The sequence below is a fragment of the Varroa destructor genome, unplaced genomic scaffold (genome assembly GCF_002443255.2).
Source record: "Varroa destructor unplaced genomic scaffold, Vdes_3.0 BEIS01000007.1, whole genome shotgun sequence".
Taxonomy (NCBI): domain Eukaryota; kingdom Metazoa; phylum Arthropoda; class Arachnida; order Mesostigmata; family Varroidae; genus Varroa; species Varroa destructor.
The window spans coordinates 12,528,609-12,641,974 of NW_019211460.1; the positions used below are offsets into that span (position 1 = coordinate 12,528,609).

At 41.1% G+C, this 113,366-nt stretch overlaps 2 protein-coding genes and 3 long non-coding RNA genes across 12 annotated transcripts; 2 read left to right on the forward strand and 3 right to left on the reverse strand.

The window, feature by feature from the left end:
* Positions 1-31,393: 31,393 nt before the first annotated feature.
* LOC111254509 (uncharacterized) lies at positions 31,394-43,622 on the reverse strand. Of its 2 annotated transcripts, none has more exons than XR_002675052.2 (3): positions 43,152-43,622; positions 32,994-33,135; positions 31,394-32,305 (listed from the first exon to the last, which is right to left on the reverse strand). It is a non-coding gene; the product is annotated as an uncharacterized LOC111254509 (long non-coding RNA). The 2 variants fall into 2 exon arrangements; XR_015317823.1 differs by having other exon boundaries at positions 43,043-43,622.
* IntS14 (integrator complex subunit 14) lies at positions 32,189-39,030 on the forward strand. Of its 3 annotated transcripts, XM_022815413.2 has the most exons (8): positions 32,189-32,350; positions 32,960-33,130; positions 33,416-33,634; positions 36,388-36,646; positions 37,002-37,242; positions 37,377-37,518; positions 37,819-37,986; positions 38,397-39,030. In XM_022815413.2, the coding sequence occupies exons 1-8, from the start codon at positions 32,189-32,191 to the stop codon at positions 38,640-38,642; spliced, it is 1,608 nt and encodes a 535-aa protein (XP_022671148.1). In that variant the 3' UTR covers positions 38,643-39,030. The 3 variants fall into 3 exon arrangements, with proteins under 3 accessions (XP_022671148.1, XP_022671151.1, XP_022671152.1); XM_022815416.2 differs by lacking the exon at positions 33,416-33,634; XM_022815417.2 differs by lacking the exons at positions 32,960-33,130; positions 33,416-33,634.
* Positions 43,623-47,183: 3,561 nt separating the features above from the next.
* Positions 47,184-53,179, forward strand: LOC147754336 (uncharacterized). The gene is made up of 2 exons (XR_015317822.1): positions 47,184-48,073; positions 50,364-53,179. It is a non-coding gene; the product is annotated as an uncharacterized LOC147754336 (long non-coding RNA).
* On the reverse strand, positions 52,262-98,693 carry RasGAP1 (Ras GTPase activating protein 1). Of its 5 annotated transcripts, none has more exons than XR_002674869.2 (16): positions 94,025-98,683; positions 85,478-85,601; positions 63,079-63,256; positions 62,591-62,808; positions 62,332-62,449; positions 61,571-61,873; positions 60,987-61,304; positions 60,509-60,742; positions 60,061-60,237; positions 59,214-59,522; positions 58,597-58,701; positions 57,986-58,307; positions 56,674-56,914; positions 55,955-56,134; positions 55,155-55,468; positions 52,262-54,158 (listed from the first exon to the last, which is right to left on the reverse strand). XR_002674869.2 is itself a non-coding variant. In XM_022814158.2 (16 exons), exons 2-16 carry the CDS (start codon positions 94,089-94,091, stop codon positions 55,372-55,374), a joined length of 2,991 nt encoding a protein of 996 aa, XP_022669893.1. In that variant the 5' UTR covers positions 94,092-94,189; positions 96,078-98,683; the 3' UTR covers positions 54,622-55,371. The 5 variants fall into 5 exon arrangements, 4 of the variants coding, with proteins under 4 accessions (XP_022669893.1, XP_086831964.1, XP_086831965.1 ...); XM_022814158.2 differs by lacking the exon at positions 52,262-54,158 and having other exon boundaries at positions 54,622-55,468; positions 94,025-94,189; positions 96,078-98,683; XM_086975838.1 differs by lacking the exons at positions 52,262-54,158; positions 85,478-85,601 and having other exon boundaries at positions 54,622-55,468; positions 94,025-98,681.
* LOC147754337 (uncharacterized) lies at positions 74,658-80,700 on the reverse strand. Its single transcript, XR_015317824.1, has 2 exons — positions 79,917-80,700; positions 74,658-79,714 (listed from the first exon to the last, which is right to left on the reverse strand). It is a non-coding gene; the product is annotated as an uncharacterized LOC147754337 (long non-coding RNA).
* Positions 98,694-113,366: the final 14,673 nt, after the last annotated feature.

Sequence of the window (113,366 nt, forward strand, 5' to 3'; positions counted from 1 at the left end):
TGCTGTTATTGATAATGAGAGGGAAATGCCGGCAGCAGCGAGTCGCGTTACTGATTGACGTCACTCCTGTTGCCAATAGTTGTGGGCAGGGTCAATGGGCTACTGTAATTATTTCAACAGCGGGCGTGGCATTTACCTTTAATGGGAGTCGCAGTGGCAATAATAACAGTGGTGGGTGGTGATAGGAGTTGCGGTTTTAGGAAGACGTTGTCGTCGGTATGAGCAACGATGTGATCCGTCACAGCTACTTTTTATGTTTATGCCTAGCCTGCCTGCCTGCCTGCGTGCTATTACGACAAAGCTACTATTCGAATTGTCAATGGCTGCCACTTCTGCTGATGCCCCACGGCAACAACACGTATCACCCGATCCCAACCGTGTGTGGCCCTCATAGGGAGGCAGGGAAATGCTGTTGTCTTCGTTGTCGCTCACGTAGCGAGCGGCAGTTCTGAACAGCGGGGGAAGCTGTGGCGCTGCCACGGCGGACATGCCGCTGCACTGTCGACGCCGATCGGTCATCCGCGTATCAAGCGCACTGGATAGACAAAACAAACGAACTGCTAGAAAAAAAGGAAAAGTTTTCGATCATTTTTTTAGCACTGCGGACTATTTCGTCACTCGTATACAGTCTCATTTAACTACTGCTGTGGGAAGTTACACGAATCGAGAGACTGAATCAACAGACAGAGAAGGATCCAGTCATTGAAACAGAAAGAAACGGAAAAAATATCGCGAATGGGTGGAGAGCTAAAGACACACATATGACCTTACTAATGCTATAAAATATACGCATAGATACATGTGTCATCATCGATCTTCAGCGGTGCAATTCTACTGCTAGATGGCCGAACGAGCGGCTTTGCATGAACTCCGTTTTCGCTGCTGGGCGTCGTTGATGCATCTGTCGACCCACCGACTGGCCATTGGTCGATAAAGCACCTTTGCGAGCAGCAGTAAGAAGCTTCATAGGAACTCTAGTACCAGAAACGGGAGCAGTTCGAACTGACGACAGTTAGCGCTTGTGTTGGATCGAACTACAGCGTCCAAATCGACCCGTCACTCGCTACGACAAACAGCTCTTGTGGCCACAGCATCGTTGGAGGTTCCAGCTGAATTCGGCCCTTCCGAAGCCGCCGCGGCTACTGTTGCTGCTGGGGCCACTGCTTCGTATAGTTTACTCGATGGATGTTGTGTCGCTTTACTAAGAAATGCTATAATATGACTGTTTTCGAAGTAGCAGCGACCGTGACAGTAACTAGAGTGGTGTAGTGTTAGGCAGTAAAATTGACTCGCGGTGTGCGCTCATGAGCGCGTGGTCGTTCATGTTTGATGGCAGCCATATGCCGCGCCACGACGAATGGGGAAAGAACCGCTGACTGTTTGCTGGCTGACCCTAAGAATGCGGGCGACGATGGACGCGAGTCGCGCCGATCGCTCCCGGTGCTGCTGCGGCTGCTACCGGCGTTTGCTTCAGATCGCTCGCAGGCCGCTAGACACATAGCAGGCAACAGCCATACAGAGAAAATCCCAGTGAACATGCTGACACGGACCGACCCACAAATAGGTACGCTCACAACCGAAGAAGCATGTGGACAAATCCAGGAGGGAAGTCAAGAAAAGGTGTGACCGATGGCCCGACTCGATCCGACTGCCTCACACAGGAAGGGGACAGGGGGAGGAGGAAGATTCAAGCCAACAACAGTGAACAGCTGGGTTGACCGCATGGGGTGGAGGAGCTGGATTGAAGCGGACAGAGCGAGCAGCGATCCAGAGCAATCAGGAGTCAGTATAAATGAAAAAGTGGGGAAACCTTTCAATCCACGCTGCACAAAAATTGAAAAAATAACTGACCAAATGACCTGTTAGTGCTGTCAGCACAAGAGCTAGCAACTTTTTTTACTATAAGGCGATGCAAAGAGGGACTGATGAGAACGATAGGTACGGGGCGTCCTTACGTTGCTGCTATCGGCCACCGACGCACCACAACTACTTTCCTACGTCTCGAATGATGGTACTTTTGGTGTTGCGGGAAACCGGCAATCATCTTTGACGCTGCTTGCAGTGATCTGGATTCCACGATTGTCGATGACAATGCGTTGGAATCGCTGTTACCACGCCAAATGTCGATGATAATGATGGCCCGTGCATCCGGCTGCTACCATTCAGGGCTTTAGGAGGCAACAGCGGCACTGACCGCCTGTGGACGACGGCGTTTACCAAAGTCGACAAACAAAGCAATCGGCGCATGTTTGCGGGTTACTAGTTTCCATTCCTTCCTTCCTTCCTTCCTACTCGTTTTATTGATGCCTGCTTTGGCTCAAGATGGCTGTTACTGTCATTGTTGTCGTTGGGAAACAGGTACGGTTGCCTACACACTTTATACGGCGGCCGGGTGTGCTCGTCATCGGGCACGACGGAACAGATTTCATATATGTATATTGTAGAGAAATACCTGGTAAGAGACAGCTGATGAAAAGTCGTCCAACTCGACGAGAGCGATTGAGCGCACCGGCATGTACATTTCGATATATTCTCCACTCTTTAAGGCAGGTTTGTTTTCTATTCATGCTCGTATATCCGTGATACGTAGAGGAAGGCATTGGCTTCTAGACTTTCTGTTTAATTCTGTGGCGGCCTATAGAGAACTGTAAGAGCCTCATGATGCGCGAGGTCCGCCGATCATAATACATAAAGAATGAATAATTATACCTTTTTACGGTTGTTTCTACCTAATATATTATTTTAATAAGCGAACGTTTGTATATTTAATACGACGATATATTTAATACGAGTATTTTAATACGACTACTTGAAATCTTATTCAATCGTTTCTACATATTTGTCGCTATCGGCAGTAAAACTTGTTCGGGTTGGCTTCGCCGATATTGAGCCTTCTCACCCAAAAACCCTGTGAGCGTTGGCGTGTTCATTATTATAACGACAACCTTATTATATATGATTCGTTTGTTATTTTCACTATATAGCAAATGGTAGTAAGTAAGGACATTTCACTTAAGGTTCAAATAGCCTGCGATAAAACGTCTGCAATGGGCGTCTAAAGGTTGTGCTATTATAATTAATGGCAAGAAGGCGATGTTGTTATTGCGTGTACAGAGTTGGTGTTGATGGGTGAATTATCTCAAGTGAGAAACTTTCATTCTTCAATAACGTAATATTTGTAAGTTATTGCAACAAGGTTACATTTCGGGCTCGTAAATAGACGACATTTGTTATTTAAATTAGTTGAGATGCATTTTTGGTAAAAGAGCAAAGGTCAGAAGCACGTAAGGGAAAAAAAGATGAAGATCTTTCACGCAATGAGAACGATATCTGCTCTGCTCAGCCACAGGTTTAGGATACAGCCTATTTTTTGTATAGGATAACCTATGAGCTAGGGAAAAGTATCTGTGTCACCTTCAGATCTGTATAGTTTAAACGTTGCATCTCTTCATCGGCAGCTGCTCAACATGGCGGATGGGTGACGTGAAATAAAGCAGTTGTGTAAACTAAGGCTATTTTTTTGCTATCTTCTAATTAGCGCCGCTGTCTGGGTCAGTAACTACATAAGTGAATTTATGTTGACGTTCACGGAGGGTTGAAAGATCCCACTCAGTTTTTTTTCTACGCGCGTTATCTATGTCATAGAAAAGTATTGCCAGGTGTGGAAGCGTTAAGTGATGACTGAATAGTATTTTTTAGCGCTCCATGAAGTAAATAATACATGTAATACAATTCGGGCTTGCTGCTTCATGGTCGTTTACGAGTTTCAAGCCAACTCTAATGAAACAAGTCTAATTTCACCGATCACGAAAGTTACTACTACTACTACTACCGAAAAAGTTACTACTTGGAAACTTGACAGTTCACTGGAAATACGTATTTATCTCAATATTGAGACTTTGTCAGAGCCTGTACGCATGTTTTAATATAAGGTGTTGACTAGAAGGTGCCAAATACTTGACTAATAATAAAAGAAGAATTATATTCAAATCGGTAAAAGAATGGGTCGAAAGTTTTCAATGGAAAGTTATCGGCAGATAGCTTACTTAAGGCATTTAAGTTAAAAAAAAAAAACTAGATCACGTTGTGGCCAATATACCAGACAACTTTATAAAAGCTTTACTGGGTTACTTCCAAAAGGGTTTCTGAAAGACTGTCATTTAGAGGCATTTTTTGGTTGGATCAGGAGCGAGCAGAATCCAGTAGGGACTACCAGGGAGGGTCTAGAACAGTAACGCTATATGAAGCTGATTGCGCCCTTGCTAGTACATAAATGATGGAAACTTTTGGCAAAGGTTGCTTGGTTCCAGCCAATATGTTTTTTAACCCAGTCGTAATTCCATAAAGGCTGCGTTGTTATGGGAAGCTAATCGTTCTTTTTATATATCATTGAATCACATCAGAATTCCCAAAGGCTTTGCAATGAGTGTACAGTATATAACATGCAAATTCGGGCAAATTTTGCCAGTGTTTGTGTCGTGTGTCGTATTCGTATGTTGTTCTTAATACCGGAAAGAAATTAGTTACTTCTAAAGCAAAAAACAAACTCATCATGGTAGAAGGCAGCGCGCCATTTTCCAATCTGAGCGAAAGTCAGCTATTGTCTAACCATTTCGTACTGGACAGATCTTCACCAAGATGAAAAACATCCTTTTTTAACTCGAAATCGACAGTCTATGTTGTTGCCAGTTTTCAAGTCTCCTTTAAAAAAATCCTAGGAGAACCTTCACGAGGCGAACTAGAGAATCTTAATAGAGTTTAGATTTAACGGGGTGTGGGGGAGGCATGGGTTATAAAATTGATCGAACTGGCCTAAAAAGCCATTTTGCATACATTTGAATTTTACTTAGATCGAAATTCGCGGCCTCTTTGGAAAACAGAATATAAACTACCGATCGGATCGTTCAGGTAGGCTACAGCTGTTAGTTTTTTTTTTTAGATTTTCTGCAACTTTGTACACCCTTTCGATTTTTTGGCCATTTCTAGCCCGTGCATTCCTGGAACATTTAATTTGTTCTCAGTCCAGAATTTAATTCTGTTGAAGCGTTCTCTATGTAGCATATGCAAGCGACATTTTAAGTTAACATTTACCACCGTCGCTTGACGGATGATTACTATTAGAAAGTTACTTGCAGATTAAAGGAGCAGTATTTTGAAATTAAGCTATGAATAACTTAAATCCCAAGTTAGTGAATTGTGATTATATTAAATAAGCGTGTTCGTCAGGAAAGAAGCTTCTAACACATGCAAAAATTATTGCATTGTTGAAATATCTGCTTTTCTTTAGATATAGATTCAGAAATAACTCATAGGAAAAAAATGAATTTTCCCCGTACCTATATATAGTGTGTTTCACTGCCTGTGATTCTTCCTTGGCTTTATTTGTAGGGGCTCAAGCGTGTAGACTTTCGCTAGCGTTAATAATAAGAAAAGTAAATATGATTGACCCCACATAGTTACTATCAGCAGGCTTGGAGGGTCTATTCAATACTATGAATAAAGCAGGGAAGTATGTTAAAAAGCAGACGTTTATGTTATTTGCTTAATTGGTTATTGGGCTAGCATAATTTTTGTGCTTCCATCTTGAAAGTGGGTTAGTGTAAGACTAATTTTCTTCTACACAATGATTTTCAGTGAATATCAGAAAAAAAAAATGGGTACTAGTGGAACAAGTGTAAATGTTTTCATTCGAAATTTAAACTTTTAGCTTTAGAAGTAGTGCAGATGTTGGCGATGAGTTTCTTGCCGAAGGTCACGCTAAGATTAGGCTTTTCAATATAACCTAAGTTCTTGGTTAGGCTGAAGACTCCGTTCTTTTTTTCAGGGTCAGGCCCGGTCCTTAGGTTACGTATGAGTTTGTAGAAAGGCTTTTTTATACAAGCCGTGAAGTCTTATGCTAAAAGGGTACACAAACTCTCACCGTAAAGTAGATAGGCTTCAAGTAAAAGGTCGACCCAGATATGTTAATAGGCTACAGCGCATATAGACTCTTTGGGCTGACCCCTAGTTAATACCATGACAGTGTGTGGAAATAAGCGCTTCTGATCTCTACCTAATTACACCCTAATCCGTTTTATGGCTAAATGATTTCTTAGGCAAACGTCACCATTCATAGTGCTTTAGTGTTTTTTTTTTTACAAATTAAAGTGGCTTTTAAAAGATACAATGGGAACTTCTTTATTGCAGCCTAATATAGGTATAAATAAACAATAAGCTCCCTGGTTAATTAAAAAAAAACCATAGTCATCTAATTTTCGAGGAAACGTCATGTTAAAAAGATCACACCGGTGTCAATCCCTATACATGTATATATCTCCAAACGCTGTTGATGTGCCTGATTGATGTCATTGACCTGCAAAAGGAAACAATAACATCGGATTTCTCATCATAACGATTTTTAGAAGGACGAAAAGAAGTTGTCATAGCAATATTTTAACTGTTGTTCCCGTTATCCACCCTGAGCTTTTAATACAGCAGTACAGCATATGTCGGGTATGACCGGACAAACTAAACCCACGAGCTTTATGTGTCCTTGCCCAATTATCAAATTTATGTGACTTTCAGCATGCTACCTCGAACTCTTGTATAGTATTAGGATATCGACGTGGAAAACGCGTACTGACACAACCTATTCTAGAATGCTACAAACAGCCGGCACCCGTTGCTACGAAGGCCGCCGACCCTTTATCTGACGTGTATTGGTGGTGACCATATCCTTTGACTTGAATACTTGTCCGAGCAGCCATAACTGACTATATCATCCGCTATGCGCCACTTCAGTCTGTCACAAACGCTGCTATACAATGCGCATATCTGCGTCTTATAAAGCGGTATAGCTATTTATCTATCTATGTATGTGTCTACACGCGTCTTTTGTGCGTGTGCCCGTAATGGCGCTGCTATTGGCGGTGGGGGTGCTATCAGTGGGTGACTTTGAAGCAAAGCAACTCACAACAGACCAACGGCAAACGGTGCGAAGGTCTTCGCCAATGCCAAAGAAACGGATACAGCAACTGGCCAAGCGAGCCGGCGCACCGTGTGGCAGCTTATGCTGATCCCTGCGTTCGTTCGAACGTCCAACTAATGGCAGCTATCTCTTTTTGAAAAGTGCAGGCTGGACGCGAGCACGGCATCGGCGTTGGCATTGCGCGCGGAGTCTCACTGCTGGCGGTGATGTCTAGCAAATGAAGCCCAACTGAATGAAAACTACAGGCGGCTGAACGCCAGGGACTCTCTTTCAGATAGGAGAGCGTCATTATTGGGTGAAAGGGGAAAACAAAGCGAGAGGGACCAGGCCGTGGGTAGGTCAGGCCATGTGTACCGATAGGGAATTTTTTGATCTGCACATCGCTTCTAGGCCATACATGTATACGCATGGACACACGTGTTGGTGCGAGGTCCTACGATTTAGGGTACCTCGAAGGCAACAGGAAGACCAGTCTAGGAGGTTGGGGAAATGTTGCCTAGCAGGTCGAAAACCGGACATGCGCGCGTAGGTTTTAAAGCTTGATAAAAGAACAAAGAGTAAGGGTGATGGGGAACAGAAGGTTTGGAAGCTAGTGTCATTTACAGGGGGTAGAATGAACATTTGACAGGAAAATACCCTTAGATGATATGTGGTTACTGTTATGTGACTACTATAGCTAAGATTGTAAAATTCAGTATCTATCTTTCTAAACTTATTCAGATCAAGGATATGTAGTAAGCCACAGTAAAAGGGCTAAAAGGTGGCTGTTTCACTGGAGAAAATCAGATGACTTTTGTTATAGTAACTGACAAATTAGCTTTTAACTTTTTTGTTCCTGTGAGTGAAGCAGCGCTGCGGTTGTCTGCCGAAATTGTAAATCCAAACAAACAAATGCCTATACTAATGGACTGCATTAAGTTCTGGGCAGGCATCTTACGAAGGATAAAAAAATTTAGTATACTTGTACACTATATACATTATATTGACAAATGTCCATGTACGTTTCATGGATTATTGAATAAATATCCTTAAATAAGGGTATTCATTCCATAGTCTGTGAAGTAAAATTCTATGGTCTCACATGTCTTATTTATATTTTGCGTTATCTCCATCGCTTATTGCATTTCTGCTCAATGAAATATTGTAGCGTCTGCAGTTCGATTGATGAACACCAGTGGCCGGGGGTGCTGATGCTGCGTTAATTCCTAGTAAACTATGTTTTCTATGTATGGTGCATAAGCCGTTAAACATAATTACCTGGTGAGTCATAGGAAAATCAGTAGTTCGTATTGGAGGTGCAGAAGGAAGCTTGATTCAATGCATCGTTTAACTTACACTCAATTCAAGTTTTTTCTCGTAGTAAAATAGTTGTGGTTCTTGGGACCAGAGAAAAAAATTCAAGCCTAGAAGGAAGTCTGGAAGAATCGAAGCTCCCGAATAATTATGAAACATTTGAATGTAGATCTGTGAGAAAATTGTTATCTAAAGTTTGACCTGTTCCAAATCAGCTGAATCACATAACTGGTCGGGCAGCATTATTAGATTTTTAGGACGAAAAAAAGGATAATCCTGCAAACATTACGTCTAAAGGTGTGCTCTGAAGTTGCGAACTCTGAGTCCTGCAATTTGCTTACTTTTCTGAAACGTAGCGTCCCAACCGACAGAACCCACGAACCTGACCTAGGAGTAAACGACCATTTTTCCAAGGTGCTTCGCTTGTATAAGGTCACCAAGCCTCGAAGCAGGATCATCTTCGCTTGTGGGTTTAAGTGAAGGGTATAGCATATGATAGCGAACACTTCGTCCACTAAGTCAATCCTATTTTATCGCTCGATGAGCCCAATTTCGCAGATTGAGTAGCGTTTTGGTACAGGCAAAACGCGGTAAGGGTCACTCATGTTCGTCTTCTGTGACGAAGCTATATCAGTTCCATTCCATTCTAAAAAACCATGTCGGCATTCTATACCATTATGATATCTTCTATTCCGGCTTATATTAGTGTGAATAGTGTGTGTGTTTTTTTAATTCAAATGCACCTAAGTGTTTTACATTTTGCTTAGCTCATAAATGATGACCGTTCGACCGAACTTGATCTTGCAAAGATGCCATACCTATCGTAGTACTCGGCTTTGGTTTTTTCATAAAAATTCCTATCTCCGTTAATTGTAACTCTGTTAGACCTTGGGTATTTTCATGCAAACACTGGGTTTCTTTTTGACACTTCAATCAGCATATATATTTGAAACTTAGCCAACTCTCAGCTACCGATTTGTAGAAGCACCCGTCAACGTCGGCATAACCCACGCTGCATGTATCCGTGTACGTGTATTTTTTACGTTAGCTTATGTAATAATTGTGAAGGGCCGGCGAGGTCTTCCCGTACCATCATAAAAACGTCTTCCTAACTTGTTTCTCCCCAGACGACTACATCGTTCACTATTTTACATTAGGGAACTAAAAAGATAAACTATTAACAATCAGAAGATAAACAGTAGACTTTCTTTGGAGTGAAGTGAAGTAAAATGAAGTACTCTAAAATTAGTTATTTCGTCACACAGCTAATACTGTAAAGTTTCCGCGAAGTCCCGCTAAAAAGTGCGAGGAGCCTTTTCTCTGACGATCAAAGTCCTCCTGTTAAAATAACATGGAAAACGATGTAAATATGCTGAGCTTTTGGTGGGGAGCTGTTTTAATTAAGAACTTCTTTGGCGACCTTAGACAACGTTAGCCCGGCTTTTTAGCAATGGCCGACCCTTTCTCGTAGTTGGTCGAAATTAGTAGGTTTTTATCGGAAACAAAAATTTATCGTAAGCAGTATACGATTCCGATAGATGATGGGAATTATATGGACAGGGTGTTTTAAATATCGACTCAAATATAACGCTTAGGTACATGTACCGAATCGAAGTTTAAAATAAGCTGACACTCTAGTGATCGGGGCGATAACGTCTAAAGTTTTGCAGACATTCCAACGTGCAGACTATAGGGATCGAATTATCTTAGTCAGATTAGGGTAAAAGTTGCGATTCAACTGAACTTTTCTAATTTTCTTTTATACAAATTTTGGAACCTAGTTCCTTATTGGCAGGCATCTTTAACGTCTAAAAGGCAGATCTTTTGCAAGGTCATGTAGCTTTCTGACATAGATTAACTAAGAAAGGCGGTATACGTAACTAATTAGGATTAAGATAGCGCCATGTTCTTTGTACCAGTAGATTCAAGCATACACAACATGAGAGTTTTCAACATGAGAGAAAGTTCATTCATTTATTTGATCAATATATTCTATCGAGTCCTAAACAAATCTATATTTCGACTTAGACATCTCCTTATCAAAATGCTACGAAAAATACTTCCTCAAGAAGAAGCCATCTAGAAAGCAAGATAACCGAAGGCGGATACAAAATCACTGAAAAAATGCTTACGTTTCTTAAGAGCACTTCCCTGGTCGCGTAGATTCTCTACCCTGCAAATAGGCGGCCTACATACCAAGCATGAACAGTTTTTTTTACTTATGCGCAGTATTACTACCTAGAACATAACCTAAGTGTTATTGCGTATCACCTGGATATCGACTGAGTCTTTGGAACGCTGGTGGAATCGGGGTTCTGGCTTGAAGTGAACTGTGTGTGTGTGTTGGCTGTGTGTGAGTGTGTGTGTATATCCAGGTATATAGCGTCTGCGTGTACAGGCGCGTCGAAATGCAAAAGGAGCCCTTGTAGTTTTTTCTGCTGCTGCTGCTGTTGTTGTTGTTGTTGTTTCTGTTTCTGTTGGGGGTTGTTATTGTAGTGTAGTACAGGAAGTTGAAACATGGAGCGACAGATGTTGAGCTGCTAATGTTTTCAGGGCCCTGTGTAGCACCGAGCAGTATAATGACTGTTTCACCTCTAATAGCAGGCCTTTGAGCAGTGCGCCAACTGACCCCAATGTGTCCCATTTGGTTGGTCCAATAGCCCTGGCAAAGCGGATCGGAGCTGCGGCGGCAACCGCAGAAGCAGCGGTAATAACACCGTGTATTGATAACTGGCAGAGCAAACGCTTGGCTGTCCGTCCCTCAAAGCGTCTGGCTGGCTTGTGGTGGCTGATGCTGCTGTTGCAGTCACTACGAACATTTTTCATAACGCGCGTGGAAAACGGAGAAATCGGCGCCCCTTCTGTAGAATTGTCTATATATGTCTGTGTGTGAATTTACCTGTGGCTGACTATGTTTAGCAGATATCTAGCAAGTACGAATTGGCCTCCCTGCCGCAATATTGATACCTAGTGCTTTTGCTGGGTTTCCTCAGTTGGAGTGGCGGCAAGATTTTCCTCCTTCTCGTCTCTTTCTTCTCCATCTTTCCAATCTTCCCAATCGCAAATTTCAGACACAGAGAAGGAAGGAGCGAACCAGAGAAAAACATTCGCTGGCTAGTTACTGCCTGCCGCAGAATGCATCCATCCGGAAAATCTGAGCAGGTAGTAGAAAAGCTCAGCGGCAGCAGTAGCAGTATCAAAAAGCAGAAATGTTAGCTTCTTCACTGGAAGCTCTAGGAACTAGATGCTGCTTACTCTGTACGAGTGTATGTGTGACGTGTGTATGTGTATGTGAGCTCAAATAGTAGCCACTTTCATAGCGCAGCCCAACTTAATTTGGTCCAATCTACATGACTAGCACTGCTGGTCCTGGTAGTGCTCCTGTAAAAATCTGGCGCTCACCAGTCTACTTGCGTCGTTGTATAGTGACGCCAGCCACAGTTAGTTACAGCAGTAGAGCGGTGGCGAGAACGTCGTGAGATCTGGATCGGGCGAGGAGGCAACGGAGCGACCGACCCCCCCACCCAGACCAGCCGCACGACCCGTTGCTCTTTTGGCGTCGACCGGTTCATCCAGAGCTTCTTGGTCGTCATCGGCTTTCTGCTTCCTCTTCTTCGACACCGGCGTCGTCGTCGCTGTCTTTTTGCCTTCTATCTTTTCTGTTCCATTCATTCTGCCGAAGTTGCCCGTCCTCGACGGTTATCGTTGTTGTTCTTCATTTTGGCTGTTCTCTCTGTCTTCGTCTTCCGCCAGATGGAAGAGCCGAGGCATGCTCGGGATCAGCACCATGACTATCGACACGATCGTCATAAGAGACGGCGGCCACAAAAGTAGACAAGGGTCGCGTCATGTCGCCCGGTTCACTCCTAGCTGCAGCCGACCGCCGACATGTTAGTGGATCCACGCCCTGCTTAAGTGTAGATGACAAAAAGGATAGATTTTAGCGGCTAAGGTTACGGCGATCTAGTAGGCACGTGTAAGATGTCCGGGATCCTTGCGAGAAGCGGAAAAAATCGTGCTGGATTACAATTCAAATTATAATGTACGTTAAATAAAATTATATTGTTTATTAGCGCAATAAAAAATGCGAGATTTGTGTATGATAGATCAGAGCTTTATTGCGCGACCTCATGTCTACTGAACTTGAGAGAAAAAATATTAATCAAGCACGTAGCTTCGGTCTAATTTGAAACCGGAAAAGAGGAGAGGCTTAGGCCTTGTATAATTGCGACAAGAAAGCCGAATTAGAGGTATGATTTAGGTAGCGATATAGCAATGCCTAGGAAATGTTATTAAATACGCAAATAAGTAAAGAGCCTAAACTGTTAAAAACGTTTACGCTTTAAAAAGATATTAACCGCCGTGTTCTGAGACATTTACTGCTCATATCTAGTGACAGCAAGACAGAAGTTCAAATAAAGTTTTTATAACGTCACCTGATATATTAAATGCTGCTTGTCCCTGAAATGCAATTGAAGACTACCCAAAGAATAGGATATGCAAATTTATGGATAACTTCGCAATCTTTCAACTGAAGTCTGGTAAGTGTCGCCAAGTAAAGCTGTTCTTTGGATAATGATTCACGATTTGGACGGCTTAGGACGTTTTAAAGGGAAGTATTTTTAATCTGCTGGCCGAAAATGCTCTCTAACCTGAAAATAAGCTCACTGATCAGTTGATAGAAGCTGTGTCTGCCTGCCTTTGTAGTATAGAACGTTACGCTCACCTTACTAAGACGATTAAAAAAAATATCCTACATAATATTACCGCTAGCAATCAGACATGGATTATCAGCTCATATTCTAAGCGTCGCCCACCAAGGATTAAGCCCTAACAACTAGCGAAAGGCTTTTCAAGGTAAAGAACGTGTACCGTGCTTTGAGCGTTCAAAAAACCCTCTGAGACAGTTAATGTATGGTTAACGTTTTAAATTTCAAATGATCAAACTGATAAGAAAGCGACTCCAACCACTGGCCAACGAAATGACATGCTATATAACAGCATTCTTCCGCACACAACATGGTTTATTTCTCGTGGCTTCTTCAGTCTACAATCACCAGTCTAAATAGACTGGTGCAGGATCCGTTAGGTGAGAAACGGTTTGCAGGATTCGATGAGGTCAGCAAATGGGTTTGCAGCTATTCTAGTTCAAGGAACTGACACTGCTAAAACAAAGAACGTCCACGAACGTCCTCATAAACGCAAAGAATCATAAAGCTAGTCGGCGATTACTTCGGCAATTGAGACACTGGCATTGTTTTGGAAAATTCAGTTAAATATCGGGAATCAAGAAATATTTATAGACTTAATATTTTCGTTCATACTATTGAGAATACATTGAGTTTCGGTTGTTACTGAAGCTATCACTGCCACCACCGAGTTCATCGTTGATTAAAGTTACCGTCCAGGCCGTCGCTGGGGCAACTATGTCGTCTACCTGGTACCATGTTTGGCTCTGGTTAGTCCACTATTTATGCTACTTACATCTAACTATTAACTGTAAGAAGAGATGGATAAGAAGGAACGGGTACTGAAAGCTGATTATTCTCCCATTTGTTCAACGGCGGTAGAAAGTTGACGGAGATACCGTCATGGAAGGGAACGACACCGCTATAGACTTAGATATTACATTGACTGTACGAATAATATGATTACGAGGCAAATGTATCTAATCACATTGGTCTGTATTATCAATTAAATTGTTCCAGTGCGCAAGAAGCAATGGAAGATTTAAGCAAAAATTTCAAATTCTAAATTAAGTTTTGTCGTGGAAATAGTAGCAGACTGCACACCGATGGAGCGTCATATAACTATTGACAACTGCCCTCAAGTTATCAATTATTATATTAAAAGATATATGCGGGTGCAGCAAAACGCTGCTGCCACCACAGATTTTATTTTATTGCTAATATAAATAATTGTTACTTCGATAAATGTCAAGGTCCGACTTTGTTCCGTACAAAGCATATAACCGTGTATAGTTCGAGCATATTATTAGGGCAGAATAATGGTAGAGCCTCGATGCTGACGAATCTCTTAATATGTTTTTTCTGAATTAAACCGTATCATCAATGGTCGGTGTTATATGCAATATCCATCATAGCTTTGGCTGTACAAATGAAACCATTTGCCTGACAGTTTCAATAACCCGCTAAGTAATGTACCATCGTCTTTCTGATCTTTGCGCATAACACACTGGTCTTGTTATCTAGATAATAAAAAAGAAATAGATGTTTAGCGACCTTAAAATCGATCGTGTGCGTAGAATTTATATAGAACAACTGTCAAGCCAGCCCCTATTGACCTGCGAGCTTGATGTGTCATGTGAGAGTTTTTCGGTTATATGGAATACTTGCACCCACGTCTCGCGCGCACTGCGTGAGTAGTAGCGAGCCGGTGCTAAGAAGAACGCAGAGATGTGAGAAGATTTACTTAAATCCTACCGTTTTTAAGATAAATCATCACACAGTCATTCTCTATATACAGTGTTTATTGAAGGAATACGGGGCTTATTAATAATGGTCGCGCATTAACAGGCCAGCGGTTTTATGTCTTTCTATATCGAGTGGGTTTGTCTTGCTTCCTTTCATCACCATGTATATAGTCAGTTCATTTAAAAGAATATGACTGATTGGTCGTTCAGCGTCTCTATTAGCATAGCAGCATATATATATATATATATATATGAAGGCCGTTGTTTGGCCCGTGATCACATTGAGGGCTTTCAAGTTTTTATGTCAGCGTCAATTGAGTGCAGGTTTAAGCCATTCGCCCTACGCTAAAGATTTACGAAGACCTACGTATTTTTTCAGTGACCTTTATTAAGGACAGTGTCGGCAGGTCTGTAGACGGCTTGACGTCATGGTTTGACGACCTGATGGTCCAGCTGTCAATTGAGCTTTTGATATATGTAGAAAATATACGAGCACAGTTATTAGTTGTTCGTGTAAACAACGTCCATTGGTAGCGTGAGAGAAGGTGGCACAAAACGGCCCCGTTATAAAATGAACTAAAGTACGACGATTCATCGTATCCTTCTGTATCGCCGACGCAGAAAGTGGCCTGCGAGGGAACTCAACACGAGGCCTCTGTGTCAGGCTCACCCGAACAGAGCTCCGTTTAACCATTATATATCTAAAGCGGCAGCTAAGAGCAGATGTAGAGACGCATATGTCGAAAAGCAGAGTATTTTTGAATCTAAAAGCCTTCCTCGTTTTGACGGATTTCACGCAAGGCGGAACAATAAAGCTGTTTTTTTTTTTTCTGAAAGAATGACAGTTCGACGCAGGAACAAATCTGGCCTGTGGCAATAACTATATATATATAGACGTGGCTCGACAAATAAATAAACGCCTGAAAACGGAAGCCACCGGGGCAAGGGCTTCTTTTTTGGTATTCGTTACTTTTAAATGTTCTTTTGTACGTCTTTGTATTTCTGTTGTGACTTCTTATAGTTTTCAGGTCGCTTCTTTTTTACTATTTTTTGGTTTTCCAATCGATTTAGTCTCATAATGTTTATTGGAAGAAGTAAAAAATACAGGCTTGATTTTCGGTTATTTATACAATAGCTTCACTTTTTCAGTGGCAGTAAACATACTATTGATAATAAATAGTCGGTACGCTGTAATTGTCTGGACGGAGACCCAACTGTTTTGAAACGTCGTTAGACTTTACGACACACTCCTACATAGGTGCACCTGTATTGTTACGTAGTATTAAGATAGGAGCAAGGGTTATGATTTTTTCGTGGTATATCATTCGCCTGTGGGGCAACGAACAAATTTGGGTTGTACATACTTATGAATTTGAATATGGTTTTAAATGTAGCTACCAGAATTAATAGCAACATGTCAATGTCACAAAAACTGACCCCTGAAATAATATTCAATAACAAACTAACATGTAATGTTTTGCGGTAGAGTAGCAAACTATTCGTTGAAACTGAATGTGAAGCTCAAAGTGGGTGCTACAATGATATCGAAACCACTTATTATTGACGTAACTAAAAAAAAAATAACGTCCTTGTTGGTAATATACTGACGGGATATACAGATTACGTTTGGAAACCGCAATGATCTCCTCCCGCCATCGAACCATATTATTCACGGCTTTTTGTGTGCCAGAATGCCGTTGCTCTTACGCATCAGAGGGCTAGTATAATCGAAGATCGTCGGTATGTACTTTGCCTTTTAGATATGTATATGGAAATTTGCGCCTTTCTATCTACGATAAAAATGCAAAATTAAAGTAGTCCGGGGCAAGTATCTTGGGGCAAGCATGATGGACGCAAACAAAATCCGGCAATAATCTTCACAACAACCGATATCTCTTACTTAATGCATAACGTTTGCGCGAACTTATCACTGGCTTTCTCAGCTGTTTTTCGTCATGTATCGTTCGCGCCTATAAAAAGCGCTGCATAAAAAATCGGTACATAAACACTCCAATTCGTTCCACACAGAAGTCTCAATGGCTCCCAAAGTTGCATTCGCCATTCAACATGTACGAGATGCTGTGCGCGATTTTTGTTGTCAAACGTGTCTTCAGAATAGTTCCAAATGGTAGGAGATAGTATATGTTCATTTCTGATTACACACGCAAGTCGGCAGATCTGTCAACGAAGTATAAATACAGTCGACACATCAGAAGCGAACGAGTATGGCTGGTCGCTGTCAGTACTTCAGTCAATGAACCTCTATTTTTGCTCCGAATTCTCTTACGATGAACTACGGAAGCGTAGCTTCGATAGCTGGCCGCAGCTTCTATCCAGGTACCGCTGGTGGTAGCGTTTTAGTAGCTAGCCAGATACATCCGTTTATCTAACGGTCATTGCCCCGAGGGGGCGTCCTCTCCCAGACGCTGCTCTGGTGGGCTCGTAGCCGCAACGGCCAAGACAGGAACGGCTACCATTAAAAGGACCTCGATGCTCCTGCCTGGCAAACAACGATAGGAGCAGGGGCCACAACGACGTTGAATACCCTGTACACTGACCTCGACGTTAGTGACGGAACTCACGAACAGATAGCAGAAAAACAAAAGGTGGCGGTAATGATGGTTCCATGAAGCCAATGCTAAATGTGTTTATATTCACTATAGGAAATCTCACTCGCTAGTACTCTATAGAAAAAAAAAAACGTTATGGGATGTGATTATGCGCAGAAAACAGTGTTGGCGATATTTTACACTATACGATTTCTGTCTAGTGACAGAATGAACAAAGGTTTCTGTTGTGAGGGGAATTGATCGAAAGCACAATTAGGTGGGCATTGTATATGATCGCTCTCCTAAGTTGACGATCTATGTTTAATTATAAAAAAATAACTTTGTTTTTAAAAATCGGTAATTTTGATCGCTAATAGGCGGAATAGATATTCGTGAAGCGTCGGTAGGTTTAGCGGCAATTTTATATGATCTGTTATCTAAAATAGCTGATAAAAGGCACTACGTGCTAAATAAGCTATTCCTGTGATGTTATAGGCTAGACGAAGATATAATGCGGTGGTAATTTTTAAGAAATGTAACCACAGCGAAAAAGCACGGCTACAGGTATACGTGGCGATTAAGTGATTAAAAGTAAGTGTTATTATATTTCTTTTCGGAGCAGCTATGAGTCGAAGCTATATTATATTTCAATATAAGAACCGATAGTAGGTCCCTCTAGACGCTTTTTACGTTTATCGAACAGACTCGGAGATCCGACACGTTTCCTGACTTCTTGATTATTGGCTTCCTTATAGGCTAACGAGTATTATTTGAGAAGTTGAAATCACGTAAGGGACTTGGACTGTAACTAACGTCTGGATCGAGCAGTTATCGTTGCTGCGTTTTTTTTTTAAAAAAATATGCACGTGTTTTTTTCATTTTTCGCTTGATAACATGCTCACAAGATAAGGCCATTTACCGATATGGTAGAAGCTATTTGTCATTGCACCTATATAAACTAATATAACCAATAAACTATTGAATCGACATTTGAGAGCAGAGTCTATCAAAGCGAATTGTGCATTTTACGGGATTTGAAGTGGCCTTACGGTATACGTTGCAGAGACCGAGCACACGTCGCTACCTAGTTCAATCTATGACGGTTTGCGTTGCTAGTCGAGTGCAATCAGCCAGCACTATGCTGAGTGCTGCTGGGAGTAAAAGGCATGATTAAGTTAAGAGTTATTCACCGTATGACTGGTCCGACAGCCCCAGTTAGGGTTGTAATATACCGGTTGGTGCGTAATCTTGAAATTATATAATACGTTCGGTGTAAATGAAGCAGTCATAGGTGATGTGCCAAGGTATTCGTTAGTTGGCGTACAAAGTGTTCTGGTAAGACATGTGGCAAAGTGCATAGCGTAGCTTGGCAACAACTTCGCTTGTGCCAGTCTGCGACGGTTCCTATCTTTTGCTTACCCTGTGCTGCATGATAGAACTTATGAAAGATTTTTCAGCCAATCAGCCCGTTCTGACCGCAGCAATGCTCCTAGTGCCGGTCCACAGTTAGGGCCCTGTAACATTTTCGACTTTTTCTGTTCATAACATCTGGCAGCCGAACACTTAAATTAAGTTTGATCAGCGTAGGCATCACTACACTGATTTCGTTAATGTTTATGTATAATTTTTTCCCACTATGCTACGGGAATTGATAATATAGTTTTTTTCAAACAATAACGACGTTTATCTTGTTCGTATTCTGTTAAATGTTCTACTCTTGACCGCTACAGGGTGGCGGATTGTGCCGTGGAAAAACAATTGTCTACGAGCGCACTGTGTAGTGTTTCAATGATGAAAGACAAGGAAATCCGTTATGACTAATAGCTATCATGAGATTTGGCAAAGTTTTTCGAAGCCACGATCAGGCCTTCACGTATATTGACGCATAATGTTTATTCACGTTTATCTTAAATGCTGAACAAGAAAGACTTGAAAAGATCCATCGTTTTCAATCACAGCTAGTCGTCTAATTCAATTGCTATAGTCTTTCGTTTTCTTATTTATCATCATTGTGACATGCCATCATCGCAATCTGTTTTACGGCTTCAATTGGCCGAGAAGTTCATTGACAGACATAACTAGGCAAAGCAGGCTGTTCTATTCAAGACTACACGTATCTGACTTTGAAAACAAACAGTCATTGTTAATGATCAATCTTGAGCCACGTCCTCAACATCGAAATACGTTCGTATACGTTTACCACATTCATACGTATGTTGCCTTCCACATGTCGCTTCCTCATCCATAGCATATTGGCTCGCTATTACAAAAATCGGACTACCCCTCGGGTAAATAGTAAGCAATTGCATGGGCAACAGCAGCACCTGCATTTGCAAGCCAGCAAAACAAGGGGTGCCTACTGGCCTCCGCCGTCCTGTAGACAAACATCTGCGGGGCCGTGGCTGACAGTTAACAACCATCTCATCGTAGTATCTATGGCGTTTATTGTCGGCGTCCCGTCCTCAGCAGTGTCTTTACAGCCAATGACAAGACGGCGGCCCCAACGAGATCGTTGACCACCGTGTTACTGTTGCTGCTAAGGCTAACGTGGTCACAAGGTGCTGTCCTGGAAGCAACGGCAGCAGATAGAACAGCGATCAATGGGAGACTAGGAAAACGCTATGCTCTATAAGGAGAAGGTCTCCAGGCCATGAGGACACTTCGAGACCGTCGGCAGCATCACGCCCGACTAGCCGAGCAAACAGCTCTTACTGGTTATTTAGTTTGTTTAACGGTCGACGGCAGCAGGTCATTTCGTCACGGCAGCTTCTCGCACGCAAAGCCAACGGCAAGCCTCGCCAGATCAACACGACAACGGTACTGCTGTGTTTCATAGAAAGTGAGTGAGAGAAAAAGGGAAAGCGGAGGGGCTCTATCGTATACCATAGAGCAGGAATACAAGCAACGCATCCAATATTTTGTGTCGTTCTTACGGCGCGCATAACTCTGAAGAAAAAAAAACATGCTCTGCGATGACTAACGGTGAACGGGTAACTTTTCGTGGGTGGTCGAGAGCCATCGTCACGATAATTATTGCTCGTACATACATACGCTTGCAGCAAAATCTCAAATAAGGCCGGGTTCCTTCACGTAAATGAAAGGGTACTATTTGAATATAATCTGGCGATTGGGCCACCTGTAATCACCGACTGCACTGTAATTGTGTCTCTTTCGAACTAATTTATTCTATTACCTCGTACAGATAAGTTCGACTTATGCCACACTTACAGTATATGACCGCAGACTATTATAGTTGTGCCATCTGGTTCAGTGGACGATCCACTATCTGTCAATTTAACGTTCAAACAATGAGTTAGCTGCTAGTATAGGCTAGATTCATGTCTATTATCAAATGTTACTTGTCGCCAGTTGCAACAAGTGTCGAATATCGATAGGGCTTCCGGAAGGGCAACTGGCTTGACATGGCTGAAGAAATAGTGTCTCGTCGCGCCGTTAAAAAATAGCACATCTGAAAGTTGTTTAAAAGTGGGTAATTTCATCGTTATGTGTATGACAAAAAAAAAAATAGGAAGCACATTTTTGTATTGTCCTGTTTTCTAGAACCTTGTCGAGCTCGACAAGGAAAAGTGAAACACGGTTATGGATACTTCGATAAAGTAGTTGGTCTTCATTCGTTTAAGACTGGAAACCTCAAAGTGCTCAGATCGCTGGACCCTTCCCAACGGGGTTCTTTAAGTATGCAACATGCATCAACTTCAACGACTGTTTCATATATCAATATAGATTTTTATATTGTACATTTTTAATACATGTCTTATAAGCTCGCGGCGCTAAGGTGAAACATTGTGTTCACCTATTCATCAGACTGATTTACATAAATCTACATCTGTAAAAAGCTACTTTCCATATTATTTCCAGCCAAAGGGTAGCTGTTATGTGTTCCTGCGTGTTGGTCACAAGTAAAATCCAATGTTCATCTGTCCATATATTCTATATCAGCGAGATAGCGACGTAAAGAACGCTGGCAATGTCCCAGTTACGAGACCGCTTTTTTGCAAAAACTAAGAAGTAAAAGTGAACAGCTTACTGGCATAGCTAAATCAACGGTGTCTAAGCTAAAGGTAGTGCCATCCGGCATTCTGGCTGGATGTTCGATGGGCTTGGTCTTTATTAAAGAACCTTCCAGAGAAGGAGGTAATTGTTTTATCTGATAATTTGGTATCGTTTAATATTCAGTTAATTTCTGAATTGTTAATTTCTATCGAGTGGTCGTGTGAACGCTGTGCTAATGCATAAGCGTCGCATACAAAAAAATTGTTTATTAGGTGTGCTTTTTTTTAATTCTTGTACGAAGGGTGTGTTTCTCGTAACGCTACTGAGAGATCGCTCGAAATAGTAGCTTCGATCTATCGCAAACACTGACTTGAGGTACATGCTGATGCTGTGTTAGACGTTACGATCTACGTCGCTTCACATTAGCAGGAAATGGGGAAAAATATATCTATTGTGATTTTTTTGACCCGACTTCTCTACGCAGCGTTAAAGTTATCTAAGAAAAAAAAAAGGCAAGCTCATCATTTGATATCGAACGTTGTGCTACCAAAGGGTTGGAGAAACCATTGCATTGGGCCTCTATAGCTGTGTAGTCTAGGTGACTCAATACGGAAGGAAGAGATGCTTATTGCTATTGGACGAAATGTAGAAAAATATTGAACAACAGGGGCCCCCTTCTTACTGGCCTCTTTAATGGTGCGCCGGTTTGAAAGGTCAAAACCAACTAAGAGAGATACTTGTGAGGGTCATGCGGCGACTAGTATTGCTATTTTGTTCCTCTTTCCTAGCTTTCCTTGACTTTTCGTTTACTATCTTGAAACATAATAGTGTACCGCTTCCAAGCTGCTTGCTTCCAGGTTTCTGAAATCACTTACTTTGTCCTTCTGAGAATGTGTGTCTGCGTGTGGTCGTCTGTCTATCTAAGTAAGCGGCTACAAAATAGACCTCCTCTAGGTCAGAGTTGGATTTAAATTTTCGCCCCTAAGCTTCACATATCATCACGGAATCGAATGGAAAAAACTTGTATCTATTCTCTAGACATTTTCAAGGTCTTCGCGTGTCTCTATTAAGAGACGCCAACATAGCGCAAGAAGTCACGACTGATTTGAGCTAGTGAAGTAGTTATTGTTAAAACCAAAAGTTTTAAAAGCATTTTGAGATTTATTTCTTCTTTCTTCGTCTCTCTTTTGTAGCAAAAAAAATAGCGATTCTTTTTTTCTACAAAAGAGAGGCTCGTTGTGCCAAGGCACTGATTACAACTGATTCATATTTTTCCCAAAATGTTTTAGAGTAGGCGTTGTCTTTGATACGCTTCACACAGGTATCGACGCTTGCATCAGGACTTCCAGCGACGGCGTTGCGTGAGCCTGGCTATCATTTCTGACAATGCCTACTAAAAACATAATGCAGTGCTTTTAGCTAAAGCCCGATTTTCTTCAGCGTATTGATCATGGCCTTTGCTGTTTTCTTGCAGGGCCAGAAAACATAAACGGATTAACCGAAGTTGATTTAGCAAAAACTGTCATGAGTTCCTAGCGGCCATTTCTTTCTAATTCTAGTTATATGCGCATAAATAAATTCATGACATAGTATGCTATTAATAATAGTGATAAATTATTTTTGTGTAAGTTGTACAAGTAAAAGTATTTTAACGCTGATTAGATAAAACGGCGTGATAAATTCTGTCGTATGTTCGCTTTGTCTAATTTTTTTACGCGCAGGCTCATTTTCCATTTTCAGAAATTGATGAGAGTGAGAGAGACCTTTAGTACCTGAGTAGATTCTTCTTTGCTCAAGAAAATAGCTGTTTTTTTTTGTTGCTTACTTTTCAAACGGCGGGACTGTTTGGGGGGTTGGGCGTAAACATTTAATTCCTCCATTAACTGTTTCGTTGGTAGAAGCTTTTTGATTGTGCCGTTCGGTAGCGCAGCATACTTATAGGTAAGTTAATAACTTGATAATGAACAATTTCAAACTATCGTAACATATCGTTTGGCTGAACTTCGACGATTCATTTACGGAAGCGATTATTGAATATTCACAGTTTGAATCTGCCTATTAACGAACTTAAACTCTACTACCTGCCAACGATTATTCGACAAGCTTGATTTTTCTATTTAAGTTATTTTTTTTATAAGTTCGTAAGGGTTGATTTTTTTTTTAAGGTTTTAATCCACTATCCGTTTGTAGTTATTCAGAAAGCTGGTTGGTTTTAGCTGCGTTTGATTTAGAATATTAATACGCTGGATTCCCCAAGGCCGACCCTGAAAACTGATTTGGAATTTTAGAGCGAACACATGCCGCAGCGATAACCTTATCAACGACATTTTAGTCTATGGCCAACAGGATTAGCAAATGCAGCCAAGTAAAAAAAAAACGTGGCGAGTAAGTGCAAGCTTTCATTGTATGACCTTTAAAACCCGGCCCAGGCCACGAACTTGACTGTTGTGTTTTACCGGGCAGTAATTGGTATCCTTTCACCGAAACTGTAATGCTTCAGAAAAAAACAATTCAACTTTGCAGAGATACAGAAACTAACAGAGGTAATAGCGTTTTCTAGATGCTTTGTTAAAAACCATTTGCTTAATAGCGCCAGTATCGTGAGGCCGAAATAGGTTTTGATCCAATTTTGGGAGAGGAGTTTTTGCCGTACTGCCAAAAGTTGGCCCGTATGATCTTTTGTACCTTGAGCAGCCCATATTTGCGGAAGCGATCAGAATAGGGACATTTTGCATTTACTTAAAGGAGCCAGTATAAATGTGATGCAGGATACGATTTTGCAAGGATGAGCGAGAATACATTGCGTCATTAGACCGTTTTACCACTCTGCTAATGTACAAGCTTCAGGTAGTAATAAATAGAAAAAGAAGCCTGCGGATGTTGTACACGTTCTTGTAACCTCATCTCTGTAACCCGTCAATGAAAACTACTATTTATCGGCTGTAATCTAGTAATACGCTCTTTCTATTTTCGCATTTAATATTTTTTTTTTAAATTTTATTTTTCATCAATCAGTTTATGGGGTATTGGTAGCATAAGCGAGCATGCATTTACTTGATCGCATTTACAGAAGTTAGAAGTAAGCGAAACAATGTCTGCCTCTGTCACACGTTGGCAAAGAACTATGATCTATCTGTAGTTCTGTATCCTTGAAGTATCTCAGCCTGGCCATACTTCCCTAGGCTATCGTACAAGCATTATTGATTTTGAGAAAGACGACATTGATAAGGGCAAACAGACATTTTTAATGGCTGCGTGAAAAAGCTTTTCTCCTTGGTTCTGCGTATATAAGTATGCAACTATATAGATTAGGATGTATTCCCGACGTGCTCTACGTAGATGCGATCAGATCTATGCTGGGAATCAGAGTTAGTTTTGTAAGCTTTACGGTTACGGTATGCCGTCGTCATCAGCCTTGCCGCTCTACAAAAAACAGTCGCCGACGCCATACGAAATGCATTCAAAGCCTACTCGATAAAATAATAATGTTATCTTTTTCTTTTATCCATCACACACTTGAGTTACTGTTCAAGACTTTTTTTATGAGCTGCACTTATTAAAAGTTGAAATATCATCATATATTCAGGCCCTTGTGAAACGGATATACAAGCTGAAAGTAATTATAAACAGACAAAATGAAGATCTATAATTTATTAATTTCATCTATTATTAATCAAATCTATAATAGAAACAGCATAAATTATAGGCATGTATTTTGATTCTGAGGATTTTGATATTGACTGGCTTATATTTTCCTTTAATTTACCATTTTTAACTACCGTTCAAGTGTGTAATAGGTAAAATACTATGAGAAACACGAAAGACAATAACGCGTTATAAGGTTTTCTTTATAAATCGGAATATGTTAGCCCAATCAAGCAAGTAATTCAATGTTTCACCGTTTGAACTCTAGCTTAAGCACGTAATAGTTAGACCCTGCAATAACGGCCTTGTTATATGCAGTAGGTAGAAAAAAGGCGTCGTGCTTCGTATACAGGGTCACAATGATAGGTATTAGAGAGTTAACAACCGGCTTCGTATAGCTAGAGCGTTCCAACTAGAGGATTCGCAATGCTTTCAAGTATTTTCAACGGAAATTGTTTATAATGCATGCATCGTAAAGCCATCCGATAGAAAGAACTGTCAAGTTATTCAACATCTTCGGCTATTGATTGAAGGGTAAACGTAGATGGTGTCGGACGGTGCCTTAGTTCCTCGAAAAAAAAATAAAGCTAATTATGACGATAATGGACATTCTGCCGGCTTCAAGACGTGCAACGGTATGGTAGCTTAACCGACATAGTTGCGTGTTATATAAACCGTATGGCCGGTATGGACAAAAACCAGCTGTGTTACCGTAGCGGTATCTGAGGGGCCCCGGGATCTGCTGCGCAAATGCTTTCCAGAGCAGAAATGCGGCAGTGCTCTAATCCATCATAGTGAGTCATAGGTCCAGGAATTGATGACCATATTCGCCTGCTTCATTCTTGTGATGTAAATGAAAATATCGAACACGAAATTGAAGGGCGTTAGCTGTGGAAGTGTAGTTGTTTCCGGGACGATTAAGTTGACGATTACGCAAGTTCTATAAAAAAAATTCATGTAGTTAGTAGCATTTGATAGCTCCTTATCTTTGACCTAAATGAAAATACAGCCATCTCGCACGTGCTAAAGCAAATTGGCTTAAGGCGGCTGCAAGATGACGACGGTTTTTCACTCATTATTGTTGCGAATAGGAACAGCCTATGCCAATAAGAGGCCATACTCACAGTGGTACTTTCAGGGCATATGTCTGTCTTTTACATCCAGTGCTGATCTGAAGCTTGCATAGTCGTTGTTAACTTTGACGTCAGCAAGGCTAAAGGGTAGCGCTTGGGCTTAAAACCTATTTACTGAGAAAGGGAAATAATGACAGGCATAAAAAAACTTCTTAGGGCAGAACGTGTTCGATGACTAAAATCTCTATCAAATTATAATAGCTATTCTTGTCTTCCAGAAGTCAATGCTTCAAGTCAAGTTTAGAAAAAAAGTTTTAGAAAAATTAGCTGTTTGTTTACCTCATGGGCCAAGTTAATATGGGTTTATTTTGACGTACAACTAAATTTACGGGTCTGCGTCTAATGTTAAGAAAAACTTTGTTATCCGTGCCGAAATTTCAAGTTAATCTATAACCTGCTAATTAGAACAAATCCACCCCTCTCTTTACAACGAACCGCAGATGGCTATTCGATTTAATAAATGTAGCATAAATTTATGCGGACTTTCCTAGAGAAACCAGCACCCTTTGACATGTTACAGGTGTTGTTGATTGATTGAAAAAGTCCCAGCAACAGTTATTGATCTTTCGTTTGGGCTAACGGGCGCTAAGGCAATATTCATTCCATGAGTTATTTCCCCCGTCTATCGTATTATGTACGAGTTTAACTATAAACTCAGGCATCAATACATTTCAGTTGTCCGTCCCAGCTGAATTGGCTACCGATACGCACATTGTTTACGGTAGCGTGTTAATCTGTACCTGTAAGATCCATCCTTCGAAACGTTTCTCACTTTTAATACTAAATCTTCCAGACATGTGTGTTCAAATGATCCGTCTCTTCGTCTGAGGTATATCAATACATTTGTAAAAATCGAATTAAATAGTGCATATGTCTTGAATCCTGCTCGTATTTAAACATGGCTTTTTTCAAAAGGTGGTTACAGGTTTTATAAAAGTTTCCATTTGTCTCTTATATAGAATCGGTGTACATGCAACGTTATATATAAAATAGAATATCTTCAGTCATTTTCTCTATCATATCATAGAATGACCTAATAAACTTCAGTTAATAATATCTCCGGACTAAGATATGGTTGCGTATGCGTGCGTTCCCAGTTTGAGTGAGTGCACTCGGCAGCGGTGGGTATCCTGGTTTAATGGAAAGGGTGGTCTTGGGTGTCTTAAGAGTTTGCATACCCTAAGGGTGGTCATGTGTGTCAGAAGACCAATTCCTCGATCCGCAGAGAACGAGAGCTAGACGTGCTATGGACCATGCGTAGGTATAGTAAAGCCGGTCATAACATTGCCCTTTGTGGAAGTCTTGGCAAAGCTGGACAATGTATATCTACATATTATTTTTTAGGTTATTTGTGTGTCATGCCAAATAATCTACGGCTACAGTTATAGGATGATGGAAAACTATCTATTGCTTTGCCAGTTTACAATCGTTGCGTCGCTATTAAAAAACCGCTAGAAAATACAAACAAGACAATCACTAATAGTGTACACTTATTGCACTGTGTGTGTTAGTTCCCTCTTCAAAATATCATGCAAGAAGCTTTTTGTACTTTTAAAGCAAAAAAAAAAAAGATTTAAAAATGTTCCTATACATTCACTGAATACACCTCAGTATGAGCCTATTTCACAGTCGATTTCGAGATATTTGCTAAGTGCTGCTTGGGAGGTAAGGGTTTCCTATAAGGTGGAAAAATAAAAACGTAAGGCTCCATGCCTGATTGCAATTCCTCGTTATGCATCTGGTTCGTTGTCACATAATCGCATATACATTGTGTGAGCAACTTTGTCAACGAAAAGCTTCGTTGACAAGCAGTCAGCGATCTAAGGAGCCCGCTGTGTCGCCCTAGTTCCTTGCAATGGAAATCAGGCTAGAATCGACGCTGTAACTATCGTTCCACCCTACGCGGCCCTCTGACCGAACTTTTAATCGGGGTTAGTGGGTCCGTTACTGCTTCTTATTCGGTTGCCCGGCAGCGATTCGGACGAAACATGCCCACTGTATATCTTTTGTTCGACAAAGCTGGCGGGCAAGTTCAAGAAAGCGATTTCGGCAGGATGGGTTTATCGCTACAGACTAAGTCTCGTCTTGCTGGACACCTTAGATAGGCGCATCATGTAAAGGAAATGGCCATCACAAATATCGTGGGGGGGCTATCCACAACCAATGCTCGGTCAGAGACCACTGCCACTAAGCTGTTTTCAGTGGTAAGCCGGGAGCATTTTCCCCTGGTCTCACGAATCAATTTTCACAGCAGCACCAGATGGTGCGGCTGTCTCAAAGTTGGGGAGCACAAGAACGTTATTATACGGTCATGAGGTCACAGCAAAGCACTTGAGGTATATGATCTAAAAGTGTTAGAATCGACCGTTCTTAAGATTCTGCGTTCCTGTGGTTCGGTTCGTTTCATCTCAATGTTCTACGGCCACCACCTGTGAGGGCGTAAACTGATTGCGGGTGAAGTCGTGACAGAGCTCAGTGACAGATTTCCGGTATGGTCAACGATCCGGCGCATAGATACAGCAGAGAAATATTCAGAGCTAAAACAGACAGATAGAGATGACAGGGTGGCAGTAAGGGATGAATTTACGTGCTAGCTTCCCATACTTCAGCTAACAGTGACTTGTGTGGACATGTACAGTGTGTATGTCTATGAGCCTCCAAATAAATATGAGCAGTGTGCGACTTAGCTGTTTAGTATCATAAGAATAAAAAATAAATCTGGTGGACGACGGAGTCTCTATAGAGATAACTGAAGGAAAGGTGGAAATATACTTCACTTTGGGCTTTCATATATTTGATTGTATTTATCTCGAGTTACTATTGAGTGTAGGACGGGCACGGAACGATTCAGTCAAGAATTTCATGCAATGACTTAACAAAAGTAACTGTTTTAAAATCTAGTTACTTTTGATACTGTAAAAGGTGTTAGCCAACTACAAACTGTGTGTGAAACAATTCGCAATATCCTATGTGTCAAACTGGATTTGAATCAAATCACGGACTTTAAAGAAGTCAGGCGTTCACCATGTTGTTTGCAGGACGAACTACCTTTTTGGAGAATCTCCTTATGTTCTGACGGTTGGCGTCTTGAACATATACACAGTTTTTTCCAGAACTGTGCAGATTTAGGCACTGTTACATACGTTACGTATCTAAGACAATGCGTCGCAGGTATGATTATGCTTGTTGTTGCTCTTTTAAACATGGCAACACGATGACGTGAAGACTAACCTTTGGACGGTTTTACGTAACACGCGGCTAATACGTCGTTATCAGATACGTTTTGCAGTGGCTGTTTATTCATAGAATTTATCAATCAACAACTAGTGAAGATTTTCATCGATTGTTCATAATATAGTAGATAGAATAATGCGTCTCCAATAACTACCCATTATGCCGATGCTCGCGAGCACCAAGCATTGCTTTAGCTAACAGATACGCTAGCGCCTTCCATTAGCCGACAACAAATTAGCCACCTTTTCGCAACCCACAAAAACTGTTAAAACAGTTAAGGCGCTCCAATGGGACCTATACAAGTATTCCTATATATATATATATATATATATATATATATATGCTTATTTTTCTACCGCATATACACTGACACATATTTGTTTCCAGACAAAGAAAAGCCCCTTCTGATTCATTTCCACATTTTCGGTGTGTTCATTACCATACTTCAGTATACATCTTGCGAGACAAGCACTCGAGCCTAATATTTCTCGCCGGTAGTGGACAGCCGCCTACGTACATGGTAAACTCTACTAAAAAAAAAGCCTAATTTATTTCGTCTGCAACGTTTCGCTTGTCAACAGCTGGCCAGTGACTGGAAATTGTTGGAAACGAATGGCCAGCATCTTTTGAGACCGCGGCTGCGTGTACTTAGCGTTGGGCAGCAAGCCAATAGTAGCGCTTCCAGTCGGTGGCCAGGTCAGACGGGGTCATAGAACGACCTCCGTTCTCTACCTGTTTGTGCATAGCTTTCAGTCTCTCTCGTTTTTCCTGTCTCTCTCTCTCTCTCTCTCTCTCTCTCTCTCTCCATCACTCATTCTGGGTGGCGCTCACAATGAGGCCACCCACCGTTCTTACCACCGACGCAAGCATACGGTTCGTCGTAGCGTCCACGGCAGACAGTACCATATGGATACTAAGCGGTAAAGCGACGGTCATATTCCGCATTGTCCGTGTGCTTTCTAACATGCAAAATACTCGCTTTCAACTCTCCCCCAGAGGGATGCACCCACGGACTCTCACTGAGCTTAATGTAAAAACGGTGGCGTTGCGTGCCTCCTCTCTACTCGTCATTGTTACCCGCCTACACGACTGCGAGAACCGTGTATCCTCACCGTTGGGCGTTTCGCTCTAACGCCAATTGTGTAAATGGCGTCGATGGCTACAATAAAACCCATATGCTACATACATTTGTTAGTGCAGTCTCGATTCAACCATTGCCGTCGATCAGGCAGTCTAGCTAGTTAGGTCGTGTGTCGTTTGAAGAACCCATCTAAATACTTGAGATGTTCCATAGAAACATAGGAGACAAGATGTACGTAATGGGTTGCATATTTGCTGGGGTTGATGAAAATGCCCGAGTTTCTCAGACGCGTATGCTTTACGCTTCGCATATTCGAATAAACAGTATTGAATAGTCCATCGAAATGTAGTTGACGCTGTACGTATTAACTTCTTTTGTAGAAAAAGGAACAGGGGAATGCTTCTAAATCCTTTATTAGAATTTCTAACTCTGGAAAAAGTTGTAGTTTGCTCTAAAGGAGGTATTGTCGTTCACTTAGCATGAATAAATTTAAACTAAGCAACCGGTCGTCTCCCAAAGAAAGATCGCCATTTAAGATATTTTTTGGTTCGAATTAGACGAGCATTGGCACTATCGAGGTCATTTCAAAGTATTGTTCTAGTGCGGGAGGGTAGCTAGGTCGCAATATGTCGGATTATAGTCTTCATGCTTTTGTGTCTTGTGATTCGTTACGTCCTTTTTTCTGGGAGTGTTTTCATGTGAAGAAACTTACTCAAGTGATAACAATTAATTATTAACTTCTTAGCCAATCATTGATTGTTATGGGTACGAAAATACGTGCAAAATTTCTTGGATGACTACGTTTAACTACAATCGGTATCTATTAGTATGAGAACACATTGCAAAGATATGACTGACGCTTCCGCATAAAGAGGTCAATACTGTAACAATGGAAATGAGATGGCCTGAGTCATCCGCGGCCGTCGAGAGAACTGTTGACCTACACAGAGAGGGGCCTGCATGTGGTAAAAAGTTCATAGTTGAATACATTTTACGCGTAGAGGGACAATAGCTATTTTATCGTATCAGCAAATTGACACTCTCTTCCTCTTCTTTTTCTTTTATTGATTTGAGTTTTATTCTTTTTCCCTTATACGTATATATACACGTTTGTGGCCATGTTTTTCAAAGGTAAGAATCGATAAAAAGCGACAAATTCTTTTTAATTAACCGAAATATTATAGGCGATTCATGACATACTACAAAAAAAAACGTAGCACCGAAGGTGGATTTTCTAGTTGAAGTTAACTACTTATCTGAATGGAGATTCAGACTACTAGAACTATCACAGAGTTTGGGTAGTTACAAGAGGTACATTCCGGTGATGGCATAGTGAATAGCGTGCTTAAATTAAGGAACATCAGCTGTATTATAGAATGCTTAACGGAGGGAGCGGACATAAAACTCGAAATATCTGTATACAAAAAGTACTTATTTAAAATAAAGAACTCATTAACTGAAAACTAAACTCATTTTGTAGGTATCTTATAGTAAGCTCGAGGCCTATATGTATAGAGGGCAGGAAGTGTTTTCTATTTGAATATAAGCCTAGAAGTAGACCTAGTCAGCTAATCATGTCGCATCCTGTTTGTTTTCAGATGATCTTAACTCTGGGTTCGGTGCAAGCAGGTTGATCCGACCTAGTGTAGTACGCGTATCAATTCACTGATCATCATCCGGCAGCCTTTAAAATATCTCTGATTCACAAAATGTTTGGTGCTAGTATTCTGTTAATTAGATTAGATAGACGACGGATTTAGCGGACTTGGCTAAATAGGATTAACTGAGGTAGATTTAGCCATATACGGCGTGATTAGGAGTTGAACGAAGTGATTCAATATGCCGACCGTATTACTTATCGATGCCTCACTCTCGATGTGTCGTCCAGTGGAGCTCGCCGATCGTCCTGAGCCCATGCAGCTTCGACATCTAGCTGCGGATGGACTCAATCACCTTCTGCAATATATGGCGATACATTGCAAGTTGGAATTCTGCTCAATTGTGAGTGATGATCAATCAAGAATATACTACATTCGTAATCTTCTACTCTCGTGGAATTAGATAATTTTCTTATTATTTCATAGGAGAAGATCAGCTGCCAAGCGCACAGTGTAGGCGTGAAAAACATTTTTCTAACGAACGTATATATAAGTCTGATTATGTTTTCACGACAGTAAAAAAAAAAACATTCGTGAAGTAAGTATAGCAAAGGTATCATTCGATTATCTATTTCTTATTGCTGGAAGTTGTCGTTTCGTTCAGAAAAATTAATAATGCCCTACAAAACACCAGAAATGTTGCTTCTGAGATATCTTGAAGCGTCTTTTCATTATTATGGTTTGTGTACTTCTACGACTGGAGTCTTCTGTTGATTCAGGGGTATACTGAGCTAAAGCTAAGTATCGTTTCGATGTATCTTACCGATACTACTATTAACATGATAGAGTAACAGTTAGTAGATATACGTGTAAATCGTATGAACGGCTATGTATTGTACTTTACTATCTAACAGGTAGGATCATGTTCAGCTCTGGGTCCCAGCCGTTATACTCTTCAGTGATTAGGTGCATCTATCTGACGAGTGCATGTACGTCTATTTTATCCTTCTAGGTAGTTTTCTCATCATTATGGGAAGTGGTTGAACCTTTCACGCGTGATTTCGATGCACTTAGAGAGAGGCTGAGCCGGCTTCAGTTCTATGATAGAACAGCGTTTGAGGCTGGCATCGAAGGAGCGAAGCAAGCAGTTCTGCATGAGTGGGGAGTGACGTGCAGCTGCCAGGTACACTGAAAAACAAAGCAGAATCGAATTTTTTATATACATTGTCGATTCCTACTAAATTTACTTATAAACGCAGTTTTTTTGGCGTGAAAAATATATATTTCGGTAATACTTTAGAGAAAGGTAGCATATGAGGAATATTATAGCTTGACGGTGCAGCTGAAAATCTGGAAAATAATGGGTGTCTCTGTCTTTGCTCATAAAATCATTGGAAAGTATTGCTCAGTGACCAATAGTGATTGACCTTCTTTTTAAGCTGCATAATAATCGATACTTTGTTCTTAGGTGATTTTGGTAACAGATGGTAACGTGCCTCGGACTCAGCCAATATTCACGGCGCCCCTTTTCCCATTTCCTTGCAAACTTCATGTTGTCCCCCTGTGCCAGCCCAACACTAACCAGATCCGAAGTGCACTACCTTTCTATCAGCGACTTATTGACGCTACCGGTGCTGGGGGAGTTGTAGTGCCAGAAGGTTCGCTTACCCTCAAAAGTGTGCAGCGTGTAAGTTGCTTAGAATTCATTATTGAATTGCAATGATTCGTTCGGAAAATACGCATTTTTTAAAAACACACTGTCTACCCGAATAGAGTCTCGAGCGGTAGCAACTTTATTCACACGGTTCTTGCACAGAAAAAAACAAGTCTAAAAACATTCTCTCGTTGTATTCATTAGTTTTCTGGGTTAGTATTACTCAACAGTAAAATTACTGTGTCACGCAGTATATTGCTATTATTCATAGTTCCCGAATCAATTGTCTGGTCTAGTTATGTCCTATACTCTAATTTTATACATTATGAAACTGGTCTATGTCTTTACTTTGCCCTTAACTTTCTGACCAACTATGTGTGTGCGACCCTTTATGCTCCTGTCTCGGAAACCCTGGACAGTATAAACATCGTCGTGCCAAAAGAAACTTAGCCAGCTAGCCCTTTTGGCCCAATTCTGTGCACTGTTCTGTAATGAAGAGTAAAGGACCAGGCTGCTCAATCGTAATCTAGGCGACCTCATGCCGTGGCTAGTGAAGAATTACGTTGTTGCCTTACGAGGCAGCCTATATTTGGCCGGCTGACTCGATGGAGGGACTCGTCAGTAGACTTGTAGCGTCTACTACTTCTTCTGCCTTTCTTCTGATCATTGCTGGCGATGTCAACTCCCACCTCGACCAGCCGAACTCAAGCCGCGCTGCGGCCCTTTTACATTCGCTCGGGGGCATTGCTCGCTGGCTAGTCAATTCCACTTTGACACCGATTTTCCTAGGACATGCATGAAGTTCAGTTACCAATGTATTTGCAACAAACGTAATTAAAGCTAGGGCAAGATTTCAAAGTGAAAATCAGTCAGAGGGCGCACGCATTCGGGCCCACCTATCGATGGCGAGAGATCGCCTTGTCCAAGTTGCACCTGCGCGCATTGTTGAACGCCAACCTCTGCTGCGACGCCTAGGTGTAATCTAGTTGCTGAAGCGCACCCACGAAGCACTTTCCGAAACTGACATGATGGATACTGAAACTTATGCGCGGCATCTGATTGAAATCCTCTAACCTACAGTACATAGACCGTGGTTCAAGTATATTTGCAGCCTTGACCGAAGGGCCCAAATGGCCAAGATGCAGTCCAGCTTCTATATCTCGGATTTCGTATTTAAGACAATCTATCAGAAAAGGTATGATATCGTTCAACAGGACATAAAAAGTATGGGAACTAATTCAAGGTCTTGGGAACCTACGTAACAGGAAAGCCGTAGGGTCCAGATAGGATCTGCAACGAGCATCGCAAACACTCCTATATTCTAGCACCATGCTGAACGGCGCTGTTTAATATATATTCATATACTGATACATTTTGAGCTAAATGAAGAGACGCTATCCTGTTAGTGATCTCTAAAGGAAAAGTCGCGTTGTCATCGTGGCGGGGTATCGTGAAGAAGAAGAGTTTAATATGAGCCGTTCTCTGGCTTGCTGATTAAGATATTGAACAGTTCTTACCCCCCCCCCCCCCAAAAAAAAAAAAAATCGTTCATACCATCTCAACGGTTTCGGAAAGATCATGATGGTCGATGTCAATAACGAGCTCACGGCGCCCCGCAATGAGCGATACGGGGTCTTCGTCGACTTCAAAATAGCCTTCAACTCGACGCCCGGGGACAAAGTACGCTCACGCTGGCCAAGGTCGGTATGCCTATGGATGTGCTTAACTTTCTTGCTGCAATTCTTCACAAACACGAAATAACCATCGAAGCAGTAGCCAAACTTCCACTCTTAATATAGACAACTGGCTTGGCTCAGGGAAACAGCCAAAAGTCACTCCTATTCTCTATTTTAATCAAATAAGTGGGCGGAAAAATCGGTCGAAGTCATCGTGTATGCAGGCGTTTTAATGGTACACGGGTCAAACAGATTTCAAATGCAGTAGACACTAGGTCAGCTCCATACGGCGGTCAAAGATTTGAAGTAAACTTAACAAGACAGAGGTGATAAAGTTTAGATGGAGAAGCAACGCTCGACATACATCGGCAGGGCACCTCTTGCCTATGTAAAGCGCTGCCTATACTTGGAATTTCTATTCTCTGCGAAGGACAGAAGTTTCACTGCGGCGCACGTAACAAAAGATGGAGGAACGCAGTGTTGGCCGCATGGGCGATCAAATTGTTTTACCGCGTGCCTCTTGTAATCGCTCTCACTTCGTTCAATCTAAATCTAGTTTTAATGGGGATACACGTCATTTAGAAAGATCTTACAGTAGAAAAACTCGAACAATTAAATCGTCTCAGGGCCTTCCCTCATAAACGACCGTTAGGCTACATATGGAGACCCGCGATCGTTTTATGTATCTCTCACTCCACTCACCATCGCTATCCAAGGATCTGGGACGTCGCTCTGAGCTTCCACCAACAGAAGCCTTCAAAACGAACTATACGAACTCGTGGAAATTAATGGGAACACTCTGAAAAAATGTGACGGTATCATGCTTCTTTTTGCCTCCTGCCGCCGTCTTTAGGACATTTGACAAATCGCTATAATTAATTTTAGGTATTCAACAACATAAAGTATAATCAAAGAAAATTGATATATGTAAAAAAAAATAATGCCAAATGTTTGATATGATAAAATGGTTCCATATACCTCCTCCAATATAGGGACACTGTGCTACTGGCCTGTACTTGTGAGGTTTTTGTGAAGGTGAATGAATTTTAATAGATTAATTCATTAGCTTATATATGCCGTTTGTATGTCCTGCTAAACTCTTTTCTGTAGGCGTTCGTATCGATCGGCGAGTCATCGTATGTCTCCTGGCAGGGTCGCCTTACGTGTGGCCATTTGTCTTCACACGTGACGCTTTGCCCCCCACCTGAACCGCAGCCGCGACGTGGCCCAGACGCCGAAGCCGATCAGCCACCGGTGCGAATGACTGAACAAATCTCGATTGTTGGATTCATGAACATTGGTGATGTAGCACATCCTGCTACAGTGTCTCGTCATCTCGTTTTACCAATACCAGCACCAAAAACCTATGGTTGGTACAGTTACTAATGCTTCGTAGGTAGGCTTCAAACAGCTGAGTATCCGAAAGTCGCGAACAGCAGAACTTGTAGGAACTAGATATGGCCGAAATTAACTTAGCATTGTGTACGCTACCTCATAGATAACGCTGTGTTAATCTGTTGTTGTCTCAGCTTGAAAAAATTACTTGGACCATTTATCTTGGCAATTTGGCAACGTCTTACTTGACGCGCATTCCTTCCATACTTGTTTCATTATATATATATGTAATCGATAGTAGCTCATATATGGAGTGATTGTATAAGTCGACCAGTTAGACAAGGAACGTTTCTGAACAATGATTACATTGATCTGAACGTCGTTTACAGATACATCGGACTCAAGCGGAGGTATAGTCGGTGGGATTGATTCTCAAGAGAATTCCTCGTCGTTGCCGTCGATTGGCGAGATCAAAGCGGAGCCAGCGGTGACTTCAGACAGTGGAGATGGCGTTTGTAGTAATGTGGGCTCGGCTACAGGCGATGAAAACGACGGAAAGCAGGCTTCATTCTGTGTCCTTCTGCATGGATCGCTTAAGGTTGAGTCGATGGTCGCTATTGCCAGAATTGGGTCAGTTACCTTTATCATCCCTTTTTTTAATACTTCAGATAACCATCACATATTAGCCTTTCACGTAAATGCATTTTTATGCGCCCTAAAGCTTAGTGATATCAAACAACTGTTAAACATTTGTTCGTTTACAGGCCGTCTTGGTATGGAATGTTGTACTCGTGGGCGGATAGCAAAAAGAAGTCTAATCTCATGCTCTCAACGTTCGAACCCGGCGAGAACTCTGTGCCTTGGTGGTGCGCCTTCAAGAACCTCGGCAGCGCTAACCTCAATGGAGTTGGTAGTTTCTGTGAAACCTAATTTCGTTCGCGGAGCAAAAATTACTTATTTCACATAAAAAGCGAGAAAGTTTAGGTGCTTTTTGTAAGATAATTCGAGACTGTATGCGTCGTTGATTAGTATAGTTTTATAGTACACCCTTAGATTGCTATTTCTTATTCTCTATGCCCCTCTCGTTGGAGGAGAACAATCCTAAGTTAGAAGTTTGATTGATTAACTTTGCGTGCTGAGTCTGATTTGTGACGTAGATTACTGGCATATACGCTTGTGTTGTTCGTTGTGCTTACGCTTGATCAGATCCCATCGACCTGGGAAAAGCTAAAGCTTCCGCTAAAACCGCTTGAAAAACCCAGCTACTCACAAAACTCAGTCGTTTGGATTCGCACAACGGGTCTTCAGGCAGACATACAGAAGATTCTCCGACATGCGCGTAAACTACCTGAGAAGATCCATAACTTTTACAAGGTTCGTGTTTCATGTCTATATATATTAAATGCAGTTATAATTCTGTTTATCGTGTCCGGTTCTGCCTGATGAGATGGTCAACTTCAATTGGATGAGGTTTTAATTTGTTAACCAGTTGCAATCAACTACGGCATTTCAAAGGCACGCCATACTTGAGACAGTCGATATAGGCCCTTCTAGGGCCGACGCCGATCTGCGTCGGACAATTTTTCGCGCGAAGATAAAAAAAATACAACTCCAAACATTCTGTACTAGTTCATTGCAAACGGAAACGCAGTTGCTAATAAAAGAAACCGTCCGTCTCTTTTGGGAAAACATTGTTAATCAGAAGTTGAAACGAAGTGTTCGTCTGAATTTCTTAAATCACTTGTTTAGAACGAATACAAATTCGAGCTGCATCTGATTGACAGGAATTGAATCGAGTACGTCGAGCTGCCATATCGTACGGCTTCACAGATCTACTTGAAGCGTTATCGTCGATTCTTGAAAGGGAATGCACTCTTCTTCCAGGCACTGCCCACCCCGATGCAGCTCTTCAACTAAGTCATGCGGCAAATCAGCTCAAGCCTCCAGCTAACGGCTCGGGCCCACTGCCTGACGCTGATGTTCCAATAGCTCCCCTTCGTACAAAGTATTTCCAAAATATGAGCGAATAGCGCTAGGCTTAGCGGGGAGCTTCTGCCTGTCTGCTATATATATATATACATCAGCTCCTCCAGGACCGTCCTGTAAATGAGGGTGCTTGCGAAAGTGTGGGTAACTCATAAGCCAATGAAGCCGAAGTATAATGTAAAAAATTGTGTTACACGCACTTCTGCTGTAAATTGAATGCGAATCAAGCGACAGGTGACCAAGTTACGCTCGAATTTAAACTGAGCTCTCGGCAAAGAAGCACCATAGGCTTGTATGATATTCATATTTGTTCGGAACCAACAAGCTAGCTTGCAGCACAATGTAAAAGTATAAACGATACAACTTTGTTTAAATAAATGTGTAAACAAAATATGTGTAGAATTAAAACTTGTCGTACGTCTGATCTCATTACTGCGACATTGTTCTTCAACTAATCATCCGTATAGCTCTTAACTACTCGACTGAGATAAGCGGATTTCGAGATAATAGATTAGAGTTCATTCATTAAAAAATTTTGATGAACTTTCTGTAAAATTAGCTATCTTGGGTTAATAATAAATTAAAATTGGCTACGTTACTGACGATAAAAAGTTTAGTTATTATTATTATCAAGTTCAACATCTACTTTGTGTATGGTGAACTTTTATATATATACACAAACATAGAAATGACTATAACATCGTAAACGATGTACAAAATCATCTATTGTTACGTCAAAGCTCGCAGTTCGACGCCATTGATATAATTTAATAGATAACATTAATAGGACTGAGAGGCTTATTTGGTGTTAATTAAACCTAAATTTTAAGCCTACGTTTTTGTCAAGCGATTACAACAGCTATTTAGCTTGTTCATTTATTTTATGCTCAAAATATACAAATAGATACATGTTAGACAGCGATCTCTATTGGCCACCTCAAGTATTATTCGTAGAACAGCTGTAATTATCGAAATTTCGAAGTTATCTCACTTAATGGAATTACCGCCGGGCCAAATTATCAATCGAGGGATCACTTGAAACGTGAGGAGTCAATATATCACAAGTTATATTTTGTAGCTTGTGATGATAAAATGTGTACCACAACAGTGGAACGTCGTAACTGTGAACTTCCGTTTCGTAGATTTTAGGCTATTCAAAAAGCATTACGCTTGTTTGATTACATATTGCCGAATAATAGGACAGAGTAATTTTAGATAGATCTCCAATAGCGAGCGTAATTACAATAGTGGCCATTTCGAAGGGCTGCATTGCCTCGGCGTTATACGCAACGTACTTTTTGTTTTGTCAAAGGAACTACCCTTAATTTAATGACTGGAAGTATCTTAATCCGTGTACCTGTGTGCAAATCTTATTTTCAGCCATAAGGTGGCTCAATCAAAGATGATTCATTTAGCGTAACGTAATATAAATTAATGTACCTCTAACCTTTTGTGGACCTCGACATAATTTTTTAAAATACCGTTTTGCCTAGTTTTTTTTTTTTTTTTTCCCTGCCAAAGACCAAATGTATTTTCGTTGTGGTTAGTATATCCCAAAGTTATGCAGATAAACAGATTTACTGTAATTAGAGATGTAATATCCTGCAAACGTTTCTTCGTGCGGCTTTTTTTTCGACTAATCTACAGGCTCTTTCAGATTTCATAAAATCACAGCTATTTAAATAAGTTGGTTAGATCTGACGCAATTATTAACAATAGAATCAACTTCAAGTTCAGACAGATAGCTTATCTTACAATCAACGCGTGCAACTAAAGAAAATCACCATTTTTTTGTTTGATAGTCGAGTGGGTTTTTTTAATATGCACTAGCACAGATTCGTAAATATAAGAGTGTTCACATGATCCTTGGAGTCGAGATTAAAGTTTTCCTATTCTCCTACCTTCGACGATTGTCAGCTTTTTTTTTTTTTTTTAAATATATATATGTTAAATTCCTTGCATATTCGCAATGTCTGCCTGAACATATTAAATCGTATATAATGGCCAGGATAACTTTTTCAAGACTACCATAACCTTTATCAGTAGTATCAACAATGAACACCAACGTACCACTGAGTGAGTTACGCCCTTCAAATATCGTTTGTAGCTGCCAACGACCACGTAACAAAGTTCACTGAGGCTGAATTGACGCAGTCTCGATGTTCTTCGATAATTCCAATTATGGCACAATGTTTAACAAGCATTTACTCTGCAGCAACTGAGTAAAGCGAGCAAAAGAACAAGAACCTAGTTCATAGTCCGAAGATCTTATATATCTATACCTCAACCCTCTGTGTCAGGCTGTGTGTTAGTTTCCGTTTTGAGCGAGAGACAGCGCAGACACTCCAACACATGACGAAGCTTTAAAGAGATTCTAAGGCATTGGACAATGGTTTCTCCTGTACTAGGCCTTACCAATAAGGCTTTCGTCATGTACTTTTTAAGGAAAGCAGAAACCTTTCGAGTAGTTTTATTTGTCCACTTCCACATAGTCAAGCACTGAAAACGTAGACAGTCTGACCGGGAGAATTCTGATCTCACAAAGAGGCCGCTCATTTTAAAGCGGCTGAAGCTACTAAAGCATTTTGTACTATATATATATCCGCTTTTATCATATGACTTCGTTCGACCGACGTCCTCTACACGAATGAACAATTTAAGCAGGACTATACAAGGATTCAGTTAGCGGGTACGCAAACTAACTTGTTTCAAGGAGCTCTTCAAGGATTATATCTGTGCCAAGCAGTTTTTGGCCAACAACTATCGGACCCTGTTATAACAATGTCAGTATCGAGAAATAAATTTATGGATTACGTGGGTCGGTGCTACTGAACTAACTCGAAACGTTTACTTACTTACGTAGGTATTATTATCCGGATCAACGCCCGCAAGGCACAGACTTTCATTCAAACTCCAGTTTGTTTGTCAGATTATTTTTTATAGCTTTTTAAACTGGTGCTATAATAATACGTCAAATTATTAACTATATATATATATATATATATATATATATATATATATATATTAGAATAAACAAATGAAGTATAGATATTTCTATTTAGCATTTATTTCACGTAGTGTACTTACACACAGACAGACACCCCATAGAAAGATCGCATGAAAAAATTGCAACGCGGCAAGGTATCCGTTAGTAGTGCGGGAACTATTTACAGGAAACGATATTTATTTAAATTTTATCTATTATAGTGCGAAAAAATGTTTAAGAAGTTCCTAGTGATATAATAGTACATTAGTTTTAATCGTGATTAAATCGCGCCATGGGTTGATTATGGGAAGTGTGTATTGTTAATTGAAACTTTATGGGGAATTTCTGGAATGGACGTAAAATATATGTTTGGCCAAACAGATAGAGCAAAACATGTTATAGTACTATATATATGTAAGTTTTACATCTCTACTAAGTGTATGTATACTCTTCTACGATATTTAAATACTGTAAGCGCTCTTTCCTCCTTTGCTTTCGTTATGTCAAAATGCCCAAAATTCAATACGGTAAACTTGCTGGAACTTCTATGGCATGGTATATTCGAACAAGCGACGCGAAGGCACAATAACCCTGTTTCATGCTCTAAAGGGGAAACGCCGTGCTTCCAACCGCCGCTATTATTTTCTTTATATGGGTACAACCCGCAGAAACGCTAAGGACCTTCCTGTCTATGAGCAGGTGAAACGAAGTTGGAAATAATCTCTATGATAATTGTCATGTCTTCACCCCGATTTGAAGCGGTGTTTTAAAGCTGAATTGTATGAAGGGGGTGAGGTGTGGGGATAAATTCAATAAAACAAAGTTTGATTTTATGTCGAAATCTTATTGCCTCCATTAGGGGCCATAATGGGTTCTTCGTTTCAGCAAGTTCACTCTCTAGTGTACAACAAAAGCTTTTAATGTTTCAAAGTATATAGGGCAACTTAATAATATGGAATATATAAGGTCCTCCGAATTTCTGCTTTCAATCAAACACTATATCCAGTCCTTTTAAGGAACTTCGTTGAGTGATAATCATCATGCCCGGACATAGATCTGCTTGGCAGATTCATGACGGCCTGTTGAAGACCGACTCATGTAAGTGTGCTTGCTGTCTCAAGTACCTTGTGTCCTTTGAGAGTTTTCTGTAGTTCACATTATTAGAGTTTTGCTAATGGACAGAGATGAAATAATTGATCCTACTCCTAATTCTAATACCTTCTGACATAGCTGAAGATAGCAAGATCTGCGCTAAAAGAAGCCAGTGTAGATAATGCAAGGGTTCATGTGGGATTGATTCGGCAATGGCACATGACTCATCGATGATACCATTATCGGTGTCCTTTGATATTATTATTATCGGTCTATAGACCGTCAAGCGGACTTCAAGGCAGGCTCAAGGCAATTGTCCTGTGAAAGAAAAACGACAAGAGAGGTCTTACCTGAAAAAATGTTTACCTATTTACTGTTAGCTGCTTAGACCTACGTGGTCATCACAGATGGCTAGCTAGACCGGATTCACAATGTAGCTTGCGAAAAAGCCCAGGAACAATCTTGTTTTGTTTACCTCAGACGATCTGTTTATTTTTTAGCAGTGAAGACGATAAGAAGTCGATGAGCCAAAGCGATATGTGGAGGAACTTGTGTAGAAGAGAAACACTGATTTTCTGGAGGGCTGTGAGCAGACGACGATGGGAGCCAATGCTGATGGTATAGCAATAATGATCACAAACACGTTAAAGCAACTACCGTATAGAGGAAGAAAATGTAAACAGCATCGTCCAGTTAGACGCTCCGAATGCCCTCTTTCATTCGTCATAATAGTTCCACTTTGTTGCGTTTCTGCGTGAGCCTGTACACTTGTGAGGGATTCAGGTGTTATCATTACCATCGTCATCGTCATCGTCACCACCACGGTCGCCATGGCCATCGTCAGGTTGTGCGCTGTTGCGTTGTGCTTAATTCAGATCGAACCTATTTTGTCGCCGGCTCCTGGAGAGGGCATCAACTCTTACCTTACATGTACGTATACACGTTTAATCTTTGACTACTTCAGCCCTCTCTACTTGCTCCGTTTCATATTAGCGGCGCGTCCAAAATGCTACGGTTCAATTGTTCACTTCTACTTCTATTGTCCATAGAATAGCATGTTGTTGCAATTGCGGTTTGTGCTAATAGAAGTTGCGTGTTCGTTTTTTGTTTTGGCCTGCCATGTCGATCCAGCCATGCCTGTCGACGCCTGTCAGGATCACTCATGAACAGCCGAATGGAACGGACGCGTAAATGACTAACACGAATCACTAATAACATCGACAAACTGAACATTTATAACATATGGACTATTCGGATCTTCAGACGGATCAGCAAATACGCTCATTTGGTATGATGCGTTTTGTCGAACTGGCGTCCAATGCATACGAACGGTACTCTTAAGTAACGCATCTTCGCGTACCGTCCGAACGCCGTGAGGTTTACCCCCCGTGAAAAGGATGATTCTGAAGAGAACTCTGTAAATGTGCGGTGCTCTCTGCGCTGTTCGAAACTTCGAAAGAAGGATCCGGTATTACGTTGTGATAATAGCACTTACTGACGCATTGCTTCGCTATCGCGGATGATACCAGCGACATTTGATAAAATGTAAATTTTAACAGCCACTTGAGGATGAAGCTAATGCCAATGGCAGTTGACGATTTGTGATGACAGATGGATTAGATAGTACAATGTATCGTAATCCTAGAAGGAAACGAGCCTAGAAAACTGAGTTCACTTAAAATTGACAACTGTGCCTGATTGAGTCAACGATAATAATGCCGTTAACAATAATAGCGGGCAAGTGTACAGTCACAAAAGCAGTTGGAGACGCTGAAGTCTCCAGATTAATTCCTCGTCCATGTCTAAACTTCCAGATTCGGGAGCCATGGGTGGCGTTGGTAGGCGACTGTTTTTTTTTTCGGATCTGCGATGTGGCTTTTGCCCACGGCGCACTGCATCCTGATGATTGTCCTGCCGTCATTTCTTACCCTCGTGGCCGTATCGGTCCCACGATGGATCTCGCCGAACAAGTTCTACCCAGATCGATCGAAACACTGTTCGTTCATCTGGGCTCAAATGATCTCAGCTCACCATCATCAAATCCCGTGCAAGTCGTTACTTACCTTGAGGAACGTCTGTATCGGCTGCAGATATTGTTGCCGAGTCTTCGAACCGTCATCATATGCCTGCTAACCGCTCGTACTACTGATCTCGTAGGACATTACGACATGAACTATATTCATGGCTGCAACCAACGAATGGCTCTCTTCAATGATCTTGTCCTCTCTGGAATAATTCGTGGAGTTAAATTCACAGTTCGGTATCTAGATTTTTACCTGTCGAAAAAAAATTTACCTTCTCTATTACGGGTCACCGGTTTTGGGCTGAACGGTAAAGGAAGGGCCCATATTGGTGGCATTATCGAGAATCTAATATTGAAAGACTTACGCCTGGAACGCAATCTAATACCTTTTGCATATGCTGTGCCACCTAATTACATACGTTCACAAGACAATAACAATTATAATGCTTGGCCTATTCCCAACCAGCCACAGCAACCAGAGAACCTGGTAGGACCAATTCAAGCCCGAAGCCGACAGTGGCAACAGCCACCCGCTTTATTTCAAGTGGGCCATCCACCGTCCAGTATCGGTGTGACCATCCCAGACTTTTCGGCTGGCTATACGAATTTAATGCGTCCATTTAATTAAAACCGTATAGAGTCAACAAAGTAAACTAGCAAAGACGACCGTTGTTCTAAATATGAAAAAAAAGATTTTCCCTTCTATTATTGCGACACTCAGCTTGGATGAGTATCAAGAATCACTGCTGTCCTAAGACCTACTCGGCTCTTTGCCTGCCCGTTCTATGCGCTTGTACAGCTAAATATAATACTGACTAGAAGATTCTTACAGGTTAATATGTTAACTTTTATACTTAAAAACGTCTCACTATAGGTATGACGGACGGTATATATATTTAATCGAACTATCTTTATAATAATAATAATAATAGACAACGTGACGGCGAGATAATTATATATATAGCGTTATATATATTATATATATATATATATATATATATATATAGTATATAGCGTTTTGAATTTCAACTTTAATGGATTACTATATATACTCCACGTACTATCTATAGTAAGTGAAGTATATTTAACACAACTCTTAGCTCTGATATGTTTCCACTGACACACTTGAAGTCTCTCGTTTGCCTTATAATGCTATATATAATACATCGTTTTGATTTAGTAGGGCAAATATGATTTACAGTTACGAAGCTGATCAAATTGTTTAGACAAGTATAGGGATATCATCTAATTCTATAAACCTTTTACCAGCGAACGTTAGAGTAGACAAGGTCTTCAAACACATGTATACATAAACACACAAAATCATTACCGTCATTGTCACACCGGCGATCATAAATTCTAAATGGGATCCTATCGTTATTTGCTACACTTGAGCTTGATTCGAACGTGATATGATATTACACAATATCTATTGTATGAGATATATATATCTCTCCTCTCTATAAGGCTGCTTGGCGTTGTATTGAGGAACAATGGGTAAAATAAAGTTGCTATTATTTAAAAGTGGCAATTAGAGGCTATTTTGTATCTAGCGAATGTGTAAATTCCGCCTGGTCGACAGACGCTAGCCGTTATATATATATATATATATATATATATATATATATATATATATATATATATATATATATATATAGATACTTGCCGGACCTTGCTCGTGAACACGCCCGCCGTTTGCGCTGACTTCACGTTTGTGACACACCACTGTTTCCATTGACCTTAGATGTATAGGGATAGACTCTTATATTTACTTTTAATAAATTTAGCTACGATTCGCAGGGGGGCGATTTATTCAGAACCTAATTTAATTATCGATCCACAATGGACGACTTTATTCACTGCCGACTGAAAGGCGTTCGTCTCGACCTGTGTACTTAATGCTTAATGTCTAAAGCTTGACAACGACCGTTCGTAGCCAAAGTAAAATATCGCTCGTTTTACTTGGGTGTTCTATAAGATCTGATTTCGTTCGAGGCGGTATGGGTGCTTACTTCCCAATACAGACGGTGCCACTAAGGGAAGAGAGCTGCCAGGTCATACGTAAACTGGCTGAAAAGATTATGTCAGTATTATGTCAATTAAGGCTTACTTAAACCCAATGCGATATGCGCAGGTATAGGGATATTAGTTTACTCTAGAACGGCAAAAACAGCTTATCGATGCGTTACCAAATCTCGTCCAACGTCATGCGTCACAAGCTCATTACACCGGCCAAACAGTGGCAAAAACAAGCAACATTCATTTCAAATCTAAAGACACAAAGTAAGATTATTCGATATATGAACATGCGAAAACGTAACTTGCAACAACCTGATATATCCTAATAGTTGGCCTAAAAAAAAAGAAACTATGGAACATGTTCCTGTTCACAGATGTATTGTTGTCAGCATTCGTATAGACGAATCCCACGCTATACAAGCGAATCGTTTGTAAATTGACCTCAAATTGATAAAAAACAAACAGACAATTGTTACGGAATTGTAAAACTATGCGAGCCGTATCGAACTTTCTATGCGGGTGTAAACTGTACAGAAAAGAAAAGCCACTGCTACGTTTCCCAGGTAAAAGGACAAATAATAAAACGTGTAGGAGGTGTTTGTATTCACCATCGTCCTGTGTATTCAAACCGTGCTTCATTTGTTTTTGAGCTCCGTAAGAAATCATTGCTTTAATTCAATTGTTGGAAAGAATAAACTCGTGAGCTTTCGTGGAAGTTCTGACAATATATTTGAAAAGTGTGAATTTGACGTTTTTCTAGCTTGCAATACACAGGGTAATAACACAATATTCTTCTGTAATTATTTTATGCGAAGAGTAAAAAACTAAAGCACAAGTTTCAAACGTGCTAGCACAACAATCCCTTAATCGCCCTGTACATAGCAGTCCATATTTTCCGATGAGCTCCACTGTGTCACAGACAAACATCTTGTTTATGATGACTCATATTTAGAACAGGAACTGCATGGAACTCGTTGTCGGAAATTGTCTCTAATAACAACTTTTAAAAGATTGAAACTCCCGTTAGTGTTTGTTCGTTTGTTTTTCTTTGTTGTTAGCAGCAAGTCTGAAAAGATGGAGCAATATGAAGTAGCGAAATGCGTTTTATCAAACTCCGATAGAATGGAGAAGACGCCGCTTTCCTTCCCGGCTATAGCTTACCTAAAGTTACCTCTTCAGACGCAACCTGAAAGCAGGTGAAGGCCTATAAAACTCCTCACGTTGACTTGTACTCTGACGACATTATAGGACCGCTCCTTTTCGAGCATATATGGAAGCGGACAGCGTCGCTGTTGGTTTTATAGAAAAATTCGAAGAACTGCGTCGTCCCAGATTTATGACTCAACTTAGTTCATGTGAGTACGTACCTGTGAGCTTGTATTTACACTAAGATCGTCACTAACATATGACTATCAATAGTGTATAATTGTACCCACTGGCGTAACGCGCTGGTCGGATAAAACAATATTGTCAATATATACACTATTTAGAAAATAACGATAATCACAATTCACTACAAATGATTCTTTCTACTAGATCGAGGCTCATTCATTATAGGGATACTGACAAGCCTACCATCAACTTTTTCTGCTATCACAGTGAGCCTACATTAACGGCAAGCAACGATAAGGCGAAAGGATTTTTAGGTCAAACATATCGTTTTCCATGCTAGAAACAGGGATTGTGGTGTAAATCACTAGGCCATAAAAGAGTATAATCAATATTTGCGCGGATTTAACGGGAAAGATATGGTTGAAGAAATGACGAAAGGCTAAATTGTGCGATGTACTATTTGCTATGAAATTTTGTTATAGGATTTGTAAATGTTTGATAACTAGGCCAAACTGAACCGCTCCGGAATGAGGCGTAACATGCATTGGTTGTGTGGTCATCATATTTTTATGTGAACAAATGTCTCAGTCATAGTAAATAATAATCGAAATCTTTGCAGATAAACACTATAGTATTTGCGCTAGGTAGAACCTCGGCTATATTACTTAATACTGCAGTAGGTCTAGAACAAGCAGGTAGTCGACACCTATACCACCTACTAGCCGCAATCAATGAAGTCTGGGCATCGTTTCATCAAACAACTCGAAGACGTTTTCAACATAAATAAAATACATACAAATTAGTCTACGAATATATGCTATATATAGCAAGCAACGATATTTATTGCCTAATATAGAGGATTAACCTAAAGTAACCATGTAGCATTTTTGCGGTAGCCCCAAATTGGCATATTTGAAACGACCTATTAGAGTATTACCAGCAAATCAACATAAGCCAAGCGATACATAGCGCAGTTCGCAAATAATATATGCCGCGCAAGTTTTAACTGATTCAGAGTTACATTTTTAGCTTTTAACCATCGAACAGCTATTAAATACTAGTGAGAAAAAGTTGCAGTCGGATTTTCAGGGAATGTTTAAAAGTCATGTAAAGTTACAGCATCTCAATGGCCTGTCGAAGCACCCCGCCAGTATACCGTAAAGTCTTCACTGGTTATGACTACCGCGTAAAGTATTGAGGCCGGTATGAGCGCGATTTTAACTTGATTCTACTGTATAAATCGCTAATCGTTTACACAGTACAACTCATTGCTGTTATACTGGGCTGAGTCATCTACGTCTCGAATATCGATGGCCCCAAATACCCACAACCCTTCTGTAAAGGCTGGAATTATACGCCGGTTACTACAACGAAAACATCACAAAGTTTACGTTAAGCAATGACAGTAAGCATACAGACAAGTACCCGTGGGCCAAAAGAGACATGGATCTATACCCTTATTAGAGGAAGGAAAATCTAAATTTAGGTCTGACGCTTCATTGAAGTAAAATAGAAACTTACGTGGGCACAAACCATAAGTGCTGTGGCTAGCATCGAAACCTAAAAGATGGAGTACAGGACGGCGCAGGTCGCATCTCGGCCCTTCAACATCCCACAAGTAGACGCCCACCAGATATACTTGCTCACATCCGATAAGTGTGTTGTGGTTTAGTAAAATGGTTAGTCATTGTAGTCCAATAGGAGAAATAAAGAAAGATCTATTTAGTAATGCGGAAGTTTGTGATCTTGATTGGAGGATATTTTTAGGTCTGTTGTTGCCATAGATAGAACAGTGATACAGTAAACGTGTCGTATAAAATCCGTGTCTTCGGTGACGTTGCGCATATATATATATATATATGGCAATATTGTTTTTGAAAAAAATATTTAATTAACTCTTCTTCGGAGCATACATGTTCCTTTTTACGTTGTGTATTGATTAAATTTTAGTGTTTATTTTATTTTACGAAAAAAATCGCTACTATAAAGCTCTTGAATGCTACTGATCCTTGGTCTTCTACGCTAGAACCTAAATACTAATAACAATTTGCAACGGAGACAGTGTTCTATACCGATAAAAGTTGTAGTTTGGTAAGCGTTTGTTTGCCTGTCTTACCACAATCATGACGGTGATCGTTTTAATCCATACGTTTAACCTTTTTTTCGAGGGGAAATCTAACGTATTAACAGCTGAAGCCCTTAATTACGTTAATAATAATAATAATAATAATGACAATATCCACTTTGTTCGTATAGTGCGAAGTGGTAAACGATTCCGATCCTTTATTCTAACCTAGTGTCTTATTGATGTAGTGACCGATGACCAGGCTACGTTGTATAAAAGACCAGTACGAGATGTATACAACCATCATAAATAACGTCCTCTATATCGCCTCAGGATACGAGGAAACCTCAGGACAAACCTATGTAGGTATGTTGTTTCAAAGAGGTCTACATTGCAATGCGTGCCATACATTTATAAAGCTGCTTATCGTATCAGATCTAGTATCGTATCAGATATAGTATCGGATGCCACTATCGAACAGACGGGTTTAGTTTTAGCTTTCTACAAAATCAGCAATATTGCCGCCCGAATCTCCTCTCAAACAGATTCAGAAGCTTGTCTTTGCCACACAGCAGCGGTAGTTTTAAATTATGTGCCATTGAATGTTGTTCCCTTACGATCAGTTGAAGACGATTTATCATCTTATTATAATGTATAGAAGTTACGCGAAAAAAAGCTCTGTGTGTACTGTTGCTTATTTAACAAGCAAGGAGTCGTTAGTACAACGAATTATTCGAGCAGGGGCAAGTTTTTAAATAAGGTCCGCTATGAATTTTTTAAAGTAAGACTCGAAACAATATCATAAAAGTGTTAGACTTTGGTCTAAGCCTATGCTGCCCGTTATACCGCTCGTATATGTATTAAATATTTTTGATATTATACAAGTACCCCACGCCCAAGCCAGCACCTTTCGATAAACGAGGATAACAATGGCTGTTTTCTTGATATTTCTCTCCAGCTTGAGAAGCTCCATCCTCTGACAAATTACCTATTGGCTGTTTATGACACTGGAAATGGCCAAACCAACCGCAAATGATCGAGTAAATATAGCCGTAAATCTGTATAGGCTGCTTATGTCACCTATGGATGATAGCGTGCATAAATCAATTTTGGCAAAGCAAAAAGTAGTTAGACACTTTGTGCTATACTACTATTTTCTTTTCGCTTTTTTTACTCCAAGTCAAAGGCTACATGGAAAAAATGAGGTTTCGTTGCCTGAGATATGAAAAGGAAACGCATTTTATTGCTTGATAGAAAATAGTTTTTTTGATAGAAAAATTGTCTGACTAGCGAGATATATAGCGTCGTCGGGTCACTCTTTGCAGACAATTTACCAGACCGGGTACTAGCTTATTTTTGTCGTTTTCGATATATTCAATTTTATTATCATTTATCTGCGAGTACATCAATCAGTAGCAACTCGTCGTCTGTATGGCAGTTCCTGTTTGTTTTGTTGCTTGGCCTTCTGTTGAGGAGCCCTGCTCCATAGTGTTCCTTCCTATCGGACATGGCATATAGCCAATAGAGGTTCATATTGGCTATTTTTTTTTTTTTTTTTTTTTTAGTAACAATAGTCAATACTATTTTGAGCGAATCACTCACCAGTACGAGCTACTAGCTGTAACAGTTGCTGTTGTAGTTAGCAGCTCATTCAGCTTACGCTGCTTTCTTAGAACGATCCATCCCACAACCCTAACGCGAGAGTCGACGGCAAGCTTACTCGTTCGGTAGGATGAACAATGATTTCTAGACCTGTCTTCGCCAGCGGAACGCTTGCCTGTCGACCTAAATTTATAAAAACTGCCACGCCTGCTTTGGTCGAACATGCACCCCTAGTTGCATTATAATTGGTGTAGGATAAATACACAAATCATAAATGTAAATGAAGTTCATAAACGAGCCTATTCTGAATAAATCTTACTTTTCATTGAATCACTTCAATGAAAAGTAAGATATTTCGTGCAGTTGGCTCGCTACAAGATTGCTTTGGCAAGACTCATAAGAAAAAAAGGACCTATGTACGTCGACCTGCTAGGAACTCAGTTTCAATGAAGACCTTTCATAGACGTACAAGAAACGATGTTGTAGTTGTATTGCCTTGTTACGCCTGCCTTGCAACGTGCAGTAGTGACAAAAGAAGCCTTAATTGATTTTCTAAAAATGTAATTTAATACTTTTATTAAGAAGTTTATTTCTGCTATAATACTGCCCATTTTTTTGGAAAAACCGTGCCGCATTATATCATCGAAGTCCATATAATTGGTAATATTTTTATTTCTGCTCTATGTGGTTTATGTTGCTCTTATGTGGACTGCTGGAAATTGACTGTATACACAGGTATATGGCGTCTTTTGGTTAATATGAATCATGGTTCTCGCGTATAACCTACTTCATACTGAGTGGTGTTCCATTAAGGCTATCCTCCTTAAGTCGAAAAATACGAAGTACCCTGCAAATAGTAAAGGCGTATTCGATAGAGTGCAAGATGCACACCGCTCGTGGATGTCGCTTCGATCTCCTATTGTTTTTGTTTGATATTTCCTGTTACGTAACCCAAATACAATCTTTTTACTAATGCTGTTATACTCTTTGTATATGTTAAACATATTGTCAAATGATATTGGGAAAAAACGGCATTATTCTAGTTGGGTTACTAAGTTACCACTTTAGACGAACCACTCGCCGTTACGTTTTTAGGCTTCCAGCCGTCTAAAGCCATACAGTCGTTATTAACTCAAATAGAAGTGTTCTGTTTATGCTCGTAAAAAGATTCAACTACGTGTTCTGACCACGCTTGACGATTCGAATGAGATAAAAGCTTCCTCGCGTTTGAAGATTTGTGCTACACCTATTACAAAAATGGCGCTTCGAGGCCCGCGTACAATTCTGTAAATCCACAATGGTTCTAGTAAAGAGCGGTTGAATATCTGGTCCGCCTTTTAGGTCACCGAATCGTAAAACGTACCGTTATGTAAAACTAGCCCGAGACGACTCGTCGAAAGCTCATGGCACCGAACGATGATTCGAAGCTCTCAATGATTGTTTAATTAAGCAAGCCGCTGTTGGGTGCTATTCAATGAGCGGGAACGACGTTAAAGGTGGGGTAGATCACAACATGTCGTATAGAGAGCAGGGTTAGAACTAAAAAGATTATTTAACAGCGATATAAATACGTTTTGCCATTGTCAAGTCTATTTAATAAAGGGATGAATAAAACAACAACAAACGAACACTGGGTCGTCCACTCAACTAAGCAGCGACAACAAAGCTGATTTGCTCGACTGCCATTTCGGGCGCTCGTCATACTGTTACACTATATTTGTAAGAAATAAAATACACACTGTTTTAAATATATGTCGTCCTATTTGATGAAGCACGGTCGTCATTAGTTTGTACTTGTCCATAGCCGTTGAATGATCTATTTCACTGGAATCGTATTGATTGAATTGGCACTCCTTCTTTTCTTTCTTTATATCTTTTCTGTCGGCGTACTTCATACAGTGTTCGATTGGAAAACAGATACGATGTCAGATGTTTCAACCGGACGAGCATAAAGCTATACGTGAACACCCGGACCCCCCGGAAACGTGATGTGAGGTTGTAACACTTTCTCCCACATAAACTTTGTTGAGATAGCGTCATGGTGAGTCGTTGTTGACTTAGGTCAAATTAACAGTGTAATTAACTTAGATCCTATATAAATATAAGTTAATATTTTGTATATCTACCGTGCTTTCAGTGAATTTCGCTGGCGTTAATCACAAGCCAGATAGAAATTAATTCATCAATAAGTTAACATGGCAAGAAGTCGGATAACGCCCTGGTGGCCGGGTGATATTTGGTTTGTGCAGTGCTCTTCCCTTTTCCATATACATGGCTACGAATCTCGTCGTAATTGGCTTCATGTCATTATCAATATTTATGCCGACTAACCAATGCTATGAATAGTAGTACCACGTTATTTAATCTTCGTTCCTCTATTTGTATCTTCCTTATCATTATTGCCATTCCTTAACGTTTCCTCGATCCTCCACGATTCGATACTACAAAATAACAGGTAAAAATGACAAAAACTAAAGTACATGCATTTCCTATATATATATACATATATATATATATATATATATATATATATATATATATATATATAGCAGTAAGAATATATATGCACGGATAGCTTATATTGTATTTATAATTCATTTAAACACCACGGTACATGCAATATATATGCTAGCTTACGTTCCTACATTATGCCCTTAGCTTCCTTTCGCGTTATTGAGCCCTCTCTAAAAACTCCAATTTACAAAGAATAACATATTGTTTCGAAGAAAACGTAAGGATAAAGAAGAAGAGGTTGAAATAACAGCAAAAATACAACGGGAGACTTATAAGGGTTTACGTTTTCACTCCCCTGACAAAAAAGAACCGTGGCAAAAATACTGACTCTTTTTTCGGTCTTGTAGAAGTTTTTCAAATTGTTAACAATATATGAAGTAAAAACGAATGTAAAAAACATTTTTTTTTTTATTTATGGCCTTAATCCTTAATAACGGTAGCATTGCAAAGATCCTCGTAAACCTCTTTTTCTATTTCCTCCTAGTCAATATCTACTCTTTTCTAAATTATCTCATTCTCGGCTGTTGTGTTTGGAGTCGCTGGCAAACGTACTTCACTCGAGCATTAAAAACAACTCGAGACCACCCCCGTGTGCCACTAGTCGCATTTTCTCACAGTAAATACATATATTGATAGATCTATTCTGTTATATATAGCATTATATAGTTTCTAATAAGATGATGCAAAAGAGTACAATAATAATGATCGAAATAATAGTGACGTGAACGTTATGCTATTGCGACGACGATCCTATGTAACTATGACAAGTAATAATAATAATAATAATAATAATAAAAATAAATGTCTATGCAAGCGCCATCTTCTAGCGATTGACGTGTCGCAGTAACGTTGCATTACTTCGAAATGCTTGCAAACATTTGGTGAAGAGTTCGCGTCTCATTATGATAATATGTGTAACATACAGATGCAATTGTGATGACGTGAAATTTCGATGCACTGGCTGATTTTCGGATCACAAGACCTTCATTCGTTATGTGTCATATCTCGTCCGTTATGTATCCAACGTTGCCATCGATGGATAATTTTAACCAGTTTACTAAACGCTTTTCATGGCCTATACGTTTAGTTCGTACTTCGCTGCTCGGTCAACTAACGGTGTGCCGGTCAAAGTCCATTGGCTCAGCGTCGCGAAAACGACTGATGTATGTTTTGAGACGATATTGATGCAGGCTTCATCATCACTATATAGTTGTCTTCTAAGCTGATCGGCGCTTGTCTGCAAGTTAGGGACAGAGAGCAAGTTCCCATAAGCGGGGATAAAACTTTGCATGGAAAACTACTAGAAAGAAGTAAATGCGCACGGTGTTTCCAATTTCTGTTATTTCTTTTTTTTTTCACTATACCAAGTAAACTAAATGTTTCCGACTTGCGTCGCAGACCTATGCTCTCGGCTAGAAACAACATTATGAGAAATTGTATTAGAAGAAACGAATTAATGCTCCTAACAGATGCTAGAATCTTAAACAGGTACCATTTTGTGCGTACAATAATCAACAAGTACATATAGCATGTAGTTGAGCGAAGCAAGGTAGCACTGCAGAAGCACTACGATCAAACTCTTTAGACAGAACCATGTAACAATAAGAAGCTATGCAGGTAGCATATGTTGTAGATGTGCGAAGAAAAATGACCAGTACCATAGGTAAAAGTGAGTGGAGTCGGTTGAATCTGTGATCATATTGTAGAATGTTATCGTACTTACTTGGTTCCTCGGACGGCGCCAGTAATCTGGTAGTCTTTGTATTTCCGGTGCCTAGTTTCCAACTCGTTGGTGCATTTTGCTAAGGCCATTAGGGCAACTTTCATCGAACGTGCGTCATCGATTTCAAAAGACGTTTTCCGTCCTCCACCGACTGTCATTGCGCTTAAATCTTCCATAGTCCTATACACGTTCGTTAAATGCAAACAAAAAAAAAATCGCGATAAACGTTTGCGCCAAGGACCGAGAACATTTCCAACGAAGAGCGTGAGAATCCGGTGAAAATCAATAACATTACACTTTTGTCTAGTCGGGTTCTCAGTAAGCACAAACACACCTGACAGAAAACGCAGTATTATATCTAGCTATTTTCAATATTTATAGCCAGTTCTATTTGTACTACTGTCAAAATTCCGTTCCCATATTTTTGATCACTCCCACAACTGTGTAAGTCTTCACCTGCCATTTTAAACTAAGTAGTTGTTCCAGCACGTGGCTATCAGGCATCAGCTTAAGGAATTGAATATAGTCGTGAAACAACGACAGCTATCGATTTCCCACTGAGGCACGATTTAGAAATGAAGCCACTGCTACTACACCCAGTATCATTCGCATCGGCTCTGTATTGAGAACGTACATATTTATATAATCCAATTGGTATTCTTTTATTTGTAAACAGATGAGCTACAGAAGCGGGACGTTGCTACCATGGTTATACAAACCTGTTCATGTCGTCCTGGATATAGGGCGAACCCCTGTCAGGATTACCGACTGTCCCATTATTATCTAACTGATGTTGCTGAGAGCCAGTACAGACGATTCCACTATTAGCGGTAGTGCTACTATTGTTGTTCGTGTTATTGTTGAGGGTGTCGGTGAGCACTGAAGAGGCGCCCGAATGACTTGCAACGGAGCCCTCGAACGACGAACTCAACGTGAAGTCATCAGACCATGGATTCAGTCCTGTAAGAAGAAAAACAAACAAAAATCGGTAATCATACATACGGCGAATATTTTATTACCCACCATCGTTAATGCTGCCCATTGTATTGTGCACGAGGACACTTGTGCTTGGCCTTCGCGTCCTAGCCCATGGCCGATAGGACAGCTTCCGCTACACTCATTTTAGCTACATACATTGTTAGGGGAATCGATCACTACAATAAAATATAATAGTTCTTTGGAAACGAATCAACTACTTGTTTTTGTATTGATATACGGATGAATTATTTTAATAAGCGAAAAAAAAAAGAGGTCTCTTCAAGACACGACCTTTTTTCGACAATTGCTATTCGTATTTAGCCAACTATATACGAAATATTGGTTAGTAAGGTAGCGTCGCGTCTGTTGTTGGTCGACAAACTCTAATTGGGTGTGCGGCGTCGTCGAAACAAGCTCATCTTTTGAATCATTTCTATGAAGCAGTTAGACGAAATCAATGAACAACTCACCTATAATCCAAAGCCTGCTTGCGTAATAGAATAGTAACTGCGTTAACGATAATCCTTGTGCGGTCATTGGTGGTCGTTTAGTGATATTTAATTATCGTACGATTTCCAGTTCTAAAAAAGTAATGCTTAATATCGAACGGCCAGAAACCAAAGGGCTGATAGGACCACGAGGTTAAGAGGCTCACAAAGTTCAAACAGGACGAAAAAGCATGCGCCGTGATAGAATCAACGATGCGGGTCGATGAATTGCTAACACGCCGTACCGTGATGTTTTTGTTTACCAAGCTTAAAGACATATGCTTTGGTCTAGGTTCGAAGCCGTAAATAAATACATTTTACGTTAGAGGGATCCACTCGTCCGAAGCAATGCTTGACGGTAGCGATAAACATGTGAAATTTCGGCTATAGGAAACCCTTGTTAAGGTATTTTATAGAACTTTTATATCGCTTTACTGTCAACTCTTTTAAAGCTTATTCTATCGAAAGCTCATTTCCTATTTGAACTGGTCCTTTCTAGTTCTTTTTTTATGAAACATATTAAAAAAAGAAAAAGCATATATGCATATAGATGATGAGTACAGACCTGCGATCGTGCCCGCGTGAAGTGACTGCTGTTGTGGCTGTGATTGCTGTTGTGACTGTGAATGATGGTGCAGATGCAGATGCTGCTGTTGCTGTTGCAAAGTCAAAATTTCATCACAGGTGTCCATGAGTGCCTTAAAATTGTGCGAGTTTGAAACGACGAGGGAATGAAGCCGTTCCAGTTCACGATCAAGATCGATTTGCGCAGCCAGTTGGGGATCAGGTCCACGCGTCGTTGGGGTACAGCCTGCGTCTGTTTCTTGACGTTGCCCGCAGCATTGCCACTCGTTTGCAACGAACGCCTCTGGATGATACGTAGAAACCTAGCAATCAAGTTATCATTAGGTACCGACATCAAAACCCCTAGCAATAATGGTAGAAAAACAAGAGACATAGAAGCAGCTGCTGTCCATTTACAAATATCTACTACGTAGTTTACGAAGACAATTTGATAACTATCGTAAAGGGTGTGCCGCTTCTGTCTCGTTGCTATTTCGGTCGTTTTGTTTTTTTTTTCAGTCAATTAAAAAGATCATACGAAAGAGACATAAAGCGAACTAAATTTGAATCACTTTGCCGCCGAACGCCAACTGTAGATTGTGTTTACTTTACCTTTATCCTATTGTTGACCGTTAGTCTCCGTAAAATATCCAGCCAGTCCTGTTCCTCTACGCAGTTGTTACACTGGATGTATAAAATTCGCGACGGCTGCAGAACCTAATCAAAATCGGCCCAAAAATCATTAGATGCAATACATGATGTTCCAGAAACTAACCAAAGTTTGACGTTCTTAAAGGACGATCAATTCATCTCCATCCTTCGTTCTCCAAATACATATTCAGATGGTAATAGCTATTTTGAAATGGATCAAGTTTTGTCTTAGGGGAGACTGTTCATCTTTATTATTTGTTTTGAAGTTGAACGCTAAAGCCCGAACCTGTGTTTAAAAAAAAGAATACAATTAAATATGAACGATTATGTTGGCATGCAATTACGCATCAACACCTTATGCATCAGTATGTGCAACGTTCCGTATGTGCGAGTAAACGTTATAAGCGTCATGCCGTTTTTCGTTTCTGCCTCAAAAAGTAACGTGTGGGGAGAATCGTCGATCTTTAACGTAGCGCTTTCAAAACAAGGATGTTCTTTGTACACGATCAATATCCGTCAGTGCATAATAGCACAAAAGCCGTGGCAAAATTTAAAGGAAATAACCTCGTGATACGCACCTGTATAACATTATTTAACTTGAACGCTTCCTCCCGTAACCGTTCAACGCCGAGTACTTCTTCTAGGGGAATTTCACCCTGGGGTGGTTGGGTAACATCCTTACTCTTTGAATAGCATAGAGCCTTCGCTGTGAGATAAAAATGTCTTTTTTTGAATTGCTTCAAGCCGAGCTTATTACGTCCCTGGGCGCGTTTTGCCAGCGTACCCTGTTTAAGGACGACAGGCGGATTCGACGAGTTCACCTCTCGGGGTAACGTAGTCAAAGTCGTTGAAAGGTTAGATGAGATCATCTCAAGAAAACTAGCCACCTGTAATATCAATTGAGCTGTTCAGTCAGTTTCATTGATGACCATTATTGGTATCGGCAACTATTTCTCAATTATTTTTTACGTGAAAGTCCATCATTGAGAGGGAGAGGGGAAAGAAAGCAAGAAAGAGAGAGAGAATACAGTTACGCACTATCAAACAAAGACATGTTTTAATGAATAAAAAAAACTTTGTTTTAATTATTTTTTTCCTAAAACAACCGCAGCTAAGAGTAATGCACAGCAGTTTTTAATAAGAAAAAAATACGTGAAGTCATTGCAGTATAATTTAACCAATTTCGAAAAACTTCGTTTATGAAAAATCACATAGCCCAAATGGAAACACCAAGGAGAGTGTCGTTCGTTTTCTATTTCTGTAAAAATACTAACTATTTTTGCAGACTACTTCTGCAAAGCGAGATTCTTATCTTAAAATGATAACTAATTCAGTTTAAGTTTCACAAAACAATGGACGAATGAAATGACAATTAATGAAGGTTAGAAAGACGACCATTAGAATTTTGAAGATGCACAGACGAACCTGCTGAGGGTGCTGTTCACTGAGAAATGCCGAATAAAATCGCCACATATACTCCTCTTTGTAAGGTACAAAGTTGAGTCGTTCGCCCTGGCGGGCCTTGGATGCCTCCACGTTCTTTGATGTCAGGTTGCCGACACTCTGTACGACTTTTGAAATCAATGTCAGCGTACGATTAGCCTACGAAGATTCGAGAATCAAAAAAATCATCCATGCTCATTATATCACATTCTGTAACGTGCTCCATTGTTTTCATAGAGATTTTGCCCAAAAAGAGAAAATCTACAAGTGCATGACGTTTCCCATAGAATACTTGTTTAACCATTTAACTTTGGCATATATATATATATATATATATATATATATATATATATATATATATATATATATGCGCTTGTTCTTTTCAATACAATCAATGGTTGGCGACAGAAGATACAATAAAACTTGTTACCTGTGGATCAACACTCCGCTGAGGCGGACAGAGGTCAAATAGCTTTGGGTTGAGGATCGCCGCGGCGAAGAACCGCAAAAATACGAACACGGACACAACTGAGTACTGAGTTCGGGGATTTTTCGGAAATCGTCTAGCTGCCAAACGTTTAAGTGCGTTAAAGAGCTCACGAAGTACGGGCGGACAGTCCGCGGCGCTTTTCGTGATTGCCTCAAAAGCTTCATCGGCGTACGCCTGCCGAAATAAGCACCAACAAATAGTAAACAGCATCAAATTGAAGTAATTCTAAAGGTTAGTGGACGAACCATTAGTGATAGCCGTCAACGAGACCATTCTGTATTTCACGCTACTTTATAACACAACTCGAAAAAAAGATATCGGAGGATGTATGTGTTTTTTCACAGCTTGAAAGAAGACAGAAGAAAGTGACGACTGCTGAATGGAGAAAACCCCCCTTAAGGTCCAGTGAGTAGCTTACCTTTAAATTGTGCGTATTGATCGGCAGCTGACGTGTCGAATCTGTGAGTTTTGTCGGATCGATTTCGCACGGTTTTTTTTCAGCCAGCACCCGATCTATGAGAGGACGTAGTGTATTTTGGAGGTAGTTCATACCAACAAGCTTCATGAACTCATCTACGCACCGAGACAACAGCGAGTTCCCCCGAAACAGGGTTGTGGCATCGGACGTCAGTCGCATCTCGTGTTCGGCGACCGCTCGCATGAATCGAACAATTTGTTTCGCTTCCCAAAGGACGCGTACCAAGGGGGTAATCGCTTCCTTACCACCGGCCGGAACCTGAAGGTGAGCCCGCACCAAAAAACATCATTTTCTATAGCTTGTTCACAAAGCGGCAAATTTTGTAAGAACAACCAAAGCCATTTGATAAAAACATATCTAATTAACATTTACTTATCATAATTATTATGAAATCGAAATGACGAAAACGTTTTCTTAGAGCAGAAGGCATTAGCCAGGCAAAGGAATAACCATATCGAAACAAATACTAGAGATCACTTGTCACGTCCTGTGTCAGTGTACCTCAATAGTGAAACGGAACATACCAGCTGTGAGATAATATAAGCAGCACTACAGGTAATTGGTTGGACTTGCCAACTAGATGTAATTAGCTGCCGCAGCTGCTCATATGTGGCAGACGGAAATACGGTGTCAGAGGTAAAATGTAAATTGAGACGAAGCGCGCCTAGCTCGGGAGAGTTACTTTTCCGGGAAAATTCTTCCCGAGGTCCGAGATAGTACCACGCCGACAGTGGTTCCTGTTGCCTTAACTCGATTGCCGAACAATTTAGTCGTACTTCGCCGAGAAACACGCTTGAACCCAATTGGACATCATGGAACAGCGAAACCTGTGGATTTGCGTCGTACATTTATTAATCAATCACTCATGCCTATGAATAATTTTAATGAATTGGCCAGCTGGACTGTTCTAAATTGGCGTTGGTTGATTCACCTGCCCGACTCGGCTGTATGCCGCTATGTTATACGAGCAGTGTATGAGTAATTCGGATACTATTGTTCGTTTCGAAATCTTTGTCGGAGCTAACTGTGGTTCCCTTGTTTTGGAAGCATAAGAATCGTTATAGAGGGTCGTGAAAAAGCTCTCGGTGTAGAGTCCCGTGCGCAGGCAGACGCGTGAGAAATAGCCAGAGAAGCTGGCTCAGGGCATGACGACCACAGCCAAAAGAGCCTTCTCCTTGATGTCCTTCTCATTGTGTGGATCTGATAGTGTATTTATAAAACTGTTTTATTTTACAATTAACGTATGCTGGCAAGCAACCTAAAAAAACCTTGCTGAAAAATTTACCTTAATTTCAAATCTGTCCCAGTCGTGCTGAAGCAAAAAGTCAAATGTCTCTTCAAACGATGGTCGTGACGTTTTTCTTAAAACCTTTGTCCGTTTCTGGTCCACTTTTACCCCATCTCTAAACAACACAAAAGTAGTTAGTACCATCATCCTGCGTTGAAAAAGGTATTGCTATGGTTATGAAAGAATAAGGCTTACTTTATTTCGGAGCAAGTGGCTAATTAACGCTATTTTCTACGGAATGTACACTTGTACGAACCTGTACAGTATAACTACGGCATAAGGATCACAGTATCCTCGGACCGTATTGAGATCGCAGCACTCGGCGATGCGAAGCACCAATCGAGTTTCAATACCGGCTCGAAATAGCTCTACCATAGAGACCGGTCGAATCGTAGACAACTGAAGACCTTCATGGAAATGCTGAAGAGCCACAAATAAATGTATTTTGCCTTGAACCTCCGAGTCAGCGTCGACCTGTAATAAAGATCAACGTTCAGCGTAAGCGATTAATTTCAAACACTTATCTCATTAGTAACTGATTTGCAACGAGAAACGATAGTCAGTAAAAAATACCAAACTCCGGAAGCAGCTCGAGGAACATATGTCAAAGTGAGAAGATCTTGTTCCTTCGAACACTTTTAGAGCCCCAGAGAACGTATGCTAAAAGAACGGCCTAATGTCATGATCTAAAAGCGGTAGATACATCAAGAGAGTACAAATTCAAAACTTCGAAAAATAACGCACCGGATCAATGTTGAACCAGTGTTCTTTGGCGTGAAACTTGAGGATATCGCCGCGACTAAGGCTCACCCGTCCGATAACTTTGTCCTTATTAGAAACCTTTTCACGTTCATTGACGTAGATGTTAAGCAGGTGAAAGTCACGCGGGATGTCGCAACGAAACTGTTCCGCAATAAAAGGACTGCAGTCAGAAGCAAATAAAAGATACCACAAAAACACCCATGTTAGCTTATTAAGTCTATGGAAAATAACTGGATCTTGTGTTACATTTAAAACGGATGCGTCAGCCTTCTTAGGTACAAGGGTTAAACGATAGGTATCGCGACTACTAAGGCTTACATGAAAATAACCTTGAATAGTCTACGGAGGCCGACGTTGACTTAATGAATAAAGTACCCTCGTCAAATTCAGCCATGCTTCAACGAAAATTATTTTATACATTAAACTACATTAATACTGAAATATTGTACATTAAACGGTCGCTGTAAGCTGGAACTTCAAGTTCGACCCTAAATTTACATTTAATCAATTAAGGTACATCATAATCTGAGGTAAGCATTAGAATTAGGTGCAGACGTTTTTGTTTATGGCTGAGCGTATATTATAACGCCTGTTTAATGGATCATCATCATCATCTTTTCTGTAGCCACATACGTCTTGACCACAGTTTACTATGCTGGTAGCCCACGAAAATTGTTAAATTAAAAATGAATTCTACAGTGATGTATGTATTATAGTGTGCTTGGTTTCAATTCTCTAATGTAATATTGTAATGCTAAATGAAAAAAAAACAAAGATATTATTATGTTTCTTTTACAATAATAAAAAAAAAAAGCACTAACGTACAATGTTTTTTCACCTTATTAATCGAGTGTTTTCTAGTCTTCTCGTAAAGCAGAAGAGTTTGAACTGGCGCAAACACTCACCGAAGATTTCTGTTTTAAAACTTCCGTTTTGTATTGCCTAGAAGCATAGTGCACATTATCGCTGGCAAAAGTTCTCACTTCATTTTAAAACTAAGGCGATAATTATACAAGTAACTGTCCCTAACGCGTTTTATGTAATTACATCTTATAGATCATCATTACATCTTGTCTCTGTTGCCAAAAAGATGTATCGCTTTTTAATAAATTGCCTTTAAGAAATGCTAAGTTGGTCTAACTTGTCGCAAATGAAGGGCGCACTTATTGACCTAAATGCAGGCATCCTTTATTTATACTCGTAAATAAATGAGAAAAATAGATCTAAGGAGAAATTTATTTTTAGGAAAACTCTCGACCTGATAACGTTGTCCAAAGGAAAGGATCTCTGCAATCACAAAACGACTCCCGCATAGTTACGTGGATCATTACTATAATTATAGATACTTTTAAGCTACGATGATGGATAGCTTGAGTTGAATATGTGTTTTTGCATATGGAGAATGTTCAGATGGATACACAATAGCTGCGCTCCCGCGAAGTCTCATGCGGAACCCTTCAGGCGTTAAGATAAATAATTTCCCGCTATATCGTGCGTAGTAAAATCCTCTCATGGATCTCTTCTTTGCTGTAATACCGTTTTATAACTGTTTTATAGAACTGTTACATTTTTAAGGACCATGTAACACGGTTCGTAGGAAGTTATTAGAGAGATAGCAGTGCATAAATGTTTCGACAGTATAGAACCTTTTAGAGCATGGTATAAAACGTGCCATGCTTGTACAAAGTCCTGTTACCTATCTAGGCTAAAGGTCAACGTCTGGCACATCCAATGGATAGTACGCGATCATCGGTTACACATTTGTATCACGATCGGTATTTCTTTCTTTTCCTTTCTATGATTAACGATTCTGACTATTTGCAAATTCGAACTTGCTAGCAATTAGATAGGGGTATGATAAAGGAGCAATGAATCACATAATGATAGCGATACTGTCATAGAGAAATACGAAGCTATGATCAAACGGGCCAAAAATAAGCTTCTTTAAAAGGTAATCAAACCGTTGTCCTATTCGGTGTTACCTACAAAGAGCCATCTATACAGAATACAACTTGAGGCAGAGAGACGATCAATAACGTATGGTATAGATGGAACTGTCGTCGAGCGCTAGCCCACGCCAAAGCATGCCATGACGCCGATAACAATGTACAATATAGGCGGCAATGCAGTTACAAATAAGGAAATAGACGCGGATGCGTCGGGGTACCATGCTGACCACTCAGCTGACCTACCTCGAAGTACGCATGGACGCTGATTTATAAGTAGGCTCACTGGAAGGAAAGTGCTCTAAGCAGTGGGACGAAAAGCTCCCTTCGGATTTGATCAACGCGTTTGTTCAGGTTGAACCGTTCTTCCACTGCGAGAAGCATCGGTATCATTTTCTGATTCTCTAACAGAAACAAAAATACCATATTCCAGAACGTACGTAGTGAGTCCCCGAAAGACATCTTAACGTGATGTGACAGTTACTACAACGTCAGAGCGTTTTACTGTGGTCAAGAATAGCCCCAATGACGCTGTTAATAAAGATTTACGCACGACGAAGAAAGAAATACACAGCTTGTTCCTTGGACAAGAAGGAAAGTTGAAAAATTCAGCGGACTTCTTCTAAGTAATGTCAATTTTAATGCAGTAAATCAAGCATTGATTCTGTATTGTTTAGGCACAGCATATGCCGCCCCTTAGGCCTGAGACGTCAATTATGACGGCGTTTAGGGCCACAAAGTAACTCTAAACGCGGCCACAATTGTCACTGTTGTATGAAGTAAAAGTCTTAATATGCAGACACAGGGATTTTGTTGTTGTTGTTGTTTAATAAGGAAACGACCCTATGACCACTTGAAATATTCAATGAACTATCTACAAAACAACGTTAGGAGACAGTGGCTTTAGAAAGACGTTCGACTATGAAAATAATAGAATATGGATTCGTAAAGCATCAAATAGAGAATAGGCCAATAACGGCTTTTAGGAAAAGCGTGTTTCAAAAAGAAATTCTATACGCTGTCTAAATTATCCAACGCCGATGTTTGTCAAAAGATCCCTTTGGTCACTACCATTCGCACGATATCGACCTGCACGTTTTTTTTTATTACCACGCACCTAATATAATCATCTTGGTTAGCAGTCCTATCTCTTCGTATGATGTGATATTACTTGCTAACAAACATTTTAATTTAACGGAAAAACATTTTAGATTATAAATTATGTTTTGTTTGTCGATGTCTACTTGTGTTAGTAAGCTCTGTTGCATTAACGCTAGCTATGAAGGTTTTCACGGACATTCCGACCGAATGAAGCAGCATATATATACGTGATCTATAGACGGACCAATAGTTGCCAAGAGTGCGTATATATAGACATCAGCACCTAGCAACTAGTGAGCCCAGAAAAAAATACGACTGCAATAATATCAGAGCTCGATCGACCTGGAATGTGACACTCAGCTTGTCCTCGGCAGTTTTTTTCGACAGCGTCTATTTAACGATTTCTGACAAAAATCCGATACGAAACCAACTATACAATCGTGACAAGCGTTCCTTCTCTGTAGGACCATTTTGAGGGAGTTTGCACAAAATTAGTCTTACAATTGCTGTTTAGTATGACAACTGCTACGAGTGTCCATGGAGTGATTATGCATCAAAGAAGGAACGCTTGGTCCTACTTCCTCCGAACAGCTTCGCCGACTCTTCGGGTGAAAACACGGACATCAAACTCATTTTCACCTCACTCTAGGACTGACAGTGTTCGGTGCGGGTGATACCGGCCTGAAAAGCCTATGGACTACAATAAAACGGTCGACCAATAATTACTAGGGCTGGGTCGCTAATTGAAACCTCTTCGTTAACTGACAGATTTCACAGACTAAGCGTCTAAAAGAGCGATGCCCACCGAACGACGGGTGGAATGAGAGCGGCTGTGGAAGCTTATTGTACAATCTAGCCGCATTCCGCATACAACAACATTGCGATGATATTGAAGTGCTTCAAGTAGCAACGGTCATGCCCAATAATCGCGTCCCAACGTTAAGCGATTACCCATCAGTCGCTCGCTTGCTTGTTGGGGTGGCTGGATATATCAGGGTATGACTACAAGCTAGAGTTTCTACGCTATCAGTGGCGGCAATTGCTAAAGGTGTGCTGCTGCTGCACCTTCAACAACTAATTTTTGTTGTTACAATAGTTTCAAGAAGGACCAGCGAGCGGGAACACGAGCTCACACCTAGAAAAGTGGCATGACGGGACCATCACGGCGTAATGACGCTGGTGGCTATGACGATGCGATGCTTGATTCTTTCGAATTATTTGAATAGCCACGAGCTGTTACTGCCACTGGCACCGCCGCTACGGTTGCCGCCTTCCTGCTGACGGTAAAATCATTCTGTTACCCTTTTCTCGTGCGTGACCGTTTTTTCTAAACCGATAAGGAGACTGTCGCTGAGCGTACCGTCTGAACCATGCCAGATATGTTACGATGAGGTATTGCTAGTAGAATGAACCGGCTTGCGAAGTACTAGCAATAGAAGAAGACACAACATACTTCGAACTTCACGCTTCCCAATACGAATGTAGGCAATAATGTCATGCCCTTTCTTTTTCTCTAACCCGATTTTGTTTGGTTTGATGCAGGAACATGAGAGGACGCAACGTCATAGAGACACGCAATTTTAGGCTCTACATACTAGAATGACTGCGAAACTGCTACCGCCCCCGGGCATTGAAAAACCACAAAGCACAACAACTGAAATACGCGTAGGTGACATCAATCTCTCAGTTAGATTTTTATTTTATTACAAATCAGTCGTGTCACGATTATCATCCGCCGACGTGTCACGCATTTATTCCGTTCTACTCTGAGTAAATTGTATTCTGTCATGACTGAACAGCGTGTACATCGTAGTTAGTTAACGGAACAGGCCATCCACGTACACCATCTGTATGTTGATGTTATTCTATTGGATCCGTGTCGCTTAGTATTTTACCGACATAACCGGATACTCTTGCTTAAATCTTCGAAGAAATCAATGTAAAAATGCAGACCAGTGAGACCGTTGTATAAACAAGCTCGTTTTTGCACTCCTCAATGGCTTCTGCGTGAGACACATTGCAGGACATCCTGGATGGTCCTATTGAGCAACTGACATCACGACAATTCTAACTCATTTTTTCCTTGAACCGAATTAATATATGAAAATAGCATTTTGTTTTGTTCAGGCAAACGTAGACAAATCTGGTGTTCATGTGAAATAATGATTTCAATGCCCCGTATACTATATGGAATCATTCCGGAGCCCCGCACTACCGTAGCATTTCACGAGCAGTAAAATCACCCTCCATTGATAGATCGACTTTATTCCATCGACGCATCCCGCCGAAAGCACAGCTCGAAAAAAAAAGGAGCAAAATACTTATTACCAGCGAAAAAAACTAAATACGTGCAATAATAAATAAACAATATATTTAACAATATTCATTTGCTTATTTTTCATATAGGCGTTTTTAAAATTAGCAAGAAATTTTCTTGTTAGTCTTATTTTATCTTGTCACGCTCGAAAATTGCTCTTTACAAACCTAAACCTAAGATCAAAAAAAAAAAAAAGGACATTTCTCGTTCAACCACCCCAATAGGTTGTATAACCTCATTGAAGCCTATATATGTCTGCAACGTCCCACATTCGCAGCTACGTGCACCGCATGTACACGATCAATAATCTAGAAAATATCGATGCTTACCATCAAAACAGCCAACCATTTTCTTTCTTTCCCTTTACTCTATTCGCAGCTACGCGTTAGTTTTACCATCAGGATGACGACGTGTTATAGACAGCATTCGTATTGTAGCAATAGATATGAACGCGTAAAAGAAGGTCCGTTATTTCAGGACAATTGATCAACTGACCGATGTGGTCGACGCCGCCCACTAAATAGAAGGTCCTACTGCTTACAAAACATATACAGCGAGGCTTGTTAGCTCAAATGGCGTTACCTGTCCAAATATTGTAATTGTGTAACAATTAACAGCATCAAAAACGTTTATTTTAAAAGCAGGCTAAAGCACGCAGTGATTAGTGGTAATTTGAAGGATGTCACACTGCTACGCTTACGATGATCGTTTTTCCTTAGACATATTCGCCTGCAGCCTTTGACGCCCGTCCTTAAGTTTCTTCATAAATAGAGCAAACGCTGCACCTACTTTCTAGCCTGTTTGTACATAAAGTTAGCTAATCCTATTTGTACGGCGTCATTTCGTCATTCAAATGGTTCCAAGTGTTCTTTCTAACTAGAACTTGCATTTTCCTTCTTTCATTCTCTCTCTCTCTCTCTCTCTCTCTCTCTCTCTCTCGATATTTTTTCAACCTTAAACATTCAGGCGCGTGTCTCCCATTATGACCTGTTTGAATCATCCGTTGTGGGCGTTATCTGGGCATGGTCGTACTCTGCTTCCTTGAGAAAGTTCATACATGAATTATTCAAATATCAGTCCCGTCGTTGTCGTCTGCTCTTCGTCGTCCGTAAGGCCGCTGGTTACCGTCAGTCCCAAACAGATGATGTGAGCCTGTTCATCGTGTTTTTTCTTCAGCATAAGGATAACTACTAGGACCGTGTTAGCAGTATCTGCGGCGGCAACAGCTCTCAAGGTCCATTTGCATTCTCTTTTTCGGTTCCATTGTTATTGACGTTCTTGTTCCACCAATAGATACACTCGTGCCGTATCACTTGCGCGTGTCCGCCGCCATTAGCGACGCTTTCGATTGCATAGTTTTGCACGGGTGGTCAAATCTGTCGTAGCGTGTTAATACACTCGAGTATATCATTGTCTGACTGTTATGTATCTGAGCGTTGTGTGTGTGTTTCTTTCGCGGCTGCTACCGCAAGCCGCTTTTGTGTGTCGTCGCGTGTTTCACTAAACCGACTTCGAAGTGAATCAATGAGGTTTTGCGGACCACATAACTTTACCGGACGAGTTGTGATCGGCTGAATAATTGACTACGCCCCACCCCCTAAACCTCCGAGCGACCCGCTCATTAACTCACCGATTGATCAAGTACCAGAACGAGTAGATATACGCCTCGATCGATGCAACAACGGCAGCTAGCTAAATTTTAAACTGTACCATAGCAGTTGAGCTTCATGCAAACAAAGCACGACGGAATTCCATAAGACACCACCAGTCGTAGGGATACTCGACGTCTTGCCAGACTCTCGTCATCAACAAGTCAAGCATAGACCCAGCATGAACGCCGCTACTGCGGCAGCAGTAGCAAAACAATGAATTATGAAAACTTTCACAATAACAACCATGCTCAATGGACATATTCATAGTGAATACAATTTCACAAGTTACGTTAAACAGTACTTGAAGTTCTAGTAATAGCGAACAAGCGCGCTAGCATCCCGGACTTCGTATCTCCAAAATTATCCGTACCGACTGGGTCCCTCACTCAATCTGTATGGCTGACTTGGTAGGCCAACACCGCAAAACAGTTCTGCGACAAGACAACCTCACTGTGATATTCGTGATGCCGCTCGCTCGTTTCTTTCCCTTCAGCAGCTGCTAGCGATACGTTCATTCAAGGTTTTGCCGTCACCGCGCTAACGTAGGACGGCAGCTGACGGCGCGTCAACGGTAGAGACGCCACGGTAGCGTTGGCTATTGCCCGCGTAACTGTATTCACCCACCCGTCACTGAGCGCCTTCAAACGTATCGAGACAACGCCGATTGTAATACAGTATTGCACGATAGCGCATGTACGGTCAGATGCAGTCGTCTAGCAAAATGCACTGACCACAACGTGTGACGTTAATAGGAAGCTGCGCTGGAGTTGGACCGGCAAAATGGGTAGAGAAGATGTACTCATCCTAGCAGCACTCTATAGTGGGATTTGTTTATAGAAATGCTAACTAATAGAGAGTCTGCCCAGCGATAACCATTTAACGATCCATATTCTGTCGTTCCGCTGTCTATTCGGCAGGCAACCGAGATCGGCTTGCTGTTGTCGGTTTCTCCAACGCTTATTACCAAATGCGAACGAATATAATCTCGTTATCGATGTCGTGACGGTAGAGTTGTTGCTTCGGCCTTCCTCCCGAAAATACACCCACTCATATTTCTTATCAATGAAGTATCAATAAACCTGAAAGTACTCGCTTGTCTTTCAACTTCGATTCCGGTGTGGCGTTTCTGGTGAACGGAAGTACATATAGCGTATAAATCATTCGATGCACAGGTAAAATCGTCTAAGCGTGGAACGTCAACGAGAGGGATGGATACGTCCAGCCTGACGAGTAGCGCTAACAGTAGGAATAGTCAGTCATACTCTCGTATCAGTTTCACACTGATTACCGCATCCGGCTTGCAAACCACAATTCACACTAGAAACTGGAAATCCATCCATTGAATTATCACTAATCTAATTTTTTACCGAAGAAGCTGTTCTATTATGTTGGGTCCGGAATGACGTTAAGAGGCGACGAACCGCTTCGTCTCGGGTTCCCACTTTTTTTTTCGTGGCTGTTTTGGTCAAAGGCAAACACGTCAATGGTCTTCTCGACATACTTTGGGTGCTGTGTATTTAAGCAATAGGCTGCATCGAATTTGTAGCATGTACGACTTATGTCCACTAGCTTTTGCACTTTATCCTGCTATTAACAGATAGAAACAAATGTCGTTTATATCAACCTTGTCCATATTATGAATAACGTACGCCGTGAACTCGTGGAGTACGGAATAAATCGCAGGCGAGGTTTTTCTTCGAAGAGAAACTGAAACTACTGAGTTGCCTACGACCCTTTTAGCTGCTACACTACACTCCTATGATCCAAATAGCAGACTCCCTAAATAGCGAGCAACCTGTTAGGACCAATGCAGATAATATTCGTACGACCTAACTTTTATCAATTTTTTTTTTTCTATTATACCAACGAATACATTTCTTGAATTGATCGTTTCTCAGTTAAGTATGATCGTCACTCGAATACTTTTCAAAAAAAAAAAAAAGCCTCCACCCAGAATCACCGTCAGTAATGCTTTTTGCATTTCAAATTGGCTATAATAAACACGAAACGGGACGGTGACGAGTAAAATTGGGCGCATACTTTTTCAAGTAAGCCCAGTTAACGTCGACAGCGTATCGAGTAGACCCTTCTACGCCTAATCTACATTTGAAAACTTCTCATGGAAGTACAGGCATTTCAATATGCAATTTCTACGGTAATTCGCATACATGTTTCAGCCACCCAGGCCCGCCCCATTGTTGGGTTTCTTGGCTTGAGCGTCTCTTACTAGTCTACTGGTTAGAAATTCATATTGGAATAGTGGCCAGCACTTCAGTAAGGGATCCATTGATTGAATTGCTTATGAATGTAGGAAGGATCCTTTGGCTTCTTTGGGAAGATAGCTGCTTTTCATTCAGCCAATTCAGTAGGATGAATGGCAGTGTTCCTTGTTCCTGATGTACGCAGAACGTCTATCAGCTTTACTCTAACAATCAGTGTTTCTAAAGGCGGGCACGTTTATGGAGACGTTGACACATGATTGACTTTATCAATTGCATTCTTATGATACAATTACATATCATTTCTATAGGGGTTGCAACTCCAGTGCTTGTTTATTGCTTCTTAAATTTTCCAAATAAGGTTTATTAGGTAACTAGGAATACGGAACACTAGAGTTTTTCGCAGCATATACAAAATGTTTTTAGTTATTTTATTGTGTACAATTAGAACGTACTCAAACATAGGGTGAAATTGTGTTTCCAATTTGATTGAAATGATTCCAAATTCCAAAGAAAAAACCCTGCTCGAAAAGACCGATATGAACTCTGGGTAGATAATACATGGGATATCCGCCCTTCCAGAAAAAGTGTATGAAATAGCACCTGCCGAATGTAATGCTTTATTATGTCGATGACTGACTCGCGGAAGTCATATTATTTCGCTCATACGCGATCCATGAAGACGCGCGATTCGTTTTGGGTTACCCTAATATCTAACGTTGGTCGCTCCCTGTTCATTCCCATTCTATTCGATTTTCCACGGCGAAGGTAATTCGCTCGTAATCTGTTGGCTAAAAAAAGCCCCTCATGCCAGAACGGTTACGATAAGAGGAAGTCAGTCACTGGTCTGGCAAATGCTAGAGCACGTAAACAAAGTGGAGACAAACAGTGATATTCAAGGTAACACAGGCATCGTGTTCCGTTCTACAATTGGGGTTACTATAACAACCTCCCTTGGATTTGTTTTGCTTTTCGCAAAGGGAATGACATGATTAATAGTAGTTGTGGCGGTAAGTTATATGCAATTTTTCGGTGTCCACTTGTTAATCCAGCAACAATCTACGTCTCTAATGGCCTTTCCGGAGCTGGACTTGATCGTTTGTCACCGTGATTCCTATAACAGCGTATTTTATTCCTTGGCTATATCCGACATTTGCTCACGAAGAAAGGAGGTGTCAGGCTAACGGAACGGTAATGCCATTCGAAGCGAGGAAAAGAGACAGACGTAGCTGATGCTAGGACCATATGTATCAGCCTACAGAGAAATTTGTTAATGCTATAAGAATACCACAATATCAGTCGGAAAGAAAAACTTTGATACTGTATTTAATGACCTATTGCTTACGTCTTACGTCGGGTTTCTGGCCGCTCAACTCCTGGAATCGAATCAGAGTCACGTACGAAAAAACGATCGAAAATACAGCCCTAGTTTTATATAGATATGTTATTTTTTCTAATATATATATATATATATATATATATATATATATATATATTTCATTTTTCTGAGAGAGCTCGAGTTTACCTAATAATAACGATTATAATGGCAGAAATGAGCATAAGATGTGTAGATTGTTTTTTATAGCAAAGGCCTTTTCTTGACTCGACTATATCACGTCATTACTTCTCGTCTGATTTATTTAACTGCCTTGCTTTTTGCCCAGCTTTACAAGGCTGGAATATTTGAGGGTTACTTTTTCATGAGTTTATACTGAGCGACTAGATGTTTGACATTTTGTTAGTTTAAATCGTGATAGAACTATAATCAAATCGACGACCAAAAATCGTCTGCTACTTTAGACACGTGCCCGTTCGTTCTACGACTAGCAGTTTTGCTTACTGGCCAGCGCACGAGCGTAGATAAATCGCACATGTCGTACAATCTGTCTAATTAGTCCTTTTTTTTTAGGCCGGCGTCCATAGATGTATGTCCGCTAGACACACTTCATGAACACTGATAAAATCAAGTAACTTTAAAACTTCATTAGTGTAAATAGTGCTAGCAGAGATTATTAATTCGAATTTTGCTGCTGAGCATAATTTCGAATTGTACCTTTTCTGACAAATTGTTGTAACGAATTCTAACGGCAGTGGGCTGATGTTGCCTTACAAGTAATCACACAGGTAATAGGTAGCTAGAGTCCACTAGTTGGAATAACAGTTGCCAATATACGAAATAACTGCCCACGATAAAATTGCACTTCGTTAACTGGGCTGCAGTTTGGGTGCCGTACACACACGTTTATATTTTGTAAGCATATATTGTTCTTATAAAAATACGCTTTGAAAATGCTTCACCGAACAGAGCTGTAAGAAAAAAAACCGATCTCGCAAAGCAGTTTATTTACGGAGTTACGTAAATTCGGCACAAGTAAAAGTACTAAATTGTAATCACAAGGCAACAATTTATACTTAAACAAAACTCTCTGTATAGTAGTTGGTACAGAAACTTTTCAACTCTTCGATTTGTCATTTTAATCATTTGTAAACACAGCCAGGCGACTCGCTTTACGCAGTAAATGTAAATTGTCTCGTGATTCATGGCGAACACGCAACATAATAGTCCTTTATTACTAGACTCAATGATCGATCAGCTGTACCCCGACATCCATAAACTTTTACCTAGTATACGTCGTCTTTCGCGCCTTTGAACCCGATTACATTAAATTTTGTGACCCGAACTCGGAAAGCGTTCATTCTAATTAGAGTGTATAATAGGAGTTCGAGTGGTAGAAGAAAAACAGATTTGAAAACAAAGCGTTTACGTTGCCTTAGCTCTTTAGCTTCATAGCCGCACGTTGAAGTTATTTTGAAATACGTAAGAACTGCAGCAGCGTTTTTGTCAAGATGCATACAAACTGCTCATCGAATCTCGGTCCCCATCCTCATTTAACGATTCTCTATTTGTGTATGTTACTTGTTGGATATGGCAGTGCTCCCTATGCTCGGTCCTCTTCTGAGCGCTCTGTGCCAAAAACGGCCCGCTGATCGACGCTCTAAGTAGGTGTCAAAGCGAAGATCGAGGCCATATGTCACGGTCGAAACGAGGTCGACCTCGATCCCACCATTAGGGGTCAGCAGTCGTAATAAATATTACTGACCCATTACACCCCTATATTTGGGCCTCGATAATCAAAAAAACCGATCACACTGACAAAGCGGCTTCACGAATTCTGCCCCAATGGATGAAATAGTATTCGAAGCGACAATCGGTTTGTGATAGATCGAACGAATTAGAAGACACTAAAATATCTGGCCATCTATACCGCTACAAACAGAGTTCGCGCGTGGCCAATATGCTGCATTAACAATAAACATGAATAACTTCAGCGGAATGACTGGAAAAGTTACCGATCGAAGTAAAAATAGGCACCTTCACTTCATTAATATATGTGCTATATATTAGAAGAGGAGACAAGCACATGTACCTTTCATCCCGGAATAATAAATAACGAAGTTGTAAAATAACAACAAAAGAATCATCCTTCGTTAGCAGTACATTCAGATATATAACAGGCGTATCATAACAATATTTTATTTACAGACCCCTATGGATATAGGGCTGTGCATAGTTTGAGTACATCGCAAGAACAACGGGTCCTTCACTAGCAACCCAATAAATAAAATTGAACACAAAACTGAATTACAGCTTCTCCTAGAGAGATATACTGCCATTATTTACACCGTTCTATCCTATGGAAATGCTGAGCTCGTTCGCGAACCATTCACAGCCAGAAGATTTTGCACAAAGATGCACTGCCTTCTGAAACCTGTTGTAGCCCCTTACGCTCTCTACGGCTCGAGTTTCATGCGACTGGCTCCCAGCACGAACGCAAATCTGTCTATGCCCGGTTCGAACCTCAACCATTGCCCCCTAAGGCTGTCGAATCCTAACGAGCGCACTTACCAAACGCACATAGGTATAGCGAATCGTAGAGAATTTGACACGAACTTTTGCGATTTACGGATGGTTTCCTTTAAGACGCAATAAGTTGCAATAATCGTGCCTGTAAGGCACAAATCAGCTGAAGGGAAAATCTTCATGCAAACCACTGTTACCAAAATTTGATTAGCCACATCCAGCGGGATGAAGAAGAAGCAGTTTTCAATTGTGTGTGTGCACACACTTTTGACATCCGTGTCCATAACGAGAGAACACTGTCTTCAACACAAAAAAATGAAACACAATTTCTAGTTAATCATTGTATCACATCATTGCTACAACTAGACTAGCCGACCATTGTGCCGCCACATGAATGGCTAAGCATGGTAGCAGTAGGCAAGACACGGTAAGCAAAAGGGGCCTCAGAACGCCGGCTTTACAGCAGAACTACTACCAGAACGCGAAAACTAGCAGCTAGGTAGAAAAAGTAGTTAATACACGGGGTTGCTGTTTCGTGCGAGGGTCAGCAGCGTGGCAACTCTTAGGGTGACAGAGCTCGTTAGGGTCCCAGCAGCTGGTGGACTTAGCAGTAACACAGGCTAGTATCGTAGGGCAATCAGCCTGCCAGGTACATTGGAAGCCCGGTCCTACCACTTAGCGGGATACTTACGAGCAACAATTCAAAACGTGTTTGCCGAAAGTCGAAGGTGCAGCAGACAACAATGGCATTTCTATGCTCGTAGGTAAATAGTCGGACACGCACTAATAGTAATTTTGTCACTAGCAACAGTGTATATCAGTGAAGAACCGGTGTCATGAAAAGGGCCTCGTTAACGACAGCAGAGGTGGCCTTTCCGATTCATTCCTTCCCCTTAAGGGACACATAACGCGGACGGCATTGTCGCAGTGTGCTGGCCCAACTATAGGTGACCCAACGTAAATCAAAGATATGTATATTGATTACGTATCACAGCCTAATGATATTTGAGACACTGATGGTTTCCTGCAACCGTATCACACAGAAAAAGATGTCTCACACAGAAAAGAATGATTTTTCTTTACTCACTTTCATACTAGGAGGTTTCTGCTAGGTAAGGTCATTGTATTTGACAGGGGCTATCACAGACCATTCAATAGTACGACACAATTCCCGATGACGAATTGTTCGAAGGGTTTGAAGTTGAAGAAAGCCAAATACCGCCATCGCCTCTTTGGACCGAACAGGACCAGGGCAGCTTTCACGGTTTCGGGGAAGGAAAATCGACTATATAGATGCGACAATGTAAAGTTGATGTACATTCAATACTCTGATGCTGACATAAAAAACATACTCTACCTGATCTCGCTTGCCACGAAAGACAATCCCTTCAAGGATTCAAAAGCCTATTGTATTACTTACAGACTTCTTATTTTATGTATCTCAAGCAAGAGTTGCTCGATATTTCCACGAAATGGAGTTCAGTGTTCTTATTAGGCTATAAAAGGCTGTGGTCATAAACGTATCACATATTGTGGATATATTCTGAATAATAGTTCAAAGTCGTCTTAAATCTCCGTTGAAGGAGTGATGCTTATTTAATACGACATCGAATCGAGAAAAGAATTAAACGTGATACTTTTACTCTTTTTTTACAATCTTAGATCAGTTCTTTGAGCTTTTCTAATTACGTTTTCCAGTTGAATCGAAAATCCGAAACAAGACTTTTCCTTTACGAGTTCCAAGGCAAACTAACCTCCGTTGACCGTGGAATAGTACAATTACATATGTCGAAATATAGGCGTAACAGTACAGAACGCAAATCAAACATACAAAAATGATACTATATCATCCTTGACTCAAAAAAATCAAAATTTTGATTCTTGCTAACCTTTGACCCATTGCTAATATTACTTTTGCCGCGTTTGCAATTATAAATATGTTTATAATCTTATGCTGTTTATATCGTCTGCTAGCAAATTGTGCCTATTTCAGAATATAGCAGTAGAGAGACGGAATTTATTTACCTGCCGTACCGCCTGATAAGATGATGCTTCTGCGAAACTTCAGTGCTCCGCGTAAATAAGCTCGAAATGGACATGAACGTAACGCTTATAATTTCACTCAATTTTTACTTTTTGTGTCGCGTATGTCGAGTAAATAGAACCTTGGTCCTAGAAAAGAAAATTTCAACAATATGTCTTTACGTGCTCCTTAAAAGAGATGATTTCTTCACAGGTAGCAATGTCACCACCGACGCTGGCTAACGGCGACCTATATTAAACGAGCAGCCATTGCCACTTTTGAGGTGCGGCCAATGCGACTTCCATTAGGGAACGTGTCCGTTTCAAACCGGCTTCGTACTGATTCTAGCTCCCATTAGTTTCTATCTAGGCTATCTAATGGTTGATGAACGCATAAAATTATTCTAGAGTGATTTGACAATACAATTCTCTAGTTTCTAATCACCCCAAAAAGGATATATTGTAATGCCAATGTAATAACAGATTTAGCGTTTTTACAGACAATGAACTCTGACGAAATACAAATCTGGATATGATAAACGGCGATGAATGGGCATATATGGTACAGATTTCGGGAGAAGTTTGCTACACAGTTTTCAGTATATAACTGCCATCTTCGTTCCTAATCTTCCTAGCGCCATCCGCCAAATTCCTGAGCGTATCCACACGAAACGCTTTCTCCAGACACTTCGTCGTCACGTAGTTTGTCCTCGTGCGGCCATTACTTCAACGCGCCTGTGTCGCTGTCTCAACTAGGGACATTTGCTACGAGGGGCCAATGTTCGACGAAACGCCAAAGATACTTCGGATAAAAGAAGATATTAATAAGATAATCCCATGGCTTACCGAGCTCGCTCTTCGCACGAGGTTTCTCGTCCAACGGTCCGTGTGCAAGTAGCTTGCCATCTATCGCCACTTGTTTAACACACGTTTTCTTACGCCATGCGTTGTTAGGTATAGATACGTTGCATGAAGATTTTCTCGTTATTGTAGTGAATCGACCCGTCATGATTTCAGCGCCTTCTTCCTAGTAGAAATTTGGCCTAAACAGGCTTAGATACGGTGTATTCGCTCGTAGCGTTTCCCTTCGAGCGACTAGATTGAATCGAGATGTTGAGATGAGCAAAATTATTATGACAGGATATCTGTCGTGGTTAACGAATAAAAGATGACTGTTTGCGTAACGATGAACTCACGCGGACAGCTCTTGCTAGCTCAGTCGCACTTGTCGCGAATTGCTTGATAACCACTACCGTTTCATTCTGGCCATGGCAACAACACGCAGAGGCAAAGCCCACGGAAGTCGCCCCTGCCCCGCTCGCAGTAGTTTTCTCCATCCGTTACCATCTCCAGAAATAAGAGCGTGAGCATCCTGGAGCGCGATGCTCACTGGCCAGGCTAGCTACGATAGCATTTACCCCACACGTAGTCACAGACACGGGCGTGTTGATAGACACGGAGACCAACAGGAGCCGTCAATCACACCTCTACAACTCTTTCTGTAATAGTCCAACGACGGAAAGTCAAGTGTTTTTATTCTACGATATAGCCATTGATAGATCAACGGGATCATTCATCCGCACGGAGCAAAGAGAAAGATAATATACATCATGTACCTTCTCTTCCGTTCGCTTGTCTTACCATCTGACAAGACTCTTACGATCAACGCGTTAGCAAGAAAAAAAATAAAGGAAACAATACCACTCGAACGAGATCACTGCCATATTGCAAATGGCGTAGCCTAGCCGCAGATGGTTACGTATTTAGGTCACGTACAACCAGTAGTTATAGCCGTCATAGTATAGTTTTTCGATGCGGTTCGGAATCTGTCCAAAAGAAATAGAACGAATATCGTTTACTTTTCTATTTTGTAATGTCATCCTTGTCCACGTCAACTCCCGGTTCGTAGAGGTGACTTTTGGTTTGTTCAGGCACCCTCCACGATAACTTTTTTATGAGGATAACTGTAATTTATTGCTTTAATACAATACCCAATGGTGCCAAATCATTATAATACTAGTGTAAATGAAACCAATGTTTAATTACGGGCTTTTATCTATTGATGTGCAATACAAAATCCCCTCATAGGTTTTTTGTTACTATACAACGGCCTGTTTTGTTATAATGCAACATGGATAGCGGGGGATTGACCAAGTAGCAAGGTAAAATCTACCTAAAACCAAATTTCGTAGTTGTGTACAATCCACGAATTGCTATGTTAGTGACTCATCGAAAACAAGATACAGCTACTCTAATACGCACTTATGTTTCACTGACATCGACGACCTTATGCGATAATTATATTTCGCTACGGTCGAGTCACCTACTTCGTGAGTCATCTGATGCTCCCCTTTTGGGTCGACTCTAGTCTTGCTGGTTATCTGTTCGCCTGCCATGTCTGAATTATGGCATTAAGTCCTCGTACGGTCACCTCGTTCATGGCAGTGACAGTTCAGCATCTATAGTGCACCTTGCCACATGTATCATATGCGTTGTACGTTACATAAATCAACGACCTCTCTGTACCTAACAAAAAAAGAAAAACACTTACATTGACCAATCAAGTCAAATAAAATAATTCACGTATCTATAGCGTAGCTATCACGTAGCCATAAAAATGTTTTTATCGCTAGATCTAGATTCATCAAGCAAATTAAGTAAGTCGTCTGCTATAACGTAAGTGTGCATACGTTTTATAAAACGGCACTCGGAGATAATACCAACGGCACATTTATTTCTTATACACAGTATTAGTAAACGAAAAATTTAAGAAAACAAATTAATTATTTTTTGGTAACTCCATAAACGAATTTGGAACTTCTCAAGTTTACTGAATACGTGCATTGTCAAAAAAGTTAAGAAATCATTCATTATAGAAACTGGGCTGGTAACTCACAGCGTAAATCTTTTCTCCATACGAAAAAAAGATGCTATTCTATATATATTTTGTTTTGCACCAGACATCGCTGCCTGGCACCAAATCGAAACGATTTATTAAAATAAAAAAATACAATAGCGTACAAGGAAAAGACGGTCAGGGACGAGACCTGTCTCCAAAAAAGCTGCCAAAACACTCTTTGGCTTATCGCATGCTAGAAGAAATGATTTCAGAGCTACATGGCGTGCAACGTAAAGTGCGAAGATAACAGACGTTGTAAGTACTTCATCTCGACGAAGCATTAATGAGACACATCAGCTAAACCGTTTTGATCAACATCAGTTCGTACTGTAACTTGTAGTTACTTGGTCGCGTGGATGTTTAACAGATAATGCTGCTAGCGTCTGGCTTCAAGCGGTTGTTCTGCCGCGATGCGCTCTGTTCCAGTGTTTGTCTGCAGGGTTTTTATTTGTTTGTTGCTGGAATCTCGCTGCGCGCACGTCACAGAATCACAAGAATCGTTGCGTCTTCTCACCTCACTGGACTTCATCATTTACCTGCATAATGAACTGGCGAAACCGCATCACAGAGAGCAATAACAATTAGCCCGAAGACGAGGTCACAGCTAACCTGTAAAACTGTTACAGACGTCCTTCCGAGCATCTGGATGTACCTCCAAGAAGATAGCAACAGTCGGGTAGTATGAACCAGATAACAAAACGCCGACCGACAAAGCGAGAGTGGGCTACGTTTTACGGCGCTCGGTAACATCCTCCATTGTATTGTAGATTCTTCCTGCGCGTACTGCTATACGTGTATGCAAGATTCCTATCTTTCTTTCGACCTTTGCCGTTGCCTCTGTGGCTTATTCCAGTTTGATGTTCCCTGTACACTCATAATGCTTGAGTGACAGGACGTCCAGTTTGGGTACACCAATCGGTCTTGAGGCGATTGCGGCAACGTTATCACGACAGACTTGTCTGTTGATAGCTCTCATAGGAGGAATGCGTGGTACAATAGTAGATAAATGGACGGCTGGGGTTCATGGCAGTTACGTCAGTAGGATCAGCAGCAACAAACAACCGAACCTGGTTAGTAGTCTTTATAGTGGTCTTTATGCCGAGATGATTCGTAGTTGCTCCCCAACCAGTTTAGCACAGAGACATGTTCATCCAGCTGATGCTGCTGCAGCTACTGCCGTTGTCGGGGTTCCTTTGTTGGTCGGTCCTGTTTCATTCTTTCTGAGTTAAATGAATGTGAGGAAACGAGACGAATTGATGTACGCCTCATGTCGGGATTGGCTCGCCGTCCGAAATGGGCCAAGCAGCAGTGCGCGATCTGCGGACTAGCTGACGTCGTAGAGGATCGCCACGCGATCATTAATGGCGTTACGTTCGATGCTGACTAGCGGCAAGATGATCAGGGACTTCGTCGACTAAGGACGACACAATGCAGTAGTACGTTACATCCCATTAGCAATCAAAAGGCAACAACACCACTTTATTTTTTAGTGGTAAAGTTAAAAGGTACACAGAATGTTCTACCTTAGGTAAACACCTAAATAAAAACAGCGACCTGCATAGTTATGAAGTGCGTATTAAATGGCGATGGATACAAGCATGCTAGTCCTGGGGCCACCAATAAATAATCCATACTAACGTGATTTCCATTTCAACAAAAAACTTCATCATGCTCGCCGCTTCCCTAACTGGGGCACGTGTGCCCCATTAACAGATGAGCAATAAAACGCAATACCAATTAAAAATGAGGGCTGCTTAAAGTCCATTTATACTAATAGAGTTGCTAGGGTCCGTCGCCACTAGCTATTTCAGTGAAGTCTCTTAAGAAAAATATTTAACATGCAATAAGAAAGTACCTGAACAAATATGCCTAAATTAACCGTAGAACAAGGCGCTTCTTTGACAGACTTCAAACGAACACACACGAAAGCTACATAAAGGTTAGCGCTGAAAGCTGCGCAGCAGTCAACGATGTTACTGCAGTTGGTCGACAGGCTGCAAGGCTTGTTGTTTATCTGTGACATATCTCGTATCCCTTCATTGAGAAATCAGGTGTGTCATTATATTACGAAACATTTATCCGGCAGTGAAGCGGTTTGTTTCTCCCTAATGGAGCATGACGTTTATTTCGATACAGCATTGTAGTGATTCAACGACCCGTATGTCAAATATCCTTAACGATAATTGGCAAACTATAGCTAAGACGGCTTAATGCAAAATCATCTCTAAATTATCAGCATTACAAGTGATAAACAGTTATTATCAGTACTATTATTAGATGGGCATTGGGTTAGTTTAACCTTATAACGAGATCACATAGTGCCTTTCGTCTTCTTTTCAACAGAACACAGCAAAGTCTTCGCAAAGATTGTGGAAAGATAAGCTAATAAAGCGAGCTTGTGATGACGTTTCGGCAACTTTGGAGAGTATCGGCTTGAATCAGTTCTGTCAATGGAAGCCAAACGGGACAAGCAACGACCCCAACGGCAGCGGACTGTTTCCTTAGGTCGCGCCACGTGCACCATGTTAATAGTGTTCAAGTGAATTTGAAATTTTTCGAAATTATGCGCTCAATACATGTCGGAGCCATGTTGTCTTCGAAAAATCACTCGATATTGAACATGTGTAAATGTTGAAGTCAGTTGAAGCAGATCAATCATCCTGCCGTTCGTCGAGCAATTGCCACATAAGCAGCTGTGACGGCAGCAAACGAATGATCAAATCAAAGTCGAAAATGGTTAGGTCGTTATGACGACGTATAGTAGGTAAAAATAGGATTATAAATGAAGATATCGGCAGTAGCTTAACTTTGTCACATAAGTACAGTCACAAAATTGTATGGACTTGAGCTCGATAAAGTGTAGTCTTTGATAAACAAAATATGCTTTTCTATGTCACTGCAGCTTGCTAGCTTATATGTTCCATTTAATACAGTGCATGACCATCGGCGTATTAGTCTGTCAATAACATAAGGACATGAAGTCTGAGAAAAATCTTTGACTAGTTGGCCGTCACACAATTAGATGCCAACAAACATTAACTTAGCATGAGTAACAAATTTTTATTTAGCTCAATTCAGGCAATGATCTTGTAACAAGGATTAAAAAGATTCTTGCTAATGGAACTCCAGCTTATGCCTTCTAGCCTTAGCCAAGCTTTACTAAGCCCCTGAAGCCATAACGCCGACGAACGGAAACATTTCCGCCGGTTATCAAGCTCCTCATTTGTCCTAAATTCATTATTTTTGCACTCGAAAACAGATTAATTATTATAAAAACTGTGACTATACCTATGAATTGTGAACACTTTTTACCGCTACGTCATGGCCTAGGTCTCATACACTATTTTTGTACGGAATTCATGAGGTCACATCGCGTATGAAATTATACCCAAAATGATAAGGGCCTATTGGGTTGGTCTGCTATTACCATTTGATGAGTTCGAACTTGCCAGTTATTTGCAAATGGCCATAACAGGACCTTTGGCAGCATGTTCAGCTAGCTTTATTTGAGAAGAGTTCTAATAAATTTTATTGATCATTTTTCCATTACATCATTGCTCCGCTGCTTAAAAGCTTGCTCGATAATGAATCATTGTTACAGTTAAACGATCTAGTCATTGCGGTTTACTTCGTAATCATATTGTAGCAGTCAATATTCTGAACGATGTAAGAACTATGAATTCCTAATTTGTTAGTCAGTAATGTTTGGGCTTGTCGACCCGGATCGACAAACTCATTTGCCCAACAATAGGAACAATAACCCATAATATGGTTAGGCTCATTTGAGGTTGTCCAATTTGAAAAGACTCCTCCGAATAGCTAATTAGCAACAAATGCTGTGTGACCGGCTGTTTCTACTGCATCTCAATCTAAAAGTTAAATACCATTATAGGACGAACTTACGCATGTACATGAAGGTATCGGACGTTTTGAACAATAACAAATATAAAGAAGATTTAATTTCAGCTAGGAATAGTTTAGGTAGCCGTAAAGTATCAAACTAGTATTTATAGCCGATTCACAAAGCGTACAAATAGGCTTTACCTTTAAAATTTGGCTATAAGCAACAAACCTTACGTCTCGACGCTGTCAAGAGAGTATTTTGTCGACCAATATAACATTTCTAATAGAACTCAGGAACGGTACGTCCCAAGGCTAAACAGAACGTCCTTAGCAGGCCTAATTGCGGAAACCTCGACGCTAGACGCTGTCTAAAGTTCGCTCGCATGCATGCATGCATGCATGCATTATGTACGCGCATGTGAAACGATGATTTTTCGTTTCTCTAACTGCCAAAAGGAAGAGGCTATTTATGTGTGACGTGTTGGTGGCAGTGTTATGGTGCCAACCATTGACTACTAACTTGAGTGTCTTCTCAAACACCGTTGTCCGGTAGATTTCTTCTTGATCAAGCCGAAGTGAAAAGTAGACATCTCTACCGGAATCCGCATTACAGCTGCCCTTTGGTGGTAAATTCTTTGCTTCGCCTGAAATAGTTAATATATAATGCGTTAAACATTAGCGCACGATTTTAAGTGCATCTAAATATCTGAACTGACCCAAAAATGGTGTGGTTTCGACAAGTTGAACATCATGACCGCTGACGTCACCCGAAAAACGGCACTATCAGAAGAACTGTCGTTACTGAAAGAGAGCATAACGTAATATATGTGCATATAACAGCGTTGTAACGAAGCACGCAACAACGCTTCGAATCAGTAGCGTAAAAGAAATTGCATCATAGGCTAGAAAACTCTTGCCTATGATTAAAAAAAAAAAAAAAAAAAGAAAGAAAAACCGTGCTATAAATAACAAACGATGGCGAGCAGTTACCAAGGTAAGATATTATCGTGTGTATTGTAAACTAACGTACGACTGTGTCGGGCAATCGTCTTGCCATCCCTAGTTGTACCGAAAAAAAAATCACACTTACTTATCATTATTGTCTTCTAAGCTAGTAAAACACAGGTACTACTGATTATCAATGTCATTTTATCGGATAGAATCACAGTATATCTCAGATCTAATCGAGATTGCGACAAATTCAGTTTAGTAATATACCTAGGCTCGTTGAGGTAGAATTTTCGCTGTTCGACTCGAACAGGTGAAATGTTTAATAAACTATAATTTGTTTTTTAATGTTTATAGTTATTGCCACTACTGCACCCGGTGTCCGCTTTATACAAACAAGAAAATCATGGGTTCAGTCTAGTCAGCTAGTAATTATGCCTATGTAAATAAGCTATTTCTCTATGTTTTCAAATTCTAGAATATAGAATAGAACAAATGTTTAAAATATTTCTTTTTTTTTTTTGTTTCATGATCCTCTATTCTGAGCATATATCAGTATTATCATTAAAGTACAAGATAGGATTGAGTCGTGAATTCAAATTTTAAAGCGATTAACAGGAGTCGAAAATTATGTATATTTAAACCTGGTCATATTCAGCAGGTACCGCAAATGCTAGTTTACGCAATCTCATTGTGACATAATATGCAACAGAGGTTTACAGGACTCATTTCCACGAGGTCAAAACCACGATATCTATATAAAAATTAGCCAAATAGGTTTGTAAACTTAATGGGGCACTGCCGATCATATAATCTCGAACTTGACGAATATGTAAATAACTTAAGATTTTTAAGATAATTTTTCTTTAAGCACTAATATATTAGTAACGTATTAGTATAATATTATATTAAATTAAAATAGTTTGTCTATATTAAACCTCGCTGTTGCGATGTTTTCAAAACTTCTCTGCATAGGTTTGTCATAGGGAAATTTCGGAAGATTTTTAAAATCGGTTATAAAGTGTCTCACTTTATGAGAACTATTATGGCTTCGTTAAAGTCGATTTACAGTTGCTTGGGAAACTTTCACCATTATTCAATAGACTGGTACCACTAAAGAATGCCATAACTTCTATACCTAAAGGCTACTTAAACTAAAAACATACGTGATTTTTTAAACTGAAATTTCCATATAAAGTTTTAGAGGCCGTGCTCAACGCCTTTAAATAACAAATTGTAACGGTATCAGAGCTTTAATTTCCCGATGCACTCCTTTTTTCCTGACCAATCGGACAATGATTCCATGCACGAAGCTATGCTCAATCCACAATTTTCTGGTCATCATTATATGACACTGTCTCATATGGACCGACAATTTTTACTTAAAACCTGAAGCAATCGAACATAAAAGACTGCTGCGTGGTAACTGGTTATTGCCTTTGTTCCCTAGCAATAGGAAAAGGGAGTAGACACATATCATGATAACCTGCTTCTAACTGACAACAATTTAATTTTTTAAAATAAGAAATTTTTTTAATTTTAATCAATGCTAGAAATCTACTGGTCCTGACACATAGCTTACTATGACAATTATAGAAAAAAAAAATAGTGATTTTATTGTCATATTGCGAGCCCCGCCTAAAATATTCAGATATTTTTCGACCAGTTCGCTTCCCAAAAATGTACGATAAGACTATTCTTTATTTAGAATAATGTCTCATACCGTACAACGAAACTTGAGCAGTAGCCTATAACGGAAATTCCAGACGATTTCGCCTAGAGTTAGGCCGAATCCGTAGCCTAAAAATGGCGATAACAAAGTATTACATATCGAGCTGAAAAGCAAAGCCTGAACGAGAAGATAACGGGACACAATCCACTTGCTATTGCAAGGCATTTCTACCTAGAGGCGGAGAGAATTGTATTTCTTCCATTTGGCGCTAAGTTGAACCATGAGCCGGCAATGACACAGTCGAGAAAAATCTAATTACTACCCTATGCTAGGGTATATAACGCTAGTAAAACACAACGAAAATTATCGGTTTATTTTATCTTATTGGTTTATTATATCTTATCGACAAAAAGAACAATCTTACGTTTATTAATTGTCTTAAGGTTATCCTATCAGTTTTGAGCTCAATGATCGTTTCACGTCTAACAATGAACAATAAGTGGTTATTCCTGGGGGTAGCTCATTGGAATGCTTTTGATCACATTAAGATCCCCGCGATACTCTAGTAACAACGCTTTTTTTTACTAGACTATAAAATAATGGACTTAGACGCGGGCTAAAAGCCCGGTCAGACACCGTTTTATTTTGTACTGAGAACCAACCATCTTAAACAACAACATCGGACGTTGAACTGCGACTATTATTTTTCTCTAACAACAGCTCTGAAAAGAAAAGTTGAATTTTGAATAAAGATGCCGGTAACAGTGATACCGTTCGATCATAGATCAAATCTAGCATGCTCGAACCCACAATTATTGAAAAGCTTATTAAGAAAAGAAAAACATTATTATTATTATTTACTTATGATCAAACCTATGGCTGTTCGCGTGGCCGTATACGATAGCACCCAATAAACGTCAAGGTAGTATCCAGTAAATCTGCTGTAGTTGTCAGAAGAAGGCCGAACGGAGTATACATAACAGAGTAATCACAAACATCATATGGAAAGGAATCACTAATAAATACATAGGAATAGCTCAATTCTCCCATTGTCGAGTCACAACAGGTCATAGACGATTTACGCTCATGCTTGAGCAGCATAACAACTGTTTACGATGCCAAATAAATACTGGGCTTATACCTAAGTAGCTCAGAAAGGCCAACACCTATTTTCAGATTAACATGTCGTATTCATAGTCACCTCGACGCAGGCAGTAAGTACTCTTATCGACTGCATTGCTCCAGAACCGTTCAATTTGGTGACAAAAAGTTCATAATTTGAGCCCGTCAAGGTCATTCTGACCAACGAATACTAAAAGCGATAAAAAAAGCAAGCAAAAAGTAGCGTTCAGCGTCCTGTTCTGTTGTGGCAATGACTGCATACGTCAGTTGACATAGAACACTGAATGTATATCCTAAGAAAAAAAGACACTTGGAGAAAAAAAAAACAGGTTTTTAGAGCTATGGACGGTGGGCTCCGTCATTACTCTACTGAACAATTGGTTTAGCTAATTATAGCCTTTGTTGATAGCGTAACATAATTTATTAGCAAACGACTTTTCAGTATACATTGTTAGTAGACTTTACGATGCGGCTGAATTACAGACTAAGATGATCATCAGCATCATCCTCCCCTATTGCCCCCCCCCCCCCCTGCTGCAGTTGTTGAAACTGCGCGTGACTGATTACCGCCAGTGGGTTCAGCTGACACCAACAGACCGTGATGAAGTTAAGGTTTTTTTTTGGCTGGTTGACTGGGTAGCTGAACAGTATCGACATCGTATAATGACGGTGGGTAATACCTCCTGTATATATGTACATGTGTAAATGTGAAATAAATCGACAATTATCCATTACTAATCCATTGGTGACACTAGGAGAATCGCAGATTGGCTTTACAGCTTCCACAGGTCGAATTGAAGGTGGAGCGGTTAGGGTGGCCACACGCAAAACTGAGCGACGGGGGCTTTGTTCGCACGCCAGAGAGTAAACCAATGGATATTGCCCACGGTACCATGCATACACAACGGGCGTACGCTAAACCCGCTAAGGGAAGCAGACTGTAATCCTACAGGCCAGCTTGTCGCTAGCTTAGCCACGGCCCGCCGCTTAAGCAACCACTACTTAGGTATCAGATATAAAAACCAATATAGTCTACATACAATACATACATACAGCACGGCAATAGCGGTGCTGCTATTGCCAACCGAAACAGCATGATATGGACTAGTTCAAAAGATGTGCTACCACTAAAGGAAAAGGTGCAGGTATGGTTGCGTCCTATTTATCTATCCATTCAGTAATATGTCACGCATACGCCTCTTCGTCACGCTGTTCGTTTACTTACTTCGGAGCTTACGTGTGATACAGTCATGCGACCTACTCATGCGGGGTGTATATAGACTACTCCGTATTTTCTATCAACAAAATGGCTGATTTTGAAGCGACTCGGGTCAGAAATACATACAGTAGCTAAGACCTCGTTTCATATTCCATCGAACATTCGTTCGACTATAAAGGGGCAAGCTGAACAGCCCATTTCTCTGTCACCTGCTTCAGAGGTACATTTCCAAACGTAAATTGAAAACAAATTTCGTTTTATAAAATGGATTATTATGTACTATATTACATAACCTTGTTGCGGCTGTATGAAGCAAGGTAAGATTGGTCCACATGGACCACCATATTTAGAGCATATATGAGACTAGATGTCGTCGATGGGTATTGAAGAAAGAAACTGAAAAAGCGAGTAGTCTCAAAATACAAGCTAGCTTAGTAGAAATACATGCACACATGTGTATATACATCAATTTAAACTAAGGGCACTGTGTTTTCACATTATGTAGTATATGTCGTTGGTGTCAACCGCCTATCGCTTTTATTATCACGTGGCATCGGCTACACAATTATCAATCATTGGTACAATTTTTCTCCTACCTAACATGACGATAAACTGTTGAAAGCATCATCTGTTCAACCTATAGCCGGGAGTGTTTTTCGAAAAGAGCATTTTTTCTTCAATGATGAACCTTTTTTTTACAGCGAAATCATGAGAAGTTCGCATATATTCGGAGGGTGAGGATATATGAAGTTGTCGAAAAGTAACAGCTAGATGGCTTCGAAAGCGCATATCAAATATAAACAGTCAGTTAAACGTTGGTGTCAATCGAAAGTTGAGATCTGCCGGTAGTAAATGTGACAATGTTGCCAGGACGCCTTAAGACCTAGCGAATGAAGAGTCAAATTTTTGCTAATAATGATAAAGAGACAAATGTCTGCTTAGGCCTATACCAAATTTGTTCTGTTTATGGTCAGGGTGCGTCATCAAGGATGGTTCTGTCACTTTCGTTCTGGCAATTTCGGCTGTTCCTCGTAGTGGTCGAGCAATGACGGATAAAATTAATAAAATGATTACGAAGGTTGAGCGAGATCCACACATGAATAGCTATGAGAGACAGCTGAACAGTTTTAAATCATTTGAAGAAAAAGCGCCATGTTTGGGTGCCACACGAATAGACGCGAAAGAATTGACGGTCGTGTTTTCATTTCCGAAACTCTACGGAACCCAACGAAATCAAGCCACTTTAAAAGCAGTTGATCACCAACGATGAAAAGGGACCCACATAATGACAATATTGCGCAAATAAAGAAAAAGCTTCACAATCCGTCACAAAGCCTAAAGTATTGCCAAAGAAGTTGATGCTATGTGTTAGGTGAAATTAGAAAGGAATCATATACTATGAGTTGCTGTCACCTGGCAAAACGATGGATCCTACTGTGAATAATTAACAAGCTTACAACACGTCAATGCAAAATTGAAGAATCGATCCTAGAGAACGTAAAAGGCGTCGCATTTTATTATGACAACGCCGGATCAGATACATCTAGGTTACCCGGCAGACATTGAAACAGCTCAAATAGATATGATTTCACCGTTTAGTCCAGACTTTGCGTCATCAGACGATAATCTGTTAACGATCTTTTGCCCGGAAACGACAGAGTCCCACAGTGATGGAATAGATGGGGATAGAAAAATGGCAAGAGGTAATTTAGCGCATACTTAAATTAAAATATTGTTTTGAAATATAAAAATATTTGTTTCTATTTTAGCAAAAATGCCCATACTGAATCATATATATGTAGGCAATCTTCTCAAGCTGATGTTAAGACGATCTCTAGCGAACTGATTATAGCAGTCCTATTAGGTCGGTCGCAAAGTAATTCAGAAAACTTTCTATTATTATTATTACTTCTATATTTTGTTTTCCTCCGGACTATCCTGTGTTTACCTTTTGCCTGAGTTTGTTTGCTTTGTTGTTTAGCGCGATGAAATCATGAACCGGAAACGCTGTGAATTCGTCGACATGGTCTCCTCCGAGAAAATATGGAGATAGAAAGACGACTGTCGCCCAAAAGATCAAGGGTAAGCACATTTATCGAAATTGATTTACGCAATCCGGAATTGAAGATCCTTATATTAACCCTAAACGGTGCGTGTGTCGGACAGCTGCATGAAAGGAATAACAATAAACTGTGGGTACTATTGCTTGCAAATTCGGCGAGCTACTTCTAGAGCTTGCCACCACTGTCATAAGACTCTTACATCTACCGGGGTCAATATGGGTCCCTGTGGTAGCTTATTAGGTAACGTATTTGTCGGCTAATTCCAGGTTCGAACGCCGGTGTATACATACTTCGTTTTGTGCCGGAAGTCAACCATCTGATGGAATGCCCAATGGCGATACCGGACGTAAAAACTCGAAGCATAGAGGGTCTATATGGGACAAATTAAAGTGGCTTCTGCATGAACTCAGTGTCAGCCGACTGACCGCACGCATAGAAAATACGTTACTTCTACATCATGAATAAATAAGGAATCTTCTGAATACTAATGAAATAAGGAACACCTCTTTATAACCCTAATTAAATCTCCGATAAGTCTGAGCGTCGAAAATCGATGGGATAGACAACCGACGGTTTAATGAGACTTGAAATGGATGCTTTACTATGAATTTGGTGGTAAGTTCTCGGGATAGATTTATTTGGAACAACACATGCTTATTGAGATACCCACGTGCTGGTTCCGTTGCTGTTGAAACTTAAAATGATTATGCCTGCTCGTCACATGTTTTAAAAAAAGGAGTATAAAGAGTCTGGGGAGACAAAGGACAACGCAAAATTACTTGTGGTAGCAGGACAATATTCAACTCGAAGGCTCTTTCACGACCCGGAAGAGTCTGACAGAGCTTAGAAGGAAATTTCGCTACATCCGGTCTATAGCGATCTAGTTCTTGCTTTATCGTATTACAGCTGTTCGGATCTATGCAGCGCGGCTTGGAAGACAGGCGATACAAAACATGAAGCAGACGTCCGAAAAGAGGTCTATGAATGAATGCGGTCTTCGTTACCCTAAAAATCAATTTATTGCCCAAATGGCGAAAAAAAGTTGAGTTATTTCAGTGAGCGATGTTGACTCTTTTCCAAAATGTCTTCCATTACTTTAAATGACTTGAAAGAAGAAACTTCTCGACCGAACCGCTATCGAAGACAACAGAAATATCTCTGAGGTCACGCTATACAACTACATGGACCGTTAAGTTTATTTCGCATAAAAGATAATGTTTCGTTTGAGTGGAAACGAGAAAACAAATCTGTGGTAAAAAGAAGGACGTTCTAGCGTATGTTCTCATTTCAATTTTTCGTTTTGCTAGAAATACCCATTCAATGTAAACGTGTCTCTAAGGATCGATAGGCTGCCTTTTGTTGGCGCGTGTCAATGAATACTTCTTTGGATTGTCGCCATATGTATCACAAAATAACACGGATATTTTCAGACATTTGAGTATTAATACAAACGTAGATTAAACAGGGCGACGACTAAAGCTGGTTTAGACTGCGGTTATCATCGTGCCCGTGCGATGATACTTTGTTTGCCTACTAAACTCAAATGTCACGTGGTCAAAATTCGAAATCGGGGGTAGGTACACCTTGTTTCGTGCCGAGAGTCAACCGTCTGAAACAGTGCTCAACGGCAGTAGAAACGTAGAATTCGAAACATTTAAACCATGATTATGCGGTTGCATCGGATAGTCTGCGATGACGGTGTTTAAGGGAACGTGCAGAAAAAAAAAAGTTCATAGAATCGGATTAAGTAAAGGACGAAAACTTCTAACATATTTTGCCAGAAGCAAATAATGAATTTTCACACTCGGATTATAAGCTTCTCTACCAAAAAAACATCACTCTGAAGAATATCCGTCAGAGTTCATCTTGCCGGTTATGCCGGACTGTTATTACGTTTATACTGCGTGAACTGCCCTCTCCTATACGGGTTTATTATCGCGTCGCTATTGTTCTTGTCTGCGCATCGCATTCGCTATTGCAAAGCTCGTTCAAGCACACGATCGTTCAAATACTATTAAATAAAATCGAACACGCTTTACTCACCAAAGATCACGGCCAACTTCTCGATCGTTCGAACTTGGTCACTCGCTGGCCACGCCATTGCCGCCATCTCATAATAACACACACATGCGTATACTATGTTACGGCCGACGCTCAATGATCGCGAACGCACTATACCACTGCACGTACTCCATATTCCAGAATCGGCTAGTAAACACAGTTATAGTATGTTAATACAGAATAAAAATATAATCGTCATTAGTCGCGTCATCGTGACGGCACTGCCATAGTCGGCCCCACTTGCAACTATCAACGGTGAACCAGCGTCATCGTATCGAGCTTCGTCTATTTCTGTTATCTTGCTGCTATTCTCTTTCGTTTGAAGTTCCTGCTAGCCCTTGTATTTAATGGTGCTATTAGCGGCTCCGCTGGGGCTGTTGCCTCCCCCCCCCCCCCGGCTTCCTTTGGCCACACTGGCAATCTTTACATGTTCCTCGATGGATTTCAGCGTCGGCATCGGCCCGCAACCAGTGAACCATTCAACACCATCGAGTTCAACTCACTCGATCCATTCTACTGTGCAACGCGGGTGGTACAGTAGAAACAGCAGTAGACGCGCAACCCGCGACGACGACCGTCAGTGCCGCCTCCACTCCAGCAACGGCAATAATAGAGTAGTCTGAACTGACAAAGCGGTAGTGGTAAAGCAGCGATAGCCAACAGCAGCAGCAGCAGCCGCCGTAGAAGTAGCGGCAAACGAGTGCAAGTGACGAACGCACGGGTACCGACGGACCTGCAACTACTCTAGGCCGACAGAGCGAGCGATGATAGACCGATCAAACAAGCGAACCTCTTCGTTCCACTCACTATGCGGCGCTCCACGGTACTCTACATCAATCGACCGCTGTTGATGCGACTACCGCTGCTGCTGCTGCTGCTGCTGCTGCTGCTGCTGCTGCGGCTCTTTCATAGAGCAACCGGCCGCTTGGCTAGCCCAGTTACAGACGACGTATGGCTGGCGGACGGATAAACGAACTGCGGGCTGGGGCAGGCTGCCGCGCAGACGCACAAACAGACAAGAGCTAGAAAACAGGCAGCAGGCCAGTAATGCAGGGAACAGATGTGCGTGGTGTGTGTGTGTGTGTGTGTGTGTGTGTGTGTGTGTGTGTGTGTGTGTGTGTGTGTGTGTGTGTGTGTGTGTGTGTGTGTGTGTGTGTGTATGTGTGTATGTGTGTGTGTGCGTGCGCGCGCGTGTATGAATCTGTATGTGCGAACTTGTGTGACTGTGGCAAAGTTGGAGAACACAGTGTCGAAACACTGGAGGACACTCAGCGAATGAAACAACAACTTTACTTTCGACACGCTGGCATGAATGGTGTTGCTACACGCTGGAACACGGACGGTAGAGGCACAATCGTCACCAAGTGATTGACTGAGCTGGCGGGCGGCCAGGCAGGCAGGGGACGGCCAGACGGGGGACGGATGGAGGTCCCGAGGGACGGACACACTATCCTCTTGCGTGTGCCTGGCAGTAAACTCGTTGACTAACAGGCTGAACCACTTTCACGCACTGACCTATACCAACTGGGAATCTCCGCTAGCAGGGCTCATCGTAACAGCTATGCTTTCAACAACTGCAGTGGCAAACGAAGCGCCGAACAGGTTTTCGCTTGTGCTCTCTGGAACCGTGTCTACTCGACACTTTGTATAACAACCCCCAATATCAACACCTCGATTGATCGATTGGCTCTTACCATCGATTTATGGCGACTGCTCCCCGCCGTAACCAGAACGCTTGTACTAATAGGTAACTGTGTAACGGGTAAAAAGGCTAAGTAGATCTACGACGCGTTCACCAGCAGTTATAGTAGTAGCTTGCGTTCATTTTGCTTTTGCCGATTTCAATTGGCTGACTAACGTTCTGTACTAGCGTTACTGCTCCAGTTGCTGCTACCACCAAAGACCGACTCCAACATCTGCCGCAATATCATACGCTCGTCACTTCTAATCGTAGCCGACTGCAACTAATACCTAACCGGCGATATTATTGTCCCGCCTCCCCACTGTTCGGCTCACTACCGTTGCGTTCACTCACGATTTTGTCGTTGTTCCTATTGCTATTGAAGATGACGACGCGTATGACGCTTACCAAGCATCTCAGTTGTAGTACAGCCCGTCGGCAACTACAATACAGTGTAACTGGGGTGGCGGCGGAGGGGCAGATATCGACTCAGGCGACAGATGCACGAACGATGCGAGGCGTTCGACGCGTCGACGGCGGCAAGGAGTCGTTATGTGGGATACACCGAACGGCCGATCAACTGACAACGGCTTCGCTACTAGTGGTACTCGAGTGATAACAGTTGGCGTTACGTTAGTTAGCTAGCTAGCTAGCTAGATTCGCTCCATAACCCCCGTCCGTTTGTTTCGATCATGTCGGATTCAGTTGCAATCGGATTGGTTTCCGATTATTCATTCGTCACGACAGCTGTTGTTGATTGACCTGTTTAATTACATCGAGAAGATCATTCGGTACCCAATGAACGGCAAGAATCCTAGACTCTTTGTCAGGTCACAGGCGTATTCCGCTTTGTATCAATCATTTAACAACTAAATCTGTTTACGGTTAACGATATATCACTGCCGCAGTCGATCGAAGCACTGGGACAAACACGACGAAATTCCAACATCGCAATGGCGGTTAGAGACGACGGCCTTGTTATGGCCACAACCGCTGGAGTTCCCCTCACTTCCTGCCACTCTTCTCGAACTCCTCGTAGTCGTATTCGGCCCGTGCGTCAACTCAAGATAGACAACGCGTCAGCGTTCAGACGACTGTACACAGTCGTACGATAAAAACAACGATTTGTCGTACGTATCACCGCCGCAGTTCAATCATAATGTTTCCGCTGTTGCTTGATGCACACGCCAAAGTTAACAATACTGCACCACTGATCATCAGAGAGGATAAACAGCGTTAACTAAAGTGCGGGTAACGTTCACTGAAGCCAGGTCGTAATATCAATTGACAAAACGTTCTCTCATCGCCACTGTCTGTTCGCTTGATCTGCATTCATTAATGTTATCTCTGTCTTTACTAGTTGTTGTGTTCGTTATTCCGTTCTATTCCGGCGCCGTGTGTACGCACTTTTACGCTCAGACGCACAAGCAAACAGACGATTTCGCCTCCCCGGTTCGCCGTTCCCTTGCTCTTCTCTCGATTGTCTTCTCCTTTTTTTTTTTTTCTCTAGATCAGCAGGATTTCGTCATCTGATTTCACTTCACTGCCGACAAACCAACGTCGCTAACCACCGCTGCGAGAAACGTCCATCTGCCTTTGATCAAATGGCAACAGCACGACGGCCAATACCGGGGCGGCGGTACCCGATCACACCCGCTGTGAGCTGCTGCGACTTTTGCTTATGGGACGACACCCTGTTGCTATACGCTACCGGCGCTGTCGTAGCATACAGCACGACAATCGGCGCTGCTGCTGCTGCTGCTGCCGCCGCTACGGTTATGTTGTGGTTACCCGCCGCGGCGGCGACGGGACAGTAGCAGCAGCGACAGCTATTGCTTGCCCGCTGCCAGTACTCCCGCCGACGAGCAGCCCAACATCAACCGGTCACCACTCGCCCCGAACTGTTACGGCGCCAGCTGCTGCTGCTGCTGCTCTTAGTTCTAGCGCAGCTCGGCTCGGTTGGCTAGGACACGACAGCGGCGGCGTCAGAGTAAGCGCTCCTTTCTATTTGCTGCCCATCATCGCTAGCCCAAATGCTGCTTTTGCTAGCTGGTCGCCCATGTTTTTGTTTACTAATAACACAGCGGCTCGCGGAAAAGGGAAAGGCTCGCACCGTCGACTCGCAACTTCCCAGCAGCGCCACACCACAACGCCAGCATGAACCACGGCCGTAGCAGTAACAGCAGCACCAGCACCACCACCACCACCACCACCACCACAGAACAGAATAGAATAGAATAGAACAGGAATAAGTGCAACAGCAGCGGATGGCAGCAGCGCACGAGATACGACTGCTGCTGCCGTCGCTCCTGCTAGCGCGTGGCGGCCGAAACTGGATGGGTGAGTGAACCAGTGGGGTGAGTGAGTGAGTGAGTGAGCGAGCGAGCGAGCGAGCGAGTGAATGAGTGAGTGAGTGAGTGAGAGAGTGCGTGAGTGTGTGAGTGAGTGGGTGAGTGAGTGAAGACGTGCGTGTGCATGCGTGCGTGTGTGTAAGTGAGTGTGTGTATGTGAGTGTGTGTGTGTATAGGTGGGTGGCTGGGTGGGTGTGAGTGTGTGTGTGTGTGTGTGTGTGTGTGTCGTGCGACTACTGCTACAGTGAATACAGACGGCGACGAGTACGCTTCTGTTGCTGCTCGATCGGTGAGTCTGCATTGGCAGCAATGGTCCAGCGGGGCGGACAGCCCCCCTACACTTCTCGGGAGTTGCTTACAACGGGTGGAAGTCGTTTCGTTTGTGGCGCGCCTCCTCGAGAGCAGTAGGCAGAGGTGATAACGGCGTCAGCGGCGGTCGGCAGCAGTAGGCGTGCCTCTTACTTCTTCCTGAACCACAATCATGTCGACGACGACGACGACGACGACAACAACAACACGGCGACTGGTAGTAGACGAAGTATTATTAGCTGCTGACGAACTAATGAACGATCGACCGATCAAAGCGACCCCTGTCGTTCGATCGACGGCGCCAATTTCGAACCGAATTATTTGTTGATTGGCACTCACTGACGTGTGCGCATTCAGTGTGACAATTGGGTTGGCAGGTAATAACAGGCGGCCAGATAGAGTTTCGTTACGATTTAGATTCACGACGACTACGTGGGAGCATCAATAGAAGCACAGAACTGTTAATGTCGTCAAGCGTTTTGAAGCAGACAGAAATTTTAAAACGAAGCGCGGCAGACAGAAAACGATCGTGAATAGTTTTAAGTAGCGGGGAATTTCACGTGTGGAGAATGATGAAAGCGACAATTTATTTTCGTGTCAGAAACAGCGTTGCTTCTTGTACAACGCGTTGACGGAGCCGTAACGAAGTGTGACGACCGAAGCGTGCGGCAATAAGCCCACAAAAACAAACGCAAAGAAATGAGAAAGCTGACTCTGCTGGGCCGATCTCCCGGCTCGGTTGTTTCACAATCCCTAACTCTGGAACCATTTTGAAAAATGTTATGCAAGCGAAATAAAGCGAGTACGCTTGATTTAGTTACCAACCAGCCGCGATTTATTTATGCTTATCTGGCTTTGTGTCATGGCGTTCTTGATCCAATTCAAATAAATGTTCCACAAATATATAAACCCAAAAAACTGCATCAGTCTAATGAGACTGGGGCCGATGGTGAGCTAGGTGACAATACCATGAAATATAACTTTCATATAGCGTAGACAAAATCGTCCAAAAAAAAAACAACGTCGACACGAAGATACTGTGAGCAATGCTGTATAAATCTAAATAACTTCGAAAAGGTCAAGTATCTTTTCGGAAGTAGCATCTTTACTGTAACCATATTTCTCGATGACAAAAGTGTCCATGATAAATGCGGACGAACAGATAGGATCTCCAAAAACCGTTGTAATTTAGCGCTGTCAGCTAGTAATGCTTATCAGGTTGCTCGGGAAGAACGCGGAGGGAGGAGAAGTGGACTATCGTAACGCAATAAAGAGAATCATAGACTTACACATTCTGACTATTACGTATCGAGCATATACTACGTCGAAACGGGAAACAGCTAGCTTCAATTATAGGAAAGATTGATAACTAGCGGAAATGTTGCTCGGCCTCGATCTGATAATAGATTATCAGTTCACAGAGCTGTTTATTACATAACTACATACAAATAGGAAGGAATAGACTTTTTTTTTTTTTTTTTTGGTACAAGATGGACCCACGGGCTTTGTCGTTAATTTAAATATCTCATTGCCCTTATCCTGCTATACCTATTGCACTGCTTGTTTACAGTTATTGCGTTTTCCTGCTAATACGTTTGAACGATTCTCTTACCTAACCGCAGTTCATTCTCTAAATTATTCGAAGGTCAACGAATAAGTGATAAATTTAATCTTACAATAGTATCATTTTTCTACTTAGCGAGCCGTCACTGTGATAGAATTATCCTAACACCGTCCTGGGCTGAACGACCACCCAGCGTAGCCTAATCTCTAGGTTCTTTTCAATTATTCGGCTGCACTAATCCCGTTAATTTACTAAATAGGTCTCGTTTTTTTTTTTTTTTTTTTTTGTTATATATTATTTACATATTTATTACTTGTCTGTACATTATTGCAATCGATTTGTTTTTTGCTGTGCAACGTCCGCCGTTTTCACTATAGATGACTTTGCTGTCACGCTGCCTACATGTTTCCCCTTACGAAACAAGTAACTTCGAGTACAAAATTTTCAAAATTATTTTTTTTTGAAAGGAAGTAAGAAAGAATCCTGGACCTTACGCAACGGTCCTGTCCTTCCCTGTTTAATGCAAAGTCTAGCTAAGGTCTAGACAAACTGACTTACCTGAACTTAATACAGGTTTATGTAGGGTTAGATGTCTGAAATGTTATGTTGGCTATGAATTCCTGTATCTAATGCTCTGTTGTGTCTTGAAATTGACAAACATTTCAAAAATCACCATTTACCCCTCAGTCGCAAAATGTGATAATAATAATAATAATAAAAGATTTCACTTGTAGAGTTTCTTAGGTTCCACCTCTGAGACTTGGAAGAACAAAGAGATTTTATGATGTTAATTCTTTAGAAATTATTAAGCGTTACTGAGCGAGTGCTTTAAAAAGGATTACACACGCCTATAATAAGCAGAAAAATTCAAGCGATGCAGCTTGTAGAATATGCAAATAACAAATTTCTTCGGTGATCATTTTGTCTTTCTCGAAAAACGCGATAGCGTGGCGTATTTTTCATTAGAGACAAAAATAACCATACATTTTAGCCAGAAACTTGATTTTACCCACAACAGGCGCATACTTTGAACCATAAACTAGCCAATTACCACTTCGGTGCATAATTTTTTTTATCCAGGGTTCGCATTTTCTCTTCAGAGAAGAGTCGAAAGTGACCTATTGCTTCATTTTTAAAAGTACTAGTCTCATGTAAATAAATCTCAATATTTTGGCACTTTGGTTAATTTTTCCGTATGACGTATAATTGAGGTATTCATTAATGATCCGTGACATGGTGCTTGTGCTTATACGGAAAGTTTTCGCAAAAAATCTGATTGAAATAAAAGGATGATCGGAAGTTTTGATGGAGATTCGTCCAATACGAATAAAAGACTAGACAATGGCTGATCTTCGTTCGAATTTTAAAAACAACCAACTACTTTTAATCGTGAATACGAGTTTAGTTAGATTCTGCTTGACACAAGTTTTCATCTAGTGGTAACTTGGACTGCCAAGCGAAAAAGACCAACGATGGCTGCTTTACGTCTCGCCAACGATACGTACTACACAAACAGTTTTAATAAACTAAAAGTAATTCTTTGTTGATAACTATTATGGGTTTCAAATAAACGCGTTTGTGATATTACGAATTTTAGACTATTTCGAAACAAATTCACAGGAGTCCCAATTTGGTTAATGCATTTTTGTAATTTTTTTAGCTTTTTAGTAGGAAAAGATTTCTTTAGCATAACGAAAATAGTATAACGAAGATGCGTTCTGTCAATAAATCGATTAGATCCATCAAAATCTAAGGACATTATTTTAAAAAATTTGAATGTTTAATATTTTTGTTTGAATTTCACTCATAGATGGAGAATTCACCGTCAATTCAGCAGAACTCGTTACAGCTCTTATATATAAGAGTAATAGCTAAAGGAGAGTTTAAAAAAAAAAAGTTTTTTTGATTATGTGCCAAAAAAAAAGAATAAATAAATAAAGCTACAGAAGTAAATGAAGGCCACCACAAAATTTATCACGTACAGACACGTACTATAGACATGCACAATGAGATCGTATAATCTTCGGCTACGAAAACCGTCCCCTTCAAGGAATACAGGTGCGCTCTGCTGATAAAAGTGATATCTTTTTTTATATTTGTTAGATGTTACAAAGTGTTTGGTCATAATAAGACTCTTGAGTTGTGCCCACAATACTTCGATTATTTACAATCAAGATTAAGGAAAGGGCATAAGGGATGGGCAATTATAATAGCCCGTTGGTTCTTAAGTAAAGCGATCTTCAGTAAGCTAAGAAATATATACGACGACTTCAATAAATCTCAAATATTAAAACTTTCTGGGTTTCTCTCAGTATGTTATATGGGTGATGAGAAAATTTCCCGTGGATCTCTACGCGCGATCGACCTTCTCATTACCGCAATATCGAAATAGTTCTACTTCTTCATATCTGCAGACATTATTTACGTACGTTTGCCCATTTTCACGTCTGACGTAATAGAGATAGATAGAATATTGGGTCTAATATGTATGGGCCATTGTTGCACTTGAAAATAGTTTGTTTCTAAATATATCCAGTGAAGATGGCGGAGCGATAACAAAGCCTACCAAAAGCCGTTTAAACTTGCTGGGAATCAAAGATCCTCTTAGCGCAGATCGTTTATAGCCTAGCTAATTGGGTTAGATCTAAGTTATAAAGCAAGATGTCAAAACAAGCTTTTGGACAACCAGAATAATGGCTAATTTGGAAAGAATGAGCCCCTGCTATGAATCGTTGTTGTGACTGATTAGTAACAATTATTCAGTGTATATTTTTTTTTAGTCTATATAGCATCGCAGAGACACTTTTTTTCTAAATAACATTTCTGCTCAGAAATTTTTTTTGAGATATTAATGCATTGTTATTTCCAATTCAAGTTTTCTGAATGTTGCTTGGTGAGGACAACATATAAGGGAGGTCACATAAGGGCTATAAGTCACATAAGCGAAACTAAAAATTATGGCTACCAACATATGAGTATTTTTCAAATATAGCCTAGATTCGTTTGGCCTTTGAGGCGTCCACCCATCTGCCTGCCCACTCATTAGCTACTATGGTTTTTTTCTCGTATGTCAAGGCTTATTATTGATGTTCAAGCACTTGATAATGGAAGCAAATATGTATGATCTGTGTGCTTGTAATGAAAAATTCCGTAGCAAGTAGCTTCAAAAGCTTTTAGCCAAGTTAAAATTGAGTTTGCATCAACTGAAAACGTGATACACTCGTCGTTGTTGAACACGCCATGTTGAAATAATTATTTTCGGCACGGAACAAAAGCTGTTGTTTCTCATGAGCATACGCGTTATTGCGGTTTCTGAGAGGCGGATTAAAATGGCAATAGTTGTCTCGTTGAAACCTTCTGATAGCTTTTCTTTGACATGTATGAGATGATCTGAGATGACTTCCACATGACTTGTAACATAGAAAATATAGTTTCTAGTTCGCTATAGAGCTAAACTGAAAGCGTGGAGCAGTGAGCTTTCCATTAACAAATGCTTCTATTAAAGCGTTGGAATCAGCAGGTAATTACGTCTTACAATTTTTTTTATGTGTGCATCTGGAAAAAAGTGAAGATTGATATTGACCAAGCATGAACAAAATTTAATATTGGAATCCCAGCGCTAACCTGAAGTGGTTTAAGCATATGGCACGCCATTGAAATGTGGGCGTCAGGCCCATCTTATTAAAATATCGCATATAATAATCTTATACTAAAACGCGTTAGCTTTTGCAAAATAGCACTCATTTTCAGTTCCTCTTTCATTTTTTTTTCAACGTGATCTTGGAGAACCTAAACTTATACGGTTCGTGGCGCAATACTCAAATTAAAAGCAGCAGTTACTATCGTTGGATTTTAGCTGTCTTATACACAGGTAATTGGCGTACTATATGAAGCATATATTGCTGGTTATCCCCGACAAAACCAGACAGTCGTGTTGAGGAAACCTGCAGAAGTCCAACTCAAGCACTAGCGGGCAATAACTCCGACTTGTCTCATCGTCTACACAACAATGCCTATCGAGAGTTTGTGATCTGTCTATTGGAACATCACGTAGAAAGTATATCTGCAGACTTACTAGGTAGTACTAATGTTTTTTTTCAAGTAGATTTAGGGAAGATTGCTACAAACCGTCACTCCTATAACATTCCATGATATACAGACATTGAATAAGGGAAATACTCCATGCTCTAAACAAATGATCTTTGGGAACGCGGATATATTTTAGCCTGCATGTGTCGCCTTATCTGCCACGCATGATCTTCTGCATAGATCATCCAACAAGAAATTTCACGACGATTTCGAACTCACACTTCAAAGCTGTATGAGAGCAAGCCTTTCAAAAACGTACTGGAATTATCAGGTTTTGCTTATTCGTTTGAAGGTTCACGGTGCGTATCTCGCACACGCACAGGGTCAAAGCGCCTACTTCTAAGCTAGCCCCAGACCAGACGTGCAGAATATGCCGACCTGCTGTAACGGCTGCATGGAACTGCCGCTACGTGCGGCCGATAGATCGTTTGTTTTCGTTGTCTTTTCGCAAAAGTGTCTTTGTAGCAATTTCGAAATCGTTTTATATCGCCGGTCACAGTCTAGAAGTATTCAATGTTACGCTATTTTTTGCTCGTCCTCGAGCTGGCATAGGGAAGGAATGAAGAAGAAGAAGAGCAAGAGTCAAAATTGAGTGCAATCAATTTACGTTTCTTCATATTGATCATTAAAGAGTTGAAGGTAGACTATTAGGCTTAACGTGCAACGTGGTCAAGAATAACTAACTCACGTTGCTGATAACTACAGGTACGATATCTCTGGGGAAAATTGGCAGATGTAGTTTTAAAAATTGACGTAATAGAAAGAGAATTCAACCCTGCATTGTAACCTTCATGTCTTGCGCTTTCGGAGCCGATGTATGTGATCCAAATCTGAAATAAGTAACTTCGATTACTAAAATGGCCAGCTGATCTCTTATGTAGGAGCATCACGCAAGACGCTCCTAAAATCTGTTGGAGTATAAAATGGTTCCGACAAAGCAGTGTATTCTATTTTTTTTTTTTGTTTTTGTATAGTGTACGTAAGGCTTATCAGATAGCTCGTGGATACAAACCATGACGATGATCCCTCAATTTGTGTTTTTCGTGCTGACATTGCGGTTGAGGAAAGCGCACGGATCATAGGGTTTTCGTAGATTAGGTATATATCGAATTGCAGATCGTACTTATCACAAACTAATTTGAAGATGCTTAATTAACTTGAAGAAACTAACGTCACACGTAGGTCGAATGTCCTATCGCCAAACAAGTCTGTATAAATAAAGTAGTCAATAAATGCGATCTTAGATGATAGAGCGTGCTTGTATTAAAGGTAGAATTTAACTATGCCGATTAGGAGCCAATACTAACTTTCGTAGAGGAAGCAATTATTTCTGTAAATTTACTGAAGTCAATGGCGGGCAGTGTTAACGGAGGCTACTTTGTGCAGGATTGGAGAGATCGTAGAAACTTCAACATAATAGAAAGAATTCACTCATTTAGATAGGTAGTATTGGCTTTACAGGACGTCATCTTCAAAACCAAATGCAAACATCATTTGTAGCCTCAATTTTAGACCTGTGCCCTCAAAATAATGAAAAATGTCTTGGTTCCACTACCAGAACGGGTTCACATGCAAACAGATCTTCAAAAGCTGCGGTGTGCCTAGTGTTTCGTTGTGACAATAATCTGTCAACAAAAAAAAGAACGAATTCGGATCTAGAACTCATTGAACATACGAAGGAGAGTAGTTTCATGGATTAACGTTCCTTTTCCTCAGGTTATATCTCTTTACCTAAGTATAAAATCATCTTCGTTTTTACTTTAATATCCGCGTCACACTATAGCGGAAGTTATGTTTATCAACAAGAAATTAAAAAAACGTCTGTTTTCACGTTCCGAGTAGTGTCAGGGAGAAGATGTGTTTCTCTATTGGGGAATTCAAGGTTTAAACACACTTCAAAAGGTTATACCCTACATATAAGCGATAATATTTATCTGCTCAGATAAGATACTCAATCAAATTTCATTTAATCACCGTTGTTAATAGAAGTGAACAACTTTAAGGTATAATAAGCAACAGTAAGTTGACGGTTTACTTTGATCATCTATCTGTTTGGAACTTAACGACTGTGTTGAGTTTGGCCTTGACGACCATGAGAAATGTATTTTGGACCGTTCGAAGGGTGTAGGATACCCGCACGTTATAACTATGGCGTGAACGTCGTCAATACAGAAACCTGGACAAGTTGCTCGGATTTGGTTCCACCCAGATAGATATATATATTTCGACAGACCTTACTATTACTAGTCAGCGTTCTATTATGCTTTCCAATTGTTTCAGTGCTTCATTGTATGGCCGGCCCTAGACAACAAAGGTCTCAACTTGAAGCCGGGTCCACTATCCGTAAATTGCAACTAATTAGTATAATGAGATTTTGACTTTTCCGCATTCAGGTTATTGGTGCACTGGTTCAAGGAAGTATTATTTAAATTCTTTAAGATAGGCCAATAAATTAAATATAACTTCGCATTGCGTGCGAAAACCTCGTCCAGGCCATGTTTGCAAACGCCTGTTGGCTTTCAAACGGTTCAACAATTCGAAACGGTTTAATACGTGCAGTATATTCATTTCGTTGCGCCACAGCGACGTAATCTGTTGACAGAGAGGCCACTTAACGGCAACAAAAAACAGCTCAAGCTATTCAACCGTATTTGGTCATGTTGATCTCATTAAAAATCAACATATCGCATTGGCGTTATACCAAATGTACGTCTACAATGATTCATATAGTCCGGTGACTATATATATGTATGTAGGTGTATACGTATGTATGTAGGTATATGTATGTATGTAGGTATATGTATGTAGGTACGTATATGTATGTAGGTACGTATATGTATGTAGGTGAGTATACGATTTATGCTTTGCGTTCTGTTAGCAACGGCTCGCCTAATCCGAGGCGACTTACGGATTTGTGCGAAACATAAGTTAGAGGCTATATGCCCGTTCCGATACAACGAAGGCTTGAATTTTGTAAATTATGCTACGGATTATTGTCTAGCATGTGACTATTACGGGAAATCATACGAAAACGATCAAATTCTCTGTAAAATCTGTAAAAAAAAAAAAAAAAGTCTCTGTAATCTGTAAAATTCATGCAAAGCAGGTGTATCTGGGCGTCGGGCGTACCGGAGCAACGTAATGATGCATCGGGATATAATTTTTTCCGTTTATTCTAATTGCCAATGGATTTTGCATCGCTGCTTCGGTATGATTGACGCAACCGAGGTATGATTCACATTTCCGTAAAACATACATGATCGACCTAGAAGCATGCATAGATATAACCAAAATCAGCATATCGCATGGGCTTTGTGGCACCTAGATACGAACAGTAAGTCTAAGCGATGCACAAGACCAAAATCAATTAAGTTCCTAGGAGAGTTATTAGATTTTTAAGAGTTTTTGTTTTTATGTTCGAAAGCAACAAAATGAATTTATTATCATAGCAAAACACGTTTATTACTAGTATATACTTATAACCAAAAATAGTTTGACGGTATAAATATAAAATTATATGTATATGTATTTTGGGTGTATTCGTTATTGAAGTGTAGTGTGTGCCCTCAGTATATTTGTTTGTTGTATATGTTACATAGATAGCGGATAAAAACACTTGACACTCGGGTGTCACGGTTTTATTGATAAACGATGTATCATATTTTATCAAATAATTGATGACGTGATGAGATGTGTTGCAAGTATATACGTATTTCTACATTGATGTGCTGCCTAAAAATCGGGCTCATTAAATACACATATGTGCATCCAGTACATTTGTTCTATTGTGCACATCTATTATACAGGCTGTTCCAAAAAATGTATACCCTGTTTAACAGATCAGATATTCCTGATTGCTTTTGCCAGTTTAAAATGTAATTAAGCATAACTAATGAGTGGATCAGAAAACGCTGAAAATGTCGAAGAAACGCAAACGCAAGTTTGCCCAGAGTTTTACGCAAGTCAATGAAGATGACCTGGACCAAGGGAAACAATCTTGCAGTTAGTAGTTGAAAATTTGAACGCACAGTTTTCAGCAAATATTTTAAACAAGTTGCAGCCGATATAATTGCACATAGTGGGGAACTTGAAATCCACATGCTACGCAGTAATACCACTTAAATTCACTAGAAGTTATAGGGCGGTGCTACATTTCAATCAAATAATTCATTAAACCAGTGTTTTTTCCAGGGTACAGTGGTTGATATCAATAACTTAAATTTACTGTAGGACATTTGGGAGGATTCTGCTGAAAGCAGCAAATTCTACCAACAGGAGTAGCATTTGCACGCTATCATCGTGATGTAAGAGCATATCGTACGGAATTTTGTAAGTAGATGGGGGCAAAAAAATGTCTAATAGAATAGCTTGCCCGTTCCCCCGACCTTATGCCTTCTTCTAGAAATAGCCTCAGGAGAAAATCTACGCCACAAAGGCGTTAACACTGAAAGACAAGTTGAACAAAAATATGCCCCGACACCAAATTGCGTTTGTGGGTTAACAACCGACCGTTATTAGAGGACCAGGAGGGTAATTATTTTGGGCGATCAAGGGAAAGGCTGTACATCTATTTTGATTCTTTTGAAATTTCAATCTATATGTAGCTATAAACGGAAAGCATAATCACTGAAACATTGCGTACGTTTTTTTTTCTGCGACCATATTTTACACAAACCATTTTGTCACGTTAGATCCTTGTGAACAAATCTGAGTGACGATACTTCTACGCGATATCAATAGTGTGAGAAATTTCGTAACGGAACAATTGAAACCCTATCAATCTAACTAACTCGATCAAAATTAGCTCGATTTCGTGCGTGTAACTATAGTACAAATTGCGGGATTGCACCAGAGTGATTGGGAATTTTTTGGTCTTCCACATCTCCACTAGCGTTATATATATATATATACTCGATAGATTTGTTCACTGAGTAACTTTAAGTGTTCTTAAATTTGCTTTATTTATTTATCAGTCCAGTGGGAGTAAGGTTTGCCAAGGGCGTATGTCCCCAGACAACCAGAATCGACGGGTTACGGGTCGCGAAAACGATGCTTAAAAGTATAGAGATTCAGTGCCCTGCCGATGACATGATGCCATAGGTTCAACTTTTGCATTTTTTTTTATAGCCCTTCTTTAAATATGCTTGTAAGTCAAGTATCTTCTCGGAGAAACTAGTGGCACTATCATGGCTAACGTTATTATTATCATTGTCATTGTAATTACTAATGTTGCACCAAGGGAACTCCAGCTTTTACTAACTTATAACTCTCTTTAGAGGTTGCGTACTCTAAAACGTCGATGGACCTTGTAGAGGGAGAATCTTCAGACCATTATTTCGAAACGTTAGCAAGGATGACTTGTTGTCGTAAGACACTATATCGGTACTACGAAAAATAATATATAGTATTTAATGATGTACACCATATCGGAGATGATATTAATTTAATTTTTAAAGTCAAGATGGATTTTATAAACCACATGAAGGCAGTGCATATATGTTTATAATAAAAACACGTATATGCACATATGATCATAATGTCTAATCTAAAGTTGGTATTGCGACTAGAAATGTACTTTTTTTTTTCCAAACACTGAACGTTGTTACCCAAAAAAGTTCGCCTTATTATTATCGCTATTAAACTCTAGGCCTAATTCCTTTGCTCAACTCTTAATTTTTTTTTTATGTTTTTGTTGGTTTGGGCGCCTCGTGAAGATCCTACGGAAAGTTGAATTATAAGAAAATGCTCTATTGTTTTTACTGCGTAACATGTAACGACATTAATTATATTCTCGTTACCAAACGACACATACTGCCAAAAAACGTTACGTGAGTCCAGTACAAGATCTGAGCGTACGGCGCTAGCAAAAAAGACGCGAATTTCGCAGAAGATTACATAACCATTTAGGTAATTACTAAATAACCGTGTAATTTATGGTTGTACTGCCAATTTGCTTGGGTGCCCCAATAATTTTTTTAATTTGAAACTACTAATTTTCTATTTTAGACTTTGCGTGAGCATTATTTGGACGTAACATTTCTATACAAGCAAGGGTAACTCACCCAACCCCGACGCCTAAGCTAACACGCGTCTACCTTAAGGTCCAACCCGAAGCCCCAAGCATGGACAATCCACCCAAGCCCTACGCCTAAACTACCCCTCCCCCGAACCCCCCACCCGTAAGCCCAATCCGAAGCCTGAAGAAAAGGCAAGCCACCCAATACCGACGCCTAAACTAACACCCCTCTGCCTTAAGTCCAACCCGAAGCCTCAAGCAAGGGTAACTCACCCAACCCCGACGCCTAAACTAACACGCCTCTACCTTAAGTCCAACCCGAAGCCCCAAGCATAAACAATCCACCCAAACCCTACGCCTAAACTACCCCTCCCCCGAATCCCCCACCCGTAAGCCCAATCCGAAGCCTGAAGAAAAGGCAAGCCACCAATACCGACGCCTAAACTAACACCCCTCTGCCTTAAGTCCAACCCGAAGCCCCAAGCATGGACAATCCACCCAAGCCCTCCGCCTAAACTAACACCCCTCTACCTTAAGTCCAACCCGAAGCCTCAAGCAAGGGTAACTCACCCAACCCCGACGCCTAAGCTAACACGCGTCTACCTTAAGTCCAACCCGAAGCCCCAAGCATGGACAATCCACCCAAGCCCTACGCCTAAACTACCCCTCCCCCGAACCCCCCACCCGTAAGCCCAATCCGAAGCCTGAAGAAAAGGCAAGCCACCCAATACCGACGCCTAAACTAACACCCCTCTGCCTTAAGTCCAACCCGAAGCCTCAAGCAAGGGTAACTCACCCAACCCCGACGCCTAAACTAACACGCCTCTACCTTAAGTCCAACCCGAAGCCCCAAGCATAAACAATCCACCCAAACCCTACGCCTAAACTACCCCTCCCCCGAATGCCCCACCCGTAAGCCCAATCCGAAGCCTGAAGAAAAGGCAAGCCACCCAATACCGACGCCTAAACTAACACCCCTCTGCCTTAAGTCCAACCCGAAGCCCCAAGCATGGACAATCCACCCAAGCCCTACGTTAAACTACCCCTCCCCCCAACCCCCCACCCGTAAACCCAATCCGAGGCCTCAAGCAAGGGTAACTCACCCAATCCGAGGCCTCAAGCAAAGGCAAGCCACCCAATCCCGACGCCTAAGCTAACACGCGTCTACCTTAAGTCCAACCCGAAGCCCCAAGCATGGACAATCCACCCAAGCCCTACGCCTAAACTACCCCTCTCCACAACCCCCCACCCGTAAACCCAATCCGAGGCCTCAAGCAAGCGTAACTCACCCAATCCGAGGCCTCAAGCAAAGGCAAGCCACCCAATCCCGACGCCTAAGCTAACACGCGTCTACCTTAAGTCCAACCCGAAGCCCCAAGCATAAACAATCCACCCAAACCCTACGCCTAAACTACCCCTCCCCCGAATCCCCCACCCGTAAGCCCAATCCGAAGCCTGAAGAAAAGGCAAGCCACTCAATACCGACGCCTAAACTAACACCCCTCTGCCTTAAGTCCAACCCGAAGCCCCAAGCATGGACAATCCACCCAAGCCCTCCGCCTAAACTAACACCCCTCTACCTTAAGTCCAACCCGAAGCCTCAAGCAAGGGTAACTCACCCAACCCCGACGCCTAAACTAACACGCCTCTACCTTAAGTCCAACACGAAGCCCCAAGCATGGACAATCCACCCAAGCCCTACGCCTAAACTACCCCTCCCCCCAACCCCCCACCCGTAAACCCAATCCGAGGCCTCAAGCAAGGGTAACTCACCCAATCCGAGGCCTCAAGCAAAGGCAAGCCACCCAATCCCGACGCCTAAGCTAACACGCGTCTACCTTAAGTCCAACCCGAAGCCCCAAGCATGGACAATCCACCCAAGCCCTCCGCCTAAACTAACACCCCTCTACCTTAAGTCCAACCCGAAGCCTCAAGCAAGGGTAACTCACCCAACCCCGACGCCTAACTAACACGCGTCTACCTTAAGTCCAACCCGAAGCCCCAAGCATGGACAATCCACCCAAGCCCTCCGCCTAAACTAACACCCCTCTACCTTAAGTCCAACCCGAAGCCTCAAGCAAGGGTAACTCACCCAACCCCGACGCCTAAACTAACACGCCTCTACCTTAAGTCCAACACGAAGCCCCAAGCATGGACAATCCACCCAAGCCCTACGCCTAAACTACCCCTCCCCCCAACCCCCCACCCGTAAGCCCAATCCGAAGCCTGAAGAAAAGGCAAGCCACCCAATACCGACGCCTAAACTAACACCCCTCTGCCTTAAGTCCAACCCGAAGCCTCAAGCAAGGGTAACTCACCCAACCCCGACGCCTAAACTAACACGCCTCTACCTTAAGTCCAACACGAAGCCCCAAGCATGGACAATCCACCCAAGCCCTACGCCTAAACTACCCCTCCCCCCAACCCCCCACCCGTAAACCCAATCCGAGGCCTCAAGCAAGGGTAACTCACCCAATCCGAGGCCTCAAGCAAAGGCAAGCCACCCAATCCCGACGCCTAAGCTAACACGCGTCTACCTTAAGTCCAACCCGAAGCCCCAAGCATGGACAATCCACCCAAGCCCTACGCCTAAACTACCCCTCCCCAACCCCCCACCCGTAAACCCAATCCGAGGCCTCAAGCAAGGGTAACTCACCCAATCCGAGGCCTCAAGCAAAGGCAAGCCACCCAATCCCGACGCCTAAGCTAACACGCGTCTACCTTAAGTCCAACCCGAAGCCCCAAGCATAAACAATCCACCCAAACCCTACGCCTAAACTACCCCTCCCCCGAATCCCCACCCGTAAGCCCAATCCGAAGCCTGAAGAAAAGGCAAGCCACCCAATCCCGACGCCTAAACTAACACGCTCTACCTTAAGTCCAACCCGAAGCCCCAAGCATGGACAATCCACCCAAGCCCTACGCCTAAACTACCCCTCCCCCGAACCCCCCACCCGTAAGCCCAATCCGAAGCCTGAAGAAAAGGCAAGCCACCCAATACCGACGCCTAAACTAACACCCCTCTGCCTTAAGTCCAACCCGAAGCCTCAAGCAAGGGTAACTCACCCAACCCCGACGCCTAAACTAACACGCCTCTACCTTAAGTCCAACACGAAGCCCCAAGCATGGACAATCCACCCAAGCCCTACGCCTAAACTACCCCTCCCCCCAACCCCCCACCCGTAAACCCAATCCGAGGCCTCAAGCAAAGGCAAGTCATTCAATTCCGACGCCTAAACTGACACACCTCTGCTTTAAATCCAACCCGAAACCTCAAGCGAAGACAACCCACTCAAATTTTACGCCTAAACTAT

Bases quoted from the DNA above. Each gene is read 5' to 3' on its own strand.
- RasGAP1 (XM_022814158.2), bottom strand. From the start codon at position 94,091: ATGGCGGCAATGGCGTGGCCAGCGAGTGACCAAGTTCGAACGATCGAG. The intron at 56,135-56,673 runs GTTTGTATAACC...GAACGTGTATAG, and splicing joins ATCCAGGACGACATGAACAG to GACTATGGAAGATTTAAGCG. The intron at 55,469-55,954 runs GTAAGTACGATA...CCTAACTTGCAG, and splicing joins GGCGCCGTCCGAGGAACCAA to ACAAGCGCCGATCAGCTTAG.
- IntS14 (XM_022815413.2), top strand. From the start codon at position 32,189: ATGCCGACCGTATTACTTATCGATGCCTCACTCTCGATGTGTCGTCCA. The intron at 33,131-33,415 runs GTACACTGAAAA...CTTTGTTCTTAG, and splicing joins GAGTGACGTGCAGCTGCCAG to GTGATTTTGGTAACAGATGG. The intron at 37,243-37,376 runs GTCAGTTACCTT...GTTCGTTTACAG, and splicing joins GTCGCTATTGCCAGAATTGG to GCCGTCTTGGTATGGAATGT.